Below are 144,179 nucleotides of genomic sequence, written 5' to 3'. Positions count from 1 at the left end.
CGGCTGAAAAGCCCATGAGAGTATTTCAGGCATGGAAAACCAAGACACTCTGGGGAAAAAAAAACCTAAATGAAAGATCTCTGTGAGTGAGATCCCAGTGAAAAGAACAGGTCATCAAAGAAGGAGGTACCTTTCTCTGAAGGGAAGAGAGAACTTCCACTTTGACCATGGCCTTGTCTAAATATGATCAGAGTTGGCGAACTCAGGGGGCTTCCATAGCCTTGGCAGCTCATGACAAGAGTCTAGGTTGATTACTGATGCCATAAACAAGAGTGTCAATTTGCTAAGTCAACAACAGGAGTCACTGTGCACTTACTCCTCATGTAGGATCTTTGTCCTTAGTGTGCTGTACATTGAGATTTAATGCTATAACTAGTACTAAAACAGTATTTTTCACTTTATGTTTCTGTGTGGGTACAAGCAGTTGAAATCTTTACTTAATATATGCTAAACTGATCTTCTGTATATAAAGAGAAATGAAAATGAATCTTGATGTGTATGGAAGGGGAGAGGGAGTGGGAAAGGGGAGGGTTGCAGGTGGGAGGGACATTATGGGGGGGAAGCCATTGTAATCCATAAACTGTACTTTGGAAATTTATATTCATTAAATAAAAGTTTAAAAAAATAAAAATATACTCATGGACAGCCAAATATATATACATATATATATATATGTATATATATTTAATGATATATCCAAAGACATGGTCTCTCTGGCCTCATAGAATTCTTAGCAATTGTGGGAACTCTGATATTCTAAAAACTTCTTTAATCTGCAATCCTGGTAAGTAGACCTTTGCTTCAGTCTCCTAATCAGTAAACCAACGAGATCCATAGTTCCTACAGTAATGGAGTTTCCCTGGCTTCTGTTGTCAATGACCTAGAAACAAGACTCGATGCTTGGCCCTGTCAGATATTCCTTAAACATTTCCTTGAAACCAACTCCTTGTCCATGAAACTGCCTATTTTTCTGGCCACCTGGTACTCCAAATTAATTATTTCCCCCACTATTATATTTCATCTATCAGGAGTTGCTTATCATCTTTGGTTGGGCTCCTATTCATACCTTTACACCAAATGCCTCCTAACACAGAGCCTGTGTTCTCAAAGAGAGGGTTTCTCCCAAGCTCCACCAATTATGCCTAATGTTTCCTCAATGGATGCTACTAAAATTGACACAAATTATCTCCATCTCCTGATATTCACATCTTGCAAGTAGACTCTTTATGAACTCTGTCTTTCTTGCTAGCTTTAATGAACGGAGCTTCAAAATGGCAAGACCCATGTGGCAAGAAATTAAGGGTGGCCTCTGACAAACAGCCATACACAGGAATTCTCAGTCCAGCAGCCCACAAAGAATTGAATCCTGCCATCCATCATGTTAACCTGGAAGAGCCCAACTCTGACTGACACTTGGTTGCAATCTTGCAAGAGACCTTGAAATAGAAGACCCATCAAAACTACACCTAGACTCATGAGTCACAGAAGCTGTAATATAATAAATATGTGCAACTTAGTTACTTTTAATATGTTTCATAGCAGTGGATCATTAGTAGAGTTTCCAATATCTGCCCTACCACCAAAAGGTCAATGCAGTTAAGTGGGTTAGTCCCAGATCAACCCTAAATTATCACATTATGATATTCAAAATAACTAAGATATGGAATCAACTCAGATGTCCATCAATCAATGACTGGATAAAGAAAATGTGGTACATATGCACTATGGAATATTACTCAGCCATAAAAAAAGAATAAAATCCTGTCTTTTGCCAAAAAATGATACAACTAGAAACCATTATACTTACTGAAATAATCCAATCTCAAAAAGACAAATACCATATGTATTCCCTAAACTGTGGTAACCAATATAGTAAAAAAATGCAGTGTATAATTATCTGCATTGCAATCTGTATAAAATTATTACTGTATATAAACTGTTGAGAGGAAACAGCTTAAAGTCTCAATGAACTTAATTATTATATTTTAACCACATTGGAGATATTTAGATGTTGCATAATCCTTGGTTCTATTTAACTGAAAGAAATTATCAATGTCTAATTGACAAACAAAATCTTTACATGGGTGAAATGGTCATTTATACATTCAATTATTGTTTATAGCCATTGTTTACATTCACTCTTAACTAGGATCTTTTGCTTTTTACTTGTTAAACTTCTTATTAGGTGAAACATTAAGCCTTTTTACTGTGATGTAAATTTAAAATGTTTTCTCTCAAAAAACTAAAAAACAAAAACAAAAAAGAAAGAAGGAAGGCACATGGGTAGGAGGAAGGGATATAGGAAGGGAGAGAGGAAAGGAATATCATTATGTTCTTAGATTTCTATCTACAAATCATATTGAATCTGTTAAAAATTAATTAAAAGTAGGGGCTGGCACCGTGGCTTACTTGGTTAATCCTCCACCTGTGGCTCTGGCATCCCATATGGGCGCCAGTTCTAGTCCAGGTTGCTCCTCTTCCAGCTCTCTGCTGTGGCCCAGGAGGGCAGTGGAAGATGGCCCAAATGCTTGGGCCTCTGCACCCACATGGGAGAACAGGAAGAAGCACCTGAATCCTGGCTTCGGATCGGCACAGCGCCGGCTGTAGAGGCCATTTGGCGAGTGAACCAACGGAAGGAAGACCTTTCTCTCTGTCTCTGTCTCTGTCTCTGTCTCTCTCTCTCTCTCTCTCTGTCTACAACTCTAGCTGTCAAATAAAAAAATTAATTAAAAATAAACAAAATAAAAATGAAAAAATAAGTCTCTAACTTGATTGGTCCTTAAATAAAAATAAAGAACATTATATTTAGGAAGATCAATTTATTGAGCTATTTAATTCTGCCATTTTAATGTCTTTATGCTAATTTCTAGTGTCTGGAGAGAGCTGGTGGATAGTTAGTGAATTTGATAATAATTCTTTTATTCTAATTGGCAAAAGACACTGTTCATTTTCACTTCCTCTAGCAGATTGTTTTATCCACAGATGGACACAACAATACCTTCCATCCTACATACTTCCATGCAGTGTGACCCTGACACTCTTTCACTAAAGGCAGAGTCTAAATCGCCTCCTCTTGGATATGGGCCAGGCTTGGTCACAAACTCATAATGAAAATATGTGAAGTTATGCTCATGGTTTTGAGGCTGTTCAGAGGAAGTCACACAGCTCTTCCCAGCTCTCTTAGCCCTCTTCTCCTCAGCTTGCTCCCTGTCAGAATCCAGCAGTCACACTGCAAGAAGGTGATGTTGCATGGAGAAGCACTAAAGCAGCTCCAGACAGCAGCTGGAGATGACTCTGGTCCTTAAGCCAGAGACCCCTGAGGGGATGTTTCCCAGCAGTTCAGTCACTCCAACAATTTCAGTTTTCCCCAGGTGAACCTCTAAACATAGTGGGTCAGAGACAGGCTGTAACAGTCAGTTTTGTGTGTGAAATTTGACTAAGCTCTAATACACAGTTATTAAATCAAACACTGATCTAGATGTTGCTATCAAGGCAATTTTGTACCTAGTATAAACATCTACAACCAGTTTACTTTACATAAAGATTATCCTGGATAAACTGAGTTAGCCTGATCCAATCAGTGGAAAGGCTTTAAAGACAGAGCTGAGATTTCGCAGAGGAAGCAGAAATTCCATCTGTGGACTGTTATGGTCTCCTGACCAAAAGCCTCTACCTTGCCATCCCTGATGCCCTGCCACACAGATCTCAGACTGGCCTACCCAGCTTCTACTATCATGGAAGTCAATTTATTGCGTATACATCTATACATACATACACACACATACATATATACATATATATACATACATATATAAGTACATATTTCCTACTGGTCTTATCACTCTGGTGAAATCCTAACCGATACACAAACCACCCTGCCTATGCCCTGTATGAATTCCTGACCCACAGAATCCTTAATATGGTAAAAGGTTATTGCTTTATACCACTAAAATTTAATTATTTGTTATGTAGCAATCAATAACCAGAATATTTCCATTATTTAACCATCTTCTAAAGAATTCTCTAAATTACTAGTAAATGCTGATTCCATGAACTCTTCACCCTTCTCATATGTTAGATAAAATAAGAGAAATACAGTGCTCTTCCTGAATCCAAACAAATTTGCATTTATTATATCATTGAGCTCTAAATCTTTCTTTCAGCTTTTAGTTAAGACTAAATTAAACATACAAGACAAAATCTCTTAACATATTCTCTGGCAAGGGTACCTTACTTGTAACCTAAATATTCTCTCGCTACTGTTAATATGCCAGAGCCACATAAATAATAACAATGATGTCACATTAGCAATAACAAACAGTATCTCCCTTCCTGTAGCCCTAACTCTCTTTTATGGGACCTCTATTCTCTAAAAGCTTCCCTCTTCTACACTCAGAATGTTTTCTGTTTCCACGCCATACTCCCCATTTGCCCTCCCACTTCACACACTCTGGGTGTCTGTTGTTGAAGCTGCCACTCATTGTGAAGGCGCATAAAGGTGGTGCCTCAGTCCAGAGTCTGCTGTCCATGGTTCTGATTTCTAATCCAAGACCACTGTAACCTAAGGATGCAAAGCACTCTCATTACATTGTTGAAACCATTAGTCCTAGAAGAGTCAGACTCAGATGTTGAATTTTTCCAGATGCTACCATGAGAAGTATTAAGGATTCTCATGGTGCTGGGGCACAGTTTGACTGAATCTAAGTGTTACTAACATGACACTGCCTCAAATGTTTCTAAGTTCCTTATTTTCTGTACCCAACTTATGTACCCATTCATTTTTTATTCCATGCTTTTGAACTTATCAACAATGCAATGCTACACACTGCTCTTGATGTATTAGTTTTCAGCAAAAATGTTTCTCCCATTTTTACTTTTAGCCTTCAATCTCCTAGAAATGAATTCATGAGCATCAAGCTGGAAAGCAAATCTCAATAGCAGGCAGCATGTTGCATTCAAAATTAGTCCTAGCTTCTAAATCCAAGCTTGGCTATTAGTTTTCTCTTCCCTTGGAATAAGCTCATTCTTGATAGTTTCTCAAACCCAATGTGTCCAATTCTAAGATGAACAAGACTCAAGCTTTGGCTGGGAAACTCTACTACACACCATTTGTCTCACAAGCTAATTTATTTTAGGGAAAGTTATGAGTTTTCTTTTATTCTGACAAGTGAGGGATCAAGAAAAATAATTTAGTTAAAGTATTTTATTTTGGTGTGTTGGCTTATTTGGATTTACTGATCTTAATCTTCCAAAGAGTATAGTAGTTAAGTAATGAGGCTTGGAACTGAGTTCCACCAATTACTAGCTGTGAGGCCTTGGAAAAACTACTTAATCACTCTAACTGTGTTTCAATGTTCCCAGGATATGATGAGTATATTGATAGTACATATACCCTAGGGCTTTTAGTGGAGATTAATTAACATGAGTAAGTAGAATAGGCATATGTGAAAATTAGGACAGTGATTGGTATATCCTCAGCATTGCAAATGGATTTGTTAATATTATTAAACAATTGTTTAGTTGCTATAAATTTACCAAGTATCATCTATGCAAAGAATTTCTCATTTGTGATTCTATCTAAGAATTGATATGGTCTGGGCACATTCCTGGGATTCTATTCATTTTACATTCCTTTGCATTCTAAAATGAGGAAGGAGGATACATGAAGGAAATTTTGAAAATAATTGTGCATTTGTAATAAGACATTTAATTCTAGAATATGTCACAATAGGAAGAGTATTTTGCTTGGGAAATGGTTTAAAAGCAAATGTGTTTTATTTGTATATAGGCATCTTTTCTGTTAAAAGGCAGCTGACATAAATATATATGTGTATCTATACATATATATATATACACAATATACAAGCTCCTATGTATCAAGCTGTATGACTTACATTCTATTAATATAAATGTCAAAATTATTCCAAGTCCCATTTTGACCAAGAGCAACACCACCAAAAAAGATAGAATACTTGCTGTTCTTTTCTATATTTTCCTTATTCATTTATTAAAATTCCTGAATAACTCAAGCTAATAGATTAGCAAAATAAAATATAGGGGGCAAATAAAATCTAAGACTCAGGGCCAGTTTGGTGGCACAGTAGGATAAGCTGCCTCTTGCAATGTCAGCATCCCATATAAGAACACAGGTCTGAGACCCAGTTGCTCTGCTTCTGATCCAGCTTCCTGCTAATGTACCTGAGAAGGCAGCAGAAGATGGCCCACTGTAAGACCAGGATGGAGTTCCTAGTTCCTGGATTCAGCCTGACCCAGATTTGGTTGTTGCAGGCATTTGGGGAGTGAATCACTGGATAGAAGAATCTCTCTCTCTCTCTCACTCTCATTCTAATTCTTGCTCTTCTCTCTTCCTTTCAAATAAATAAGTTTTTTAAAAGAAAATTATATTCATACCCACAAAAAAATCAACACATGGATACTCATGGCAGCTTCATTCCTATAATAGTCAAAAAATGTAAACAACCCAAATGTCCTTCAGAAGCTAGTAAGTACAACAAACTATGCTACTTAGTACCCTATTTGGCCCTTCCCAAATCACAAAATAATACTTCTCAATGAAAAGAAGTAAACTATTGATCAACACAACTACTTAAATGAATATCAAGGGAACTGTGCTGAACAAAATGTCAATATCAAATTGCAAACTATTTGGCTTCATTTATATGATATTCTTGAATTGAAAATTTACAGAGATAGGGAACTGATCAGTAGAAGTTGAGGGAAGGAATGAAGTAGATTTGGCTATAAAAGAGTAACAAAGGAACCATTGGGTTAAAGCAGCTTTCTGGGGCCAGAGCTGTGAGACAGCGGGTAAAGTTGCTGTCTGCAGTACCAGCATCCCGCATGGGTGCTGGTTTGAGTCCCAGCTGCTCCATTTCCAATCTAGCTCTGATATGGCCTGGGAAAGCAGTAGAAGATGGCTCAAGTCCTTGGACCCCTGCACCCACTTGGGAGATCTGGAAGAAGCTCCAGGCTCCTGGCTTCAGATTGGCACAGCTCTGGCCATTGCAGCCACTTGGGGAGTGAATCAGCAGATGGAAGACCTCTCTCTCTCTCTGCCTCTCATTCTCTCTGTGTGTAACTCTAACTTTCAAATAAATAGATTAATTTTAAAAAACTGCTTTCTATTTTGGCCTGGTAGTGTCACCTAAATCTATACACAAGGTAATAATGAACAGAACTAGATAGTGCGTGAGTACACATAAATCTAGTGAAATCTGAATAAGACTGATAGATTTTTATCAATGGCAAGTTCCAGGTTGTGATACTGCACTATGATTATATAAGATGTTGTCTTTAAGAGAACTGGGTGAAAGGTATACAGGGTCTCTCTGTATTTTTTCTTAAAATTGTATTATACATAAAAAAAGAATAAAAACCTAAGCACTTTTATAAGATACTACGTAAATACCAGTTTTAATCTGAGAAATCACAAAGTGCTATGATTTAATTACCTTCAGTATCTGTGATTTTTAATGAAGCTATTCTCTCATTCTGAATCAATACATATTCACCCACAGCCAACTGAGCTTCAGGCACAATGGCAGACATTTCAGCAAAGAAAATACTATATGACCTTTAAGAAGACTCTTATAGCAGGTACCGCAGTCCCTATTCTACAAATGAAGAAAATAGATTCAGTGACATTAAGAAGCTTGCCCAAAGCCCCACGTGCAGTATATTGCAGATCTGGCATTTTCTTCAGCCCAGAACTTTTTCCAGTACTCTACCAGAGCAGACTCTGTCATACAGAAATTCCCTTCACAGAACAAAATAACAGCTGTTTAGAAGAATGTAGGAACTTAATGATGGATTTGTGCTTACTTCCCCATCATAAGAGGGAAAACTAATCTCTTGTTGCTAAGATCGCTGAATATTCTTTAGCCCCTGGCCACAAGAAAAACCTGACCAGTTTCTCACCAACATTCCCAAAAAGCATCCCAGTTATTTCGTTACAACCATCCCACAAAACTATCAAACCATACTCAATCACTAAATCTTTGTCCACCTCAACCACTGAGCTCCCAGGCTACTGCAAGCAGGAAAATTGTGGAGAGTGGTACCAGAGCTAAGGCCTCCCATCATAACCTGGACTCCTTGGAAGCCAAGTCTACTTCCCTGTAATATGCATCAGTTGGTCCCAGCCTTACACCTTGATCTCTAAAGAAAACATCTTTTCTACACATCACTCAATATTTGTAGTTGTAATGTTGTCAAAGTCATATTTTATCTGAGTTTCTAAACACACTGAAAATAACCCATAAAACATTTAAAGCATAGTGATCAGAGATTACTTAACCCCACTGTATGTGAGTTTCACCAATCAACAGCAAACTCATTCCCCTCATGATTCTAAGACACACAAGTCTAGTTTTCTTGACACCCAGTCATTACTTATGAAATGAAATTTCATATGAAACTTCTAAGTAATATGAGGGTACTTCCAAATTTCATAAAAATTGAGTTAAAAAATAAGTTTGGTGCAAAATTTTTGAAGTTCATGCACATCACACCATATTCATAATATGAATGGTCAATGAATTTTTGAGAGGACACTCACAAGACCCTGTTTTTTAAGAGATTTATTTATTTGAAAGGCAGAGTTACAGAGAGAAAGAGGAGACAAAAATCATCCATCAACTGATTCACTCCCCAAATGGCTGCAAAAGCCAGGACTCACCCAGGCCGAAGCCAGGACTCACGCAGGCCAAAGCCAGGAACCTGGAGCTTCTTTTGAGACTCCCATGGTGAGTGCAGGGGCCCAAGGACTTGGGCCATCCTCCACTGCTTTCCCAAGCACATTAGCAGGGAGCTGGATTGGAAGTGGAGCAGCTAGATATCCAACCTGTGCCCATATGAAGACAGAAAAATCTCCCAGTAAAAATACAAAGGAAATCCAAAGTAAAAAATATGAATATTTATGGAAAAATGGCAAAATCAAGTCATTACATATTAATAGTCACCTTCAATGTAAATGACCTTATGTCTCGAGTTAAAAGATACAGACTGGCCAAATGGATTAAAAAACATGACCCATCTATTTACTGCCTAAAAGAAACACATCTCACTAACAAAGGTACACACAGATTGAAAGTGAAAAGACAGAAAAAGATATTCCATGCTAACAGAAACCAAAAAAGAGTTGGAATAGCCATAATATCAGACAAAATAGACTTTAACACAAAACCTGTTAAAAGAGACAAGAAAAGGCACCGTGTAATGATTAAAGGATCAATTCAACAGGAAGATGTGACTATAATAATAGTATATGCACCAAATTACAGGGCACCTGGCTATCTAAAAGAAATGGTAATGGACCTAAAGGGAGATACAGACTCCAATACAATAATAATGGGGGACATCAATACCCCACTTTGAGCAATGGACAGATCAACCAGACAGAAAATTAGCAAAGAAATAGCAGAGTTAATCAACACAATAGACCAAATGGACCTAATGATTATCTAGAGAACTTTTCATCCTACAGTTGCAGAATACACTTTCTTCTTACCAGTGCATAGAACTAACTTTATGATAGACCACAGGCTAGGCCATAAAGCAAGTCTCATAAATTAAAAAAAGATTGATATCATACCATGCATCTTCTCTGACCACAATGTAAAATCAAAAAATTTCTAGAAACAAATGAAGACAACAATACAACATAGCAAAACTAATGAGATACAGCAAAAGCAGTATTAAAAGGAAAGTTTTAGGCCGGCGCCGTGGCTCAATAGGCTAATCCTCCACCTTGCGGCGCCGGCACACCGGGTTCTAGTCCCGGTCGGGGCGCCGGATTCTGTCCCGGTTGCCCCTCTTCCAGGCCAGCTCTCTGCTATGGCCAGGGAGTGCAGTGGAGGATGGCCCAGGTGCTTGGGCCCTGCACCCCATGGGAGACCAGGAAAAGCACCTGGATCCTGGCTCCTGCCATCGGATCAGCACGGTGCGCCGGCTGCAGCGGCGGCCATTGGAGGGTGAACCAACGGCAAAGGAAGACCTTTCTCTCTCTGTCTCTCTCTCTCACTGTCCACTCTGCCTATCAAAAAAAAAAAGAAAAAAAAAAAAAAGAAGAAAGTTTTGGGCTGGCACTGTGACTCACTTGGCTAATCCTCTGCTTGCGGTGCTGGCACACCGGGTTTTAGTCCCAGTTGGGGCACCGGGTACCAGTCCTGGTTGCTTCTCTTCCAGTCCAGCTCTCTGCTGTGGCCCGAGAGGGCAAAGGAGGATGGCCCAAGTGCTTGGGCCCCTGCACCCGCATGGGAGAATGGGAGGAACTACCCGGATCCTGGCTTCAGATAAGTGCAGCGCCAGATGTAGTGGCCATTAGGGGAGTGAACCAACGGAAGGAAGACCTGTCTCTCTGTCTCTCTCTCTCACTGTCTATAACTCTCTCTCTGTCTCTCTCTCTCGCTAACTCTGCCTGGCAAAAAAAAAGAGGAAAGTTTTTAGCAATTGGTCCTTACATCAAGAAATTGATAAGGCACCAAATAAATGAGCTATCAATACATCTCAGGACCTATAAACATAGCAACAAACCAAACCCCAAATTAGTAGAGGAAAAGAAATAATTAAAACTGAGAAAGAAATTTAAAAGCTGAAACAAAAAGAAACCAATACAAAAGATCACTGAAATGGAAAGCTGGTTTTGAAAAAAATAGACAAAATTGATACATCACTCACCCAACTAACCAAAAAAAGAAGACCCAAATCAATAAAATTAGAGATAAAAAAATGAAATGTACAAAAGATACCACAGAAATAAAAAGAATCATCAGGAATTACTACAAAGAGCTATAGGCCAACAAATTGGGAAACCCAGAAGAAATATATAGATTCTTGGACACAAACAACCTATCAAAATTGAACCATGAAGACATGGAAACCTAAACAGACCAATAACCAAGATGGAAATTGAATCAGTAATAAAGACCCTCACGACAAAGGAAATCCAAGGACTAGATGGCTTCACTGATGAATTCTACCACACATTTAAAGACAAACAAACTCCAATTCTTCTCAAGCTATTCAAAACAATTGAAACAGGGGGAATCCTCCCAACTCCTTCTATGAATCCAGCATCACCTTAATCCTCAAACTTGCAACAGACAACAGAGAAAGAGAACTATAGACCAATATCTCTGATGAACATAGATGCAAAAATCCTCAACAAAATACTAACCAATCAAATCCAACAACACATCAGAAAGATCATTCACTAGGACCAAGTGGGATTTCTCCCTGGTATGCAGGGATGGTTCGACATTTGCAAATCAATCAATGTGCTTCATTGCATTAACAAACTGAAGAACAAAAGCGAACATCTGATTATCTCAATAGATGAAGACAAAGCTCTTGATCAAATATAACATGCTTTCATGATAAAAAACTTAAGCAAACTGGGTATAAAAGGAACATTCCTCAACCCAATCAAGGCAATTTATGACAAACTCATGTAGAGCATCCTATAGAATGGGGAAAAGTTGGAAGCATCATTACATGTAGGCACCAATTACTATAGAATGGGGAAAAGTTGGAAGCATTCTAAGATCTCAAACCAGACAAGGATGCTCACTCTCACCACTGCTACTCAGATAGTCCTAGAAGTTTTAACCAGAGCTATTTGGCAAGAAAAAGAAATCAAAGGAATACAAATTGCAAAGCAGGAAGTCAAATTTTCCTTATTTGCCAATGACATGATTCTATACATAAGGGATCCTAAACACTCCACTACAAGACTACTGGAACTCATAAAAGAGTTTGGTCAAGTGTCAGGACAGAAATTTAACACACTTAAATTAATAGTCCTTGTATACACAGACAATGCCGTGGCTGAGAAATAACTTCTAAGATCAATTCCATTCACAATAGCTTTAAAAAAATCAAATACCTTGGAATAAATTTAACCAAGGATATAAAAGGTTTCTATGATGAAAATGAGAAAACATAAAAGAAAGAAATAGAAGACACAAGAAATGCAAAAATCTTCCATGTTCATGGGTTAGAAGAACGAATACTATCAAAATGTCCACACTACTGAAAGCAATTTACAGATTCAATGTGATACCAATAAAAATATCAGACATTCTTCTCAGATATAGAAAAAAAGATGCTGAGATTCATATGAAACACAAGAGACCCTGAATAGCTAAAGAAATCTTATACAATAAAACAAAGTTGGAGGCATCACAATACCATATTTCAAGACATTCTACAAGGCAATTATAATCAAAACAATCTGGTACTGGCACAAAAACAGATAGATAGGCCAATGGAACAAATTAGAAATGCCAAAAAACAATCCAAGCATCTACAACCAACTTATACTTGACAAAGGAGTTAAAATCAATTCTGTGAGCAAGGACAGTCTCTTCAATAAATGGTACTGGAAAACTGGATCTCCACATGTAGAAGTATGAAACAAGACCCCTACCTTACACCTTACACAAAAATCCACTCTAAATGGAGCAAAGATCTAAATCTAGAACCCAATACCATCAAATTATTAGAGACCAATGAGGAAACACTGCAAGACATTGGCATAGCCAAAGTGTTCTTGAAAAAGTCCCCAGAGGCCTAGGCAATCAAAGCCAAAATTAACAAATAGTATTATGGTAAATTGAGAAGCTTCTGCACTGCAAATAATATACTCAGCAAAGTTAAGCAGCAACTGAAAATATGGGAGATATTATTTGAAAACTATGCAACTAATAAAGGATTAATATCCAGAATATATAAAGAGCTAAAGAAATTCAACAACAACAAAACAAACAACCCAGTTAAGAAATGGGTAAAAGAGTTGCAAAAACATTTTTCAAAATAGGTAATCCAAATGACCAACAGACACACAAAAACATGCTCAAGATCACTAGCAATCAGGGAAAGGCAAATCAAAACCACAATGAGATTTCACTTCATCCTTGTTAGAATGGTTTTCATACAGAAATCAACAAACAAAAAATGCTGGCAAAGATGTGGGGATAAAGATACCCTAGTTCCCTGTTGGAAATGTAAACTGGTACAGACACTGTGGAAGACAGTATGGAGATACTTCAGACCTACCATATAACCCAGCCATCCTACTTCTGGGAATTTACCCAAAGAAAATGAAATCAGCATATGAAAGAGTTACCTGTATCCCCATGTTTATTGCAGCTCAATTCACAATAGCTAAGATATAGAATCAACCCAAATGCCCATGAACTGAAGACTGCACAAAGACATTATGGGATACTATACAGTGGGGGAAAAAATCCTGTCATTTGCAGCAAAATGGATGCAACTGGAAATATTATACTTAGTGAAATAAACCAGTCCCAAAAAGACAAATACCGTATGTTCTCCCTGATCTATTTTAACTAATAGAGTACCTAAATGGTAATCTACTGAAGTGAAACTAACACTTTGAGATATAACTTTGAACAGCCCCTGTCTCAAGGGTTGAGGAACAGTTTTTTTCCCCACACTATTTGTTTAACTCTGTACTTACAGTAGGGTTAATCTAAATTGTAAAAAATTAATTGAAAATAGATCTTAGTAAAAAATAAGAATGGCAATAGGAGAGGGAGCAGGAAGAATGATGGGAGAGAAGGTAAGATGGGAAGAATCATTATGTTCCTAAATTTGTAATTATGAAATGCATGAAGTTTGTATGCCTTCAATAAAAGGTATTCATGAAAAAAAATAAACATAATACAATGTTTAAAAAAAAAAGAATCCTTCCTAATCTACCTAGGTGGGGAAAAGTTAAGAAGTGGGTTACAAGTGACAGCAACTCTCAAGCTGGATCTCAGAGTAGGAAAAAAATGCCCATGGTAATTGCAGTGAGAAAGTTATCAAGATGGCATTCTAAGTTGTACAACCAATATGGGCCATGTGTGAAGCTGCAAGTTACTCAGTATGATTGGAGTGGTCTCCAATAAACTCTGATAAACTGTGTCCTGTTAGACACAAGGCTCATCCTGTAGAAATCTTGGACCTCAGTCACATTGCCTAATACTCTTGCTACTTTGCCAAGCTTTATGGACAGACTTGTCAATAATTTCTTTTTTTCCACCCAATAATCTGATTAAAATGCAGCATGTCCTATTATACAACTCATATTCCCACCTTTCTCCAAAAGGCTATTTTGAAGGATTGTGTCAAATGTATGCTGGAAATTTAGACATGCTGAAAATGTTGAGTTAATATTGAACAGCCAGACCAATAACTAACCAAAAAGGAAAACAAGTTTATCTATATTAATTGATTTGGTGAAATGTACAGACTTCTAGTAATTGCAAAATTACTTCTTAATTCGCTGGTAGAATTAAATACAGACTATTTACAGTTCTTTAATTCAGCTACAAATGTGGATGAATTGACCACTCAATAATGGGAGCAAAAGATACTTAGAAGCCCAACTATTTTAGTAGTGAACAATGAACGAAGCTATATTAATAATCCTCCTTCCCACTGCAGACCCCTAATTTCAGGGTTTTCCCTGGGTGTCTTCACAGTTGAAGTATTTCTCCCAAAGGCTGAGATGTTAATATTCCTCCAAAGCAAGATATGCATACATCGGATTCCCTGCTAAGGGCCCTGTCCGGATAAAGCAGATGGGTCTGGATTAGGTATTAGGGAATATGTCAGCTTATAAGATTTGCTGAACAGAGCCAGCTTGCCTTCTGACTGAGGCTCAGTCTTTCTACAGTGTGACTACTCTACCCACCTTTCACCATAACCACCCCAGATCAACTTCCGGTCCAGCACAGTTTGGCCTGATCTATACATGTCCCTCACTCAATGCAATCCTGCAGAAATAAGAACTTCTCTTTCACTGATCATTTACTCCTAAGATTTTGCCAGAAAAATAGGAGTTTAGCCATTTGCATTAGTCAGGATATAGAGAGAGATGAGAGGGAACTTCTTATGGAAATTTTCTCATGCAATTATGGAAGCTAGGAAGTCTCACGGCCAGCAATCTCTAAGCTAGAGACAAGAATGCCAGTTGCAAGGCTCAGTCCAAATTTGAAGACCTCAGGGCCGAGGAAGCCAATGGTATAACCCTCAGTCTGAAGTTGAAAGCCTGAAAACCCAGGGAGCTATGAAAATCCTAAGGCTGGAGAGCCTGGTTTTGATATCTTAAGAGTAGGAGAAGAGTGTTCCAGGGGAGAGAGGAAATCTTTGCCTTTTGTTATTGCTGTTCTATTGGATGATGCCCATCCCCACTGAGGATGAACCTTTCCCATGCAGTCCACTGACTCAAACATCAGTCTCTTCCAGAACACCCTCACAAATGCATCCAGAAATAATGCTTTGCCAGTATTCTTGGTATTCCTTACTCCAGACAAGCTGGCACCGAAAGTTAACATCACATCATCACTGAACGAATTGGCTCAAGAGGGGAATCTGGAAGCCAATAAGTGAAGGAAAAAAATCAAAACTCATTGACAAGGGCCTGGTATTTTGCACAGTGGCCCCACAATTGTGATGTCAGCATCCCATGTCAGTGTAAGTTTGAAGCCCAGCTGCTCCATTTCCAACCCAGTTTGCTACTACTAGTGCGCCTGGGAGATCAGCAGATGGTAGCCAACATGCTTGGTCCCCTGCCACCCATGTGGAAGACTAGGTTGGAATTTCTAGTTCCTGGCTTCAACCTGGCCTAGATCTGACTTTTGTGGCCATTTGGGGAATGAATCATCAGATGGAAGACTCACTCTCTCTGTCTCCATCCCTATCTCTTTGCTCTACCTTTAAAGTAAAATAAATCAGAAAAAAGTTCACTGAGAATATTTAAAAGTTCAGAGGTTTGTCTTCTTTTGAAAATCTGAATACAGCAAGAAAGGGCTGGGGCTGAGTAATCACTTCCCCTTCCCCAAAAGCCAGGTCCTATTTGGTCCTAACAGGCCAGCTTGACCCACACAAGTCACTGCCTGGTCAGTGGGCATTTCAGGGAGGCAAGTCTTCTCATTTTTTATAAACACCACCTGCAATAATAATCTGTGTCTCACACAATCTTTCCTGGGCATCAGTCTCACTGTCCAACAGTTTACACAATGCGTCTCCTTATTCTTCATGAAAATTCAAAGTATACCATAGATTAAGGAAGACTCAAAAATGAAATATAGCATAGTAAAAACTATCTAATATGGTAATTATGTCAAAGCAGTTAGGAAACTGAGCTATGTAAAACAAGCTACGTATACTGACAATTGTAATAGTGGTCATAGTAAAAAACAAAAAGCAAAACATGAGCAGCTGCTAAGTGCTTTATATACATTTGTTTTCAGTACTTCTCAAACTTCTCTGGTGGCTTTTAGCTTCTGAGATATCTCTCTCTGAAGATTCTGATTCACTGAGTTGTGCTGGGGCTGTAAACATTGTAAGAGTATTTTAACAAGCACTCTGGGAGATACTTATCCTCAGGGAGTTCAATAAATACTGCATTATCTCATTTAATCTTATAACTCTGCAAGGCAGATGCTATTTCTAAATGGCAACCACAATTTAGATAAGTCACTCAGCACAAGGGCTTTGTCTTATTCTGTTTGTGCAGCTAAAACAGCATATTTGAGACTGAGTAGTTCAAAAAGGTTGGAAATTTACTTCTTACAGTTCTGAATGCTGCAAGTGCAAGATCAAGGCACTAGCATTTGATTTGTTGAGCAGCTTCTTACTGCAACTTCATGTGCCAGAAAGCCCATAGCCAAATGTGGCTTGAAGCCTGTTTTATGATGGCCTTAATTTTATTCATGAGGGAGGAGCCCTCAAGGTCTAATCACCACTTAACGGCCCCACCTCTTAATACCATGAACTTAGTCATACCTACATTTTAGAGGGTGTATATTCCAATCACCACAGGCGTACGGCTAGTGAATTGTTTAGAGTCAAATGCACTCATAGATCATGAATTCACAAATTATTAATTTAACTCACTGCATGCTTTTTATTTTGCCTTTTTTTACTGTGGTAAAATACACATAACATAAAATTTACTACTCTCACCACTCTAAGAATATAGTTCAGTGGCATTAAAAACATTCACACTGTCGTGCCACCATCATTACCATTCACGTTCACAATTTTTGCATCATTTTTGCAGTGGTTTGAATATACCCCCTTGCCAAAAGCAGGTGTTGGATGCTTAATCCTCAATGGTGGTGGGAGAGGGTAGCTAATGGTGGGTTTTTAGGGCTCAAGAGTTCCACTTCCAGGAATGGATTAATGCTGATTATAACAGAGCTTGAGGCTGCAAGATTGATCTCTTGTTTTCTGTGTCACCATATGATGCTTTCTCCTTTGAGATGACACACAGAGAGCATACCCCAAATGTGATGCCCTCAGCCTTGGATTTCCCAGCCTCCAGAACTGTCAGAAATTAACTGTTTCTTGTAAATTTCCCATTCTCAGATATTATGTTGTAGCAGCACAAAAGTGACTAAGACAATCCCAAACTGAAATTTTACACCTATTAAATAACTTTTTCTCCCCTCCCACCCAAGTGCCTGAAAAACATAACTCTTTGCTGTCTTTATGATTTTAACTGTTCTAGTTACCTCAGTGGTACTTGAGTAGAATAATACCGTATTTGTCCTCTTTAATTGTTTTGTTTCACTTAGTATAATGTCTCCAAGGTTCCTCCACATTTTAGGATGCATCAGAATTTGCTTCCCATTTAAGATTAAATAATACTCAATTGTAAGTGATTGCCAAGTTTCTTTTTTTATTTAGCAATTCATCCTTTGATAGGCATTTGGGTTGCTTTATTTTTTTGGCTGTTGTAAATAACACAGCTGTAAACACAGGTGTACAAAAACGTGTTTGAGCTCTGCTTCCAATTCTTTGGGGTATGTACACAAAAGTAACATAGCCAAATCATGCGGTAATTTCACCTTTAATTTGGAACTTCCATGTTGTTTTGAGAAGAATGCTATTGGTATTTTCATTGGGATTGCATTGAATCTGTAAATCTCTCTGGTAGTATGAGCATTTTAGCATTTTTACATTTTTTATATCTTCTATTTGTTCCTTAATGTTTTATAATTTTCATTGTAGAGATCCTTCACATTCTTGCTCAAATTTATACCAAGGTACTTAAATATTTTGTTGCTATTGTTAATATTACTGAATGTACAAGTTCTTTCTCAGCCATGGCATTGTTTGTGTATACAAATGCTATTGATTTTTGTGTCTAGATTTTATATCCTGCTCCTTTGAAAATGTTTTTATGGGTTGTAATAATCTCTTTTTGCTTCAGTTTTTCTAATTTTTTCCTCTTTTTTGAGATTTTTCTAAAGATTTATCTTCTAGGTCAAATATTCTTTCTTCTGCCCACTGCTTCCTGCCAAGTCTCCAGGTCAGACTCAAAGACAGTGAAGATCATGGATATATACTTCCAACAAAATCCAGCAATGGTATATAGGCAACAAAAGCCTCCACTAACCTTAGGATGGTGCCTCTTCCCTGCTGGTTGCTGGGCTTCTTAGCGGGCACAGGGGAGGAAAGCAATGTGCTCTCCCCTCAAGGAATTAGATTGGCACCCTGTCCCCTGCCAGCCCTTCAGGCTAGACTCAAAGTCAGCAGGGATCACGAGGCTCTGGTTCAGACAATATTACTAGTGGATGATGGTTACCACATGTTCCTCTTACCTTGCTCCAGGAAGATGGTGTCCCCACTAGCCACTGGCTGCACCGTCGCTAATGCTCCACAAAGTTTCTCTTCTTCCCGTATACTCTCCACTGAAAACTTCCTTCCAACTGTCCCCTGGTAATGTGGTCCCTCCCCTGTTCTTTCGGTATCGTCCCAAGGTCAAAATCAGCACATTTTTACCTTATTCAGCTATATTGGATCTCTGCACTTATTTCATTCTAATTGAGAAGACTTTTTTCCTGATTATTCGGGCTGGGACTTTCAATACAACTTGATAAAGTGAGAATCCTTGTATTATTCCTGATTTTAGATGAGCTTTCTGTGACTATGATGTCAGCCTTAGGTTTTTGATATATGGCCATTAATAGTTGAGGTAATGTCTTTTTATTGTTTTGTTGAATGTTTTAATCATGAAAAGTATTGAAATTTGTTTTGTTTTTTTTCTGCACTGATTGAGATGATTATATGGGTTTTTTCCCCTTATTCTGACAATGTGGTATATTATATTGATTGATTTTCACATTGAACCATCTTTGCATTCCAGGAATAAATCCCACTTTGTCATGGCATATAATACTTTTTAAATTTTTATTTATTTATTTGAAAGGCAGAGTTACAAAGAAGGAGAGGGACAGAGAGAGAAGACAGAGAAGTCTTCCATGCACTAGTTCACTCAATAATTGGCAGCAATAGTCGGAACTGTGCTGATCCGAAGCCAGGAGCCAGGAGCTTCTTCCAGGTCTCCCACATGGGTTTAGGGGCCCAAGCATCTGGGCCATCTTAAACTGCTTTCCCAGGCCATAGCAGAGAGCTGGATCAGAAATAGAGCAGCCAGGACTCGAATTGGCCCCTATATGGGATGCCAGCACTGCAGGCAGCTGCCTTACCCACTACATCACAGTGCCGGCCCCATGTAATACTGCTATTGAATACTATGCTTATCAGTATTCTCTTCAAGATTTTTCTATTAGTATTCATGATGGGCATTTGTCTACAGCTTTTTTTTCTTGTGGTATCTTTTAGTTTTTCCACTGCCATTTTTTGTAAATAAATTTTTGTTGGAACACAGCCATACTCATTCATTTATGTATTGTCTATACCTGCCTTTGTGTTACAACAGCAACTTGTATTGTCCATATCTGCATTTGTTAAGTAATTGCAACAGAGACAGTATAGCCTACAAAGCCTAAAATGTTTACCATCTGGCCCTTGACAGAGAAAATTTAGCAATTTCTCATCTAGGTACCTGACTCCAGACTTGAAGGTCTTAACCACTACAGCTAATTTCATTCAGAGTCATAAATAAACTGGGTGACAAGGCAAAGAAGAGAAATTGATGTTATACAAAGATAGCTAGATATCCAGAAAACATTGAGATTTAAATTAAAAATTAGAAATTGTTTCTTCTTGTCCCTCTTTCAGCTGGCACGATCTGCTCTTCTGTCTGAGCACTCTTCTCCTTCAAAGTGCTGATGTTCCTCAAACTACCATCGGGGTTACATCCTGAAAAACCCATTTATAAGCTGAAAATATTGTTAAGTCAAAAAACACATTTAATACACCTAACCTACCAAACATCACAGTTTAACTTAGCCTTAAAGTACATATTAGCAAATAGATGGGCAAAATCATCCAACCCAAGGCCTATTTTTTATAATCAAGTGCTAAATATCTCATATACTTTATTAAATACTGTATTAAAGTGAAAAGCAGAATGATTACATGAGTAGAGGAGACACAGATGGGCATTTTGTAGAAACGATGGGATATGAAATCACAAAACACAGAAAACAGGCTGGCAACACAGTACTGTGGAGTTATCAGTTGTTTACCCTCATGATCACACGGCTGACTGGGAACTACAGCTTGCTACTATTGCTCACGACCAACACAGAGTATTGAACCATATTTTGGTAACCTGGAAAAAAATTAAAATTCACAATCTGGAGTATGAGTTCTACTGAACACTTATTGCCTTTTCTATATCATAAAGTAAAAAAAAAAAAATATAACCATTTTAAGTTGGGGACCATCTGTATGCTGTTTTATAAAACCTACATTTTCAATTTTTTCCCTAATGTGTTTTCTCTGAAACATCTGGCATTATTTCAGTTTTGGATTTAGTTTTCATGGTTTTCTATACTTTTTTATTTGAAAGGCAGAAAGACAAAGAGAGACAGGCAGACAGAGAGAAATTTCCCATCTGCTGGTTCACTTCCCAGCTGCCTGCAACAGGCAAGACCTGCGCCAGACTAAAGCTGGGAGCCTGGAACTCAAGCTGAGTTTCCCAAATGGATAGTAGAAAGGCAACTACTTGAGCTGCCTCCCAGGCTCTGCCCTGGTAAGAAGCTGAAGTCAGGAGCAGGGCCAAGCCTTGAACTCAGGTAATCCAGTATGGGACACAGGTATCCCAAGCAGCATCTTAACCACTCTACCAAACACTCATTCTCCCTCCCTCTCTGTCTGTCTGTCTGTCTCTCTCTCTCTGTGTGTGTCTCTCTCTCTTTTTAAAGAGAATTTTTGCTGCTAGCAGTCTCAGAGGCAGAGGTTACACCAAATAACTGAATTCATTAAAATTACACAGAACTCTCACCTAAAATTCTATTGACTTCATTGAAACAAAAATGGGGCCAGTTCTGTCCTCTGTCTTCAATCCCTTCTTGGGGAATCTGCCCTGCTCACTCTTGTCAGATTAAGATACTAAACCATGATACAATGTTAGCTGAGACACATTTGTTTGGGAGGAAATACAGGAATTATAAATCACATACCACACAATTCATCAGCCCAAAGTCTATAATTCAATAGCTTTTAGTATATTCAGAATTATACAACCTAACCACAATTAATTTTAGGATAATTCTTGATGTCAAAATGAGCCCCACACCACTTAGTTACCACCTCTAACATTTCCATAACCCTAAGCCATATCACACATGCTCCTTTGTGACTAGCTTCATTCACAGTGCATAATGTTTTCATATTTCATCCATGTTACAGCATGTATCAGTACTGAATTTCCTTTGATTGACACATAATGTTTCATTATGTGGTTATATCACATTTTATGTCATCATTCATCAATTGATGTACTTTTTGGCAACTAGGAAAAATGCTGCTATGAACATTTTCGTATGAGTTTTTGTGTGGACATATATTTTCTTCTGTCTTGTGTAAATACCTAAGAGTTGAAATGCTGGGTTACATGATAACTCTACATTTAAACACTTGAGGAGGAGCTGACATTGCAGCATAGTGGGTAAAACCACTGTCTGTGATGCTGGCATCCCATATGGGTGCCAGTTTGAGGCCTGGCTGCTCCACTTCCGATCCAGCTCCCTGTTAATGCACCTGGGAACTGAAGGATGGCTGAAGTCCTTGATCCCTGCACCCATGTGGAAGATCTGGAAGATGTTCCTGGCTCCTGGCTTTGGTCTGGCGCAGCCCTGATCATTGCGGCCATTTGTGGAGTGAACCAGCGGATAGAAGATTTTTCTCTGTCCCTCCCTACCTCTCTCCATAACTCTGCCTTTTAAATAAATAAAATAGTTTAAAAAACATTTGAGAAGCTTCCAGACTGTTTTCCAATGTGACTTTACCATTTTCCATTATCCCAAGCAATATAAAAGGGTTCCAGTTCACATCCTTGAAAATACTAGTTGTTATCTGTATTTTTTATTCTGCACATCCTAGTGGATGTGAAGTGGTAAGTCGTGAGCTGAGACACATTCTGGATGGCACCAGCTCTCCTGTGAGATGCTCAAGCCCTCTCCATGCCTGATTCCCTCAGAATTCAAACCTGGGCCCCAGTTTCCCTTCTGCTCCCCAAACCTCCTTCTAGCTCCTGTCCTTCTTGAAGAAGGCAATTCTCTATGTGACTCCAAGGGTCTGCTCTTGAGTTTTAGAGCCCCCTACAATAAGACTACAGGATTTCCTTTACCTTCTGGGTGTTTACACTGACCTCAGAAGTTCAATACTGTCCCTGGAGCATTTGTGGATGCTTATTCCATTTACTTGATTTCTATTTGTCATATAACAGTTAAAATTAAGCCAACCTGAGTTTTCTGACTTGCCAGTTTAGGTTTCACTCTGGGTCTTCACTGACCAATGGCCACAGGACATCAAAGAAAATTGCCATACACTCATGAATCTGATTGCTTTAAAAGCCATTAGAATTCCCACTCATCCTATAATAAAAGTAATGCCCATACTTGCGATAACTAAAATCCTTTCTCTAACGTAAGACATGAACACTTCTAGTTTGCCCTGACCTGGGAGCAAAGACAGCTGATGTTCCCAGGAGTGAATACATGACCAGGGCTTTTCTGACTAGAATTTATCAGTTCTTTATTTTCCAATTTTATTCTTTATTCCCCCAATTTTTCTAATAATCCATATTCCCTCCATCCTCTACAAAGGAACTTGTTTGTGGGAGCATAATTAACGTCAAATATTGCAGCACTTCTGAACCCTATTACTTTCAATAGTAGCAATTTTCTTCAAGGACAGAGGAGGGCTTCTTAGGGCCTTAGAGCCCTTAAAGGGCTTCTTAGGCCAATTTATTTATATGTTAAGTCCCGTTAGCTGGTTGCAACCTCTGATTGGTGGGTTATCTCTAAATGCACTATTTCCTTTACAATTCAGTGGTGTGTACTGTTTGATATTCAATTTTTTTCCAAGACATTTCTTCCCAATGGGAAAAAATGAATCACTTATCTGAGTTTTTTTAAAAGTGTTGGGAAATGCAGATTAAGAAAAATAAGATACAACTACATACCCATTACAGTGGCAAAAACCTTCCCATCACCAAATGATGGCAAAGACACAGAGGAATGGGAACATTTCACTGGCTTTTGCTGGGAATGCAAAATGGTACAGCCATATTTGAAGATATTTTAGAGGCCTCTTACAAAAGTAAATATACTCTTACCATATGATTCAATGATTGTATTTCTTGATATTTACCCAAATAAGCTTAAAATATATGACTACACAAAAACCTGAAAATGGATGTTTATAGTGGCTTTATTCATAACTGTTAAAACTTGGAAGAACCCAAGATGTCCCTCAGTGTGTAATCTGGTTAATGAATAATGGAAATGTTCAACCAGAAAATGGAATATTATTCATCAGAAAAAGGAATGAGCTATCAAGCCATGAAAAAAAAACATATGGGATACTTAAATGTATATTACTAAGTCAAAGAAGCAATTCTGAAAAGGCTATATGCTATAGGGTTCCAACTATATGACATCCTGGAAAAGGTAAAACTGTGGAGACAATGAAAAGACAAGGAGTTTCCAGGAGTTAAAGAGGAGAGGGAGATAATTTGGCAGAGGACAGAGGATTTTCAAGACACTGAAAATACTCTGCATTATACTAGAATGGTAGAAACATATTTGTCTACTCCCATAGAATGTACAACATCAAGAATGAACCTTTATATTAACTAAGAGCACTGGAAGAAATGAGAGGTTCATTAATTACAAAATATGTACCTCTCTTGTGGGGAATATTGATATGGGAGAGGCTATATGCATGTGGGAGTGGGAGATAAAGGGGAAATCTTTCCCCCTCCAATAAATTTTGCTTATGAAACTAATAATGTTTCAAAAATGTCTAATTTAAAAATTGTTAGTACTTTTATAAATACTATAGCAGTGTCCATGACATATTAATAGAGAATATAGTTTTTATAAATAGCTCCTATTTATGTGCCAATCAGCCCCAGAAAATGTGAAGACCTTTCCAGATTACATCAAGGCTGCCTAGTGGAGTAGGTATTATCATTACTCCCAGCCCCGCCCATCTAAATAATGGCATCTCAGGCTACCAGTTTCTCAAATCAAAAAGCTGGGTATTTTCAAAATCTCTTTCTCCTTCATCCCAGCACTTGATTCATGACTTTCATCCACTTTGCTTCCTGGGTGTGGCCCCTCCTGTCCAAATACACCATCAGCCCTCTAGGAAACTCCCATCAGCATCTGCCAGCTGGGAAATTCATTAAGTTTCTTTCCTTTATTTGTTCTCTCTGCTTCCTTTTGGATCCCTTCAATCCTTTTTCTGCACAACTCTTGGGTTCCCGGAAGTACTCAGATAAAACTCAATGGCTCCCCATGTCCTTCTAACACAAATCCAATCCCCTGATCCCAACTAAGGTTTGAGAAGCCCTGCACTGATCTAGGTTCTTGAACCCCATTTCAACCCATGACCACTCTTTTTATTTCTTAAGCTCCAACCACATGAGTCTCCTCTCTTTCATACGTGCCACATGCTTTCTCACTAAGATCTCTTGTATGTGTTGTTTCCTGGGCCTGGCATAGCCCTACCCTTTGCTGCTCTTGAATTTTTCCAGCTCTTGGAACTGACCAATTCATGTCTACTCAAATGCACTTCCTCAGAGAGACCTTATTAACCACCTGACCCCAAACTGGTTCACCATCAGCCTCTGGCTTTCCATTACAGCATCCTATATTTTCCTTCAAAAACCTTGCACATTACAAAATTTCATTTTCATTTATTTTCAATTATTTTACCACCATTATATAAGTTCTAATAAGGCAAAGATGATTTTCTTACTTTATCACTTTTTAGCAGTATCTAACATACCCTAGGCCCTCTTAAAAAGCTAATTGAAGAGAAGATAAGTAAAAAGATCAATAAACATAGAGATACAATATTTGTTTGAGGTGAATCATTTTCTAAAACCTTTATTTATTTACATGTATTTATCTGAATTTCAGAGAGAGACAGAGAGATCTCCCACTCACTGGTTAGCTGCTCAAATGCCCACAACAGCCAGGATTGCATCAGGCTGAAACCAGGAGCTTAGAATTCAATCCACATCTCCCACATGAGTGACAGAGACTCAAGGACTTGAGCCATTATTTGTTGCCCCACAGAATGCACATTAGCAGGAACATGAAATTGAAAGCAAAGCTAGGATTTGAACCCAGGTACTCTAATAAGGGATGCAGGTGTCCCAAGAAGCCACCTCATCACTGTGCCAAATGCCCACCCCAAGAGCTAATCATTTTCTTCTAAGTCAGAAATGGAACCGTAATTCCTTGTTTTCATCTAGCTTGAGCTATTACATCATTTTCTTTCAAGTATTACTTTTCTGGTACTACATGGAGTGGAACTGTGAAAACCAAGAATTTTCATAATTCAAAACCCTAATTCCAAAGCTGCTTCATTCCATGACTGATGCGAGTCATGCACCATCACTACTGTAGCTTCAACTATTTTGAATGACTATTAATTTTTAATCAGCAATTATTCACAGCTATATTCAACTCTGAAAAAGGCCCAGAGAATAGTTGCTGCTTCAATATATTTTTCACTGAACCATGCCATCAATATGATGCCTCATTTTACTGTTAAATTCAAAATAATAAATGTTCTAATGAGGAGTTAATCTGAGCACCATTTATTATGATATCATAAATATTTGTTCTGATAATTCTATGTACCACTTCATTTAGCCCTAGTAGCCTTCAAGTATTTCTGTTTAAATTTGCAACTCTGAAAAATAATGGAGTTTATAAGCTCTATGAAAAATGTCAAAGATTGCATACTAAATTGGTTTGAATTGAAATTTTCCTATTTTATATCACTTATTCATCACAGGCTGTATAACTTGGGAAAAAACTAAAAAGTCATAATGCTTGCAAGAAGTCATAAAAACGTCTCAGCATTTGAGTTCTACAGACTTCTCTGATTTCCAATTTTATAAAGACTTGAGCATTTTTTCAGAATTTATTACCATATTCAATGACTATGAAGAACACACCCACTTAATTCTGAGCATTCTTATAGTCTCTGATCATTGTTTTGGAGGGAGCCATGCATGATCTCATGTTATAGAGTTTACAGCTATGCATGTTCTCATCTCCTCCACTGTTATACATTTTGTCAATCTTCATTAGATTATAACTTTTGTGATGGAAGTCATGTCTACAGATATTTCTTTTGAAAATTTCCACAAGGCTTGCAAAGCATTCTGCCCATTATAGCTACTTAATAAACATTGGCTTACTGCCTGAAGGAAGCAATTGACAACTCAATCATAAAGAATTCACAGTGGTGCATAAATTTATCAATTTAAATTTTATGTTCCTCTGAGAGGTGCTATACCAAACTATTTTCTAATCTTTTCTAATCTTAGCAGAGACTGACTCTTATAATCAGATAAGGCAACGAACTAACGGATGGAAGACCTTTCTCATTGTCTCTTCCTCTGTCTGTAATTCTACCTCTCAAATAAACAAATAAAATCTTAAAAAAAAAAAAAACACTAAAGCTGCCTAGTTTAGTGATAGCAGGTCTTTTAGTAAGTGAAAGTCAAGCTAGACCAAAATCAAAAAAGGTTGTGCTCTAATGATCTGCTCCTTTCCTTACCACCCAGATTTGGGCTATGCTATGTCAGTTTGGGAAATACAGATTAGCAATTACTTTTCCTAAGATTATTTTCTGAGTTATTATAAGGATGCAAAACAATATGATACTTTTTTTTGGAGGGAGAATGGCCTTTGACTCTGAATATTCCTGGATTTAGATCTTTGTTCTACCACCGATTCATTACTTGACCTTGCAAGAGTGACTTGCCTTCTCAGAGTCTTGGTTATTGCAAACCTAAAGTGAGATGTTAAATTCTACCACTTAATGTGGTTATGAAAATTAAGTAATTTAGTATCTGTAAAATGTTGAGTACAGCTGATGGGAATAAATATCTAGCTAATGCTTTCATTACATTTTCTTCTATATTTGCTTCCCTTTTGTTAAAGACACTGGTGGCTAGAATGGGAGACAATGAAGGGAAAACATTATGCAAATCTTAACAGATAATCAGGTAGCTGCTGCAACTGGTAACAATATTTTCCACCCCTATTTCTTTCTTCTTCCTACTCCATGTCCTCATGACAAATAAGGTTCATCAATAACACCAGTCTCCTAGAAAATTCAAACTGCAGAGTATCATGCACAACATTTATTTGTGAGTTTTTCTTTCTTTTCACATAATACTTTCATCCTAAAACAAAAGATAAGGTGTGGCAATATCTGGGCATCACTCACCAAAATATTCAATAATCATTAAGAGACTCATCAGTCTCAGTCTAGCTAACACCCTCTACATACACAAATACAAATACATACACACACACACACACACACACACACAATCATTACAGTCCAGCCCTCAAACTTATCATCAGAATTCTTACTAAATTTAGCTTTTGCCTGTCTTCCCAAGCTTGAGAATATTCTGGAATTTCCAATTTCCTGAAGTTAAACTCCTTACCACAGCTCTCATGGCCTTACTTAACTTGAAGCCATGTTCCTCTGTTTCTACTCTCTCACTCCATCCTATCAAGAGATTAAGTAGAGTTATTGATCAGGCCCGAACTTGCATTATATCCCATGCCTTAATTATTGCTGTTTCCCTATTACACCAAATTTCCATTTATAACTATTAAAAATCCTTTCCTTTCTTTGAAATCCAAATAACATATCTTACTTTCCTTGACTTAATCTACCTGAATCTCACTGCTACCTATTCTTATCACCTGAGCACTCATTTGTCACTCAAACTCCAAATGTGGGAGTTATTTCAAAATCCTCCACATCCCTAGCCTCAGACAAAAATCAGCGCTGTACTTAATTACCTGGCAAATTTCCCCTTGTAATCTTTGCTCTTCATCCTTTACTGGTCTCAATTTGTTCTGATCTCTCCCATTAGACTCCGTGTCCTTTAAGGGCAGTTTCTGTTTGCCTGACACATACCACCCATTCCTCTTCATAGTGTCCATAAATGTATTTGCAGATGAGTAAACCTCTTCATGAAGAATTCACAGATTCCATCCCAACGAATCTCTTATCTCAGTGGTACCTCAACTCTCTGTAGCTCTATGACTGGACTAACTAACCACATTATTCTTTGATGTGTGGTTGTGTATTTGTCTTTTCTTCTAACTAGACACCCAATTCCATGAGAGCAGGAATGGGGTCTTTCCCAAGAAAGAGGTTGCACCTACCATAGTGTCTCAGTCACTGCTTAGTATTAGTAGCTTTACAACTCTTTAAACCATATCAGAAAGGCCATCAGAAAAGTGCAGTTCAGTCACTCTTTTATTTTTTTTAAAGATTTATTTATTTTTATTTGAAAGAATTACACAGAGAGAGGAGAGACAGAGAAAAAGAGCGAGGACTTCCATCCAATGGTTCACTCCCCAATTTGGCCGCAATGGCCAGAGCTGCACCAATCCAAAGCCTGGAGCCAGGAGATTCCTCCCAGTCTCTCATGCATGCGCAGGGCCTCAGGGACTTGGGCCATCCTCTATTGCTTTCCCAGGCCACAGCAGAGAGTTGGATTGGAAGTGGAGCATCCAGGTCTCGAACTGGCGCCCATATGGGATACCTGCGCTTAAGGCCAGGGTGTCAACCTGCTGCACCACAGCGCCAGCCCCTCAGTCATTCTTTTAAGAGATACTACTATTATTCACAGAAGTTAGCACAGTATCTATCTAATATTTAAATTGCTACAATAATAAGACAGGTCTACCAAAACTCCCCAGACCAGGAGTTGGAAACCAGCTGGTAATCAAAGACTAGACACAGTTGCTGTGGTCTGTGGGGTTTTCCTCCCATCAAAACTCACAGTCAAATATAATTACCACTGTGGCAGTAGAGGGAGGAAGAGTCTTTTAAGAGGCAACTGGATCACTAAATTGTTGAGAGAAATTATTGTCCTTTTTTGCAGCAGCTGGATACCAAGAGAGTAGATGTTTATCAAGTGAAACAGCACCTCTGTTTTGTCTCTTTGCCAAGTGTTGCTTCCTCTTTTGTTTTTCCACCATGAGTTGAAGTAGCACATGGCCCTGAGCAGATACAGCCATTCAATCTTGGGCTTTCCAGTCTCCATAAATTATGAGCCAAAATAAAGTCTCTTTTCTTATAAAACCTAGTCTCGGATGTTTTGTTGTGACAACGAAAAACAGACTAAGGCAATATCCTTAGTGTAAAACAATAGATTGTTGTGGCAACTAGGGTAAACTTGATAGAATTTTTGACCATGGTCAAATGTTATAATCAAATCTTCAAATTTTTCAAAAGAAGCCCAAAACATATTTCATGTAATACTGCTCAAATGTTTTTAATATTGGGAAACAACCAAAACACCATGCAAGCCAATACATCTATGGGTCAGGTGAAGCCTGACATTTAAAAAAAAAAAAAGTATTATCTCTGGATTGATTATAATATTTGCTAGTTATGGAGGGATATTTTGAGCATAGCCCTATGCTAAAAAGTTTGCATTAATTACACAATTAAATTTGCATTCCTAGGATCTAGATATCAGTGACCTGGGTAAAATTAAGATATTGTTTATAGCCCTCATTTTTACAGCTTGGAACAGTGTTTTTGGCTTTTTTTCCTTACTTTTTGTTGAATTATTTATTTAGTGGAAGGTTAATCTTATGACTATAGAATAAACTGAAAGTATGTCATTGTAAAAATTAAAAGAATAAGAAAGAAAGGAAGAGGGAAGTGGGTGTGTAGGTAGGAGGGAGGTAGGGAGGGAAGTATAACTATGCTCCTAAATTTATATATATGAAATACATGAAATTTGTTCAGCTTATATAAATAAAATAAAAAGATTTTAAAAAGATTAGATAATCTGGCCATGAGCTGAAAACTATAAAAATTTGCTGGCAAATTTGAAAAAAAAGTATTAATAGAAATTGTAAAAGTAAAATCATGCAAATCGCAAGCTAAATGGATGAATATAAGATCAGATTAGACACAGATAAACAGAGGATTAGAAACCCAACAGCTAGTTATAAGAAAATATCCAGAACATAGCCCAGAGAGGGAAAAAAATGATAAAACACACAGAAAAGGCACTGAAGAAATAGTGTAAAAACAAAAAGCTAGAATGTAGTTAACTGGTGTCCTGATGGGGAAGGAGAGAGAAAAGAAAAACGATACTTGAAAAGATACTAGATGGAAATTTTATCTTGGGGTAGGCATTCGATATAGTGGTCAAGATAGCACTTAAAGGCCGGTGCCGTGGCTGACTAGGCTAATCCTCCGCCTTGCGGCGCCGGCACACCAGGTTCTAGTCCCGGTCGGGGCGCCGGATTCTGTCCCGGTTGCCCCTCTTCCAGGTCAGCTCTCTGCTGTGCCAGGGAGTGCAGTGGAGGATGGCCCAAGTCCTTGGGCCCTGCACCCCATGGGAGACCAGGAGAAGCATCTGGCTCCTGCCATCGGATCAGCGTGGTGCGCTGGCCGCAGCACGCTGGCCGCAGCACGCCGCCTGCAGCAGCCATTGGAGGGTGAACCAACGGCAAAGAAAGACCTTTCTCTCTGTCTTTCTCTCACTGTCCACTCTGCCTGTCAAAAAAAAAAGATAGCACTTAAGGGGCCAGCACTGTGGTGTAGTGGATAAAGCCGCCCCCCTGTAGCACCGGCATTCTATATTGGCTTTGGTTCAAGTCCTGGCTGCCCCTCTTCCCACCCAGCTCTCTGCTGTGGCTTAGGGAAGCAGTAGAAGATGGCCCAAGTATTTGGGCCCCTGCACCCACATGGGAGACCCAGAAGAAGCTCCTGGCTTCTGCCTTTGGATCAGTTCAACTCCGGCCATTGCAGCCATTGGGGGAGTGAATCAGCAGGTGGAAGACTTTTCTCTCTCTGTCTCTCTCTGCCTCTGCCTCTCTGTAACTCTGCCTTTCAAATAAATAAATAAATCTTTAAAAAAAAATGTCACTTGAGATGTCAGCATTCCATATGGGAGTGCCTGGTTTGAGTCATAATTCTGCTCCCAATTCCAGCTTACTGCTAAAGTGCATCCTATGAGGCAGTGGGTGACGGCTCAGTATTTGAATCTCCGCCATTTGTGTGAAAGACTCCAACAGAGTTCTGGGCTCCCAGCTTTGGCCTTTTGCCAGCCTGGAAGTTGCAGACATTTGGGAAGTGAACCAGCAGATTGAAAAATCTCTCTCCCTGCCTCTGTCTCTCTTATCTACCTATTTACCTTTCCATCTATTGATCCAACTATACATCCATTTATCTCTTTTTGTGTTTCAAATAAAATGAAAACAAAATTTTTAAGAAAGAAAAACAAAACTAATACGTCTACTTTATAGAAAAGAAAATTGAGAGACTAGAAAGTTAAATTATGAGTACACATCAGTTGACATTATGAAACATGACACATTCCCATATGTAAACTCAGATTTTTGACTGGCTGCAATGTAAAAATGGCTTTGAGTCATACACAATGCCATACACACTGTCATATACAATACAAACATGCTTCAACTCCTTTTCTCTCTCAGTAATCCCTGAATACTTGGTCAAAACAAAACCACAGTTTAAAACTGAATCTTTGTAACATAAAATTAAGAAAAATTACTAAACTTGGCTGTCTACCAGATGGAAATCCTACCTGAAGATTGAAACCACTGGAGCTGGCACTGTGGCACAGCAGGTTAGGCTACCATCTACAGTGCCAGCACCCTATGTGGCCACTGGTTTGTATCCTGGCTGCTCCAGTTCCAATCCTGCTACCTGCAAATGAACCTGGGAAAGCAGCAGAGAAGGACCCAAGTTCTTGGGACCCTGTACACATATGTGAAAACCAGATGAAGCGCCTGGCTCTTGGCTTCAGCCTGGCCCAGCCCTGGCTCGCAGCCATTTGGAGAGTGAACCAGAGGATGCAATCTTTCTGTCTCTGTCTGTCTGTCTGTCTGTCTCTCTAACTCTACTTTTCAAATAAATAAATCAATCTTTTTTTAAAAAAAATATTAAAACTATTGGGGCCAGCATTGCAGTGTAGCCAGTTAAGTTGTTGCCTACAATGCTGGCATCCATATGGGTACCAGTTGGAGACCTAGTTGCTGCACTTCCAATCCAGCGATCTACTAATGCATCTGGGAATAAAGCAGAAGATAGCCCAAGCACTTGGGCCCCTCCCACTCATGTGGGAGACCCAGATGAAGCTCCTGGCTCCTGGCCTCCCAGCCCTGGCTATTGCAGTGATTTGGGAAGTGAACCAGGGGATAAAAGATCTCTCTGTCTCTCTCTCTCTCTCTAACTCTGCTTCTCAAATCAATCAATCAATGTTTTTAAGAAAAAGATTAAAACTAATAGTATTTCAAAAGGCCATCATAAATATTGCATAGGAAATAAGTTTTAATATCTTTATCCAAATATTAATGTCAGGATGAGTACAAATGAGCAAGGAGGAAGCCAGAAAGATGACACAGACATTTGGAAAAGAAGACAATTAATATGTATTGTGTTCAGCAAATTTTTTACTATGAACTATACTCAAAGCTATGTCCAAAAAGGAAAGATAATGATAAAAAGACATTTTAGACCTAGAAATTCTAAGAATCGGTGATTAATTTGAAGTAAAGAGTACGTGACTGGAAGTAATCAGAGATGATGACTCAGAGCAAGGGTGGGATGGTGGTGTTGCTCACAAGGTAACAGAACACATAAGTGCAAACTTGGTGGATATTATATAATAGAGGACACTGATAAACAAGAGAGATTTCGAAGGCACAGAGAAGTGGAGAGTTGGGCAACACGTAAGACCAGAACCAGGCAGGTGAGGCCAAGTTGGATAAAGATGAGAGAGCAGAGAGTTTGGGAGAGGGCAGAAGATCAGGCATCCTTGCCTCCTGAGTCATCATCATGAATCACAAGAAAAAGAGCCAAAAAATTACCAAATTGCCTACAGGGACATAGTAATGATGAAGAAGGGCAGTGCATAAAAGTCCAGTTCCAACATTCCAAATGGCATTATTCTGTTATTGGTCAATGGTTTCGACTTCACAGAATTGTTGTTTGTAGTTTAAGATATGAGCAAGACTACCAGGTTTTCTAGTTGTGCTGTGCAAAGCTCCAAGAAGGGCGTTGGGTCCAAAAACACTCAAAGAAATGAGTTCTGTGGCTGATCCTAATCCAATTAATAAAATTTGCTTCATTTTCTCCCCAATGTGGGCTTCTCAGACACAAGCTCATAATAAAAATTCCATTGCTTCCATTGATAAGACTCCCTTCCCCCCCAAAAAAAAGCTTTAAAAATTCATTGAGGTGTCTTGGTCAAGTATCATGAAGTTCAAATCAAAAAACTTATTATGATTCACAAAGAAAAGATTTAAAGACACTCCATTAACATCCCTGTTGCTAACATTTCTGGTTGGATTCTTGAGTGGAAAAGAAAGAAGTAAAGATATTTCTAATATAGAAATTTCATAAAATCCAACTACACTCTGGAGACTGTTGATTGTGTGAAAGTTATCATTCTATAAATTACCTTCTAGGTGCTCTATTAGCTACCACAGATCAGAGAGAACATATGGTATTTGTCCTTTTGGGACTGGCTTATTTCACTAAGTATAATGTTTTGCAGTTGCATCCATTTTGTTGCAAACACCAAGAGGAAAGTTAGTAATCCTAGTAATAGGCAGATTCCTTAAACTTTGGAGAATGTCTGGCTCTCCCACTTCCAACGCAGGAAAAGGGAAGAACATGTTGCTCAACGGAGGGTCAACGACAGGGGTCTCTTCTTTTTTATTTTTATTTATTTATTTATTGAAATGCAGAGTTACAGAGAGGAAGAGGCACAGAAAGAGAGAAGTCTGTCACCCACTGGTTCACTCCCCAAATGGGCACAATGGCTGAAACTGAGCCAATCCAAAGCCAGTGGCCTAGAGCTTCTTCCAAGTCTCCCACATGGGTGCAGGGGCGCCATCTTCTGCTGCTTTCCCAGGCACATTAGCAGGTAGCTGGATCAGAAGTGAGCAGCCAGGACTCAAACCAACACCCATACAGGATGCTGGCACTGTAGGAGGCTTGACCCACTATGCCACAACACCGGCCCCAACAGGGGCCTCTTCTAAGGAGCACAAGTCAAAGTTGTGTGTACTCTTGCACAAAGGAGTTCTATTTAAGGACTTCATGAAACCAAAAGGGCGAAACAAACTGAAACCTAATCAGTAAAGCCAAATCAAAACACCACCAAATCCAGGCAAGGAAAAGCAGGAAGTAAAGTGAGTTGGCGAGAGTGAAGAGGAAGGAGATTTCACTCAAAGGTCTGTGAGTATGTGTTCCCATAAATGTTAATTAGCTGGATCAGGCAAAATAGATGCTGTAATTCTGACTCAAGGACCACTCATTCATTTAGCCTTAGCAACAACAGCTTTTAAAAACTACATTTCAACTTATATGATTGTTCATGATTGGACAAGAATAAGAGAAATCCATTCTATAAGATTTGATTAATGGCATGATTTTAGTCATAGATGTCTATGAAGACCACAAAATGCTTATTTATACCCAGGGATGTGTTTCCATGTGTCCTGTCTCATCACACAGTCTGCCATAAACTAGAACTGGCTCCCATATAGGATGCCAGTGCTTCAGGCCAGGGCGTTAACCCGCTTAGCCACAGCACCAGCCCCAAATGTTATATATTTATACAATTTTATTTTTCCAATACCATATTTTTAATATTTATTTATTTGAAAGGCAGAGCAAGAAAGAGAGATGCAGAGATTTTCCAGCTACTATTTCAGTACCCAAAATGGCTGCAACAGCCAGGCTGGGCCAGGCCAAAGCCAGGAACCAGGTACTCCATCCTGGTCTTCCACATGAGTGGCAGAGCTCCAAGTATTTGAACCATTTCCCATTGCCTTCCCAGGTGTATTAGTAGGAAGCTAGTTCAGAAGCAAAACAGGTGGGACTCGAACTGGCACTCTGAAATAAGATTCTGATGTTGCAAGCAGCACCTTAACCTGTTGCGCCAGAATGCTGACCCTTTAAAAGAAAGACAAAACAGACAGTAAAGCAAATTGGAGAGACAGTGCAGAGGAAGAAATCTCAAAAACCGATTGATGTGTTTACAGAGATGAAAAGAAAAAAACACATCCATGAAATAAAAACAGAATATATAAAAAGATTATCTCAACATTTTAAAGAGCAGCTGAAAAGATAGTAAATTTAAGGATGAATAAGCCAAGAGGGATGATAATGTGAAATCCCAGAGAAGAATTCAGTTAATTCAAAATTGGTATAAAAACAGGGAAAATGAACGAGGATTACACATGACATAATGGAAAAGAGCAAAATTGACATTTTGAGATGACTGTTTGTAGTTCTTGTCTATACTCCTGAGGAACAGTGGTTTTTCTGCTTACTACTTGTTGAATTCTCTATTTAGTTAGACAGTCAAGTTTGTAATTATAAAGAAAATTTTAAGTATGCCATTGTAAAAATTAAAAGAAAAAGAGGGAGGAAAGGTAGGATGGAAAGTATAATTATGCTATTAAAACTGTATGTGTGAAATTTGTTCCCTATGAAATGTTTTATTTAATTAAATAAATCTATTAAATAAATTATAAATATTGATTTAATTAAATAATTTTAAGAGGTTATATGAGACAAACAAGGGAAAATCAACAGCACAAGGGTAAATTTAAATTCAACCACATATGTATTGATATTAAATGAAATCAAGCACTCTGATTAAAAAGCAGAGATTGTCTACATGAAGAGGAAAGAGAGATATAACCATGTGCTATGAATAAGAAACTACTTTAAATTTAAAAACTGACAGGTTAAAAGTAAAATAATGAAAAATATATACAATAAAACTAAGAGAGCACAAGGAAAATTTCTGCTTTTGTCTGAAACAGTCCATGTATTGACTGAATATATATTGTGAAAACTTACCAAACTATACCCTAAAATGAGTGTAATTTTAAGTCTGTGTATGTAAATTATACCTCCATAAAGCTGATGTATGAAAAGTTAACAAAGATGATTGTAGAAAATAAAAGCAACAAAGACTGAAAGAAATATTATAGAAATTTTTCAGAAAAAAAAGTAACAAAAGTAGTAAACAGTAGAACAAAAATAGAAAAATCAGAGGATTAATTCAGGAGATCTCATTGTAATGTAATAAGTAGATTCCCAAAAAGCCATGAGAGGGAGGAAATTAAAATTTAAAAAAAATGGAAGGAGCCAGGACTCCAGACTGAATGCCCAGCACAATGGACAAAAATACACCCACATTATCACAAATGATTGTCAAATTTAAAGACAGGAGGAGAAAGAGCAGATATTATTTAAGAAAATATTCCAGAGAGAACAAACACACAAAATGATGGCATTTTGTCCTCTCATTAACAATGGTAGAAGCTATGAAACAACCCAAGAAATAAAGAATTGAGGGAAGACGGCTGTGAGGCAGGTCTTCAAATCAACCACCTGAGCACATTAGAAGGTCCTGAGATGTCCAGATACACAACAATGACAAAGTTATCTTTAAAAATAGACAAAAGCATTAGCTGTGGGTAATGATGGAGAACATGCGGGCGAAGGAGTATCACTGGTCAGGCATGGGGATTTCATAATGAGCCTTACTGAACTTTTAGACTCTCTAAGCAATTGCATTGTGAAGCACTGATATAAAGAAAATTCTCTAGAATTTAGAAACTATGACGAAGACCTAAAAGGTATCTACGAATGTATGAATGAGAGAAGAGAGACAGACAGGTAGTGAGGGACAGAGAGAAGCAGAAAGAGAAAGAGAGCTCCCAACTGCTGCTTCACTCACCAAATGTCCAGAATGGCTCCCTGCTAGGGCCAAATCCACAACCCGGGGATTCAATACAGATCTCCCACGTGAGTGGCAGGACTCCAATTACTTAACCAGGGGTAAGGGACATCCAGCCCACAGGGCCGCATAAGGCCCACAGAATCACTGGTCTAGCCCTGCCAAGGCTAAAATTTAAGCAGGTAATGTTGTATGCCCACGAATGATGCTATAAAGATGAATATGGCCCTTGGCAGAAGAAAGGTTCCCCACCCCTGAAAGCCATTAGCACCTCCTCCCAAGGGGTTGTATTAGCAGGAAGCTGAAGCCAGAAGCCAGGACTCCAACTCAGGTACTGATGTGGAACAAGGGTGACGTAACTGGCCCCTTAACCACTAGGCTAAATGCTGTCCCCTGAAAGATATGTTTTGACAAAGTTTAAACAACTTCAGAGATCAATAGTGGGACAGGTTTATAGAAATGGGTACCACACTGGGGGAGGAGCTTGGCAGAGTGGTTAAGTCGCTACCCAGCATGCCTGCATCCCCTGTCAGAGTGCCTGGGTTCCAGTCCCAGCTCCTTTGCTTCCGCTTGCAGCTTCCTGCTCAGGTGCAGTCTAAGACGTAGCAGAAGATCTCTCAAGTACTAGGTTCCTTGCCGCTCCCTAACCCTAACCCTAACCCTAACCCTAACCCTAACCCTAACCCTAACCCTAACCCTAACCAGGCTCCTGGTTTGACCTGGCCCAGCCTTGGCTAGCGTAGGCATTTAGGGGAGTAACCAGCAGATGGAAGATTCTCTTTCTCTCTCTCTCTCAAATGAAAACAAATTAATAAAAATGTATTAAAAAGATGTGGATATACATTGCTTTCTCTGAACCCCTCCCTCATTCCTTTCATTGAGATGTAAAACCAAAAAAGAAAAAAAAAAAAAAAGGCTAGCTGCAGTAATTCCAGGCCCTCTTATTACCTTATTACTTGCTATGTTACTTATAATATTGGCAAAGTACTTCCTCTGAAAAGGGCAACTGCTGAACTGAGAATATTAACTACACGACATTTTAATATATGAAATTTAAAACAAGGAAAACATATGGAAAGAAAAATAAGAGTGAAAAATGATAAAGAGAAACTAAAAACAAATCTTCACGAGAAAATAATTAAGATCAACCTCCAGAACAATTTTGTAGCTTGCCCAGGATTCTAATGACATAAACTGGTAGTATTATTAGTTTGTTTATGAACCATTCGCACCATGTCACTGTTCATCACTTTTACCTTTTATTTTCCTGAAAGCACTCAAACAGCCTTTGACATCTGAAGTTAACAAAAACCAACCTAAAACAACCCATTCTCCTAATATCACCTGAATCCTGTTAGGGAGGTTCGTTCGTAACCAGGACGGCCTGTGGCTTGATGTCTCTTATCTGAGCTTTGCCCTGCTCTTTGGAAATTCAAATATTAATTGAAAATAATCTGGCCTGTTTCGCTTCTAGACTCCAGGAACTTTTTCTTTCTGATTCAGTCTCTGCTGGATATTCAGGCATGAACTTGTGGGAAACTAGGATCTTATTTCTAATACTAACTCTTGGGGCTCAAAATCTGCTATTATTTAACAGAGTGGCAAAAAATCATTAGCCAGAACAAAGCGCATTTTCCATTTCATCCTGAGTTGGTCTGTTGACCTGCTCCAGCACTCTCTTTTCTGTGGACTTAAATTAAAAAGGCAGTGTGGGGAGGAAGATGCTGACAGTAATAATTTTATTTAACTTTAAAATATGAGAACAGAGTTTAATCATATAGGGCCTGACATTAGTCCCCTTTGCTGGTATATTTTCTCTGTGTTAGCCACTGTGTCAGACCCAGCATAAAATATATCACTAACTTTCAAGGCAACTCTTCAAGATAGTTATTATAACTACGAATTGCAGGTGGGCACACCAAGCTTACCCAGGTCACCTGATGAGCCCCAGAAACAGTCTGACCCACTCGAATTGCCAACTCCCCTGCACCAGTGTGGATGATCTTCTACTGCCAGAGAAGATGTGTTCAGAAACAGCAAGTTATACCTACTTCATAGGGTTGTTGCGAGGATTGAATAAGATAATGCAACTAAAGCGCTGAGTCCAGTGCCCTAAATATACAGAGGGTTTCACACATGCTAGCTCTCAATGCGATTATTACTGTCAATAAGCCAGTATCATTCCTTCCCTCCTTTTAGTTTTCCTTCTTCCCTGGATGAAAGGAAGAGAGATTTTCAATGGGCCTTTTAAGTCAAAAGGGGTGGCTCCATGACTTAAGAGATTTAAGCAAATACTCTTGCTCCAGGACATCTCTGCTAATCGGTGAACAGTTCCATTGGCCAAAGCCTGTTTTAAAGTCAGAACCTGTGTATTTCACAAGAGTTGTGAAATCTATTTTCCAGACTGGCTTAGTCCTTTGGCAAGACAGAATGGAAAGTCGTGCACTGCCACACTGCCTCCTAGGAGTTTCCTAGGAGTTACTGAAGCATTGCATTCTCACTCATTTCCTTCTTCCATGCTCGAACTGAGAAGAGGTGATCCCTCATTGTGTTTGGCATGGATTTCTGGCCCTTTTCGAATAGCCTATTCACAGTACTGTTCTGATTGGATGTAAACAAAATGGTGATCCTACTTCTAGACAATGATGAATCATAGTTATCAATTACTTTAACACAATCATTCTCATCCAGAGTCTCCCATAATGTTACTTTATACCCCGAACTAATTAATGTTTCATGCTCTTAGCTTACAACTTTCCTTATGGCCTACTTCATGCATTCCTATAGGATATTCTTAAGATTTGTAAAAATTCTTTACCTTCATCATGTCCCAACAAATACCATCCAGTTAGAGACACATTGTCTTCTCTTTCCCTGCTCATTTGAGCATACCCATGCCTGGGATGCCACTTAACTCCTGACTGCTTTTCGGAGGCCCTTCCTCATCATCCCACCCCAGGAGTTACTGGTTGCCGCACAGCTGCAGTAAGATTTCTTGATCTCCCTTCCGGGCCTTTGTGTTTCTTCTATCAATAATGGGGGAAAGGAGGTCTTTGATCTCCGTTTCATTTGTTGGTCTACATGAAAGTTAAAAAGAAGCTCTGAATCTGTGAAACAACAGTTTCTTACCACTCCACACAACTATTTGCCATAATCCTGTGAGTACATGAATGAGGTGAGGTGGAATTCTGATAACGCAAAGCAGCACTACGATAGTGTGCCTCACAAGACCCACATACGTGTGCATCCATTCATCCATATTTGCACCCATCCAATGAAAAGACCTCACCTGCCTACTATGCTTTAATCACTGCAGTCAATACCAGATACACAAAAGTAAACCAGATAAAACTGGATGAGCAACTAATGTTATGGTACAGCCTGTTAAAGCTGCCGCCTGAGATGCCAGCACCCCATAACAGAGAGCCAGTTCCCTATTAATGCTCTTGGGAAAGCAGCACAAGGACCAAGTGCTTGGGGCCCTGCCACCCCCATGGAGGACCCAGATGCAGTTTCCTACTTCAGCCCGGCCCAGCATCATGGCTACTTGGGGAGTGAACCAGCCAGTGGGAAATAGCTCTGCTCTCCTTCTCTCTTTGTCACTCTTCTTCTCAAATTAAATAAATAAATCCTTAAAAGAAAACTGAATTGGAGGAGGAATGACAAGATTACAGCAAAGGAAGCCAGGTATGACAACAAGGCAGTAGTTCAGGCCAGAAATGGCAAAGTCCTGGGACCAGTGTTGTGGCTGGCATATTGGGAAAAGTCACCACCTACAACACTAACATCCCATATGGGCACTGGTTCAAGACCTGGCTGCTCCACTTCTGATCCAGCTTCTTGATAATGTGCCATGGAAAGCAGCAGAAGATGGCTCAAGTACTTGGGCCCCTGCACCCATGTGGGAGATCCAGAAGAAACTCCTGACTCCTGGCTTCAGCCTGGCCCACCGCCAGCTGTTGTGGCTACCAGGGAAGTGAACCAGTAGATGAAGATCTCTCTCTTTCTCTCTCCCATCTATCTCCCCCTCTCTAACTCTGCCTTTCAAATAAATAAGTTAATAAATCTTAAAAAAAAAAAAAAAGAATGTTAATGCCCTAAATGAACTCAAACAGTGTCCACAGAGCTAGGAAGCAGAAACAGAGACTCAAGATATTAAGGAAGCTGTACTGGAATGATTTGATTATATACCGTGAAAAACAAAAGGAACAGGCTAGTAAAGTCTCAGATGACTGCAAGATTTCTTTTTTTCTTTATTTTTCATTAATAATTATACAGAAGTATGGGTCACATTGTGACATTTCAATACATATATACAATATGTCCTCATCAAATCAGAGTAATAAGTATTTCCTTTCTTTGACATTACTTTCAATTTAAAAAAAATTTTTTAATCTATTTTAGTTTACTTGAAAGGCAGTATGACAGGGAGAGAAAGAGAAAGATCTTCTCTCCACTGGTTCATTCCCCCAGATGCTTACCAACAGCCAGGGCCGAGCCAGATCAAAGCCAGGATCCTAGAACTCCATCTGTGTCTTCTGTGTGGGTGGCAAGGACCCAAGCACTTGAGCCATCATCTGTTGCGTCCAAGGATGCATTAGCAGGAAGCTGGATCAGAAATGGAAGAGCTGGGACTTGTACCAACATTCCCATGTGGGATGTGGGAGCCTCATGTGGCAGTTTAAGCCTCTGCACCACAATGCCCACCCCTGCAACATTATGATTGGAGGCTTGGAGCATCTTTCTTCTATTTGTTCATAAAATATATACTAGGTTATTGTAAACTGTGATCTCCCTACTTGGCTGTGTAAAACTGGAAATGTATTCCTTCGGTCAAACTCTGATTTGGTATCTATTATCCAAACTCTCTCTAATCCCCCTACTTCTCCCAGCATTTAGTAATCACCGTTCTGTGTTCAGATTCAGGTTGGTTTTAGTTTCCACATTTGAGAGACAACATGCAGTGTTGCCTTTCTTCATTTAACAAGATTTCTTGATGAGACTGAACATATGATATCATTCCCTTTCAAAGGACAAAAACAAATAGGTTCAGAGCGAAATAATAGATACAGTTGAGTAACTCAGACAACTGTGAGATATCAGCTAAATTCTTAGAATAAAACTGGACATATAAGTGTATGAGATTAGATACTGTCACAGAGTAGAATTTCATGCTCAATGTCATCAGTTGGTATCCAAAGCTATTTGAAGATAACATTTGAGGAGAATTTCTGGCAAGACCATAAATGACTCACTTCAAAATGTTCTAAAACATTTCCCTAGGAATATAGAGCATGTTGTGTTGGTCCATCACAGAAACGCTTTAACTAAATTGAGTCCTTATTCTTACCCATTACCTAAATGGAAGATTTTTTATAAAATTCAGGCCCTGGGAACTAATGAGTGCATCTTCTGGAAAGATGGCATTGACGATTCATTCACATTGTTTGATGACCTCATCACCCCATCAAGACAGAACTTGTTGTTCATTTCAGTGGCAGGAATGGTTGTACATCTAAACTATTTGACTATGAAATTTACAGACATTTTAGATTTCGTAACCATGAGATGTCACCCTCTTCTCACAAGTTTAGAACCAAATTGGTAGTGACGGTGTCATGGCATAGCAGGCATTCCATATAGGTGCTGGTTCAGATCCCAGCTGCTCCACTTCTGGTCCAGCTCCCTGCTAATGGCCTGGGAAAGCAACCGAAGATGGCCCAAGTGCTTGGGCCTCTGCCATCCACATGTTAGACCTGGAAAAAGCTCCTGGCTTCATCCTGGCCCAATCTGGCCATTGAGGTCACCTATGAAGTGAAGCAGCAGATGGAGGATCTCTCTCTCTCTCTCTCTTTTTCTCTCTCTTTCTCTCTCTCTCTCTCCCTCCCTACCTCCCTCCTTCCCTCCCTCTCTCTAACTCTGACTTTCAAGTAAAAAAAAAAATCTTTAAAAAAGAGGAACCAAGTTTGAGCTGATAGCATATTTAGCCTCACTCCTCTTGGTTTATATTTTGTCTTCATGCTTATTTGTCTTAGTTCTTTTACTTCATACTTATTTTATGCTCAGAATTCCTTACCAGCAGGATATTTATACCTCTATTAGAAGTTCAAAATTATCTCTTAGACAAAATGTATTATTTAAAAGTAATGATTCAACCACTGCTGTTTAGAGTTCAGGAATTCTCAGCCCATGGATGAAAGTCACAGAAGAGGACAAGGTGTCCAGTATGAGCACATAGAAGTGAAGGAAGAACAGACCATCTACAATTTAGGGTTTAACTAACAAAGGAGACTGGAAAAAAATCATGAGACAACCCAGAAAACTGTGCCACAGAAGCCACAGAAGGAAACACTGGCTGTGGGTCAAATTCTGCAGACAGATGAACAATGACAAAGTCTGGCAGCAGTCCACTGGATTGAGTGATTCGGAGTTAAAGGCCTGAGTCACTCCATTGACTTGGTGGAAACAGTTCTGACTCCTGAATAATGACCCAAAGCAGGAAAAAAAATAATTTTTGTAAGGCATTTTAACTGAAAATGAATAGAATATATAAGGAGTCTGCTATAAGTTGTGATCAAGCATGACGTCTTTTATATAGAAGAGATTTAGGTTTGTTAAGAAGAGACAGGTATTTGGCACAGCTGTTAAGACAGTCCATAGGATGAACACATCCCATATTGGGGTGTCTGGTTTGAGTCCTGGCTCTACTTCCCATCCAACTTCCTGCTAATTCACCTGGGGACAGCACTGACAGATCGGTAGTTGGGTCCTTCCATCTATATGTGATTCCCAGATTGAGTTCCTGGCTCATGGCTTATGCCTAGTCCAGCATTGGAGGTTGCAGATATTTGGGGAGTGAAATATCAGATGGAAGATCTCTTTCTATGTATCTCTCTCCATTTCAAATGAAATAGAAACAAATAAAACGATTTTAATGGGGAAGAATTAAATTTAGAATAGGATGAAAAACAGGTAAGAAGCATCAGGTTTGAGTGATTGAAGGAGCTGGGGTTTCAATGTGTCCCCCAGAATTCACGTGTTGGAAACATAATCCCCAAACTGATGTTAATGCTATGTTGAGGCAAGCCCTTTCAGAGGTAATTAGAATTAAATGAGGTCATCAGGGTGGGGTCCCCATCACGGCATCAGTGAGCCCACTAGAAGAGGAACAAAGACCCACGCTAGCAGTGTGCTCTTTCTCACCATGGAACGCCCTCCTCCTTGTTACCCTACAGCAGAAGGCCCTCTTCAGGAGCCTGCTCTTGGTGCCTCCAAAACTATGAGCCAAATAAACTTCTTTTCTTTATATGTTACCCAGTCTCTGATATTTTGTTATAACAACAGAGCACAGACTAAGACAGAAGGTTAGAGGCAAAACTAAATTGCAGTTTTCAGATGTCACGCTAATTAGATCCAGCACATTGTTGTAATGGTAGCGGGATTACAGGGAAATCATGATCATTCGAATGCCCACATGTTGAACTGATCATTCCCATAGGTAGTAAAGTCACTCAGAATCATGACTTGGAAGACTGTCATCCAATTGGCAATATCTCAACAAACGAGGAGTGACTAGAATGCAGGACAGCCTGAACGTGGTTGGTTAGTGGTATGGACAGAGACAGAGTCTGAAACAGAAAGGGGCCTTGCCAAAAATGGGAGACAATTTACCAGGGTCAATGGTAACACTGAGGAGTCCTGTGCTGCCCCAGACTCCATGGTCTCTGCAAGAGGAGAGAGAACACTTTAACAAGTTTCCATGCAAAACGTCTGCAGGAGAGGCACAGAGAATGTCCCACACTGAGGAAACAACTTCAGTTAGGACAAGAAGAGGGGAGGTTAATGGCCTATTTTGATGTTTGTTATTTGGATAAAGGTTACAGATGTGGGCTTGGAGAAAAGTTTTTATCCATCCATCATTCATGTCCATGAAAAAGTGGAGATGACCACAATGCACACAAGCCTGAGGGGCTGGGCCTAGGAAATAAATTAGAAAGGTTGAAGAAATGAAATCTCCAATGTGAAAATAGTAACAGTGCCACAGTGAGTACCATGATGTGACTTATGCTGTGAAGCTTCTCTAATTCTAAAGAAGAAGGAGACAGATCAGTGGGTGCGATGACCCCATCACAAGTGATCGTCTAAGTTGTGTGTGTGGCGGGGGGAATCAATGCTTCTCAGAAGGGCATTAATAAATTAGCAGCTCTACTTGGCAACAAAGGGCACCTGATTCTTTACCCATGGAACTTACAGGGAATGAATTGTGCAAAGAGCTCATCCTGGGGTAGGTAGAGACACTGAGGATGTCAATTATACAAAACTGTCTTGCTTGTAATATTTTTTTAAAAAATTATTTTGTGTTGTTTATCTTTTTATTAACTTTTATTTAATAAATATAAATTTCCAAAGTACAGTTTATAGATTACAATGGCTTTTTCTCCCCCATAACTTCCCTCCCACCCGCAACCCTCCCCTCTCCCTCTCCCTCTCCCATTCCATTCACATCAAGATTCATTTTCATTATCTTTATATACAGAAGATCAGTTTAGCATATATTAAGTAAAGATATCAACTGTTTGCACCCGCATAGAAACACAAAGTGAAAAATACTGTTTGAGTACTAGTTATAGCATTAATTCACACTGAACAACACATTAAGGACAGAGATCCTATATGAGGACTAAGTGCACAGTGACGCCTGTTGTTGCCTTAACAAATTGACACTCTTGTTTATGGCAACAGTAATCTCCCTAGGCTCTTGCAAAAGCTATGGAAGCCTTTTGAGTTTGCCAACTCTGATCTTATTTAGACAAGGTCATAGTCAAAGTGGAAGTTCTCTCCTCCCTTCAGAGAAAGGTACCTACTTCTTTGAAGACCTGTTCTTTCCACTGGGATCTCACTCACAGAGATCTTTCATTTAGGTCACTTTTTTCTTTTTGACAGAGTGTCTTGGCTTTCTATGCCTGAAATACTCTCATGGGCTCTTGAGCTAGATCCAAATGCCTTAAGGGCTAATTCTGAGGCCAGAGTGCTGTTTAGGACATCTGCCATTCTATGAGTATGCTGTGTATCCCACTTCCTGTGTTGGATCATTCTCTCCTTTTTAATTCTATCAGTAATTATTGGCAGACACTAGTCTTGTTCATGTGATCCCTTTGACTCTTAGTCCTATCATTATGATCAATTGTGAACTGAAATTGATCACTTTGACTAGTGAGATGGCATTAATACATGCCACCTTGACGGGATTAAATTGGAATCCCCTGGCACATTTCTAACTCTATCATTTGGAGCAAGTCAGACTGAGCATGTCCCAAATTGAACATCTCCTCCCCTTCTTATTCCCACTCTTATATTTAACAAGGATCACTTTTCAGTTAATTTTAAACACCTAATAATTGTATGTTAATTACAGAGTTCAACCAATAGTATTAAGTAGAACAAAAAAATACTAAAAGGGATAAAGTATTAAGTTGTACATCAACAGTCAGGACAAGGTCTGATCAAGTCACTGTCTCTCATAGTGTCCATTTCACTTTCACAGGTTTCCTTTTTGGTGCTCGGTTAGTTGTCACCGATCAGGGAGAACAAATGATATTTGTCCCTTTGGGACTGGCTTATTTCACTCAGCATAATGTTTTCCAGATTCCTCCATTTTGTTGCAAATGACTGGGTTTCATTGTTTTTTACTGCTGTATAGTATTCTATAGAGTACATGTCTCATAATTTCTTTTTTTTTTGGTATCTTGTAAGATATTTTTATATTTTTTTAACTTTTATTTAATGAATATAAATTTCCAAAGTACAGCTTATGAATTACAATGGCTTCCCCCCCTACAACTTCCCTCCCACCTGCAACCCTCCCCTTTCCTGCTCCCTCTTCCCTTCCATTAACATCAAGATTCATTTTCAATTCTATTTATATACAGAAGATCAGTTTAGCATATATTAAGTAAAGCTTTCAACTGTTTGCACCCACATAGAAACACAAATACTGTTTGAGTACTAGTTATAGCATTAAATCACAATGTACAGCACATTAAGGACAGAGATCCTACATGAGGAGTAAGTGCACAGTGACTCCTGTTGTTGACTTAACAAATTGACACTCTTGTTTATGGCATCAGCAATCACCCTAGGCTCTTGTCATGAGTTGCCAAGGCTATGGAAGCCTTTTGAGTTCACTGACTCTGATCATATTTAGACAAGGTCATAGTCAAAGTGGAAGTTCTCTCCTCCCTCCAGAGAAAGGTACCTCCTTCTTTGAGGACCCGTTCTTTCCACTGGGATCTCACTCACAGAGATCTTTCATTTAGGTCACTTTTTTTTGCCAGAGTGTCTTGGCTTTCCATGCCTGAAATACTCTCATGGGCTTTTCAGCCAGATCCACACGCCTTAAGGGCTGATTCTGAGGCCAGAGTGCTGTTTAGGACATCTGCCATTCTATAAGTATGCTGTGTATCTCGCTTCCCATGTTGGATCGTTCTCTCCCTTTTTTATTCTATTGGTTAGTATTTGCAGACACTAGTCTTGTTCATGTGATCCCTTTGACTCTTAGTCCTATCATTATGATCAATTGTGAACTGAAATTGATCAATTGGACTAGTGAGATGGCATTGGTACATGCCACCTTGATGGGATTGAATTGGAATCCCCTGGTATGTTTCTAACTCTACCATTTGGGGCAAGTCAGCTTGAGCATGTCCCAAATTGTACATCTTTTCCCTCTCTTATTCCCACTCTTATATTTAACAGCGATCACTTTTCAGTTAAGTTTCAACACTTAAGAATAACTGTGTATTAATTACAGAATTCAACCAATAGTATTAAGTAGAACAAACAAAAAAATACTAAGCGGGATAACGTATTAAGTTGTTCATCAACATTCAGGGCAAGGCTGATCAAGTCACTGTTTCTCATAGTGTTCATTTCACTTTAACAGGTTTCCTTTTTGGTGCTCAGTTAGTTGCCACCAATCAGGGAGAACATATGATATTTGTCCCTTTGGGACTGGCTTATTTCACTCAGCATAATGTTTTCCAGATTCCTCCATTTTGTTGCAAATGACCAGATTTCATTGTTTTTTACTGCTGTATAGTATTCTATAGAGTACATATCCCATAATTTCTTTATCAGTGTTATGTTGATGGGCATTTAGGTTGATTCCAGGTCTTAGCTATTGTGAATTGAGCTGCAATAAACATTAAGGTGCAGACAGCTTTTTTGTTTGCCAATTTAATTTCCTTTGGTAAATTCCAAGGAGTGGGACGGCTGGGTTGTGTGGTAGGGTTATATTCAGGTTTCTGAGGAATCTCCAGACCGACTTCCATAGTGGCTTTACCAGTTTGCATTCCCACAAATAGTGGGTTAGTGTCCCTTTTTCCCCCAAATCCTCTCCAGCATCTGTTGTTGGTAGATTTCTGTATGTGAGCCATTCTAACTGGGGTGAGGTGAAACATCATTGTGGTTTTGATTTGCATTTCCCTGATGGCTAGTGATCTTGAACATTTTTTCATGTATCCATTGGCCATTTGGATTTCCTCTTTTGAAAAATGTCTATTGAGGTCCTTGGCCCATCTCTTAAGTGGGTTGTTTGTTTTGTTGTTGTGGAGTTTCTGGGTCTCTTTGTAGATTCTGGTTATCAACCCTTTATCTGTTGCATAGTTTGCAAATATTTTTTCCCATTCTGTCGGTTGCCTCTTCACTTTCCTGCTTCTTTTGAAGTACAGAAACTTCTCAATTTGATGCAATCCCAATGGTTAATTTTGGCTTTGACTGCCTGTGCTTCCAGGGTCTTTTCCAAGAAGTCTTGGCTGGTACCTGTATCTTGCAGGGTTTCTCCAATGTTCTCTAATAATTTGATGGTGTCAGGTCATAGATGTAGGTCTTTAATCCATGTTGAGTGGATTTTTGTGTGAGGTAAAAGGTAGGGGTCTTGGCTCATGCTTCTGCATATGGAAATCCAGTTTTCTCAGCACCATTTATTGAATAGACTGACCTAACTCCACGAATTGGTTTATCAAAATATCCATTCTCCCAAAAGCAATTTATAGATTCATTGCGATACTAATCAAAATACCAAAGACATTCTTCTCAGATCTGGAAAAAAATGATGCTGCAATTCATATGAAGACACAGGAGACCTTGAATAGCTAAAGCAATCTTGTACAACAAAAACAAAGCTGGAGGCATCACAATACCAGATTTCAGGACATACTACAGGCAGTTGTAATCAAAACAGCATGGTACTGGTACAGAAACACATGGATAGACCATTGGAACAGAATAGAAACACTAGAAATCAATCCAAACATCTACAGACAACTTATATTTATCTAAAGATAATACTTATTAGTAGCTATCATCACTTTGATGTCCTGATGAGAAATTTTTAAGTTAAATGTCCAAGTCCATTAATGTTACACATGAGATTCAAACTCTTGGACATTTGGAAGGAAAAAAGAAAACAACCTAAGTTATTTGATTTTTCTGTAAAGATCATTTTGTGCTATATGACATCGCACTCAAGTCTTACAGAAGTTTAGCTCAGACTTTTGCATATTACACAATGTAATACAGAGGCCTATGATCCCTTGTGGTCTGTCCAAGTTTGGAAGATGGTGATAAACACAGCCCACTAGCCACCCAGACTGATACTAGGTTTAGTCACACCTGGTCTCAGTCACTGCACCCTACAAAGTCTCAGAGAAGCAAGCCAGGCTGACTTGAAGTTGGCAGCGACAAACATAAGAAGCCACCGGAACACAGGTCTCAGTCTGATGCCTGGCAAATCTAGAGGCTCCATCTTGGAACACGGGCCTGGGAGCAGAGGTCTTTGGGCTTAATCAAGTGTTGAGTCTCACTGTGGAAGGCTGCATTCTGAGTAACAAGACAGGGTCCTAAGCTCCCTCCACTGCCCTGCTCCACACAGCCTGTATTTTATATTTGAGTACCTATGTTCCATTTCAGGTCCTGGCTCCTGATTCCAGCTTCCTGATAAAGCAGACCCTGGGAAGCATCTGATGATGTCTCATGAAACTGAGTTCTTGCCTCCCATTAGGAGACCTGGATTGCATCCCTAGCTTCCAGTTTTGGTTCAACCCAGCCCAGGCCATTGCAGGCATTTCAGAAATGAACCAGCAAATGGGAGTGCTGCTTTCTCTCTCTGTCTCTGTCTCTGTCTCTGTCTCTGTCTCTCTCTCTCTCTCTCTCTCTCTCTATATATATATATATATATATAATGGATAAGACTTGTTTTTAAGATGTAGTAAGCAGAAACTATTAGTTGTCCCTTAATATACATTCTCTTCTTTACTCATTGAAAATCCTACTGTTTAGATAAGCACATGGCTACCCAAGAATAAAGGCATCAGTTTCCAGCATTCCTTGCAACAAAGTGTGGCCATATAACCAATCACAGGCCAATGTCAGCAGAAGTATTTTGTGGCAATCGCCATAAGCATTCTCTAAAAACAACAGATACCACATAGGCTTCCTTTCTTCTTTGTCCTTTTATTTTTCTCCATTCTTCTTCCTTAACTATATATGTGATGTCTAAAACTTGAATTGTCAAATACAAGAATGAAGATCAAATACCAGGACTCATAGACTGAATCTGGATCCCTAAACCGGCCATGGATTAGATCTACTCTATAATTGTAGAACTGCTTTTCTCCAGTTCTCTTGAAAAGAGCAAAATAATTGTTTTTTTTAAATCAAAATCAAACTTAATCCTAATGGACCCAGTTGTGATAGTAATGATCAACCTTTTCCCTGAATATAATGAAAATTCCACTTTGTTTTCTTTACTTACTAGGTTTATAATTTGTTTCTAATATATACTGCTTCTCAACTTAATGAAGTTTCCTATTAAGTGTAATTTACAAAAAGTTTTTCATCAGAAATGATTATGGCTTTCATCAATTGGCTCTCTAGCATTTACTTGTATTATATTAAGGCCGTCCAATAGAATTTTTCTCAGTGAGGGAAATGTTCATTTTCTGTATTAATATCATAAGCACTATCAAAATGTGGCCATTTAATACTTGAACTGTGACTAATAAGAATGAGAAAGAAACTTTTTAAAAATAATTCAGCTATTTAGATTCCAGCTGAAGTAGCTACATGAGGCTAGTGTATATCACTGGTGGACAGATAAAACCCAGATATCATATAAGCATTTCTTTCTAATCTGTTCATACAAGATACTGAAATACTTAACTTTGCTTACCCATCTTTCATTTATAGAAAAAAAAACCTACTTGGTAATGTTATATTTGACTTGCTAATATATTATTAATGTAGTAAGATGGGGAAAACTGCATTCACTAGAATTCTTATTAGAGAAAGCACTGTATTTATTCAGAAGAAATGCTTTGTAAGTCTCTTGGGGTGGTAAACAAGACCTTGAGGGAATGTGCAAATAACAAAGATAATGGAATTTGCTTCCCATCATGAAGGAGTATGGAATTTTAAGTCCCAAAAAGAAAAAACTGAGAGGAATGGAGTGGTGCCAGTGAGACTGCATACTGCATGAGGAAAGAAGAGAAAAACAAAACATCCACAACACCATAGAAAAAGAATTATGGAGAAGAGGAATCTCAGATGAAGATTTCTCTAGCAAAATTCTGCATACCATGTGATATAATTCCCTGTTTGAAATCTACAAATTTTCATTGAAAGCCACCAAAATCATTAATGTTTGGGGGGGAGGGGGTTTTTGTGTCTGTGTTTTATTGCATGTGTTCATAGATATTTTATTTTTCTGCTCTTCCAGGTATATATTAAGACATACTTTTCTTCAACTCTTAAAATTTAGAGACTTGCATTGACCAGTAAATGTGAGTGGAGGCCATGCGGGCTATTGGTAGACCAAAGCTTTAAGCACCTGTGCATGGTTACCCACATCCCCTTTCCCCTGTTACAGTTATTGGCCATGTTCAGATAGTAAACTCTCTGGTAGGCTATGTCCTTGAATGAGGAAAATACCGAACAGAACGGTAGTTAACCACTGATGGATGTGATGTGAATGAGAAATTAATCTTTGCTGTGTCAGGCTACCAAAATTCACAGACTGTTTCTTAACATAGCATAATCAAGTATACCCTAACCTTTATGGGAATGGATATATTGTAGTAAAGTGTTATTGCATTAAAAATATATTTGGCATTGAACTAAGAATGGAAGGTAGATGGTGAAGAAAGTATTGCTTAGTCATGAAAAGATGAAAATCCCTGTCTTAATCCATTCTGTGGGGCTATAAAAGAATGCCACAATTCGGTTAACTGTAAACAATAGAAAGCTTATAAACAATAGAAAGCTATTTGACTCACAGTTTTTGAAGATTGAGAAGTCTAAGAAACATGGCACAAGCATCTAGTGCAGGCCTTCTTGCACACCATCCTATGAAAGAAGTTGGAAGGGCAAGAGAACATGGGAAACCAAACAAGCGGGGACCAAACTTGCATTGGACTGACTGAAATCTAATAGGAAATAAGCCACCAATGTTTTTGACAGATTTGTACTCCCAAAGTACCACCAGCATAAACTAAAAGTGATTATGACTGTTCTATATTTAAGACAACCATGAACCTCAATCATCAATTAATAGGAAATAAGCTGTTAAAGCCATTTGTTTCTGATGCCCATTTCTGAAGCCAGCAAAGACAATAATGGGAAAGGAAGAAGTTCTTAGACATAGAAGTAAGGAACCATGAAGAACAGCAACAGTCAAGAGAGCCAAATCAGAATCTGATCAAGAAATATCTCAACACCCAGAAGAAAAGGGGCTCTTTTCCCATTCATCTGAAAGTGTTTATTAACTTGCTGGGTCTCTGAGTTTATTTGGGGCAAATTTTATTTTAATTCATGAGTCTCCAGATCAAAAAGATCCATATCCAGGCATCACAAAGACTATTAGGCATCATCTCCCCGATGAAGAAGAGCTCATCACATACCGCCCAGCGACCCTGGACGTTGAGTCTGATCTTGTTACACCAATGAAATTTTGAGTACTCCCTCTTGAAAGAAACCAGTAGTCTTTTAAAAGCAGAAAAGAGAATGAACCAGATAATTGGTGAACAGAAAAAAATTATCTTGTAGTCATTAGGGCTGTCTGCAAACAGACAGGGTAAATGTAGAATTGTTCTTAATCAATGTTAGGTGCACCATTTGACTTGTCTTGGCCAAGGGATATGTAAAAGGAAATTATTTATATCATCCATGCGACACTGCTTTCCAGTTAAAATATACCCCCAACACAAACACACACACAAACATACACACACACACACACACACACACTCCCTGCCTTTTGTAGCAGTTGCCAGGTTATGTTCCAAATGTTTGGCACTCTGAAATCCTATATCACTAGTAGAGGAAATACACAAATCCCACTTGAAATGTATGCAAGAAATATTCTCAATCAATTAGAATTCGGGCTTATTTGTCACCACAGCAAAACCTTGTCTAATCTGACAAATATAATGCGACTGGGTTTTCTGTATTAACCAGAGAAGGAAGCAAATTCTGCACCAGTAGTGCAGGGCCAAATAGAGTCAGCCTGTTGATGACAAGGAGACAGATGTCTTCTGAGTTACATTTACAATATATACATTCACATTCATTGTTTTATTTTTTTGAAAAATTTATTTATTTGAGAAGTAGAGTTATAGACAGAGAGAGGGAAAGACAGGGAGAAAAGTCTTCCATCTGCAAGTTCACTCTCCAAATGGCTGCATCAGCCAGAACTAGGCTGATCTGAAGCCAGGGGCCAGGAGCTTCTTTCAAGTCTCCCACGAAGGTGCAAGGCCATCTTCCACTGCTTTTCCAGGCCATAAGCAGAGAGCTGGATTGAAAGCAGAGCAACTGGGACATGAACCGGCACCCATAAGTGATGCCAGCACCACAGGAGGAGCCTTAACCTACTATACCACAGCACTGGCTCCTAATTGTTTCTTTTTCCTATGATTTTTAAGTATTTATATAATAATAACATTATACTTATAAAATGTACACAAAGATTTTGTAGGAGGTTTTTTTTCCCGCTAAGATTTGGAATACTAAAAGGAAGAAAGGATTTCTCTGTCCTTAATTTTTCATGGAAAGCCAAAACACTCTGGCAAAAAAAAAAAAAATAAAATAAATAAATAAATAAAAAAGAATGAAAGATCTCCGCGAGTGAGATCCCAGTGAAAAGAACAGGTCATCAAAGAAGGAGGTACCTTTCTCTGAAGGGAGGAGAGAACTTCCACTTTGACTATGACCTTGTCTAAATATGATCAGAGTAGGTGAACTCAAAAGGCTTCCATAGCCTTGGCAACTCATGACAAGAGCCTAGGGTGATTGCTGATGCCATAAACAAGAGTGTCAATTTGTTAAGTCAACAACAGGAGTCACTGTGCACTTACTCCTCATGTAGGATCTCTGTCCTTAATGTGCTGTACATTGTGATTTAATGCTATAACTAGTACTCAAACAGTATTTGTGTTTCTATGTGGGTGCAAACAGTTGAAAGCTTTACTTAATATATGCTAAACTGATCTTCTGTATATAAAGAGAATTGAAAATGAATCTTGATGTGAATGGAAGGGGGGAGGGAGAGGGAAAGGGGAGGGGTTGCGGGTGGGAGGGAAGTTATGGTGGGGGGAAGCCATTGTAATCCATAAGCTGTACTTTGGAAATTTATATTCATTAAATAAAAGTTAAAAAAATTTTTTAAACTTTATGTAAAGGCAACTTTTAAATATTTTATTTATTTGAGAGGTAGTGTTACAGAGAGAGAGAGAGAGAGAGGTCTTCCATCCACTGGTTCACTCCCCAGATGGCTGCAACAGCTGGAGCTGGACCGAACTGAAGCCAGGATCTTTTCCTCTTTATTTTTGTTCCTGTGTCTGAGTTCTATTAATGTGTGTTTCTCTGCCTGTCTCAGTCTCCACCTCTTGGTCAGTCAATAGTGTTTCTGACTTTGTCTGTGTGTCTCTGTGACTGCACACTCCCAACCTGCCCCTCCTCTCTCTCTCTCTCTCTCTCTCACACACACACACACACACACACACACACACACACACATCCCTACCTCTCATGGCAGAAGGGCTTAACTTATGAGGGAGGGAATAGTTGTGACTATGTTAAACTCTAGGCTTATACCATACCCATTCAGCAACCCAAAAGGAAAGACACTTTTGCACAAATATGAGTAAGTCACATGCCCTACTTTGGATCAATATATACAAAGATAGATAATAATATGGCCAAACATTGGTTTAATTCCTATGACCAAGAGTCAGTGTGCTATGATTTTCTGCTATCATAGTAGTCACTTAATTATAGTGGGGAAGAATTCATCCCCAAAGGGAAGTGTGATTCTGACACAGGAAAAAGAGACAGAGAGAGAAAGCTATCAGGAGAGACAGGCAATCGCTAGGCAAATAAACATGGTAGATAACCACTCCAAAGGGGGGGGGGCATTATCTCTGTAAGGGAATAAATCTCTGATGACTTTTATAATTCTCTCCATTATTATTATCCTAGTCAGATTTTTCTACCTCCACTTGAGTCAATTTTGTTTAAATTGTCTATTTCATCTCACTTTTTAAATTTATTGGCAAAAACTGAACAGGATTTTTCTCATAACGTCCATCAAAATGTAAGCCAATAGCATAATTCTAAAGGCAATTCCATTCAAACAATTTCCAGGGGAACTGAAACAGAGTATTTCAGGCTGCAACTCTCTCAAGATTTGGCTTAATCCAAGAATAAAATTGAGTGCATATAGGGAAAGGACGGACTGAATATCCTGCAGGCAATTCTCCATACATGTTAGTTTCTACAATTGAGTTTTTGATAGCTTCTGGATAGCAGATATTTTGAAGTTATAACCTCTGACAAGAAGTTGAAGCATAAATTATTTTATAATGCTCAATTTTATGTTTCATTGGTTAGTCTAAATGGAGAGAGTTGATGCTGTCTTATAAAAGTTGAAACACCTAAATAGGACTTGAGTCTGAAGACAAAGTCTCAAGACCACACAAAGGTAATTCCTGAAATAAGTGCTAGTGGATAACACCAAGCTTTTCTCAGAACAGCAAAACAGCTGAACACAATATATGACATAGGACAGAGTGACAAATAGCACACACATGCAACAACACAGGATGGAATGACAAACAGCATTCTGCAAGAACTAAGAAGAAACTAAGGTGCTGCTAGCAAGGTGTGTGGATACAGCAAGTGGAAAATGGCATGCAGGTTTCCTTGGGAGGGTGGTTGTGAGATGGACATTGCTAACAGGAGAAGGACTTTGGTGAACAGAAGGCAAGCAGAGGGGTAAGAGAGAACTTCATGAGCAGGTCTCAGGAAAAATTATGTTTCTTTAGGGTTTAGGGAATGTACTGGGGGATAAAGCAAAGGTTGGATGAAAAGATGAAACTGTTGTCTAGCCACCACCATGAAAGGAAGTCCAGGCTAAACACCGAATGAAGTGGGAAAGTGGTCCTAAGAGACAAAGGCTTTGCATGTCCCAATGCAGCTGAACTCCTAGGTGAATTTAGCAACTTGAATGACCCAGAGAGATACCCATGAAACACAGGAAAAAGTGCAGCTTCACCCTGCCTGAATTCAAACCGACACTGAAAAAGAATAGCCTACTATCACTTAAAGACACTAAGTTTTGGATGTGACTTGCTCTCTTAAGTGTATGCTCAGGTCTGGAACCGCTTCCCTAATCTTGTGCTGATAACTAAGGTGAGTATTGTAGTGATTGGTATTCTGAATCTAAAACATAAAGGATTACACGATTTTTTCTCTTTGGGAAAGATGAGCATAGAAGTGTGGGCATTGAAGAAAAAAAGCATAAATTCAGCGTGAAGTGTTGGTAATCATAGTATGCCTATTAACATAAACCTTGTGTGTGCTTTTATTTTCTCCAAATGATAAAATGGTTCTCAGTGTTGTGATTTCAGCAATGCTTTGAATGACTGTCTGGAAAATCTTTTCTAAACCCAAGATTCTACATTTTTCCCATTGAAAGGCGCATGATGACATTTTCATGACTGCCATTTACGTGAGTGATGCCCTCACACAGGCTTCTCTCTGGGGCTCTGAAGTCCAGTGCACTGGCTATAAAATCCTTTTGCCACCATTGTCTAGTGCTGTAAGTTAGAAGTGTTGATTTTGCAAATCTTTGTGAAAATCTAAAAGGTAATTTGAGAATAGCACACATAGTTTGTTGAAATAGCTTGTCCCTTGATTCAACTTTCCCAGACGATGTGAACAAAGATACCCTGATTCTCTGCCTGTGCAGACAATTTCCCACTATATAAGTTGTCCTTTAGATAATTCAAATTTTGTAGTCACTTGCTCCCTCCAGGTCTCTCTCAAGAAGCAGGATCAACTGCTGTTTCACCTGGCCCTCACAGCCTCTTGTGTTATTTCTCGGGTAGAGATTGCATTTCATTAAATTACTTCAGTAACTATCTCTCTCCCTGTGAAGAACATGAGCTCAGATAGGACAGGTCCAGTAATTCATCTTTATAGTCTTCCAGTTCCAGTATCAGTACACAGAAAAGAGCAAGTACTAGGTAACTCTTGGCAGAATTAAAATTAATGTGAAAATTAAATACTTTACTGTTTAATAAAATGCAAACAAACTTAAATGGAACAAAATATCTCATCATTAGTTTTTGACAAGGCCCTTTTAGGAAGAAATGAATTGTGAACCTTATAATGAAGTGGAGAATCAAAATAAACATCAGAATCAAGACAGGGGCCAGCGCCGCGGCTCAATAGGCTAATCTTCCACCTAGCGGTGCCGGCACACTGGGTTCTAGTCCCGGTTGCCCCTCTTTCAGGCCAGCTCTCTGCTATGGCCCAGGAGTGCAGTGGAGGATGGCCCAAGTCCTTGGGCCCTGCACCTGCATGGGAGACCAGGAGAAGCACCTGGCTCCTGGCTTCGGATCAGCGCGGTGCACTAGCCACAGCGCATGGGCCGCGGCAGCCATTGGAGGGTGAACCAACGGCAAAAGGAAGATCTTTCTGTCTCTCTCTCTCTCTCACTGTCCACTCTGGCTGTCAAAAAAAAAAAAAAAAGGGCAAGACAGGTTACATTTTAAAATGTAAAAATAATGATTAATTCTGTAAACTAATTGATAATGCAGTGATAAGTTGATAGTAGCTTTTTTTCCTACTCTTTTTAAAAATTTTTATTTATTTATTTATTTGACAGGCAGAGTTAGAGTGAGAGAGACAGAGAGAAAGGTCTTCCTTCCATTGGTTCACTCTCCAAATGGCAGCCATGGCTGGTGCGCTGCGCCGATCCGAAGCCAGGAGCCAGGTGCTTCCTCCTGGTCTCCCACGCGGGTGCAGGTGCCCAAGCACTTGGGCCATCCTCCACTGCCTTCCCAGGCCACAGCAGAGAGCTGGACTGGAAGAGGAGCAGCCGGGACTAGAACTCGGCGCCCATAAGGGATGCAGTTGCCGCAGGCAGACGATTAACCAAGTGAGCCACAGCGCCGACCCCATGTAGCTTTTTAATATACTCTATTATTTCCAGAACCTGAAATCTGGCTTATAATTTGACCCAAAAAACAATGACCTATATTCCAAGTTAATGTATAATGTAAGAAAATCTAAGACAATTCCTCTTCATCATTGGTATCAAGGCAATGATTTAAAAAGCAGGACAATCAGAGTAGATTTAGCATAGTGGCTGAGATGTCTGCATTCCAAGGAGCACCTGGCTTTGATTTCCAGCTCTGGCTTCTGAAGCCAGCTTCCTGCTAATGCAGACCCTGGGAGCAGCAGTCACGGCACACGTAATTGGGTTCATGCAACTCATATGGGAGATTTACACTGTGTTCCAGCTCCTGGCTCTTGCTCAGGCCCTAGCTACATCTTGGCCATTGCAGACATTTGGAAGTAAACCAGCAGATGGGAGTGCTCTCTCTCTTTCTCTCCCTCTCTCCCTTTCTCCCCACATCCCAATAAAATTTAAAAAAAAATTTTCAAAAAAATTTTAACAAGCAGGAAAATGGAGGGGAAAAAACTGATAATTTCAGACTTTACTCCATTTATTTATCCTTAAGGCCCCAAAAGAAAGAGAGATAAACCAGAGAATGGAAGAGAACTTTTATAAAATTCTAATTAGTAACTTTAGATAATTTAGACTCTATCATATCCAGTGAAATAAAATCAGACAATGAAAAGAGCAATCAGAGAAATATCTGAAAGGGAATTTCAGTAATTTCGAAGTTCTCTGTTTAGAGCCAAATTTAGTGAAGGACATCAGGGTAAGTGAAGTAAGCGAGCTAAAGGAAGACAATTACACATGTCCTCCACCATATATGGAAGCTAGAGAACAGCATGTGAACACAAAATAGTGGCTACTAAAGGTGGGGAAGGGGTCATGAGGGACAGAACAAGTTTGGATGTTGGATACCAGAACATGAGTCTTAAGTGAAACCGATGACATCTGATATTACTGGCCTTTGATCACCCATCCTCTTTTATCAACTTCACTTCACTTTTTTAAAGATTTATTTATTTATTTATTTATTTGAAAACCAGAGTTACACAGAGAGAGGAGAGGCAGAGAGAGAGAGAGAGAGAGAGAGAGGTCTTCCATCCAACGGTTCACTCCCCGATTGGCCGCAATAGCCATAGCTGAGCAGGTCCCAAGCCAGGAGCCAGGAGCTTCTTCCGAGTCTCTCATGCGGTGCAGGAGCCCAAGGACTTGGGCCATCTTCTACTGCTTTCCCAGGCCACAGCAGAGAGCTGGATTGGATGTGGAGCAGCCGGGCCTTGAACCAGTGCCCATACAGGATGCCAGCGCTTCAGGCCAGGGCTTTTAACCCACTGTGCCACAGCGCAGGCCCCTCAACTTCACTTCAATGCGTATATGATAAACTGTTCTTCAAGTACACGTTTAACACTGTGGGTTGCTTCTTGAGCCTGGTTATTCAAGTACCCAAAACAGTACCCAATGACTTCGAGAGCATGCTCAACAGCAGCTTCAGTGTCCTGTTGGTCACCTACCTGGCCAACCTCACAGTCACAGACTGTCCTCAATGAGAAACTTGCACCTGTGAATGGGCCGCAAGCTGCACTCCTTCCAGTCTGGTGTCAGCCACAGGACTCGGAATGAAGAAATGGTTTCTTTGTGATCTTGAGTCACCTGAGTCAGCCACTGCTTGTGACTAAACAAGGACTACCTTTTGTAAGGTAAAAAGAAGGAAATATCCTGTTAGAACAGTTTTAACAATTTATTTTAACAATTTATTTTAACAATTTAATTTGTAATAACTTCCCAAATCAAGACAGACATCATTTCTTTACCTTAAATGTTCACGATTTTGTGACTATTTTAAAATTTACTTTATATGAGTGAAGTTGAACACTGTTTTGATTATTGTTTATAGCTGAACTATGGTCTTCTTTTTATTTGTTAAACTCTTTATTTGTTAAACTCTTTGGTAGAATGTTAAGCCTTTGAGTATAATGCAAATCAAAAATATGCTATCGCAAAACTAATAAGTAAATAAATACCAAGTTAAAAATGTTCATTGTAACTCTCTGTAATCAACCCTACCACACTTCTGGCACTAGGAAACTACTTACCTCCTTTCTCTCCTTGTAAGTTAGTCATGCATTTTCTGGAATTTCAAATAGATGGTATCACATTATTTTTACCAGCTTCTTTGCTGCACAAAACATTTTTTCATATTGTTGTACATTCCTTTAACTTTATTGTTGAATAATAGTTCATTATATTGCTATCAAAACTAGGTTCTTTGGTTCACCTACAAATAGAAATAGACAAGAGACCGATGTGCAACCCAGGCAAGAGTAACTGGAGGCCTACGCTTGAGCACAAGGGAGATAGCACAGTGGGAAGATGAACAAGTGCTTTCATCATCTTGGGAAGGCATGGTAGGTCCCTGGGTACAGACAAAATGTCAAATTTGCACATGGCTGGGTATCCAAATGCTATTGTACTTTTTGCACACAACAAATCCACATTGCTCGGCTGGCGCTGCGGCTCAATAGGCTAATCCTCCGCCTGCGGCGCTGGCACCCTGGGTTCTAGTCCTGGTCGGGGCACTGGATTCTGTCCCAGTTGCTCCTCTTCCAGTCCAGCTCTCTGCTGTGGCCTGGGAAGGCAGTGGAGGGTGGCCCAGGTCCTTGGGCCCTGCACCCGCATGGGAGGCCAAGAGAAGCATCTGGCTCCTGGCTTCAGATCAGCATGGTGCGCCGGCCACAGTGGCCATTTGAGGGTGAACCAACGGAAAAGGAAGACCTTTCTCTCTGTCTCTCTCTCTCACTGTCCACTCTGCCTGTCAAAAAAAAAAAAAAAAAATCCACATTGCTCACTACCACCACCACAGGAAAGTAACATATTAGTTGTACCTTGCTATTCTGGGCATGAACTCAGAGTAAAAAGGTCCTAACCTGGCAGGTAGGATCTGGAGGAAACTATCAGCTTGGTTTGGAGCTGGAGATGAATACATCAGTCAGGAGACAGACACATGTCACATTGGGAGGGGCTTCCTTAAATGTTTCTATCCTGTCTCAGTATGGCCATACCATAAACAGTTTGTTCGCTCAATCACTTATTAATTGACATTTGGGTTTCTTCCAGTTGGGTGAATAGAATTGCTATGAATTTTATTAAAAAAAAGTTTTGCATGGACATATATGTTCATTTACCTGGGTAAATATCTATGTGTGGAATTGCTAAATAATATCTTTTTTTTTTTTTTTTTTGACAGGCAGAGTGGACAGTGAGAGAGAGAGAGAGAGAGAGAGAGAAAGGTCTTCCTTTTGCCGTTGGTTCACCCTCCAATGGCCGCCGCGGCCGGCGCACCGCGCTGATCCGATGGCAGGAGCCAGGAGCCAGGTGCTTTTCCTGGTCTCCCATGGGGTGCAGGGCCCAAGCACCTGGGCCATCCTCCACTGCACTCCCGGGCCACAGCAGAGGGCTGGCCTGGAAGAGGGGCAACCGGAACAGAATCCGGCGCCCCAACCGGGACTAGAACCTGGTGTGCCGGCGCCGCTAGGCGGAGGATTAGCCTAGTGAGCCGCGGCGCCGGCCTTAAATAATATCTTAATTACATGCTTAACTTTATAAGAAACTGAAAATCTGTTTTCTCAAAGTAGACATAACATTTCACTTCCTGTCTAGCAATTTAGGAGAACTACAAAAAGCTCCACATCTTTGCCAACATTTTTTAAAACTTTACTATCAATTCCAATATCATTTTTTCATTTTTCAGGGCATTCTCGTGGATCAATAGTGGTTTATGGCTGTAGTTTTAGTTTGCATGCTCCTGATGACTAATAATGCTGATATCTTTTCATGGACTATATGTGTGTGTGTGTGTGTGTGTGTGTGTGTGTGTGTATTTCGCTTCTATCAAGTATCTGTTCAAATATTTTACTTGTTTATTATTGTTTGTCTTCGTAGTTTCGAGTTGTGAGAGTTCTTTGTATATTCTGGACGCAAGTACAGTTTTATACATGCGTACTAAAAAAAGTTCTCCCAGTCTGCAGCATGCCTTTCATTTCCTTAGTGGTTCTTTAACAGAACAAACACTGTTAGTTTTAATAAATTCTATCATTTTGTTTGCTTGGCTTGTGTCCTAAACTATTTTCCTATACCACATTCACAAAGACTATCTCTTGTATTTTCTTCTAGAACTTTTATTGTTTTGTCTTTCATATTTGATTTTTTTACACATTTCAAGATACATTTTACATTTCAGAGTTAGAGAGAGTGAGAGAGATATCTTCCATCAGCTAGCTCATTCCCAACACGGTGGTAATGGTCAGGGCTAGGTCAGACCTAAGTCAGGAGCCAGGAACTTCTTATAGGTCTCTCACACAAGTGGTAGGGACCCAAGTACTAGGGCCATCTTCCTCTGCTTTCCCAGGCACATTAGCAGGGAACTGTATCAGAAGTGAAGCAGCAGGAACATGAACTGGCACCCATAGGAGATGATGGGATGTGAGTGTCACATGAGACAGCTTTACCTGCTAACTACAACACTGGCCCCAGAGACTTTTAATTGTAAACTATTTAAACTATATTCTTTTAAAAGGATATTGAAAGCCATTCCAATTTTCTATTTCTTTTTGAGCCAATTTTGATTATTTGTGAATTTCACTTATGTTTATCTTTGTTTATCACAAATTTGGTAATGTAGTCCTGCCAGTTACGTATTTTGTCTGATATGCATTGCAAAAATCTCTCTAGGATATATACTTAGGTGTGAAACTTAAGGATTTTGTCTTTTCTATTATACCTTTGTTTTCTTTTACAATAATTTTACAATAATTGTTTTCTTTTACAAATTTAATTATTTGAAACACAGAGGAGACAGAGATCTCTCATCTGCAGTTTCACTCCCCAAGTGCCCACAACAGCTATGTCGAAACCAGGAACAGATCTCCCATATAGGTTGCAGAGACCCAATCCAGGCCTCCCACATGGGTTGCAGGGACCTAAGTTCTTGAGCCATCACTGCTGCTTGCTAGGGTGTGCGTTAGCAGGAAGCTAGAATTGGGGGCGGAGCCAGGACTTGAACCCAGCCACTCTAAAATGGGATATGGGTGTCTCAGGCAGTGTCCTAACAGCTACACCAAATGCCTGCCATTGATTTTTAGCTTGCTTCGTTTTCTTTTTTTTTAATTTTTATTATTTTTTTTTTGCTTCTTCCATCATTTTCTATCTATTCCTGGTTCTTGAATTCAGTCTGCCTTCTGCCTTCTTCTTCTTAAAAATAATATTCCCTCTTAGTACTTTTTTTTTTGCAAATCCCTCAAATTTTGATCTTTATTGTTTTCATCATCCTTGAATTCTAAACACATTTTATTCTTCGGAAATATTCCTTTTTGGACTTAGAGCTCCTTGAAAATATATTTTTTTAGAATTTTCAAATGTATGGGATTTTACATTTTTAAATATTGTTTGTTATATGGTTATACTAGACTGCATTGTTGACAGAAATTATGAACTATATGACACCTGCTCTTTGAAGTTTGTTAAGGCTTGCTTTATGATCTAGTACATAACCAGATTTGTTTTGACACTCCTCATGTTGTTGAGAAGAATATTGTTTCTTTCATCATTGAGTACGTGATTATAATTTTTTTTTTGACAGGCAGAGTGGACAGTAAGAGAGAGAGACAGAGAGAAAGGTCTTCCTTTACCATTGGTTCACCCTCCAATGGCCGCTGTGGCCGGCACACTGTGCTGATCCGAAGCCGGGAGCCAGGTGCTTCTCCTGGTCTCCCATGGGGTGCAGGGCCCAAGCACTTGGGCCATCCTCCACTGCACTCCCGGGCCACAGCAGAGAGCTGGCCTGGAAGAGGGGCAACCGGGACAGAATCTGGTGCCCCGACTGGGACTTGCCAGCGCCGCTAGGTGGAGGATTAGCCTAGTGAGCTGTGGCGCTGGCCATGATTCTATATATATCCATTAACTCAAGGTTTCTAAATATATGACTCAGTCTCCCATACATTCATTAAAATTTTAATTTACACAACTATCAGTAATTGAGAGATGTGTTGAAATCTCCCTTTTGAATACTGATATATCCATTTGTCCTACAGTTAAATTTTGCCCTCTATGTTTTGAAGCTTTATAAATTTTACATTGCGTCATATATTTTATTGAATTATGCAAATTCAGAGTTTTAGAACTTTCTGTTGAAACAAATGGCTTATCTGTGTCTTGTGATCCTCTCTGAGTTCTTCTGGTCTCAGTCTGTGTTAATAATGGCAGATACTGTGGTTCAGGGAGTTAAGCCACATCCTGATATGTCCACATCCCATGTCACGGTGCCTGAATTCAAGTCCCACTTCTGTTTACAGTTTAGCTTACTGCTAACGCATGCTGGGAGGCAGCAGATAATGGCTCAAGTACCTGCCACACATGTAGGAGACTAGCAGTTGCAGGCTCCAGGCCCAGCCCTGGCTATTCAAGTCATTTGGGGAATTAAGCAGAAGATTGAAGATTTCTGTCTCTGAATTTCTCTCTCTCTGCTTTTTGAAACAGTATATATTTTAAGGAAGTGGCAAAGCAGAGACACAAACCAGCTCTCACATGGGACGCCAGGTTTACCTACCATGCCTCAATGCTGAGTCTACTCTTTTTCTCTGGTAGATCTTTTTTATTTTAACTTTTATTTAATTTTTTAAATTTTTAGTTAATTTTACTTTTATTGTCCTTGATCCTCATGTTTTGGTGTTTTTGTTAAAAACATACAAAGGGTTTTGTATGTATCTATCTTTTAGCTAATAAAATAGTTAGCTAGACTTATTTCTATCATCTTGTGCTTTCTATTTTCCTTTTTTGTATTTTTTTTGCTTTCTTCTGGTAAATTGTTAGTTTGCTTTTTTATTTTTAATTGTATGGTAAATTTTAAGTACAATTCTGCTATTTTAATCATTTTAAATGCACAACCCAGTGTCATTTCTTGCATTCACAATGTGGTGCCATCACCACCACCATCTGTTTCCAAAACCTTTTAATCAGTCCAAACAGAAATTTTCTAACAATTGAGAAACAACTCCTTTCAATCTTCCTTTCCCTTAGGCCCTGCTAATCTACTTTATAAATTGATCAATTTGCCTCTTCTAGATATTTCATATAACTGAAATCATAGGGTCTTTGTCCTTTTCTGTATGGCTTATTTCACTTAACAAAGTCTTCAAGGTTCACTGATGCTGTAGCACATATCTGAACTCCATTCCTTTTTATGACTCAGTAATGTGTGTCCCTACTATATTTCATTTGGCCATTCATCTGCTGATGGATACCTGGGTAGTTTCACCTCTGCCTAGTCTAAGTAATGCTGCAACAAACATGGGGGCACATAAATTTGAGTTCCTGTTTCCAGTTCCTTTGGGTATATACCTAAGAGTGGATTTGTGATTTACTTTACTTATTTGATATTTTTCCTTCTATTGGTTGAAGATTGCAGACTCCATGTCTACTCTTATTTGGTTATTGTTTAAATTTTATCTTGCTTCAATGAAAACAAAGCCTAAAGTTGATATTTTTACTCTCTCCAAACGCTACCAAGAGTTTAGAAGTGTTACTCAGGTCTTCTCCATCCCAGCTAACAAGGATTTGCTGTGCAGAGTTAGGTTCTGTATTCTTTTAAATCCCACAAGGTATTTATTACCATTATTATTATTACTGGTGTTTTTATATGATATAATTTAGATAATAACAATTACAGAGTATAGCGTGTAACATAAAACAGAAGAAGAAATGAGTTTTGATTTTTTTAAGGTTTATTTATTTATTTGAAAGTCAGAGTTACACAGAGGGAGAAGGAGAGGCAGAGAGAGAGACAGCGAGAGGTCTTCCATCCGCTGCTTTACTCCTTGATTGGCCACGATGGCTGGAGCTGCGCTGATCCGAAGCCAGGAGCCAGGAGCTTCTTCCAGTTCTTCCACACAGGTAAAGAGGCCCAAGAACTTGGGCCATCTTGTACTGCTTTCCCAGGCCACAGCAGAGAGCTGGATCAGAAATGGAGCAGCCGGAACTCGAACAGGCGCCCATATGGGATGCCAGCACTGCAGGCAGTGGCTCTATCCACTACATCACACTGCTGGCCCCAAGTTTTGATTTTTTTATTAAGATTTATTTATCTATTTGAAAGTCAGAGTTATATAGAGTGAGACACAGAGAAAGATCTTCTATCCACTGGTTCACTCCCCAGATGATCCCAATGGCCAGGTCTGAGCCAAGCCGAAGCCAGGAGCCAGGAGCTTCATTCAGATCTCCCACATGGGTGGCAGGGCCCAAACATCTGGGATATCTTCCGCTGCTTTCCCAGGCCATGAGCAAGGAGTTGGATTGGAAGTGGAGCAGCTAGGACATGAACTAGCACCCATATGGGATGCAGGCATCACAGGTGGCAACTTTACCTGCTACACCACAATGCCAGTCCAAGCTTTCGATTTTTTTAACATAACACTATTCGTACTTTTAAGGTAAATAGTAGTAAAAGTAGGTAAATAAAAAATTAAAATTCTCAAAATAATCTCTTAATATTTTGTACAACAATAAAAGACCAGCATGACAGATTCCAGCTCAAAGATCTCTAGCTTATAATCTATGATGTAAACTGACATTGCCGTTGTATTCAATTCATTCTGGTTTGTTTTTCCTGTGTACAGACAGACCAAGATACATAATCTACCTTAATTATACTAATGCATTTTTGAGCCATATCAACTCAAGCACAGAACCCTACATTCCTTCCTCAATGCTTCATTTGTGACACAGCAGGCCAGTAAGATTCCACCGTTGGTTTGCACAGCACACAAAAGTTGAGTGTCTAATACACAGCAGCATGGTTCTACACACTGGGGACAAAGCACTGAATATACAAACAAGAAAGAGTGCCTTCTGGGGGTTATGTGTGGAGATAAAGACAGAAAACAAAAGGATAAACAATGTATATGATATGCCAAGTGGTGGAAGCATTCTAGAGAAAGAAACCAGAGAAGGTTGATAGTCCTGCGGGTGGCGGGCTGGAAGGTGTTTGCAAGAACTGGCAAGATCTAATTGAGGAGGTGATACTTCAGCAAGGCATCATGGGAGAGAAGATAATAGGCTGTGAGAATTTATACTCCTCTTCTTAGTGTAGACTTGATGCTAGGGGCTGGACTCAGAGCCTGGACTATGTATCACAGCCCCTTTTGCATCTAGACAAAGCTACATAACTAATCCTCATTAATGGGATTTGAGTAAAATGCTTTGTCTCACCTCAAAGCTGGCATTTTAATGAATCTAGAATGCCTTCTCCACTGTCTGTTTGCCTCCTTCCAGTCCAAGCAGAGGCTCTGAGAATTTAGAAGAGTGCTGTCCATTAGAAATATAATGTGAGCCATAAATGTCATTTTAAATGTTCTAGGGGTCATGTAAATAGAAGGAAGGAAGGAAGGAAGGAAGGAAGGAAGGAAGGAAGGAAGGAAGGAGGGAGGGAGGGAGGGAGGGAGGGAGGGAGGGAGGGAAAGAAAGAAAGAAAGAAAGAAAGAAAGAAAGAAAGAAAGAAAGAAAGAAAGAAAGAAAGAAACGAAACAGGTGGAATTCATTTTAATAATGCATGTTTGAACCTGTATTTCCAAATAGTATTTCCATATGGATTCAAAGTAAAAAATATTACTGAGATACTTCCCACTCTTTTTTTCAAGAATCATAATGTACTTTAGACTTGTAGCACATTTCAAGTGTTACAAACCACATCCAAGGTAATCATTTCCATCCATGTCACCATCAAGGACACACAGGACACTGCAACTCTAGCATGCGATGGAGCAGTAAGATAACGAAGACAGATTGCTGAGGCCATTTGTCAATTATGAACACCTGCACTGTGTTATTACATGACAGAGAAATAAGCTTCTTTTGTGTTCATCTTCTGGAATTCTGAAGTCTGTTTGTTCCTGGAACTGATTTCCTTGACGTGATGTATTGAAAACAATAACAACAATAAAAAAAAAATGTTTGGAATTAACTTGGCAATTAGGCAGCAACACATTGCACAAAATAGATATTAGAATCTAGAAAGCAGAGTCTCATGTTATGCATGTTATTATCTGTGGATACTTAGACGGGACAAGTCTAAGAAGCCTGCAGGATGAGAGCAAGTTTGAAGATCCAGAATGCAATGGATGCTATGTTGGCCTGTTTCAGCTGCCATAACCAAATACCATAGTCTGAGTGATTTAAACAACAGAAACTCTTGTCTCACGGGTGTGGAGGCAACAAGTCCAAGATCAGGCTGCCTACAGGGCTGGTTCTGATGAGGCCACTTTCTCACTGTGATCCCACAGGGGCTTTTTTCTGTGTTCCTGGTCTCTTGCTCTTAAGAACAGGAATCCTAGTGGAGTCCTGCACCCTTGTGACTTCATTTTACCTTAATTACTTCCTTAAAGGCCCTATCTCCAAATATAGTTACACTGGGGATTAGGGCTTCAGTGTGTATGAATTTGGGGGACAGATTCAAGCCATAAAGGATATTTAATGTTCTCGTCTGCATTTAAGAGAATTACAAGAAAGGTGTTTAGGAAAGAACTGGCTGGTTTACAACAAAAATGAAAGGCAATATTCAGAACTTAGAAATCTGGGTGGGTTTGGGGACTTGCGGACTTGAAAAAGTGACTGCTTCTATACACCAACATTAGAAGATAAGACCCAAGATGTTCTGAGTAAAATACTCATTAAGTTGCATGTGTTAAGCAGAAGTTTGCAAGGCTGAAGCAGCGGTCATGGTAACTATTCTCTTTCTACCAACCGTATTGCTTCAAGAGGCCTGAAGTTACTCACATTAAATTAAGAGAGAAAAGGACAGAGGCAAGCAAGTTTAAGGAAAGAAATAGAGCAGACTTAAGAATCATTTGTAGCACAGAATTATGGATATGACTAGAAGCTAAGGGAACAATGTTTCTTAAGGAATCATGCCAGCAATGAGCTGGGCCTTAAAAAGCCTGAGCCTGTGAAATATCCCCATGAGAGCAAATGTATAGCAGGAAGAAGCTATAAAAGCTGTGTAAATGGATGGGATTTTGGCAGGAGTTAAGATACCTCTTGGAATGCCCTCATCCTATATCAGAGTACATGTTTCAAGTCCCGGCTACTCTGCTTCTGAACCAGCTTCCTGCTAACGTTCACCCCAGGGGGAAGCATGTGATGGCTCAAGCACTTGAGTACCTGTCACCTGTGTGAGAGACCTAAATTAAGTTCCAGACTCCTGGCTTCCAGCTGGCCCAGCCCTGTCTGTTACAGGCATCAGGGGAGTGAACCAGGGGATGGATATGATATCTCTTTCTCTTTTTTTCTCTGCCCACCTCCCCATCTTTCAAATCAAATAAATAAATAAATATGAAGCCGTGAAAGCTTCAAGGAGGTCATGTTCCATAATGGCAGTTGCAAATATTGCCGAAAGGATAATGGACAAAGCAGAACATTCCAGAGGGCAGAGCCAATAACCACAGAGAAGGAACAAGGAACTCCCTCCTACGGAGCAAGGCCACAGTCTAATGAAGAGATCTTCACCACTTCAAGTGCCTACTCGGTCAGATTCTCACTGCCGTGGATCAGCCTTCCCCTTCCCAAATGAAATTTTTACTGTGGTTATCTTGTTCGTAGTTGATATTTGTTATATGAGGTTGGTAAGGGGTAAGGAGGTTGGCAGACCCTTTGTCTTTTACTTTAGAGGTCTCTGCACTGAAGAAGCCACATTAGCCAGATTTCCTGTGCTTTGTCCTGGATATGGTGCCTAGGTGAAACTTTGGGTTGTATCCTTTGGGATAAAAGGGTCACAGAGACATTTGGTGGACAGAGGCAGAAACAGCCAGCTACCCGCGAGTTCTTGCTCCCATCCACAGTGTTAGTTTCTTACTGGGCTGTGCTGCAAAGCCAGTGACTATAATCACAGCTCCCCTGGAATCCAAGCTGATCATGTGACGCTGCATTCTTTCTCCACTGTCGTTTTCCCCTTCTGCAAGCTGGCAACAGAGGACTTGGGACTTGTCTAAGGATACTGCACTGCACCAAAGCAGAAGTGCCTAGTCCCTCAGTTACCACACCCAGGAAAGCCACCCACTCAGGCACACTGTTATCAGACTATCAGGTGAGTAAGAAATAAACTGCTGTTTCGTAGTTTTCTTTGGTCTAGAAATCAATCTGCTCCAGAGAAGCAAGGCAGGGAGCTGTGTAGCTCTCTGGATAAAGGTAGTCCAGCAGAGGAACAGTAAGTGCACGCTCCTTAGGCAGAAAAGTAACAAGTGTGTCCAAGGATTAGCAAGGAGCTGAGTGTGCCTGATGCAAAGCAAACAAGGAGAAGAATTGAAAGCGATAACATCAGAGACACTAAAAGCTATTGGAAGGACTTTGGCTTTTACTTTGAGCTGGAAAGCTACCGCAAAGAAGCCACCGGAGTGTCTGCAGCAGAAGGGGCCAGGATCTGACATGTCATTGGATCACTATAGCTGCTGCTTAGGGACAAGTCAGAGCAACAAGCAGGAAGTGCAGTTCTGAAACTAGGAAAGCAATCCAGGGGAGAGGTGGAATGAGGTGGTTGTGATGGAGGTGGTAAGCAGTGTTTGGATTCTGAACCTATTTTTGAGGTAGTGCCAAAGGCTCCTTGTCAGAAATTCAGGCATAAATAATAGTTATGCTTCTGACTGGCTAAAGTCAGAGAACTATATACATACTGCAAGTTAAAACTGACTCCCAGAAGCACATAAACTCTTTGGTATTCTCTGTAGTGAAAAGCGCTCTACCAAAGCATAATAGTACTACTGCTTCATTATAAGTATTACTAATTAATGTGCAAAAAGTAAGCAAAACTACCCCAAGGTTTACAAATTCTCAGCTACTTAGCCCATAAATACTTTTCATTGAGCTCTAACACTATTAATATATTTTCATCTTCCTTGTCACCCTTAATATTAACCATGAGGGACAAGATTGTTTTGGATTCTTTCCAACAGTCCACTGTGATTGTTCTAGAACAAATCAACAAGAACACTAGGCTATCTGCTCCGTCAGGGTTCTCTGGAGAAACAGAAACAACAGGGCTATGCATACAGGAGAGTCACTTCAAGGAGTGGGCTTATATGACTGAGGAGGCTCAGCAAGTCCAAAATCTGAAGGCAACACCTGGCAGGCTGAAAACTCAAACACAAGAACTCAATTTGCAGTTCAAGTCCAAAGTCAGCCTGCTATGAACCAGGAAGACCTGATGTCGTAGATGGAGTCTGAATGCTGAAGGCTGGCAGAATCCCCTCTCGCTGGGGGAGGTCCTCCTTTCAATTTACACCTTCAACTGGGGGATGAGGATGCCCCCCTCACACCCCACACGGTACAAAGGGCAACCTGCTTCAGTTAAAGTCTTCCAACTTGAACATCAATTTCATCCAATCATCTACACTGAATGTTGGACCAACTGTCTGGGCACCATGGCACAATGTGACACGTAAAATTAACTTCAGCCTTTAAATAAGAAAACTCCAAGATGCCCTTTCTTGGGCCACAAAACTCAGTAAAGCTTGCCTCTCACCAACTTCACAGTTCTTTCCCTTGTTGGCTAATTGCATTTAATAAGAGAATCATCAGCCAATGGCAAGAACTGAGTAAGTTTCTTAATAGTGAGCAAGTTTTAATTAATCTATTTCTTTGTTTTAAAATTTTACCACACAGGTAGATCATGTGGTAGTCCACACTGGCAAAACTGTCTGGTTTCCTCTATTTATAATTTGTTTTCAGGGCCAGTGTTGTGGTATAGTGGGTAATCTTGCTGCCTGCGATGCTGACATCCCATGTGGGTGCCAGTTCCAGTCCCAGCTGCTCCACTTCCAATCCAGCTCCCTGATAAATTCCCTGGGAAAACAATGGACGATGGCCCAAGTGACTGGGTCCCTGACACCCACATGGAAGATCCAGAGTAAGCACCTGGCTCCCTGCTTCAGCCTGGCCCAGTCCCAGCCATTGCTGCCACCTGGGGAGTGATCCCATGGATAGAAGATCTCCCTCCGTATCTCCCTCTCTCTGTATAACTCTAAATTTCAAATAAATAAACCAATCTTTTAAAAATATGTCCTCAGTTATGCTTCAAATGACTTTGTAATTTTTTTAACGTAAGAGTCACTGAGGAAAGCACAAATAACTGTATTGTACTTTAATGAGCCATTTTGCTTAGTTTGTATTGATACTAAGGGAGAATCTTTCCAACATTTTTAATTATTCACACACACACACACACACACACACACACATATACACACACACACAATGGAGTGGAGAGAGTGGGCTAAGCCACCACTTAAGATGCCCACATTCCATACTGGAGTGCCTGGGAGCAAGTCCCACCTTCACTTCTGATCCAGCTTCCTGCTAACGCACACCACGGGAGGCAGCAGGTAATGACTCAAGTGCGTATGCCTGGCTTCCTGTCACCCACATGGGAGACCAGGGCTTCCGGCTTTGACCTGGCCCAGGTCTAACTGTTGTGGGCATTTGGGGAATGAACCAATAAATGGAAAAGATATCTATCTATTTATCTATCTTGCATTTCCTTTCAAATAAAAATAATCTTTGAAAAACAAAAATGTAAAAATATAAGATTTCAGAAAGTTGGGGAAAAGATAAAAACTAAATTACCCTAAAAGGATATTCTATTATTTTGACATTTTAATTTCAAGTACCAATAAAATATTTAATAACTCCAGAAAGTAAAGAAACAAGTAAGATAGCAAAATAAATTCCTACAGCAAATTTCAGCAATATTAGGAAAACAGTAGTAGACTCATGGGAACATTACTAAACAATAAGAAATTCAGTAAAACTGGATGTTGAGAACAGGAAGAAATCCTCCTTGAAGCAAAAGGATAGGCAAAATTTAACTTCATCAGACAAAAAAAAAATGGAATAACAAAAATGAAGAGGAAATGCATAGATACAAATGAAAGATATTCTACTGGTTTACTAAATAGATTATAGACATAAGAGGGGAAGAACAAATGCAATAAAACATTAGGGACTACAGAGGCATTGGTCAATATGAATTAGCTAGGTGGCAGAGGCTGGTGAGACAGGAGGGCCAATGCATCTTCCATGCTCTGTGGCAGCAATGGCCAGGAGCAGCAGCAACACCAGTCCTAGAAGCAGCAAACATCCAAGTAGGACAAGCATCTGGCACCCATCATGGAGGGCACGGTAGTATCACAGAGCATACTTGAATAAAGACACTGTTTGCAGGATGGAGTCATACTACCTGGGGAGATGCATCATGGGAGGGGAGGCACAGACAGAAACCAGCACTGGGCAGTACAGGCTGCAGGTGTTAGGGAAGGTGAGAGGACTTTTTAAGAGCCTTTGTGACTGAGACTCCCAGAATTCACTGTGACAGCAGGAGTCTTTGGATAAGGCTAGAATTCCCCATCGCCTCTCCCTCCACACTCTGCTACACAATGTAAACATTTTCATTTGGTCCTGCAAAGTCTTATAATAAATAAGTGCCGTTAAAATAATGCTATTTGGCAGAGATAATCTGTTACATTCAGCTATTTAATTCTAAGCTGAGAAAAATAAAGATCACAAAGGTGGGTTTTGACCTGATTTTTTTTAACATTCTCATTATTAATGTATGGAAGTACATACATGGATGTACATCATGTAATTTACTGAGTAAAGAAGTGTTCTGTTTCACCAAGTAGGGAAATAAATAAGGTGGTTTTAGCCATGTTCTTAAGTATCTACCCGAAGTGACTAGGAGTCAGTGGCAAATAATGTTAAGAGAATACACTAGAAGTCCAGAGAGCATACAGAAATTCAGAATTAGCATATCTTCAGAGGTTTTCTAAACCAATCCCACTTAGATCTGTTCCAGATCTATTCCAGGTCACCCAGCAAGTTAATGATCACGTTTAATCTAGACTCAATGTCCCTCTACTCCTCAAAGCAAAATCTTTCTGGATAAGTCCTTGGAAATTAAAGGGAAAGTTGGGTTTCCTACTTTCTCCGAAATCTCAGTTCCAAGGAAGTGGTCATTCATGATTTATCACTGTAGCCACTGTGGTATGCCCAAAACCTGCAGTATCCATGTGGCCTCATGTACATGAGAATCCCATCACATACTGTCCATTCTCACAGTATTCCCAGGAACAGCCAAATGTCATCCTGTCTATGCTCTGGAATGTTTGCTTCAAGACACACCCCTTCCCATCCCTGCCCACGTAAATACATGCATGTGCATCAAATACACTCTATTTCCATTGATGACGATGCAAATCACATGACCTTGCTCTATAGTAGTACAGAGCGAACTACCTTTGTACTACAGTACAAAGTGAACTACCTCTGTACTACAGTAGTACAGAGTGAACTACCTTTGTTCCCTGTGGGACACATACTCACAGCTGAGGCACCTCCCTCTGAACAGCTAGACATGTGGACGTCATCTGAGGTGGGAGCTATAACCTGCCCTTTGGTATTATCTTCTTTACATTGTTGCTGAAGTTTTAAGTAGGAACCGGTCATGAACTCATCCTCCCGACATTGCTTTTGTTCAGACAAACACAAATTTCTATCTTATTTGAACCCTCTAACAGCTAGAGAGGTAAATATGTCACACTCAGATCCATAAATGGCTGAAGACAAAGGCCTTTTTAAATTTAAAACAATTCACTAACATGTCATAACTGAACATTTTTATGGGGCACAAAGTAATAGGTTAACCCATGTTGTATTTTGATACTACAGCTAAATACCTAAGACAAGCTGCTTATGAAAGATGGAGGTTTGTTTGGGTTCATGGTTTTTGGCAGCTCATAATCCGAGATAGGGTTGCCCCATCATTTAGGCCGTCTAAATGATCACATGGTGAGCCAGGAAGCAGAGAGAGGAGCCAGGCCCAATTCAGGCTCTATAACTGATTGTCTACAACAAGCTACCTTCCATGGGCATGTTCCTAGTGACCGAAGGGCCTCCCATGAGGCCCACCTTCTATACACCATAATTAGATGAAGCCTCCACCCTCTTTAGTATAATTGACTTATGGCTTTGGAGTTTAAACATCTGTATGTACTGGGGAGGCAAATCGTGTTCAAACTATAGTACATGGATACAGCCTACACTGACCAAATCAGACTGGTTAGTATTTCCATTTCCTTATCTTTTTTTCATATCTGCACCCACCAGCTCCTCTCTTCACAAGGCCATTGGGAGCAGTAGCCCTCGGTTTAGGAAGTGCTGTGAAATCAAGGCACTCGGGGGCAGGTGTTTCAGTGCAGCAGGTCAGGCTGCCACTGGGGACATTCACATCCCAAACCAGAGTGCAGGCTGGAGTCCCAGCTCCTCTCTTTCTGATCCAGTTTTGCTAATTCTCTGAGAATGCAGCAGATGATGACCCAGGTATTTAGGCTTCTGACGCCCAAGTGGGAGGTCTGTATGGCAGGCACCTGGGTTTAAATATCTGTATTCCCAACTGTTGTAGACATGTGGGGTGCGAAACAGCAGGTGGAAGAAATCTCTCTCTCCCTCTCTCTCTCTCCCTCCGTCCCTCTCTCCCTGTCACTCTGCCTTCCAAATTAATAAACAAATCTTAAATTTAAAAAACTAGTGACTCATTCAAAGAGGCCTGAGAATTCCCAGATGTGAAGCTATGATCCCTTTGTTACAAATATGATGAAAAAATCAGGCCAGCGCCGCGGCTCACTAGGCTAATCCTCCACCTAGCAGCGCTGGCACACCGGGTTCTAGTTCCGGTTGCCCCTCTTCCAGGCCAGCTCTCTGCTGTGGCCCGGGAGTGCAGTGGAGGATGGCCCAAGTGCTTGGGCCCTGCACCCCATGGGAGACCAGGATAAGCACCTGGCTCCCGGCTCCTGCCTTCGGATAGGTGCAGTGCACTGGCTGCAGCGCACCGGCCGTGGCAGCCATTGGAGGGTGAACCAACGGCAAAAGGAAGACCTTTCTCTCTGTCTCTCTCTCTCACTGTCCACTCTGCCCGTCCAAAAAAAAAAAAAAAGAAGAAGAAGAAGAAGAAGAAGAAGAAGAAAAAATCAGCTTCCAATTCCCTCTGTGACCACGCTTTAGAATACAGATGCCACAGTAAGATGACTTCACATCCTTTGTGTCAAGTGCTGAAAGAAAAGGAAAATATTTGAAGAAGCTGATACATTAACTGGGTAACCCAGAAGGCCCTGCCCTAGGGCCAACTGACATGGGTTATACTTCACTGCAGTATATTCTTTCTGTTAGGAGTGATCAACCTCTTGTTTCTGCAAACTATGATAAATCTTGGGATTTGGACCCGTGAAGGGTGAAATACTATTCACAGGTTTGAGAGGCGGTGGAGTAAGTCTTCTGCACAGAAAAATGTCAGATATCATCTTGGTTTTCCTCTGACCAGAGCCCTGGTTACTCATTTTTTTTGTGCTATCACCCTCCTGCCCACCAGATTCCTCTACTTCTTCCAAAAACCAGTGACATAGCTATGAGCCAGTGAGACCTGGCCTCATAAAACCACTACCCCCACTCCACAGGGTGGCATATGTGCGCAGCACCTCTCTGATGGCTGCTCAGGATCCATTCCTGAAACCACTAAGTCAGAAGTTTCCAAAGGCTTCGATGAAGAAGCACATGCTAAGATGATGCTAAAAAATAAGATGCAAAGTATTTAAAAAAATACATAATGCCCATGGCCAATTTAGATCAATAAATCAGAAATTTCTGGGTATAGAGTTCAGATATTGGTATTTAAAAAACTATACCCAGGTGACTCTAAAAGAGAAACCAGGTTGAGAGTCACAGGCTGAGGCTATTACAGAACACAGGATTATCGCCATGTAAGTAACACTACACTGCTCCAAAATCAATCATGTTTCAGGCAGAACTGTACATTTTTATTGTTTTTATTTACTTTATTTTGAGAAGGAGCGAGAGGGAGGGAAACTCCTATCTGCTGGTTCAGACATCCACAACAACCAAGACAGGGCCAGGTTGAAACTAGGAGGCCAGAACTCAATCTAGGTTTCCCACATGGATGGCAGGGACTCAAGTACTTGATGTGATGACTGCCAGGGAGCACATTACTAAGACGCTAGATTTGGGAATGGAAACGGAACTCAAACCCAGGCACTCTGAGATGCAACAGGTGTCCTAGGTAGCATCTTAACTGCTAGGTCAGACACTGGCTCCAGAATCTTAAATTACTGAGTTAGAATTGTATCTTAATTGGCATGACACCTGGTGTGGCAGTTCTCAAAAATGGCCCCAAATCCTTTGGCTCTTCCTTCACTGACAGGTGTGACACATACCTGTCCCCTTATGTGAACTCTTGATTACTTCATCCCAAAGAGTACTGAAGAACTAATGCTACTTTTGATCTTAGCCTTTGTTACAAAAGGTGATGGAATTTCCATCTGCCTGTTGGGATGCACATTCTGAATCTGTGAAGACACTGTGAAAGATACAGTTACCTTTGCTACCATGTCCAGGCAAAGATCAAGCCACAGGTAGGGACTATTCTTGATGTCCTAGCCCACCTCACAGCTGACACTGGACATCAACTCAGTAACTCAGAGAATGACAGTATTTACACATTCTGGGACCTAAAACAATCAATATAAACAAATGAGTTAGAATAATATCTCTGACTTTGTCAAGCAACATTCACTTTCCAGTTTACTTCCAAATCTAAGGTCACTCTAGCTTTAAAAGATAAATGAAATCAAAAGTGTCTGAAGCTACAGATTAGCAGAATTTTCTTGATTTGAAGAGAGGCCATGTTTGAATTAAAATAGAAAAAGTACTTTGACTGAAAATGTTAGGAAAAAGTCTATAAAACTGCCTAACCCCAAAGAAATGATGACTAATATTTTGAAATATTGAAGAAATGAATGGACTTCGATCATTTGAAAGTTGTTCTACATGGCTGAGTAGTGGTCCAGAAATAGTCTAGCCATGTCTTAATCTCTTTATTTAGAAAAAGGGTCCTTCAAATCAAATTAAATTGATGATCTTGGAAGGAGACCATCCTGGATAATCCAGGCAGGACCTAAATTCAGGAGCGGTTGTCCTTATAAGAGACACACAGATGAGATTTAACAGACAGAAGAGGAGGCAGTGTAACTACTGGGTGGGGTCAGACAATGGAGTGAGGCAGCCATATGTCAACCCTCCCGAAAGCCACAAGGTTGAAGAGGCAAAGGACAGGCTCTGCTTTAGAGCCCTCCTGGAAGCAGGGCCTTGTCAACATCTTGATTTCAGACTTCTGGCTTCCAGAACTTTGAGAGATTAAATTTGTTCTCTCAGGCCAGCCAGTCTGTGATCATTTGTTACAGCAGCTACAGGAAACTAATACAATTGGGAAAAAATTTTCCTTATTTAAATTTTCTGCTTCCACATAAGGGAAAAAACTAATAAACTGCTGTTTTTATATTTCTCTCTGTAATGCTTCTACCTACAAGGTAGGCTTCAGTTCAACGTGTTAATTTTTTAAAAAAATTTATTTATTCATTTTGAAAGTCAATTATAGAGAAAAAGAGAAAGACAGAGAGAGATCAAGAAATCTTCCCATCTACTGGGTCATTTTCCAGATGACCGCAATGACCAGCACTAGGCCAGGCTGAGGCCAGGATCTCCCATACGGGTGGTAAGGGCCCAGGCATCTTCCACTGCTTCTCCCAGGCATTGGCAGGGAGCTGGATCTGAACTGGAGCAGCCAGGACACAAACCAGAGCCCATACAGGATGCTGGCATCTCTGGCAGCGGCTTTACCCACTATACCACACCACCCGCCCCTCAAACCATTATTTCTACTCCAAAAGCTGTCAAATTTTATTATTATTGCTATATTTCTTTATGTTCAATGTGCTGCATGCTTGTTTGGTCTTTTTAACATATGACTTTGTGGTGGTTTTCAAGTTGTACTTACTAGCAATCTAGAGTACAAAGTGAGGACCGGCATTTGGCCTAGTGTTTGATTCCTGGGTCCCATATCAGTGTACTTGAGTTTGAGTCCTGGCTCTAGCACCTCTCCCCAGCTTCCTGTTAATGCAGAGCACGGGAAACAGTGGTGATGGCTCAAGTAACTGGGTTCTTGTCACCCACTTAGACTGTGTCCCAGCTCCGGGTTGCAGCCTGGCCTACTCCTGGCTGCTGTGGGCATGTGGAGAGTGAGCCAGCAGACAGGAGCTCTTGCTGTGTCTCTCTGCCTCCTAAAATACATACAAACTAAAAAATTCGGAAAGTAAAAAATAGAGTACAAAGTGAAGGACTTGATTGAACAATGAGTTGTGCTCACAGTTTATTAAAAAAAAAAAAAGCAAAAACACGTTTTTAGGGGTGAGCAGTGAAGGTGGCGCCTTGGGACAGACAGGAGCACGAGAAAGTTACCTGTGCTGAAAAGCATAGGGTTTCTGGGAAATGTTGAGCAGACAGCTTTAAAGAAGGCTGTTGCAGTATCCAACAGAGCAGTACTCCTTAGAACTGCTGAGGTCATCAAAATCCAGGAAAGTGGGGGAAACTGTCAGAGGCAGGAGCCCACGGAGACGCAAAGACGGAATGGACTGTGGTGTTCTGGAACAGAAAAAAAGCCATTAGGTAAAAAGAGGTAATGACTTCAGGTAAGAATAACATACCCACATCGGTTCACTAATTATAACAACTATAGATAGAAGATGTTAATAGTTGCTGAAACTATTAACATACGGAAACTCTTTGTAGTACCTTTTCCATTTCTCTGAAACTATTCTTGTCTATACAAAACGCAGGTGTCTCCACCAACATTCACAGCTTCAACAAGAAACGCAAAGTGAAGGAAGTGAAACATTTAATACAAGTCAGCGATGCTGAGGAAATTTTCATGACTGTTTCCCAGAATAGGAGTCCATACCGTAAAGAATTATTTAATAGAGACTTTTCTCTCCCTATTTGTCATGTTCTGAAAAGGGAACACCAAGAAACATTTCCGGATTAAAAAAAAAAAAAAATTGGCCGGGGCTCGCAGTCCAGCGTCCAGGGCTAACTGGCGTGCCATCTGCTCGCGGCTTGAGGTGGTAACCAGGGCTCGCGGGGCCCACCGGCGTCCCGGGCACAGGAGCCCGCCCGGCAAGTCTGGGCAGCTCCGCTCCCGCGCAGGTCGCCGGGGAGGGCGGGGGCGTGCATCCAGGGTGTGTGTATCGTTTTTCCAAACCCCATCTGCTTTCCCCTCCCCTGCCTGTGCCCGCGGTCTCGGGGCGCGGCAAAGCGCGGGGACCGAGCGGGTTTTTTACGCATAACAAAAGAGCCCCGGCGCCACCGCCTCCGCCTCCTCCCGCCGTCCCGCGCCGCCCCCACCTTGGCTTCCCGCGGCCGCCCGGGCCCGCGTCCCCGGCAGGAATTGGCTCCCAGGCCCGAGGTTTCCAGGTACCCGGAAGGAGGAGGGGGCTGCGGCGGCAACAATTGGGCGGGTGTGGGCGAAACGCGCGACCCGGAGCGCCAAGACTCTGAGGGGCGGCGAGCCCGGGCCAAGCCGACGCGCGATTGGTCGGGGCCACCCCGCCAGCCGCCGCTGATTGGTGGATTCTCAAATTCGGTCTCAAGGCGCCAGAGGAGGTGTTTTAGCGGGGACTGGGATCCAGGGCTGGAGTCGTGCTCGGCGGGTCGGAGCGCTGGCGCTGCCCGTACGCCGCGGGGTTCTCGCTGGCGCATGCATTCGGAGCGGGTGTCTGCGCCCCTCGCTCTCCCCTTCCGATGCCGCCGTCCGGCTGCTGATTGCTGCACCCGCGTCCTGCATCCCGGTGGGGCCGTGGAGGTCCCTGTAGAGGTAGAAAGCCTCCTTCGCAAAGCGGGAGTAAGTACGCGTGCGGCCCCTGACTGGTGGGGAGGCGGGAACTGGGGGCAGAGGGAACCCCTCTTGCCTGGGTGCCAGGCTGCCAGCCCAGCACTTCCCCGAGTGCCGGGCAGCGAGGTGTTCTGACGCGGGACTGCGCCTGCAGGGGCTGCGCAGTGTCCAGCCCTCTCTGCGGCCAGGCTCTAGAGGGGACTGGCCCTTACCCACAACTTGGTTGTTTCGATGGAAAGGTTTATATCTGGGGTCTGTCTGGAGGCCTGGAAGCGGGCCACGCCAAGCTCTGAGTGGGTTTGATCAAGCGATCAGGTTTCCTTCTCCCTCCCCACCCCCCATTCAAACCCCCTCTTAGCAGAATTCCTCCCAGTTCTTTGCGCCAAAATTAACTGACCCGGGAGACCCTGTACTTTATGACAGAGTTGCCCAACAGTCGCCCTGCTTGGTAACTTTATTTTGCCCTGTTGGTTTTGCATAGAGAATTACTATTTTTGTCGATTTTTTGTTCTTTCCAGGTTTTCAGTAATTACTAAGCACACTTTTTTAAATGTTGTTGTTTGTTCGTGTGAATTTAAGAGAGGACTGGAGGGTAGTTTTAGAGAGAAATGGGAATTCCCAGGATGCATTTGGGGAAAGGGAAGTTCATGTCCACGAAGGAGTACCAAATAGATGATTTTGCTAGGAGAGAAGATGACATATCTAATGTCATTGTGCATTCCAGATGGAGATAAATTGTTTAACACTAAAAGACTTGATCAACCCCAGGCAGCCCAGACTGGATTTTACAATTGAAGATGGGGAAAATGCACATAAGGTAAGCACACACAACCCCCTTAATTAATTTTTAAGCTATTAAGGAGACTCATGTCTAGCCCAGTGAACTATTTCAACATGCCGCTTGTATTTGTCCTGCAAGCATCATGATTAATTTTGATGAACATTTTAAAACATTTTTAAAAATGGTACCAAGCAAGCCATTCTTGCTTCCATTCTAGTCTCAGTCATTGTGCACTTGAAAGACAAGGTAGGTTAACCAACTTAAATCAGAGAGATGCTGAACACAGTGATCAAAATTTGTAGTACAGTTGTTAAGGATGGTAAGGATGGTTTGACTAATGCTTGGCAGGATTGTTCAGATCCAGGAAGATAGACTTTTTTTTTTTTTTTGACAGACAGAGTTAAGACAGTGAGAGAGAGAGACAGAGAGAAAGGTCTTCCTTCCATTGGTTCACCCCCCAAATGGCTGCTGATCTGAAGCCAGGAGCCAGGTGCTCCCTCCTGGTCTCCCATGTGGGTGCAGGGCCCAAGGACTTGGGCCATCCTCCACTGCACTCCCGGGCCACGGCAGAGAGCTGAATTGGAAGTGGAGCAACCGGGAGCGTCCCGACCGGGACTAGGAAAATAGACTTTTGTAACTACTGTAGTGTTGGATTATCAAAGTGCTATGAAATGTGTCTTCATACCAGTGAGCCAGCTCCTAGAGACTGGTCCCTTACCCTGAGAGTATGACTTGTGTGTCCCATTTAGGGAGGTAAAGTGACAAAGCTCACTAACATGAATATTTTACAGTGCTCTCACTAGTTTTGCACTGAGCCATTTCCTCCTTCTGGGTACCTTTTCTGATTTGTGTAGTAGACCATGGTGGTATCCAAGGGACATTATGAGAAAAAATTGGCCATCACAGCATCTGAACCATCGCCTTACTCACAGCAGCACAGTTAATACTAACCAGCCCATGCTCCACTAAAAAAGTTGGATAGCTTGTTAGTAGTGAATGTCTGAGCATTTGTAAATAGAGACAAATAGGTATAACAAACCTTGTTTTATGACTATAAAACTGAGAGTAGCACCTCCTTGGCCATTGGACTTCACTGGGTCTTGATTCTGCTCTGGTATCTACAGTGAAACTGCCAAGTTGCAAAGCACCTGTTATAGTGATCTTCAAAGAGTACTTAACAGTCATTAATGTTGGATAGATGTGAAATTGCATACTTCTCCAGCATTTGTTTTATTTTTATTTTTTGTTAGGATAAGAGATATACCAAAGCTTTATTGTTTTAAATAGGGCTTTATTTTTTTTATTACCTAAGTGACATGAGGGTGGAATTGTCCAGATTTTAAGTGTATAGCCAGGCAAAATGTCTTGTTTTCCTTTACGATTTGAGTTGTGGAACCTTGAAAGAATCAATTTATCTTTATATAGAATTTGAGTCTGTATGCTACTCCCTAGACTTGTGCTCAACCACGTAGCAAGTACCTCACAGAAAGACCCTTCTACTCTATTTAGCATCAGTAAGTCCTGGGTCAGTTCACCTTTCACAGTGTAACAGCTGCGGAGAAAAACAAATAACTCAAAAGAAATTGGAAAAGTGGTTAAAATGTTGGAAATAGAATGCGTGACCAGGGATGTTTTCACCTCAAGGAGAAGGCAAGCATTGAGAACAGGTGCAAGGAAGGCTTTTGTCTCCTTTTCACATTGCTGTGAGGTTACGGAAGGAGGTTTTCTAGAGACAGTGAGAATGTGGAGTTTGAAGTCCTGGGTTTGATTTCCTGCTCTACTGTTTTAGCTACATGACCTTAAACAAATATATTTGTAAGGTCTTTCCTCAAATACTTAATGTTCCAGATGTTGGGAACATGGTGGTTTAACAAATCTCCTAACCTGTCGTAAGTCTCATTTTTTTCCTTCCATAAATTGGAGCTGATACACCAGTACAGCACCTCCCTCACCTAGGTTTTATAAAACACCAGCAGCACAAACTCTGCACACTGTCCTGAATTAAACTGACAGCCCAAAGATGAATATGATGGCAGGCCTTGCCCTTGGCTATCTGTAAGACTGTCAGGGACCCAGGTGTAGAACTAACCGACTGTACTGTGATTTGGTAAGTGTTGTAATAGTGCTTTGGCAGGACTGAAGAGGAAGAAACACATTTATGGGGAGGTCAGAAAGAGTTGGAAAGCTTCGCAGAGGATGAAACATTTGGGTTAAGCCTTCATGGAGAAGGAAGTTCAACTTAGAAGAAGAGTATGTGAGATGGAAATTTTAGGCAAAGAAAACCACAGGGGGCGTAGGCATTCAGGTAATGTTCAGGATTCTAGAATGACCAGAAGCTCTTGTGCTGAGTTGATCTTTCTGGGATCCCTTTGGAGGATATGATTCCTGGAGTGGGGTCCTGCTGGATTCCTTTCTTGAGCCTCTACACATTGATTACGATCTATAAGTTCTGTATTAGACCTGCATCTTCTTAACAATTTATGGAGACACTTTCTTTAAAATATAAAGGACTTCTCACTTTTAATACTCAGATATACTGTGGCCAATTGTGGGGTTATAAACAAGACTCTCCTATTGTTTACAGTACATATGGGAATGACAAAAGTAGAAGATGGATTGTTGGGGGCAATAAAGTGAATGCTAAGGATGGAGCTATGGAACTATCACTTGAGCTAGGGCTGGAATGGGTGAATGGTATGGATTAGGCAAGTAGAGAAGAAGGGAACTAGTAGAGAAGTAGAAAAGAGCACGGCGTATTTGGGAATAGTGCGCAGACTTAGTAGGCATGGATATTCTTTGACTGTTACTCATCTCCTTAAGAATGGTTGAGAAAAAAAGAGTTCTCCTTGGGATATGTTTATACCTGAATGATGTATTGGTAAATAAATACATATAGGAGCCAGCTGGTTGCCTGATCTCAGAATTCATGAAAGGTCTTAACCAGTTACAAACCTGAGTATTGTCAGTGTCCAGGCTGATTTTAAAGCTGGATTTGAGGATACTTCAAAAAACTCATGGAAAAAAAATGGAATTAAAAGGTAAGTATTTTGGTGCAATATATTTTGAAATTCAAGCATAGTTTTTTTAATAGTATGCGTTTTCTGCCAACTTCTTGAAGATCCCTCATATGCGTGGATTTCAAAATATTTTGCCCCAAAATCAACTTAATTTTTGACTCTTTTTTTTTCACAAGTTTTTCCAAATGCCCTCATTCTTGAGAGTAGGTTGACTATCCTAGAGAAAGTGAATAGTGAGAGAGAGGTATATGGCCAAGTATAGACTCCTGCAGTTTGTAAGAGTCGGCAAAGAGGATCCAGTGAAGGAGGCTGCAAAGGCACAGTCAGAAGTATGAAGAGAGCCAGGAGAGAGGAAAAGTATCTCAGAAGCCAAGGACAGAGAGTTTGCTAATGAAACTAAGAAGTCATCAGTCTTAAGAGCGGCAGCACCGTCAGTAAGATTCTGCCTCTGATTTGATTTGGTGTCTCAAGGTGAGCTCGGTGAGAGCTGTGGATCAGAACTGACCATGGTGGGTTGAGGAACCCCAGTGGGTATTATTCCTTCTGGAAAGTGTGCTCTAGAAGGAAGGAGGGTTGTTGGACTATAGCTAGGAGACACTTGTTAACACATGGTCTTTGTGATGAGCCTAGATCAGTAGACAGGATTTCAGTAGGCAAAGCACAGCCAGTGGCATTAAAGAGAAAGAGATGGTATGAACAACAGCTCAAATGCAATGCAGTGCAGGGCAGGTTTGAAGAAAAGTGAGTAAACTGGGAATGACGTGAAATGGTATGAGAGGGAACTGGAAAAGAGTTTGGTGAAATACTATCAAGGGTCTTAACAAGGCTGATGACTTACATATTTTATTGAATTTTTACTTATTGTTTGTTTGTGAGGCAGAGAGAGAGAGAGAGCCTCCCATCAATAGGTTCACTCCCTAAAGGCCTGTAATGGCTGAGCCAGGCCAAAGCCGAGAACCAGACACTCAATCCAGGTCTCCCTCAGGTGGCAAGGACCAACCACTTGAGTCATCTGCTGCTTCCCAGAGTGTGCACTTGGAGCCAGGACTCAAACCCAGAATGGAATGCAGCTGTCTTAATTGGCATCTTAACCACCAGGCCAGACACCTACCACTGGATATATAATTTGAGATACCATCATCCAAGTCACACCTGGGACAAGAAGTGGAACAAGAACCAACGTCTTTTAGCTATCAAGCCCTTTCTGCGGCAGCAACCTGCCTGTTTATCTGTAGTCATAGAGCTGGTCCTGTATTATGAATAATAATGAACGTCTGTGAAGCGCTTCACAGATGACAGTGCTTTCCCCTTCCCTGTCTCAGCTGATCCTCCCAGGAACCCTGTGGCAGCTGAGCCAAGATACCTCATCTCCATTTGTGCATGAGAACTGGCAGACTGATGGGTTACATTTCACCTAGCCCTCTAGTCAAGGAAGTGACCTCCAAGGCAGTGCAGGCTAGATTTCCTGGCAAACACCTGTCACTCGGAGTTTTATGTGCAGGGACATTGTTAGGGAGTGCTCTTGGAATCAACACCTAAGAGAAAAGCAAGAAAGGCAGCAGAACTGGACAGAAAGGAAAGCAGAGCTGTGATGCAATAGCAGTGGAAATCTGGGCTTACCGTGAGAAACTCCAGAATGACCCTTCAGAGTAGTCCTGAGTTGCAGCAAAGAGGCCAGGCTTTTACTTACTAGAGCAGCTTCTACCAGCCATTGAGTACAGAACAGACCTACCAAGAAGAGGTAACCTGCACTTGTCAGCCCTCTGTAGCCAAGACAGTCTGATGAAGGGCTTGCCATTAGCATTGCTTTCAGCAGTTAGGGAATGAGTAAGTGACTGGTGAAGAGATCTGGGTGTAGTCCAGTGTCCAGTACCTAGCTGAGTAGCCTTGTAAGAGAATCTTAGAGATAAATACATCAATCTCAACCCCTTGTTTTATACATACAGAAATTTGCACCCAGACAGAATGAGTAATATGTCTAGGATCAAGAAGATACAAATGAGTGGGTGTTGGTCCTAGTAATTAAGACACTGATTAGAATGCCCGCATCCCACATCAGACTTCCTGGGCTTGACTCCTAGTTCCAGTGCCCAATTCCAGCTTCCTGCTAATGGGAACTCTGGGGGACTCTAATGATCACTTAAGTTGTTGGGTTCTTGCCACCCACCAGAGAGACCTGGATTGAGTTCCTGACTCCTGGCTTCCACCAAGCCCAGTCCTGGCCACTGCAGGCATTTGGGGAGTGGAACAGCTAATGGGAATACTCATTCTCTTTGTGTCTCTCTGTCTCTCTCTGTTTCTCTGCCTCTCAAGTAAAAAAAAAAAATTTAAAGATGGAAACAGAGCAGTCACAAATCAGGTTTGCAAATTCCCATTGCAGTCCCTTTCCCACTACCACCTTCAGTGTCAGGAGAGCAAGATAGAATGGAGCAGGGCAGTACTAGACCGCAGTTGACATTCTGCCCACCCCAGACCTCGGAGCACAGCTCGCTTGTTCTTGCTTTTTCCGTTTGATGTAGACGTAAGTACAATCATGACCTAACACCCCTCTTGCTTTAAGTATTAAACTGTGGTGAAAATACATCGAAGTGTGTGGATCCATTCTGAATCACTCCCTCACCAGGAAGAAAGTAGGAACTCATTGTTCCTGTGAGGACAGGTACCAGGGAGCAGCAGAGGAGGTCTACCCAGCAAGCCTGAGCCACCCCCCTCCTCTGCCTTTTGGAATAGCTAGATAACCAAGGCATGGTGTTCTGTGAGCGCCTGTAATGGGAAGGCATTGGGCCCCAAATTGTGAGAAATAAGACATACGGAACGTGCTCCCTGACCTCCACAAGTGTAGTCTCATTATTGAGACATGACACATACCCAGGAAGTTAAATACCAATATGCTGCGCTCTCTTATATTAACTCCAAGAGCCAGAGGGATGATAACACAAATGGGAAAGAGGGGGAAAGCTAAGGTTTATTGAGTGCTCACTATATGCCAGAGACTTAGAACTCTCGAGGTTGGTATTTTTATGAATTTCATTTTCAGTTGAAAGAATTAAAGTACAGTGAGATGAAGGAACTTGCCCACGTTCACACGGTTGATAAGTAGCAGAGGCGAGTACGCTGGCCCTAATTCTGCAAACATTAACTGTTTCCCGTATTGCTTTCCCCTAGACACTACTGGGTATCAATAACCTGCAGGATACCTTTTCTTGGAGCTCTAGAAAAGACAATTTCCAGTTTACACCCACAAAAAGCTCATGTTTAGATGCAGAATTTCCAGAATGTCTGCTTTTAGCTGCTTCTTGATTTACCAATGATTTGTACACTAAAGAGAGTTTATGAGGGCACTTCAAAAAGTTCATGGAAGAGTAGCACTGAAAGATAAGTTAATTTTTCTATTAAAGAACGTTTGAAATCCTTGCATAATTTCTCCATAATATGCATTGTCCAAAAACTTTTTGAAGACCTTTCATATGTGACCTCACGCAATTGTTTAACCTCTTTGTGTCTCAGTTTCTTCATCAGTAGACTGGAAAAATACTAATACATATGCCAAGGATCAGATGAGATGCATACATGTAAAGCATGTGAAAGCCAGGCACCATAGGAACACTGAATCATTTCCCTGAGAGTTCTTTTGTAGAAGCCGGCATCCGGTTGGCGCACTGGCAGGCACTTTGTGAAATCTGGTGTCTAGATGCAGCGCTGTCAGCTGGGATCACACTGCTGCTGTGTTGGGAGATATTGTCACCCTCCTCTGCTGCCTGCCTTTATGCTGGGCAGAATGTCACCGTGGCTGAAGCTTCTGCCAATCTGAGGAGCAAGAGAGCCTGTGAATGCAAACTCCATTTTCTTCCAATCATCTTTTACCTATTGCTTATTTAAAGGAAAACACTTTTCAGTTAAACCACTGCTCCATTAAAATCTGAGCATGAAGTGGCTATAGAGTGAGATGTGCACTGATAATTGTCTACCTTCATAATTATTTAAGATACTGTTGACTGGAAGTGAATCCTATACCACAGGAAGAGCAGAATCTTTCTGTTTTAGAATTAAAAAAATTTATTTTAGGGGCTAGGACTGTGGTTTAGCGGGTAAAAGCACTGCCTACAGTGCCAGCATTCCATATGGGCTCCAGTTTGAGTCCCAGCTGCCCCTCTTCCGATCCAGCTCTCTGCTATGGCCTGGGATAGCAGTAGAAGATGGCCCAAGTCCTTGAACCCCTGCACCCACGTGGGAGACCTGGAAGAAGCTCCTGGTTCCTGGCTTCAGATCGGCCCAGCTCCAGCCATTGTGGCCATTTGGGGAGTGAACCAGCAGATGGAAGACCTCTCTCTGCCTCTGCCTCTCTGTAACTGTGCCTTTCAAAAAAATAAATAAATCTTTTAAAAAAAGTTTATTTTGGAGAAAAGAAATTTCTATGAATTACTTGGTTGTTCCAAATGCAGATTCTGTATACTTAGTCCTCTTTCTTAATGGGCCCATCATTAATCTTCCTGGATAAGTTTATTCCATGTGTGGTTTGGAGGCAGGTGCTTGTCCACAAACTATTAGTGGGCTGCAAAAAATTCAGAACAAAATTTAGGAATTAAGAATTTAGAAAAGTCCAGTAGCAATCTGATGTTGCCACTGGACCATCTAAGTCTCTGACCAGAAGGAGGTCTTCGCATGTAGGTCAGTTTGAGAAACTCAAATGGCAGGTCAACTTGGGAGGGACATACATAATTAATCCAATGAAGTAGGCTCACATATCAGTACACAGAGTTCGGAAAGGAAACACTGGTCCTTTGCTATGGATAGTTTGGGAGAAAAACATTAGATCATTCTCTATATTTGCTTAAAATATATTTTCTTAGCTGTTTTCCAATTAACTGATCCTACTGACTGCTCTCTCAGCACTGGTGAACATCGAATTACAAAGATATAATTGTTCTTCACTTGGAAAGAATATAGACTCCACCCACATTATTTCCCTTCATCTCCAAATATTATAAGCATCCACCAATGACAGATAAATTTATGACATTCACAGAGATGCCATGCAAAATGTGTAAAAGGAGGGGCAGATTGTAACCCATTTCTCGTTGGAGCCACTTCATTCCCCATGAACCTTCTGTCTGGTACTCATTAGGCCTGTACTGATACTTTTCAGCCATGAACATATGGCCTTGTTTGTATTTTCCAGTGTTAGTATGGTGGGAACAAATTGTACTTTTAGCTGATTCCTGCCTTTTTTCATCCTTGCTAAAAAGTCTCTTTTTTTAATAGGAAAATATATTTGTTGATCGATCAAGGATGGTCCCGAAGACTCCGATAAAAAATGAACCAATTGATTTATCGAAGCAAAAAATCTTCACTCCAGAAAGAAATCCTATTACTCCGGTTAAGCTTGTGGAGAGGCAGCAGGCAGAACCATGGACACCCACAGCTAACCTGAAGATGCTCATTAGTGCTGCCAGCCCGGACATAAGGGACCGGGAGAAGAAAAAGGAGCTGTTCAGACCTATTGAAAATAAGGATGATGCATTTACAGACTCTCTACAGGTAAACAGACTGCACCCTGAGGGCTGGTACAGAACTGAAAAATTGTACTTGGATATTAAAGTCATGGACTTCACAATGTTTTAGTTCCTGTTGAGCCAAAAGTACTGTTAAACTTAATATCTTTTTATTTAAGCTGAATTCTTGCTCTATACCTTATTTTTAATTATAAATTCTTCATTTCTGTATGGTACTCCTGTGACATAACACGTTTTAAAATATTTTTTTGAGTATGATTTTGAAACTTTTTAATGGAATCTAGGATTTTGGATTTTGTTTTTTAAATACTACCATGAATTTTGATTTTCTTTCGATTTTAAGGATAATATTAATCTAAATATTTTTGGCTTAGGAAATTCCATTATTGTCATATATGTTCAGTTCAGTGGTTTGGAGCTTTAGTAAAGTTAAACCATCTTTAAATTATCTGTCCTGTGGGAACCAGAACTGTGCACTAAGCACCAGGTCTGTATACTAGACAGTCATCAGCAATGTTCACTAGTACTTGGAAATGAATGCCTCAAATGTGAGTGGCCATAAAATAGACTTTTAATCTTTTTATAACTGGCTCGTTACCCTTTGATAGACTATTTGAAATGATATTATAAAATATACTTATCATGCATGCAATACCTTTAACACACATAAATCTACCTCTTAGCCAAAAAACCAGAAGAGAACTATTAATTTACATCAGAATAGCCACTGTCTTGAATTTATGTTTATCATTTCCATGCCATTTTTAATTCACTCTATCATTTGTCTGTAGTTTTTGTGGGTTTTTTTTTTTTGGGGGGGGGGTGAGGTAGGCTTTCTAAAATTGAAACTATATGTAGTATGCAGTTTTCAGGGACTTTTTTTCAGTCAGCATACACCCATTTGTGTTTTTACGTGTAGCTGTAATTCTCTCATTTTTTTGCTGTGTGGTATTCCATTGCATGTATACAACACTTCTATCCATTCTCCTGTTTATATTCTCTTTAGTTGCTTGCAATTTAGGATAATACAAACTGTGAAGATATGATATGCTTGTTCATCATTCCTGGTGTATATAGACAAGAATTTGCCTAGGCCAGTGGTTTGCAAAGTGTGATCTGGGGATTTCAGTGTTCCAAGGAATATTTCTGGGGATCAAGAGTTGAAAACTATTTTCATAATAATAGACATTTGCTGTTTGAACTCTCATTTTCTTCTGAGCACACAGTGGAGTCTGTTACTACATGATGTTGATATTGCAACAGATTGAATACAAAAGCGAACATGAGAATACAGCTCTCTTATGAAGCCAGACACTAAAGAAATTTGAAAAAATTTTACATAAACACTTAGCCTTTTCTCACTAAATGGTTTAACTGTTTCTGTTTAAATTTCTATTATAGTGAATATCAGTACATAAAACCCATAAACATGAAAATCTCTCTGGGTTCCTAAGTAAATTTTTAAGAAATAAGGGGATCCCGTGGACAAAATTTGAGAACTGTTTTGAGGTATACACTTAGTAGTGAAATCACTAAGTCATTGGTTAGACATATGTTCACAGGATAATTCCAAATGGCTTTTCAAAGTACTGTTTGCTTCTACCAGCAAAGTGTAAATGTTGTTGATCCCAGTGTTTGATAGTGTTAACATCACTAATTTCTGCCAATCTAGTGGGTGTGCAGTTTATCTCTTATTGTGATACATTCATTTTCTTTTCCTTGATTACTCATGAGTTAAGCTGTTTTCCATATGATTACTGGCCACCAGATTTTTTTCCTCTCCTGTGCAGTGCCTGTTGTTTGAAAAGCAGAGATATAGAGAGAGAAGGAGAGAGAGGGATCTTCCATCTGCAGATTCACTCCCCAAATGGCTGCAATGACTGGGGCGAGGCCAGGCCAGGAGCTTCTTCTGGGTTTCCCACATGGGTGCAGTAGGTGTAGGGCTCAAGTACTTGAGCTGTCTTCTACTGTTTTCCCAGATGCATTAGTGGGGAGCTAGGTCAGAAGTAAAGCAGCTGGGACTCAAACTGGTGCTAAATACAAATATTCTTAAGTTTAGCATAGTTCCATGTATAAATGCTATACCATAAGAGTATTTCCATGTATAAAGAAATCCTTTGAGGTGGGTATTGTGATGTAGCAGGTTAAGCACCACTTGGAATGCTCACATCCCATATTGGAGTGCTAAAGGATCCTGGCTGCTCCACTTTCCATCACACTTCCTGCTAATGCATCGTGTGAGGTGGCAGATGATTGCTCAAGTGCTTGGGCCCTTTCCTCCCATATTAGAGACCTGGTTGGAATTCTGGGCTCCTGGCTTCAGTCTGACCCATCCCTGCTCATTCCAGGCATTTGAGGTGTGAACATGTGGATGAAAGATTGATCTCCCTCCCTCTCTCCTTCCCCCTCTCCTCTGCCTTTGAAATAGATGAAAAACAAATAAACATTAAAAGAAGAAATCTCTCCTTCTCCCAAGGTTAAGAAATAATCTCTTGTATTTTCCTCATTGAAAATTTATATGTTTGAATCCTTGATTTCTTCAGAATTGCTTTTTTGTGTATGATGTGTGTCTGAAAGACAGCTTTGATTTTCTCTGTGTAAGCAGTTGTCATCTTCCCCTTCTGTGGCACTGCTACCTCTGTCATATGTCTAAGTTCCATTTATGTGCATGTCTGTTTCTGGACTTTTTTGTTCCATTGACCAATGTGTCCATCCCTGCACCAGTATCAACCTTGATAATGAAGTAAAGCAGGACCCTCGACTTAGTTTCTTTAACACATATGGGCTGCTTTTAGTTCTTTGCTCTTCCATATATACTTTAGATTGAATTTTAGTTGGAATTACATTGAATCTGTGCATTAATATGAGAATCTCTTTGTGGTGCTTTGTGTTCCTATCCATGAAGATAGAATATTTCCTAAAAACCCTGTCATTTTTGTTGCTTTTATTAATGCCTTTTGAATTCATTTTCTATTACTTTTATATATGAATGCAGCTGATTTTTACCCATTTTGTGTTAAACTTTACTAAATACTCTTATTGTTTTTAATAATTTGATTGAGGTTCTTAAGTGTTTTTTATGTGAACAGTCTCATCTTACTCAGAATGAAAGTTTTGCTTATTCTTCTCAGTCCCTGGGCCTCCATTTTTTTTTTTTTTTTTTCTTGTCCTCGGGCTCTTACCAGATTCTCCAGTGGAAGAGAGGTAGTCAGAGTAGATGTCCTTACATTTTCCTGATTTCAGGGAAATGCTTCAAAGGTTTTCCTGTTAGATGTTTGCTGTTGGGTTTTCATGAATATGCTCCAGTGAAGGAATTCTGTTCTATTCCTGGTTTTCTAATGACATTTTTTAAAATCATACAATGAGTATTAAATTTATCAAATGTTCTTTTTGGGTCTTTTGAGATAATCATATCACTTTTCTCCTTGAATATGTTCATTGAAAAGTCTTACTTTCTTGGGGTTGATTGGAGCACCTTTTTCACACAGGTCAGTTTTTGAGGCAAGAATGCTAGTTTCATCTACTTAACAATAACAAATAATAAAGAAGAATATGATTTAACTACCCTTGTTCAGTTTCATCAACCTTAAATTAATTGTAAAATAGAAAGCAGGTTGTTGATACAGAGTAGGCCAGTGCTTCTCAAACTTTGAAGATTCCATTGCAGCTGGTCTGGGATGAGGCCTGAGAGTCTGCTTCCCTAGCAAGCTCCTTGTAAACTTATTCCACAAGTCCAAAGAGCACACTAGTAGTTAGGGTGTAGGAACCCAAAAATAACTGCATTTTACATTTTTCTATAACTTTTAGCCGGCCTTAAATTGCAAAGGAGAAAAAAAATCCAGTCCAGAGAAGGTGACAGGTTAAACATGAAGCAAATAGATTAGGAAATGTGTCCCAACCAGAATCTCAGATGGTATGCATTGTAATGTCCCCCAGCTTGCCAGTACCGACCGTTGCAATCTCTCCGTTAGGATGTTAACTGTGATATCTCCTCCCTCCCTTCTGTCTGCCCTTTGTAGCTTGATGTTGTTGGGGGCAGTGCTGTGGACGAATTTGAAAAGCAAAGGCCAAGCAGAAAACAGAAAAGCTTAGGACTCCTGTGCCAGAAGTTTCTAGCTCGCTATCCAAGTTATCCCTTGTCAACCGAGAAAACCACCATCTCCCTAGATGAAGTTGCTGTCAGTCTTGGTATGTATCACCAGATTAAGACCTCCATGGGAAACTGGTTTCCGTGGGCAGGTGGAAGTCTTCAGGTGGTCTCTTGTTAATTAAGAATGGCTCTTCATAAGGACAAAGACGGGGGAGCAGGCAGAGCCTCCTTCATCATTATAAAATTTCTCTTCATTATGTGTAGGATTCTAGGGAGCCTGCTAGACCTGAGGACCGGACAAAAATTCAGGTTTTTTAGCCTTAATAATTTTTGAAGAGGCAATAGTTTTTAATGTGGCATATGTCATAAAAATTAACATCACATTTTAAATTCATCTTTAGATTCGAGCAATATTTAGAAATACCCTGATTTTTGTTTCTCATAATGCTTTTAAGAGTTCAGAATTGAAATTATTTCTTGTGTAACACAAAATTTGAGAGCCAGGCCATTATAATTGAAGCCCATAGCATGATGGTCTCAGCAAAGCTGTCAAACTTAAAAAAGCATGTCTGGACATAGATAGCTAAGCCTTATAACAAAGACAAGTACATGCACATGGCATGATTATATGTATGCATGATGCAGCTGCTTCAAAATAGAGACCCCTAGTGGACATGGACTACAGCTTAAGGATGAATTTATATTGGAAATCATCAAAAAAGCAGAAATCACAATGATTTTAAAGTGTCAGGTATTCTCTTTTAAAATAAGAAGGTTTTATATACAGGAAATAAAAAAAATTCTGAAGAAATCAGCAAGATAAGTAAATGGTGGATTATATTTTTATTTTCTTAGTTCTAGTCTTAAGAGAATTGTGCTGCAGTAGATCATTATTAATCTGAGTAATTCAACCTGACAGCAAAGATTTTGGTTGTTGGAAACTGAGATGATGGGGAGACAGTGGGTTGTGGGAAGATCACGGACTGGGCTTTGGGTCAGGTCAGGCCAGGTTTGAAGCCCAGCTCTCTAGCTTATAGGCGGTAAGAACTTTAAAAAGCTAATTGACTTTTTTTTTTTTTGTCTGTAACAGAGGGACTATATAACATCTACATTGCAAAGACACAGCAGAGTTGGGGATAATGCCAGCAACACACCTTGTTCAATGCCTGGCATGGGTAGCTCTTCCACCTATTATTATGTGAAACAATTTCTGCTGAACTCGTACTGGAGTTCATCTCTGTAGCTTTCCAGTCAGACTCTAGAGCTCAGAAGAGGAACGGAGTGCAGGGGTTGGAGAGTCATTCTGGGACCCTGAAGTATAATACCATGTCCTAGGTTTGGTAGCGTTCAGAAAGACACAGAAGTGAGCCTCTGGACAGAGGCAAGGTGAAGGGCTAGTTGAGGCACAGGATCCTGGAAACTAGTCTCACAGAAGAAGATGAGGGTAAACCAACGTATCCTCAATCCTTTGTCCTTTCCATTGGGGTTCCTGAAGCCCATGTTTTCCATAGGCCCGACTTCTATCAAGGGGTCTTCCACTGATGTTATTGAAGAAGACAGATTAGATGTTGGAGGGCTATGTTACAGGTCCCACAAAGGGAAAAAATATGGGGGAACATCAACCTTCATGGGGGCTGCATATTATCTTTTAGATTCCTATGTAATGGCTGCCTGTTGCAGAACTCCAGAGATTTTTAAACACCTGCTTCCTAATGCCTTATGATCACCTGCCAAATGTTTATGAAAATGGGGTCCATTGCTGGAAGCTGTTTCTCTTGGAGTTGAGTCCAAACTCCCTACTACATCCCAGAGTACAAGCCCCAGGACCAGGATTTAATCAGGTATATGCAGAGCATGTTGCACTGTTTCCCAGATTCTGGTGCCATGTAGATTTGGCATTGGTATTATGGGTAAGAATTTAAAGTACTGGAAAATAGCACAGCCTAGGAAGCTATTTTAGTGAGTGGAAAATAGCACAACTTCGGCAGCTATTTTAATGGACTGAGGGTTGCTTTTGATAAGGTCCGTTGGGAACCAAGGAAAGCACAACAGTTGGTAATAGGATGACCTCAATACAAAAAGATAAGGAGTCTGAATGCCAGGGAAAACCTGACAGCAAGCCCCCAGAGTATCCTGTGGGTCTGGAGACTTGTGAAATAGAACTTTTAATGCACCTGCCAGTGGTGTACATGGACTTAGTCCAAGCTGTGTAGTTGAATAATTAAGCAAGCAAGCCATTGCCGCGTTAGTTTTCACCAAAAGCACCTACTAAGCATACAGTGGGCATATTAAGCATCATCTTACTCTCCCACTGTTCAGAAACTTCTATGTTCCCTTCTTGGGCTGTCTGGCCACTAGATGGAGACTTAACAGCTTGTTATCAAATATAAAATAACAAAACAGCCTGGCATATGACTGGCTTTGGGGTGTCTTGGTTGCATTCACATGACATTCCTAATGGGAAAGTGTATAGATGTTGCATTGCAAACAAGATGTGAGAAGATAGGAAAACAAACTGGAATAAAGAACCAGGAGTTCTGGACAAGGGACTGCTGGCTGCTTCTGCCAGCACCTTCCAGCAGGCATCTGGCACCAAAGCCTGAGCTTCTAAGGGTGACTGAGCCTCCCAGAGTCAGGAGCGGAAACGTCCTGATGGACTGTGAAATGCTGCTTCATGCATGTGATAGAACTTCCTCTCAGCTCCACAGTTTTCGTTGTGATTCGGTGCATTTCTCATTTTCAATCATTGAAGGACCAAAAGCTACAGTCACTGAGTATTTCCTGATTTTACAACAACTCCTGTCAAGTGAAAAGAAACAGGGCATCTTTTTACCTGGGCTGGCTTTCTTTCTGCAGGATGCCTGAGGCTTTTGTTAGGATCCTTAGCTGCGAGCAAAGGGGCCTGTGGCACATCAGAATGAGTCACAGACGTGCGATTTTGAAAGTCTGTTTCTACTGTGACCTCTTATGCTAACTGGGATTTTAGGTGTCTCCAACGCTATGCAAAAGTATTTAGCTACAATTAACATCTAGGGGGAACCCTTTACATTTATGGTCATGTTTTTTGTTTGTTTTTGTTTGTGGGTTTTGTTTGTTTGTTTGTTTTTTGTTTTTTTTTTTTTTTTGACAGGCAGAGTAGACAGTGAGAGACAGAGACAGAGAGAAAGGTCTTCCTTTGCCGCTGGTTCACCCTCCAGTGGCCGCCACGGCTGGCGCACTGCGGCTGGTGCACCACGCTGATCCAATGGCAGGAGCCAGGTACTTATCCTGGTCTCCCATGGGGTGCAGGGCCCAAGGACTTGGGCCATCCTCCACTGCCTTCCCGAGCCACAGCAGAGAGCTGGCCTGGAAGAGGGGCAACTGGGACAGAATCCGGCACCCCGACCGGGACTAGAACCCGGTGTGCCGGTGCCACAAGGCGGAGGATTAGCCTAGTGAGCCGCGGCGCCGGCCTATGGTCATGTTTAATTCTGATCATTGTGTAAGATAAATACTAAGACATGGAAGGTTAAGTAACTTCCTGGGATCACCCAACTAATAAGGAATAAACCAGGGATTCGTATCCAGGCAATTTAACCCAGAACCCTCTCCTATACTTAATTACCTTAAATATTCCTGGTAAATTTGATGAAAATCTCATAATCATAGCAGTTTTGGAAGTGTTGAGAGAGCAGGTAGGAAGCTGATGAACATGGACAGCCTGTACTGGAATCTCTGTGCTTCACTTCTGGCCTCGTTGGCAGTTGTTGATAGCCACAGTGAACAGAAGGAGGCTGGTAGATAGCTCCAGCCCTGGCTATTGATTGCTCCAACAATTTGAGAAGGGTACCCTGGGTTTCCAGTTCTCCTCAAATTGGATTCCTGAGTTTCCGGTTCAAAATAGGAAATAATAATACTTAGCATCCACCATCATTACTCAGCCATTAAGAGTTATCAAGGTAACTTTTACATTGTTCAAACTCCAGGAAAGAACAGTATTATCCAATAATGAAATGCCAGTTATTGGGTATAGTTTGTTCTATAGTATGTATAATTAGAAATACAAGTCAAAATCAACAATCATTCATCAAGTGTTTATTAGACTATCAGTGTTAACAAGCTGAAATGTTTGTATGGTTTGCCAAATAAGCTAAAATATAGTGCTATACTCTATATGTCATATAGACAGACCTATCACCATCTCTAGATAGATGTTTTATCCTTGATCTGTTTTGAGGGTTGGGTCTCAAGAAGAAAAAAGAAAAATCTCCATTGCTTCTGTTCCTACAATTTGAATGTATTGATCCAGTATGCTTGCTGGGTATGACATTGGGCATCATGCAAAGTAGTTCACAGACATGACCCTGGCCCTCAGAGAATTTATCTTCAGAAACGTTTGTATGATGTCTGTTGACTTCTGTTTGTCCTAACAGGTGTTGAAAGGAGACGCATCTATGACATTGTAAATGTGCTAGAGTCACTGCATCTGGTCAGCAGAGTGGCCAAGAATCAGTATGGCTGGCATGGACGGCACAGCCTGTCCAAAACTCTGAGGAACCTCCAGAGACTAGGAGAGGAGCAGAAATACGAAGAGCAGATGGCATTCCTCCAACAGAAGGAGCTGGCCCTGATGGAGTATAAATTTGGAGAACGTAAAAAAGATGGCTATCCGGACTCCCAAGATCAGCAGTTGTTGGATTTCTCTGAACCCGACTATCCCTCTTGTGAGTCTGTGGGAGTGTTGCGAGCAATGGCAGAGAGTGATGGTCTCTTCTGAAGAGATTGCCTGCTGAATTGGGAAGTGGCAGATTGACAGCCCTAGAGGAAGATGTCCTCTTATGCTCTCTGCTCAAGAAAGGGAGACAGATGGCCCCCCAACTGGGCTGCCCACTCGACCTCGCTTAAAACCTGTCTGGTGGCAGCTCACTTGGTGTTTGGCAGATTTGGGCTGTTCATCGCCAACAGTGCTCCCATTTTAGATTTGACGGCCCTGTGCTATTTTCTTTTTATGAGACTTTAAGTAAAATTTACCTTGAAGGAATTATCTTTTCAAATAATTGTATTTAATTATATATTGGAGGTTAGTTAGGAAGGCACCCCCTACCAGAAAATGTTAATGAGAAAGACAGATAACCCCAGCTTTCATTTGGTGCAGAAATTTGTATTATTCTCACCAACCCAGCTCACATTTCTCCTCTTTTGTAGCCATTGATCATCATTCTTACTTCCCTACCCATTGCTAATGTGACACAGTACAAGCATCAGTCACATTTCACTTAAAAATATTAGAAATGGAAAGAGATGGGCCTGATTTTTATTTGATTCGAGCCCTCATGGCTTTTCATTCCACCCCATGAGCTAGTCCTTCTCCTAATAACCAGGAAACACAGCCTTCTGTTAGGGAGGGTTTGTCTGCCATCCACAGGAACACACATCCATTCAGTCTCTTACTTAGATATAGTTTATTTATTCACCTATTTCTGAAAAGAAATGGGATATTATGGGCACAGAGAAATAAAATGTCCTTGCCTTTGAGAAGAGAGTTGGTCCTGGAAATAGTTGCTGATCCCACCCTGTCCTTGCTCCATTAATCCATTCAAAATGTTGTTTTAGGAGAACTGCATGGGTTCTAGCAAAATAAAGTTTAAGTAGAAAGCATCACAAGAAGTATACAATGTATATGTTCAGAGTTCAGGCCAACTGTGGAATAGTTTTATGAGTTGTAAGAAAATCTGTCATTTCCTTAAGAGCTGACTTCTGTGATGTGGGTCCAGTAGGCTGCTGACTATATCTCAAAGTTCATCTTTCCATGTGTTGGTAGATGTAAGTGTTCTGGCCAACTGTAAGGACAAGTTCTTATGGTAAACCTACTTTTTGATGCTTTTGTTTCATTCCCTTTGTAGCATCTGCACACAGTAGGAAAGACAAGTCTCTGAGGATCATGAGCCAGAAGTTTGTCATGCTGTTCCTTGTCTCCAAAACCAAGGTTGTTACCCTGGATGTGGCTGCCAAAATACTGATAGAAGAAAGCCAGGATACCCCAGACCACAGTAAATTTAAAAGTAAGACTTTTCACCTAAATCATCCACTTACCATCCTAGAAGGGGTGAGATTTCAAGATTTTCAAAGCTTTTTCCTGTCTCCTGCCTCTGAGATAATATATGTGTGTGTTTATACGTATAAACCACACACATATATAAGGCCTTTAATAAATGCGCTCATTTTCGTGCTATGAGAGATGTTAGAATTCCCCTTGAGGTCCTGTTAGATGCCTTCCTCCACAGTTCTGGTGAACAGTGAGCAGCAGAATGCCCTCCTGAACAACAGTCAGGGAGCATGTGAATTGGTTTACATTTCTCTTTAGTTTTGCTTGCATCTAAGGCGGAATGTCTGAGTTTTCTTTCCCCTTTTTTCCCCACCCCCTGCATACTCCTCTGAAGGGTGGAGATGAGAGTTGTCTACAGGTAAGAACCGGAGGAATGACCAGGGTACGGGTGGTGGGACGTGGCTGCTGGACAGGGAGTGAGTTCCCGAGTTTTATACCCACTGCAGTGTCTTTTTCTGCTAGAGTTTGGATCCTGAGCCATTGTCCTAAGAAGCCAGGAGCTCAGCATTCTCTGACTTTGTTCACAGCTGAAATGACATTCACCTGTGGGTGGAATGCTACATAAAACCTAGCCCAGTCTGGACTGGAAAGAAAGCTGCATTGGGGGTGAATGCTTGATGATTCTGGACAATAATTCAACTCCTTTGCTATATCTGATCCCTGATGTGCAGTGGGCTTCCTCCCTGGAAATGGACTTGTTGAGTCAAAAATACTTTGAGATCATTGTCCTTCCTATTTAACACATCTGTGCCTTCTGGGGTTTTCCTCTAGTTGTGAATTTAAGTCTCTCCCTTAAACCTCCTAATATTCAGGGAATGCACACCCCAGTCCTTCCCACTGGTGGCAGGAACTCTAGGTCTTTAGGTGAGGAGCTGCCTGTCTTTATTTAATACCATTCCACCTCCTGACCTTGAATCCTGGGCATCCTATGTGCTAGGAGTACAGCCTCAAGGGAAGCTCTGGGAAATCCCTGGCTGTCACAGGCTGGTGGAGCTAGTACCACAACCTCCTGCTGGGAGATACCTTTTGAAATGCCACCTATCAGAATTACACTTCCTCAGCTTTTAATGAAGCCCATTTCTCCCCTGTTGTTTTTGTAGCCATGGTGGTCCCTGCTTGCCACCTGGTGCTTCTTGTCAGAGGTGTGAAGTTTTAGAAAGGGAAGGACACACTGACTTTCGCTTATTGTAAGCCTTCAGATACATCAGATGTGTAAATCCTGGGTGATTTCAGGACAGAGCCATTGGTCTCCCATCCCACCCCACTGCTTTCCACTTGAGGTTTATGTGGTGGCCAAGAAACCTTACCTGTCCTGTAAGTTGAACTGTCATTGTGTTTTATATCTTCAAGCTAAGGTACGGCGCCTCTATGACATAGCCAATGTTTTGACCAGCCTGGCTCTGATAAAGAAAGTGCATGTAACAGAAGAACGAGGCCGTAAACCTGCCTTCAAATGGATTGGGCCAGTGGACTTCAGCTCCAATGGTAAGGAAGCATGGCTGGGCCAGGGACCTATTTGATTTTTAATCCCCAATTCCTTTTCCAACTCCTGTAGCTTACCCTACAGTGAGATTGATCTTCTTTTTCCATAGTCTACACCACATACAAAATTAGACTGGTGATTTCACTCAGAACAGTGACCATTTGCCCACAGATTATCTCACACGGTAGGAAAGGAAATGCTGATGGCTTATAATGTGGGAGTTCCTCTAGCGTTAAGAATATTTTGTCCCAAAGCTTTTTCCTAGAAGTTTGGAACTGAGAATTTTTTAAAACTCTGGTTGTTTCTGTATTAGCAGAAGAAAACCTTGTTTTTCTCAAAAATGTAAAATGATAACATAAAAATTACATCAATTACTATACCAAAACTAATATGTGGTACAACTACTTTTTTTTTTTTTTTTTTTTTTTTTTTTTTTTTTTTGACAGGCAGAGTGGATAGTGAGAGAGAGAGACAGAGAGAAAGGTCTTCCTTTTGCCGTTGGTTCACCCTCCAATGGCCGCCACAGCTGGTGCGCTGCGGCCGGCACACCGCGCTGATCCGAAGGCAGGAGCCAGGTACTTCTCCTGGTCTCCATGGGGTGCAGGGCCCAAGCACTTGGGCCATCCTCCACTGCACTCCTGGGCCACAGCAGAGAGCTGGCCTGGAAGAGGGACAACCAGGACAGAATCCGGTGCCCCGACCGGGACTAGAACCCGGTGTGCCAGTGCCACTAGGTGGAGGATTAGCCTATTGAGCCGCGGCGCCGGCCACAACTACTTCTAAATATAGATTGGGTGCAATGAGCACTTTTATAATTTATTTAAAAGGTTGAAGATAATCATTTTGCTAAACTAGAGTAAAAGAGGGTATTATCTTCTGCCACAGGTAATATCTGAGCAATCCTGTCCTAGATCCGACTGTACCAGCTACTTTACATATAGTTGTGCTGCCTAGGAAAAAGCCATTAATGTTATTGTAAATTACCCTACTAATTTTATTGTTAGTGATTTAAATTCCTGTGCCTAAGCCATGTTTATAAAGGATGTGGCTCTGTACCTCACTTGTAATACTCTCACTTTGTATCTAGATGAAACACTTGAGATCAGCTATAACTAATTCAGCCCAGTAAGCGTTTACAGACTGTATGCCATGCATAATGCTGCATGTCACAAGAGATTGAGATGTGTGTGATATGGCCCCTGCCTGACTGAATTATACAATTTTGCCATTTCGGCTTCTCTGCCTTTGACTTCTCGTATACTTTTTTTTTTAAGATTTATTTATTTATTTATTTGAAAGTTGGGGTTAGAGAGAGAGAGGGAGAGACAGAGAGAGAAAGATGTTCCATCTGTTGATTCACTCCCCAGATGACTGTAACAGCCAGGGCTGGACCAGGCCAAAGCCAGGAGCTTCTTCTAGGTCTCCCATGTGGACAGCAAGGGCCCAGACACCTGGGCCATCCTCTGCTGGTTTCCCAGGTGTATTAGCAGGGAGCTGGATCAGAAATGGAGCAGCCAGGACACAAACCAGCACCCATATGGGATGCCTTGTTGTAGGCAGCAGTGTCACCCACTGTGCCACAATGCTGGCCCCTCTCTTATTCTTTTAACCTGTGAAGTCTGCTTCTCCTTATCAACATAGAAATATTCTCAACCTTCAGGATCTGGCTCAGTTATCAATGGCTCCATAAAATTTTCCCTGATCACTCAGCAGAGTGTCTAATCTGAATGATGACAGTTTAGTGTTGTGCTGTTGTCCCTGGTGAAGTTGATAGTGTGGTATTTCCATCTATCCTATTTGGAGGCAGACATCATCTTTATTCATCTGTGACCACCTCATAGTTCCCAGAACAGTGTTTTTATTCACTTTAGTCTAAATGATCAGTGAAGCCATCTCATTACATGAAAAGGTTAACTACAGATTATAATCTCCTTAATAGCTATAAGTCTATATTCAGGGTTTCTGTTTAGAAGCTCCTTTTACTTTGAGTTCAATTTCCTCAGATTCTATTTGCTGAAGGTGGAAACTGAAGTCACTAAGTCAAGACCTTTTTTCTTTTCTATTAATCTCTTACTACTATAAATATCCCTGTCAGTGCTGCTTTACCTGTGTCCCACAAATTTTGATGTGTGTGTTATTGATTTTCAATTCCAGATACCTTTTATTTTCTGTTTTGGCTTCTTTGACCCACAACTTAGATGTTTGTTATATAGTTTCCAGATACTCTGTAATTTGCCAGATATCTTTCTATTAATGACTTCTAATTTCATTCCATATGGTCAGGGAACACACTTGGTATAAACTGAATCCTTTTAAAAAACTTATTGAGATTTGTTTTATGGCACAGAGGTGATCCAACCTGGTAAATCATCTGTATACACTTAAAAGTGTTTGTATTCCTATGTGTTGGGTGGCATGACTTGGTTACTGTAGTTAACAGTGTTATCCAATTTTTTTGTATCCTTACTGATTTCATGTTTCCTTATTCCTTGTTCAAGTTCCTTGTGTGTGTTTTTTTTAATTAGTTAGCATAGGTTATATTGTTCATGCTTTTAAACAATTTATACCTAGAGTTAAGGTGAGTTTCTGGTGGGCAGAATATAGTTGAGGTTGTTATATTTTTGCCCTATAATCTGATATTTTCTTCTTTTGAATTGAGTTGAAGCCATTTATATTTCACGTGGTTCATTTTTTTTTTTTTTTAAGATCTATTTATTTGTTTGAAAGGCAGAGCTACAGAGAGGCAGAGGCAGAGAGAGAGAAAGGTCTTATATTTGCTGGTTCCCTCCCCAGATGGCCGCAATAGCTGGAGCTGCACCGATCTGGAGCCAGGAGCTTCTTTTAGGTCTCCCACATGGGTGCAGGGACTCAAGGACTTGGGCTATTTCTACTGCTTTCCCAGGCCATAGCAGAGAGCTGCATAGGAAGTGGAGCAGCTGGGACTTCAACCGGTGCCCATATGGGATGCCAGCACTGCAGGTGGTGGCTTTACTGGCTATGTTACAGCTCCTGCCCCTTCATGTGGTTCTTAATCCATTAGGATTTTAGCTTACCATCTTGTTATTTGTATTCTGCTTGTCCCATCTGCTCATTGTTTCTTTTTTCTCTTTCTCTTTATTTTCCGTTTAATTAGTATTTTTTATGCTTCCAGTTTAACTCCTTTGTTGATTTATTAGCTACGTCTGTTGTATTGTTGACTTACTAGCTATATCTGTTTTATTATTTTAAGAGTTGCTTTAATTTATCACAGTCTACAAGTGATATAATATGTATATTATATAGAAACCTTAAAGTAACCTCCTTTCATTTCTCCTTGCTTGGCTTTCTACTATTACTGTTAAATATTTACTGCTATATATGTTATTAACCCCACAATGCATTATCATTTTTTCTTGGTTAATTATCCTGTAAATATATTTTAATAAGGAAAAAAGGTTTTATTTATCCATGTAGTTACCACTTCCAGTGAATAGCATTACTTTGTGGTATATAGGTTTATGCCTAGTATCATTTTTCTTTAGTGTGATGGACTTTCTTTAACGTCTGTTATACTACAGGTCTGCTGATGATAAATTCTTTGAACTGTTGCATATCTGAAAACATCATTCTTTCACTTTTTTCTGTTGAATTCTTGGTTGAAGGTTTTGGTTTCTTTTTTTTTTTTCCCCCTTTCCAGTGCTTTAAAGAAGTTGCTGCACTGTGTTCTAACTTGCACTATTTTTGACAAGGAATCTACAGTTATTCTGTTCTTCTGTATATAAATTATTGTTCTTCCTTGGTTGCTTTTATGTTTCTCTCTTGACTGGTTGATGGCAGTTTGCTAAAGTGTGATGTGATAGACTTTTCTTTAGGTTTCTTATACTTGAGCTGGTTGAGCTTCTTGCATCTTTATCAGATTTGACAAATTTTCAGCCATTATTTATTTTCCTCAAATACATTTTCTGTCCTCTCATTTCCTGTCCTTTGGAGACTCCATTTATAGTTGACTGTTTGAGGTGGTCCCACAGTTCATGAATGCTTTGCTTGTTTCATTCATTTTTCTCCTTTTCATTCAATCTGGATAATTTCTATTCCTGTGTTTTCAAGTGTACTCTTCTTTGTTCTTCAGTGTTTTATTTGCAAAAGAAAAAAAAGTTTAATCTATCATTAATTCCATGCACTGTGTTTTTCATATCAAATATTGTAGTTTTATCTCTAGAAGTTTGGTTTTGGCCTTTGTTTTTTCCATAGCTGTACTTAAAATATTCAGTCTTTCCTCTGGTCTCTTGAATTATTGGGAAGTAATTCAATACTTGTTTTAATGTGCTGGGCTACTCATCTATCATTGGTGTCACTTCTTTCATTAATTTCAACTGGCTTTTCTCCTCACTGCGGTTTATGTTTTCCTTCTTTTTGTTCCTAATAATTTTTAATTGTATGCTAAACACTGTGAATTAATTATACATTGCTAGGTGCCAAGCATTGCTGTATTCCTAAAAATATTCTTGAGCTTTGCTCTGGGAAGCAGAAAAATTCCTGAAAACAGTGTTCTTTGGGGGTCTTGCTTTTAAGTTTTAGTGGAGAAGACCCCATCTGTAGTAAGTACATTTTCTACACTACTGAAGTAATACCCTTTTTAGTATTTTAATGAGAGCCCCTGATGTGTGAGGACTTTCTGTTGTAGCTATTGGCAGCAGGCACAATCTCCACCTTTGTATGTGCTGCAGAGACTGTTTCTTCAGCTCCTCTTTAGTGGTCCCTCCCTGGCCTCAGCTATCTCAGATGCATCAGTACTCCACTGAATACTCAAGGGGTACCCCCTTGGCAGATCCCCACAATGATCTTTCTCTCCTCTCAAGTATTCTGCTCTGCCAAGTCTAGTTATTTTGGCTTACCCCAACTTACAGCTCCCTACTTAGCTAACAGAGACTTCCGGGCTCTATCTAGGTTCGCCCTCTCTGTCCCAAACTAGAAACATCTCCAGGCAGTAAGCTAGGACATTAATAGAACTCACCTAATTTGATTCTTATTCCTAAGGGATCATTGTCATTCATGTCCTTATGTTTACTTTCTTGAGAGTCATTGTTTTATAAATTTTGTCCAGTATTTTATTGGTTTCAGGAAAGGGAACAAATATAGTCTGTGTTACTACTGACTTGATGGCTTGACTGTCTTTTTGATTTTGTAATTTCTGGTTTTCGAAGAAGAACATTTATTGGACTTTTGTTATTTTTTTTTTCAAAAAGGAAACCATATGGATTTTTTGGTTTATTTCAATTTTAAGGTTGCATTGATGTGAAAATGTGTCTTAGAAAATATAAGTCTAACTGGGCCCTTGAATGTATTAAGTCAGTCTTATAAATAAAATGTGCCTACAATGTGCTTAGGAGAAATAGTGCAATTGAACAAGGTAGAAATAACTGTCAGGACGACAGGGATGACTGCCTGAGTCTATAGAAAGTCCCATCTTGACTTCATACAGGCTGCTTTAAGCACAAAATTAGCTCCAAGGTCCAGCCTTCTACTTGGGTTAGCCTCACTCTTCTTCTGCCACATTTCAACCATAATGTTTCTGCTGACCTTATTTCTTTGGTCACTTAATAACTGATTCTTATACTGCATATAAAAAATAATAAAGCAGGATTCTTATATTCATTGCCCCAGAGCTGTGTCATAGAGGTTGATCTCCATTAATCTTGAAAGTGAATTTCAAAATAAGCATGGTGTGCTGAGAGCATGGTTGGGTTTTACTTTGATGCTCTCTGCCCCAACAGAGTATCTGAAATATCAGACCTATTCTAATTTGGGTTAAAGAACATCTTGCTCTACTTTCTTTGCCATTCAGATAATTTTAGAATATATATGGATTCAATCTCACTTTATAGTCTTCCACTAACTTTACAAAAAAAAAAAAAGAGTACATTGAAAAAAATTGGGGTTTGAGACAAGGTTCATAAAATTCCTTTGATGGTCTTTGTTTTTGATTTATTGTATAGCTCTATTCCAATTAGAGGTTCAAAGCCATCTCTTAAAAAGACTAAAATTATCCTGAAGTACAATTATATAACACTATAATTGTACCAATTCTCTACCAATTCTCTCATTTATGTAGATGAAGACCTGGTGGATGTTTCTGCAGCTGTCTTACCAGAATTGGCAAGAGAAACATATGACCAGATTCCAGTTGCTACAAAACAGAGGCTGGCTCGTTATGGTTCTTTTAACACAGCTCAGGCTTCTGAGAGGATCCAGAGGAAAATAAACTCAGAACCCAGCAGCCCCTGCAGAGAAGAACCAGGTATCTGCTGCCCAAGCTCAACCCATGGAATCGTCAGTTGCTGTATAATCAGGGCCCCACTGAATGCTGGGATTTTAACACGAGCCGACGCTAGTTCTTGCCGATTTTAGCCAGTGGTCTACATTCCCCTTTCCTGAAGTAAAACAGTGATTGAATGGCGGCAAAGAAGACAGATACCAACCTCACAATGTGTGAACAGGATCCCAAGTCTACAATTGATCCTGAATTACCTTGACCAATTGATTTGCCACGGTTGGCCTCTTTGGTCTTAGAAGTCATCAGACTTAACATCGCAATGCTTGTTTTGTTGTATTTTCTCACTAATTCTCGAGGAAACCTGAATTTACCATTTTCAGCTAGGTTCTAGAAATTTCTCTAGTTGAATCAAAACTAAAACAGATTGGAGATTATCTTGGGATCCCTGAGCTATAAATAATGAATTCTGCTGTCTGTCCTCTTTTAACTGGTATGTTTTCAGTCTCTTGTGATATTTGTTAAGCTTTCTTTTTCCTTTTCAGGGTCAGCTGGCTATACCTTAGAAATTGGAAGTCTGGCAGCTGTCTATAGACAGAAAATAGAGGACAGTTCACAGTAAGTATTCTTTAAAGTATTCTTAAAGAAAAAATTCTTTCCTATTTCCTTGTGTTAACTTTGACTTAATTGAAATATCCCCTAACAAAAGATAAAAAATTATTTATTTATTTGTGTATTAATTATTTGTGTTACTGATTTGTGCCCAATAATGTGCACAGGGACACAAAAGTGTGAAAAATTTTCCGTAAGCTACAATGGCTTACGGGTAACAAAGTAATTTAAAAAAACACAAACACTGGAAGAAGACCATTTACTGCCAACATGAAACTGAGGAATGAATCGTAGGTTCAGGGCTCACGTGTCGTCATCATAGCTAACTTTATTTACTAACTGCCGGGTACTGTTCCAAGAGCCTTACCGTCAATATGATCACAACAGTAGTCTTGAGATTTGTGTTTTTATACTCACTTTACACAGAGCAGCTGAAACCCCAGGAGGTTAAGTGATTTGCCCAAGGTCCCATTGCTAATACATGGTAGACCTAGGATTCTAACCTAGGCCATCTGATTTAACATTTGCGGTCTGTTGGGGCCAGCATTGTGGCATAGCAGGTAGAGCTGCTGCCTGCTTTACCAGCATCTCATATGATGTTGGCTTGTGTCCTGGCTGCTCCACTTCGGATCCAGCTTCCTGCTAATGGCCTGGGAAAAACAGCAAATGTTGGCCCAAGTGTTTGGGCTGTTGCCACCTACATGGGAGACCCAGATGAAGCTCCTGGTTCCTGGCTTTGGCCTGGCCCAGCCCTGGCCATTGTGGTCATTTAGGGAGTGAACCAACATTCAACATTCTCTCCCTTGCTGTTTGTAACTCTCACTTTCAAATGAATAAATAAGTCTTAAAAAAAAATTGAGGTCTGATTTTTGAAGGATTCATGTCCTTAGAGAAGGCAGAAGAAACACTGAAGAGGGAATGAGAGAATATCTTAATGACAGATGTAGGAAATAACTGATTGTGAAGCAGAGTCAGGGAGTAGAGAGAAATGCTAGACCATAGTTTAGCTGAAGTAATTTGTCCAATAGGATAGTGAAAGGAAATATTACCCAGAACAACTTGGATGTTGGAAGTAGCCATGACAGCCAAAAGGTTTGATAGGCAGAAAAGTTTGGATTCTTCAGAAAGAACTATTTTAGATTCTCTGAAGATCATTCTGGCTATGATGAGCAGTGGGGGGATTAGACATAGAGCTGGGTCATCTGAAACCTCAGGTTTACAAATCTCTGAGATCCACTTTCCTTACTAGTACAGGTTGGGGAAGGGGCAGTAGCTCTTACAGTAAGTGAATAAAACTGTTACATTGGTTCATCATGATAGCATCTGCAGGCCCAGTAAGAGATTAAGTGCCGGGGCCGGTGCTGTGGTACAGTGGGTTAAAGCCCTGGCCTGAAGCCCTGGCGTCCCATATGGGCACCGGTTCTAGTCTTGGCTGCTTCTCTTCCAATCCAGCTCTCTGCTGTGGCCTGGGAAGGCAATAGAAGATGGCCCAAATACTCGGGCCCCTGCGCCCACGTGGGAGACCTGGAAGAGGCTCCTGGCTTCTGGGTTTGAATCAGCTCAGCTCTGGCAGTTGTGGCCATCTGGGGAGTGAACCAGTGGATGGAAGACCTCTCTCTTTGTCTCTGCCTCTCTCTGTAACTCTAACTCTTTCAAATAAAATAAAATAAATCTTTTAAAGAGAGAGAGAATAAGTGCCGAGGAATTGATAGCTAGTAAATGTGGGAGACAGGGAGGAGGAGCCAATATGAGCATTTACCTAAGATCCCACATGGGCTCCTCCACCCCATCCTTAACCTTCTGTCCAGATTATACCTTGTTATCTGCCTCTGGGCTTAGCAGGTAGGTGCTCAAGAAGTGCATTTGAATGTCACCCTGAGCCATTCCCACACTCCTGATTTGATGTGACTCTTTAGGAAAGCAAAAAATCAGACTGGTAGAATGGGTTAACGTGCCTGGACTCTTTATGTTTCTTTCCATTCCAGGGGAAAAGTCTTTGCCAGTAAGAGAGTGGTGCCTCCATCCAGCAGTTTGAATGCCGTTGCTCCTTCGCCTTCTCTCTCTGTTGACTCGGAGTACTGTGCCAGTCCTTTAGCCCACCAGGTGTTTTCTGTGGCTCAGACGGACGTGCAGGCTTTCTCCATACAGAAAGGTCTGAATGGACAAGTAGGTGTCTCCCTCACTCCTGCAGCCTGTGACGCAGAGAGCCTGAAGCCAGCTGTGCTTGCCAGCCAGCCCCTAGTATACATGCCCTCCTCTTCGCTGTTCATGCTGTATGGGAGCCTGCAAGAAGGACCAGCTCCAGGGCTGAGTTCAGAGAGGGACAGCGGAAGCACACAAGTCCCAGCTGCAAAAGAGCTGCCATCTGCACTCTCAGCTCAGAAACGTCTCTATGAAGAGAGGAAGCTTCAGGAAAAAGATGAGCCAGCAGCTAAAAGACAAAATAGGGATTGTGAAGACAGCCCTCTTTCCCTTGTCGTGCCTAAGGTAAAGAGAATGGGTGGGTATGTCTCATGACATCTTGTTAACCTTGCACTTCTTCTAGGGACACATATCAAGAGCGTGATATTTCACATGTCATTTGCATAATGAAACACTGGACTGGGTTTCCCAAACATTTACCATAACATAGTACTGTAAGAAAAGTGATTTTAGTAAATTAAACTACGAAGTTGAAAAAGGGCTGGTGCCGCAGCTCAATAGGGTAATCCTCCGCCTGCGTCGCCGGCACCCCAGGTTCTAGTCCTGTTCGGGGCACTGGATTCTGTCCCGGTTGCTCCTCTTCCAGGCCAGCTCTCTGCTGTGGCCCGGGAAAGCAGTGGAGGATGGCCCAAGTGCTTGGGCCCTGCACCCGCATGGGAGACCAGGAGAAGCACCTGACTCCTGGCTTCAGATCAGCACAGTGCGCCGGCTGCAGCGGCCATTGAGGGGTGAACCAATGGAAAAGGAAGACTTTTCTTTTTCTCTCTCTCACTGTCCACTCTGCCTGTCAAAAAAAAAAAAAAAAAAAAAAAAAAAAGTGAAAGAGGTAAGTGAGAAAAGCTAAGAAGTATCCCACAACATACAGGTAATCACTGTGAACATGACTGTATTTCCTTCCAGTCTTGTACATTTTTTTTTTTTTTAAACAAATTGGAACCCCTGAAAACAATCATCTTCGTCCAGGATGCAGCTGAGTTCCAGAGTCAGGAATGTGGCTGGTGTCTGGCTATCAGGGACCAAGCTTGGTCAGTTCTCTGCACCATCTGTGATCCCATTTTCCTAGCAACAAAAGAAAAGGCCCAAAAATCTGAGTTGGATACATCTTAGTGGCCATTCAGAGGCTGATGAGATGTGACCAGTAAGTCTCAGGAGGTTGAAGCACAGTGGGTCAGCCAGGCATTGTGTGGAAATCATTCCATGAATTACACACCTTTCTCCACTCTTTCTGTGTTCCTGTGTCTTACCAGAATGAATTGTGGTTCAGAAGTGGAAGCCTGACTGACTGATCTGTGTCTTAGATGACCAAGAAGGCTTGAGGCCAGCCCACAGTTCTTGGGTTCTGGATGACTGCAGCTTTGTAAACTTTTTGAAACCAGCTCAGAAATTTATTATAATATAAACAACATGGCCAGTTTTTCATAACTGAAGTCTCTTTCATTTCTATACTTAGGAATCATAAACCTACAGATCCCCAGTATGTGATGTCCATTTCAGACATTTCAGATCATTCTTTTTTTTTTTTTTACAGGCAGAGTGGACAGTGAGAGAGAGAGACAGAAAGGTTTTCCTTTGCCGTTGGTTCACCCTCCAATGGGCGCCGCGGCCGGCGCGCTGCGGCTGGCATACCGCGCTGATCCAATGGCAGGAGCCAGGTACTTCTCCTGGTCTCCCATGGGGTGCAGGGCCCAAGCACTTGGGCCATCCTCCACTGCACTCCCTGGCCACAGCAGAGAGCTGGTCTGGAAGAGGGGCAACCGGGACAGAATCCGGCGCCCCGACCGGGACTAGAACCCGGTGTGCCGGCGCCACAAGGCAGAGGATTAGCCTAGTGAGCTGCGACGCCAGCCAGATCGTTCTTATAATTAAGACTAAAACAACTGGCAGACACAAATCAGTGTGGCATATAGTTGTGTGTGTTTGTTTGTTGTTTACAAAGCAGTCTTCAGAAATTTCGAGAAAAGTTGATACAATGCACGGTGCCATGGTTTGGATATTAGTTTGGGTGTCTCCCGAAGGCCCACGTTTGAAGGCTTGCTCCCCAATGTCTCAGGTTAATGAGATCAAGAGGGTGTAAACTTAATGTAATTATTGTTTTTAGAGGTAAGCCTCTGGAATGTGGGTAGATTGAAATCGGTTATTTAGGTAGAGCCCCCATGATCAAATCATGGTGGCTTTATTAGGAGAGGCATAGACTCACATGCTCCTCTTGCCGTGTGATGCTTTGTGCCACCTGGGGACTGCCTTCAGGAGAACCATCACCAGTTCCGAGATCATTGGAACCTGGGACTCGTCTGGGACTCAAAAACCATAAAGACCACAGTCTTTCCTAAGTAACTTGTCTTAGATGTCTTGATATACTCGTGATAATAATTGTTTACACCAAAATAAACTTATCTTAATTCCATTTTTCATGAACTTCTTGAAGTACCCTCATATAAGCTGATTTGCAAAGTCTGTTAAAATTTATCATTAGAGTTTTGACTTGCTTTTCTGTTTTCTTGTTTGCTTGTGCTTAGAAACAGTCAGAATCCACAGACCCCGTCTCTCCCAAAACTATGGGTCATAGTGAATCTACACCTCTCGAAGAGCTTCATGTGAAGAATCACACCCCTGCTGAAAGGGAGGTTTCGGGAAAGGCTACAGCTAATGGCTTTGTGTCTTCTGAGTGGGGAAATTCATCAAGAAATACAGATACTGAAAAGCCTGCGGAAGAAAACGAAAGCCCCCAAGAGCCTTCTTTGCTGCAGTGCCTTTATGTGCAGTCTCCAGCTGGTAAGGCATGGCTTCATGTCCTAGAAGTCCTGTGGGAGCCACATCAGCAGGTGGATTGTTAGTTACCTGTGTCACCTGGCCAGACAGGTTCTGTGATGTGCTGTTGTCTTGCTCTGTGCCATGCTCTGCCCCTTGTTTCCTCCATTTATAAAATGAAAAGAGAAGCTACGTCTACTTTCACCAACTTCAGGTGTAACAGGAAAATAATTAGGGCAGGTGGTTTTTAAAATACATTAAACTTTCCCAGTTGCCCCCTTTCCAGGCCAGCTCTCTGCTGTGGCCCGGGAGTTCAGTGGAGGATGGCCCAAGTGCTTGGGCCCTGCACCTGCATGGGAGACCAGGAGAAGCACCTGGCTCCTGGCTTTGGATCAGCGCGGTGCGCCAGCCACAGCGCACTGGCCGCAGCAGCCATTGGGGGGTGAACCAACGGCAAAGGAAGACCTTTCTCTCTGTCTCTCTCTCTCACTGTCTACTCTGCCTGTCAAAAAATAAAAATAAAATATTTAAAAAATACATTAAACTTTGTTGCTCAAAAAGCATAACTTGCAAAAGATAATTCTATAATTCAGCTAAGCCTGCCACTGGTACAGCATAATCGTGTACACCTGCTGGCCATGATATGCAGCTAACAATCTGATCTCTTGAGGATGTAGAGGTACTGAGTATATCATTGTTGTCCAGCATCAAATCCAGAGTAAAAGTGCTTGACATTCAAAACCACTCATCTGCAGGAACCTAAGACAGGTGTTCAACCATCCTCATGGACAAAACGGCAGTAATAGCACCTGCTTCCTAGCAGTGCTGTGAAAACTGAATTAAATTTAATAAGGTAATATCCCTACAGCACTTGTAATAGTAGTGCCTGGTAATTAGTAAGAATCAATAAACGCTAACTTAGTATTTTGAATTAAAGTTGATATGCAATGGATACCTAATTTTTAACCTAGGCACTTTTTACATAAAGCACCACTTGATGCAGTGGTGCTCAAGTTGATTTGCTTCAGTTCCTTGTTGGCTTGAACCTAACCCGCCAGAACAGATTGGATAGGTATTTATTATTACTCACTTATCTAGAACAGATTGGGTGGGTACTTATTATGATTCACTTACCCAGAAAGCATTCTTTATCCCTTTAGCATTCAGTGCTTACTTTAGCATGATAATCAGTGCTGACTTTGATGAACAAAAACACAGTCAGCCCTGGCTGAATGAAAATTATACATCAGCACAGGGATTTTTTACTTTTTCTGTGCAATAGACCATTTGACGTTTTGGTGAAGCCATGGATTCCCCAGCACGGTGTTTATAAATGCAGAGGATTAAGTTATAAAGAAAACTTTAATGTGATTTGAACATAACTGTACTTTTTACTGGTAGAAAAGTCAGGGAACCATTAATATTGTGATTTGCTGCCTGTGATCAACATTGAGGGATATACAAGTTTTCAGTTAGAAGTTTATAAAAAATAAAGGTAGACTTTTTCCCATCCAGGTTTTACTTTCCTCTTCCATTTGTGTTCAGTAGAACTCACATGAAGAACCCATCCGTCACAGGGGGCAGTAGTCACAACACCACTTGAGACTACAGCATCTTCTATCAGAGTGCCTGGGTTTTTTGAGTCCCAGCTTTGCTTCTGATCTTATTAATGCACACCCTGGGAGGCAGCAGGTGATGGCTCAGATACTTGGTCTTTGCCAACCACTTGGGAGTGCTGGATTGAGCTTCCAGCTCCTGTCTTCAGCCTGGCCCAGTCATAGCTTTTGCAGACATTTGGGGAATATAGGGAGTAAACCAGCAGATGGAGGATCTGCCTCTCTGCCTGTCTCTATCTCTGTCTCTCTTTAAAAATATATATATATATATCCTTTCACAGGCATCCACCAAATGATCATAAAAGTTGAAGTGAATTACAGTGTCGCTCTCTGCTGTCAAATGGAGGTGTAAGAGCTGGCAGAGCACAGAAAGGGGGTTGGCCTGGTCAAATAGGGAAAGGTTTTGTCATTCATTGAATTGCCATGCACTCGCATTTGAAAAGGCCAAGGAGGGACTTTAGCATGAATAGCCTCTTAACTTTGTGTCGACACTCACCTGTTCTGCTTCAGTTTCAGGATTAAATGGCTTCAATGTGCTCTTACCTGGCAGTCAGCCCTCACCTAGTGTGGGACCGTCGTCGAGTCAGCTGCCCTCCTTCAGCGTTCCATGCATGGTCTTACCATCTCCAACTCTGGGCCCTTTTCCTGTCCTGTATTCTCCCTCAATGCCCAGTCCAGTGTCTTCTGCTCCTGGCACCCTCCCAAACACAGGACCTGTGAATTTTGGCTTACCTGGCCTTGGTTCAGCAGCACACCTTCTCATTGGCCCTGCAGCCCTGGTTAATTCGAAGACCTCTACACTCCCTTCTGCAGACCCTCAGCTTCAGGCTCAGCCCTCACTGGACCTAAGTCCAGTGATGTCAAGATCATACAACATCCAACCTGAGTCTCCTGTTTACATGGGACATCCAGTTTCTGTAGTTAAATTGCAACAGGTGAGTTTCCCAGAGAGGTTGTCGCTCTGCGATGGGGCGATACCTTTGATTAGTTAGCTTTTGTTTCAGTCATGTGACAGAGGACAGGCCAGAGGAGGCAGTTGGTCAGGTCTGCCTGGCTTCCATTGTAGATGCAGTGTTACGTGCTTATTTACGCACAGGGAAGGTGATCCTATACTTTAAAGAGAAAAAAAAAAAACACATTTTTAGTTGCCACTCTGATAGAATTAGGAGACCTATTTTAGGTATAATTAAGGAGGAATATTGAATATTTAGATGATTTGATGATCTCCAAACTTGGATTTGTAAAGATCACCTGCTATTTTAATAGTGCAGCTAAAGAAAAAATCAGGAGGAACAAAAGTCTTAATACTGACTCAGGGATTATTGGCATTAATCATTTCTTCAAATGTGATATATAAGAGGCAATGGAGATAAATAGATATATACTCACAAAAATATTTATAGTGGGATGGACACTGTGGGGCAGTGTGATAAGCTGCCACGTGGGACACATTCTATATCCAGGTACCTGGATCAAGTCTTGGCTACTCTACACTTGGCAATCTAGCTTCCTCCTAATGTGTCTGATGGACAGCAAGTGATAGCCCAAGTAATTGTGTTCCTACTACCCACATAGGAGAACCAGATTTCCTAGCTCAGCCCCAGCTGTTGTGGTCATTAGGGGAGTATATTCCAGTAGGTAGAAGATCGATCTCTCTGTGTGTCTCTCTCTCTCTGCCTTTTCAAATAAATAAATAAATAAATATTGGTAAAAGTATATACTTAATGGATATAATCAATATAAATTAATCATCACTATAATTGTCACATACTCCATTTGTCATTCAGTAAGTAAGTTATTGTTGAATTCCTCATATATATTGAGACATTGTTTAGACAATTTTCCAGAGCAAGGAATATTTTAGACAGGTTATTCAGAGGCTCAGAGGTTTGCTAGACAGTGAAATAAATATGTTAGTTTTTCACAAGATGATTACAGCATAACTTGTGTTTTGCTTACTTAGTTACATGCCAGAAAGTGAAGACAGAACGGGATAATGGTCCCTGCCATTTTAGGGCATAAACAGATAAGAGGTTAATATTTAACATGAGAGTAAGCATTAGAAAGTAAACAAGAGCCAACACACAACCGCTTGTTTTTTGTTTCATATGCTCTATGGTGCTTTATGGATATTATGTCATTTAATTTTTGCTGCCCTTTGAAGTTGGTACTTTTGTCACCTTCATTGTGTAGATGAAGAAACTGAGAGAGAGAGATGGGCTAAGTAACTTGCCCAAAGTCACACAGCTTGTTACAGCAGAGCCCAGACCCCCGTTCCAGGTGTCACAATTGTAACCTCTATGATCAACTGCCTTTCTGTACCCAAACAAATAAGCATGTGATGTCCAGCTGTGAATGTTCAGTGGGATAGGTGTGATAGAAAAGCAAAGAGAAGGGACACTGCCTGGGGGTCATAATGATAAGGTTATTAGAATGACAAGGTCCAGAAAGGGCTCCCAGGTCACAGGGTAAAACAGTTGGACTTGACTTCTGCTTTTGTTGTTCAGTCACCAGCTCCATTGACCCCCAAGAGCATCCGGCGCACACACCGTGAGACATTTTTCAAGACCCCCGGCAGCCTCAGAGACCCTGTCTTTAAGAGAAGAGAAAGGAATCAGTCACGAAACACCAGCTCTGCCCAGAGGAGACTAGAAATCCCCAGCGCCGGGACTGACTAGCCTGACACCTTGGCAGGCGAGGGTGGCATCAGCCCATCTGCTGGTCCCTGTTCCAGACTGTGGTGTCCTAGGTAGAATGCAAACCATGTGCTCCTCAGCGCAGTCCTTCACGTCTCTTTGATCCGCTGGTACTTTTAACTTCCCACCATCATGAATCATCTGTTTTCCTGAAAGTCATTGTTATTAATTGTGCATGTAATACGAGTTGGAGTTCAGACTCTCTGCTTGGTGTCACAGTGAAAGCACCTACTGACTTGTGTGGTTGGAATCAAGATCATTTTCTTGCTGGAAGTATATCTGAACAGACTCCTGGAGCCGTGTGGTTATTCTGAAGGGGGGTTGTCCAGCACTTAACTCGGGGAAGCATTCTCAACATGTGTTTCCACTTGCCCTGAGCAACCCTGTGGTGAGGGAAACTTTCTGCCGTTTACAAAGCTACTGCTTCCTTAGGCTTCACCAGGAAGCTACCTTCAGTTGTGAATCTTTTGGTGTTATTTATTTTGTTCCTGAAATGGGATTTAGTGCAAAAAGTTTACAACTACAGCCTAACACATTTTTTTCAGGGTATGACGACTTGAATGTTTGTATTTTTTCCCTATAATTTGCCCTGCACTTATTCTACAACCTAGTAACAGTGTGGATAATCGTGCATATGTGACCAATGTCAAGACCAAAATAACTGTGAATGACACACCATGCTGTAGAGGAACTGTGCAAACCCCACCTTTGGGCATGAGACCCAAGATGAATGCTAGCAGCCTGATCACTGCTTTGCAAATAAATGTGTGAACCATGAGATTTGACTGTTCAAAAAAGCCCACCATGTCAGGTTTCATTCACTACGTGCCCTATGTTGTTTATTTAAATGTTAACTGTAGAGTATCAGGTACAGAAGCCTTCTAACAATTGTTCTTTATAAAATAAATCAAGATGATAGAAAGGACTTCTGTGGAACATTGGAAACCAAATGAGACCTTTCAGTTGAATTCTGAAGAGTCACGATGTAGAAATTGATACAGGGCAATAGGTGGTTATTTTATTCTTTACTTTTCTCCATGTTTGGAATGATAAGAGGAAAATTGGATACATTTTGTTCCATTTCCAAGAGGATTCAAACCGTGATTATATGGTACTTCTGATAAATAAGAATGATGAGTGCAGGGGTTCACTGTTCTAGCACGAATCCAGTTCTGGGAACTCTTATGCAATTTCCCTTTGCTAAACCACATTACTTTTAGGGGATCATTAAGTAGCCAAACTAGTTCTTTGTATTCCTAGATTTATTGATATTTACCTCACTCTTGGCTCTTCAGAGTAAATGGGCTTTCTCCCTTCCTTCCTCCCTCCCTTCATTCCTTCTGTTCTTTCTGCTTTTTAAAACTTCTTAGATTTTAAATCTTGGTATATGGTGTTATTTTATTTTTAATTTTGGACCCAATAAAATGTTATATGAAAGAATAAAAATATTAATTTAAGAGACTCTGGGAGTCTGAGTAAAGTAGCTTTATGTTAACTACAGGATAATATTAACCTTATTATCCCCACAAGCTATTTGAAAACTTGAGGTAGGTAGCCAGACTAAATAAATTTGCTACTTATACAAACTTTTTTTTTTATCAACACTAAACTTTTGAAGTTTACAGATGATTTTTTTCCTTTTTTTTTTTTTTCCAGTATGTTCTAGAATTAGATGGAAAATATGATTCTAACTGTCAACAACTGCATGGTAATGATTATCCTGAATTAGTAGTGATGGGTTGGTTCTCTACTGAATCAAACAAACAAACAAAAATACCTTTTCAGGCAGATTACAGGATGTGCAACATAGAAGTCTGTATTTGCATCTTGAATCTCCCTTCCCCCATCCCCCCATGCCTAAGAACTTCCACAAAATATTCTGGCTGAGAGGTCTGCATTTAGATGGAAACACAAAACTCATTTTCCCTTCACTATTCCTGGATGGCCTCCATTCGTTTTAACTTTTTTGCTATCCCTTTTCTTATTCTTCTGTCCATTCCTATGACTTCATTAACCTCAGAGAATTTGTGGTTCTTGAGAAGTGTTAAGAAGCAATCCCATAAATAAGAATATTATGACATTGTGACAACACTTAGCAATAGAAACTAAGAACAAATTACTTTGCATTCAGTATTCACTTCTTAATATGACTTGATATGTAAAAACAAATTAATAAATTAATAATGCAGTGGTTGTTTCTGCCAGGAAAATGAATCTTTCTTAAAGAACAGCTGACAGCAGTGATGATGCCAAGCTAGACTTGGATATTTTGCATAGTAAAGAAGCAATGGCAATCTTGAGTCTGTTATTGTATAATTTAATGAAAGAAACAAAAAATCACTGTTGGTGATCCTGCTAAGGACATGCAGCTTTGAGTTGGCACTGGGGTCGTATGTGCCCTACACTGTCCAGGGTTTGTGAAACCCTTTCATTCTGGTACAAGAGTTGGGGGTATAACTTTTATACTTGAATCTACCTACCAAGTTTACATTTCTCAATTCCTTTTTGTAAGGTGCTATTTCTGTATTTAAATTAACTTTTTAAATTGTAAAGCTGCTTCCTGCTTATCTTATTGCACTGCTAGTTTTATGTAGGTATTAATTTTATTGCTGCTTACTGCTTTTGTTATATTATTTAGCTCTGCTTTTTCTCCTAATGGCTATATTATCTATAGCTATCTACTTATAACTTTACTACATGTAAACTGATTTTTTCATATTAAGCTTTATAAAACAATAAAAATTAGTTCATTTAATAAGAAATGTTGGTTGTATTTCTTGGTGAGTGTTCTTTACATATCGTTTTTAGTAAAAGGAATAACAGTCACATAGCCAACCGGGCCCTCATAAACCTTCACATCCTTTTGCTGAGGTCTTCCCGTGGTTCCCAAAGGCCAGAACTGCCTGCATCAGAATTACATGGCAACTTAGGAGGGTTGAAGGGACGTGCTGTTGATTTCTGCTGAGTTCAAATCACTGTATGATTCTGACACTTATCTACTGGAAACGTCAACTGAATGCAGACCACCTCCCAGACTTACAGTATCTGTAAAGTTAAATGCTTCAGCCTAGCAAATGCCACCTTTAGTTCAAAGCCACATCCCATCATTAACTCTCACCTTTGAGTTAGCATCAAGTAGCAGACAATCGGCTTATCAGTAAAGCCACTTGTTGGGACACCCGTATGTATCCCTTATCAGTTTCTGGGTTTGAATCCTGCTCCCGATTCCAGCTTCCTACTGATGCACACCTTGGGAAGCAGCAGATGATGACGTCAGTATTTGGCATTTCATGCCTGATACCCATGGGAGACCTGGATTGAATTTCTGCCTCATCTCTAGTGGGAATTTGGGGAGTGAACCTGTTAGATGGGATCTCTCTCTCTCTGCTTGTCGAATTAATATTGTCAGGTCAAATCAATAAAGTAACCCCTGGCTCTTTGTATCTCTAGAAATATCCATGTCACATTATTAATCTACCCTGCAAAATTGTGAGGTGAGATGGGCACATGTTGGAGCTGGTTCACATGGATGCTTCTTCAGATTCATCTTGGAGACATGTGCCTAGCCTTTCTGTGATGCAGACAGCACCTTTCCTACTATTAACCATTCTCTCAGCCTCTGCTTTTCCTGCAGTATTTTCCATGCAGACTTTGTGCAGGATTTGAAATGGTCCCAGATTAATTCCATCTCCCATTAGCCCACACCCAGTGCTCTTTGTCCTGATTGTAGGAGACAGGGCCCAGCCTAGCACAGCGGCTGTGCCCTGCCTTCACTGCCAAAGCTATTGGCCCAGCCAGCTCTCCTAAATCCCCAGGCCAGTCAGATGTCAGAACACTGCAGGGAAGTGGTGACAAGTAAACAACACCTAAATACCCCCTTACTGTCCCTGGATAGCAGAGGTGACGATTCACAGCTGAACTCCAAAGAAATCCTCACTAATTCCATTTCTATTTCCATCCTGTCACCCTTTCATGACCTGGTTGTGGGTGGGGAGATTCAATAGTTGTGTAAATGATATTGCAAAACCTCCTCTATCAATACTGCAGAGTCCAATAGCTTTGAAATGCAGCATTTAGAGCTGCAGCCAAGCTCACCATTGCATATCCTGTTAAGCCAGTTAGTAACTTCCACTGGCCAGGAATGTCAGGTTTCCAGGTGACGGTTATGGCACTTAATATTCCATATTTACCAAAGTCCTTTTTGATGGCTATTCATTTGTTTTTAAGTGTTAAGATCAGTTGGGTGCTGTTTTGCCCTGAAAATGCATCTGAAGTTAAGAAATCATGCCTAAAGCCAAGTCACTTTCTTCTATTGATGCTCTCACACCCAAATCCATTTTGTGTTGGTACTCTACCAGTCACTCTCAGTTGGACATGCTGTTCTCTACAAGCTTCCAGTCTTTCCCAACCTGTGTCCTGGAAACTCAGCTGTCAATGGTATTGAAAATCAAATTAAGTTACACTAGTTTAAAAAAAAAAAAAAACTTAAATAGTTATTTTTTAACTATGAAATTTATTATACACTTAAATTCAAGAGGAAATATATATGAGCACACATTTTAAAAAATGCTCTCATTATTAGACTTTTTTTTTCCTTACAGCTTCTTATAAGATTAAGGTTAAGCAGAAGTTATTTATTTATTTATTTATTTATTTATTTATTTATTTTGACAGGCAGAGTGGACAGTGAGAGAGACAGAGAGAAAGGTCTTCCTTTGCCGTTGGTTCACCCTCCAAGGCTGCCGCAGCCGGCACGCTGCAGCCGGCATACCACACTGATCCGATGGCAGGAGCCAGGTACTTATCCTGGTCTCCCATGGGGTGCAGGGCCCAAGTACTTGGGCCATCCTCCACTGCACTCCCTGGCCACAGCAGAGAGTTGGCCTGGAAGAGGGGCAACCAGGACAGAATCCGGTGCCCCGACCGGGACTAGAACCCGGTGTGCCGGCGCCACAAGGCGGAGGATTAGCCTAGTGAGCCGTGGCGTCGGCCCCAGCAGAAGTTATTTTGAGAACCAATGGATCAATCCTCCAAACAGCACTCTAAAACTTTCTTACTTTCACTGAAAAGAAAAAAAGATCAATATTAGCTTCTTGAGGGCAGAGACCATAGATGATTTATATCTGTATTTACTGCATCTACCATAAAATGTGCACCCAATAAAAAATTGTGGGAAAGAATATTGGATGGATGAGTTGTCACAAATTTCTTTTTATTTTAGAGGGCTCAAGATTCCAGTTATATAATAATTACTTAATAAATAAATCGCATATATCTTGTTTTATTACATGTTTTTAGTTTTGAAAATTATCTTGGTATCACCAACATTTATAAAATAGATTTTTTTGACCATTCTGCTATCAAACATTCAAAGGTCTCCCATGCAATGTGTCCCTGACTTTTTGGCTGTCGTTTCCAGTCCCTTCCCAGTTTGGTTCTTGCCAGCTATGTGCAGGATACTGTCTGTTGACCATCAGCATTCATTTCCACTCCTCACCTAAGTTCTCATCACAGGAATTGGAAGCCTGGCAAGTGTGTTTCCCAGATTTCCTTGCTACCATGTTCTACATGTGAATTTGTCAGTAAGATACACTCGTGTAAGATTGGTAGACAGAAAGGAAGCTGAGGCTGTTCTTCCTGCAGCACTTCATGTACAGATTTACAGCAGCCACACTTTGTTCTGCCTAGTCCAGAGCCATGCACCAGTAGTATGATGTTGGAAGTAGTTTTGTAATGTTTCCAACCATCAGGAGAAAAAGATATCCCCCAACACTCGGCCTCTAGGTAATAGCAGCAGTAACATCACCTAAACATTTGACAATAGGCCTTTGGCTTCCATTTTGCCTCCTTTCCAACAGATGTTGAAGCACCTAATTTCCTGTCTTACAACATTTCTCATAGAAAAATCTAGAATGTTTCTAATCTCTACATAGAACCCAACAGTCCTATCTGTTACCACTCCTTCCTTTAACTTTCTTCTTTATTAAAAGTTGTTATTTATTTATTTGAAAGGCAGAGTGAGAGAGAGAGACAAAGACATTCAGTGATCAAAAGAGCTTTGAAAATGATCATATTCCCATACCCACTTTACAGAGAATGAAACACAAACAAGGAGGTTATATGACTTGACACACTGATTTAACCATATAGCCAAAACCAAAGCACAACACTCCCACTATCCCAGGCCAGGGCACTTGCCCCTAGGCCCTATCACTTCAATCAAAGGCAAATCCTTACAAGATGTTGAAGTTGACCATACAACCTATACAGTAGGTTATTCATATGATGCTCAAATTGTATGAATATTATAGACCACATACTTGGGAGTGTACAACGTTGAAACTTTATTATGTAGTAAGACTTCTCTGTGCACAGTATGAATTGTGTGCAAAACAGCATTAATGTTTAAACTGGGTTTTTGGAAGGTGCCTATGGGATTTCCAGGTGGAGAAGAAATAGAAGTGAGAGAAAGGCATTTTAGGACAAAGGAGTGATTGTTACAAGGCACTCAGGCATAATTGCAATTGTTCTGTGACCTCTAAAATTTTTTTACCAAATTATTAAAAACCAGCTACAAATATTTTGGGAAAAGAAAAAGATAGTAAAAACTGATATTTATTTAGCATGTAATATAAAATGTCAGAAATATGGAGAATCAAAGTTTTAGTTCTTTCGTCTACCAACAACAACATTTTCTACCATACAAGAAAAGTACTGAGCATCTTTTCCATGTCTTAGTGAATTGTCATATTCCTTTCTAAGTTTGGCTCAGCTGCCAACATTTTATGCTTTGTACATTTGATTCGATAAAATAGCTCCAAGGGTTCATTGAATGGGGTGTTCCCACAGGTATCACTTTCTCTGTGGTATCTTTGTCCTTTTTATCACAACCCGGTGATTTGATGAGGTGACCTTCGTTATATTTCTCTAAATATATTTCCAGAGTTCTCAGGTGGTGGCAGTATCAACATCACCACTACCAGCTCTTTCTTCTCTAGGAAGTACGTTGATGCTGGATTCTATTTCACTTCTAGATTGATCACTTTGGTTACTTTGCTTCCTTCTTTGTTGGCCAGTGTTCTCTTTTCATTATTCATTTTATTAAAATATCATGTCTTCATGATTGGGAAACTCCACTCTTGTATCTACCCAAATAGACTTTGTACATGAACAGCAAACTGAACAACTGATAAGACTGGTCACTGGTCATGATGGGTGTTTGTTATTTATAAAGCGGTTTGTGAACTGAAGCAGCGAAGTTTACACTTCATGCAATTGCAGGTTGAACACCCCTGCTCTGAAAATCTGGAATCCAAAAGGCTCCGAAACACAAAACTTTTGAGCTCTAACATGATGCCACAGTGTAAACATTCCATGCCAGACCTCATGCATCGAGTCCAAGTCAGAACACGGACACACTGAAAATATTGTATAATTATAAGTGTATGAATAAACTAATTAATCACATTATGTTCTATGGAATAGCTTAAATGCAGTAACTATATCCATACACAACATGGATGCATGCACTTCTAAAGTTAATAAGTAAAAAGAACAGACACGAAGAATACATACTAGCATCAACAAACAGTTCCTGCAGAAATTTTAAAGGAAAATAGAACAGGTTTCGTGGGAGTACCGCAACTGCACCTACAAAATTTGGTTTATCAGCAAAGGGTTCTGAATTCACTGTGGCAAATACTAACAGTTGGTAATTCTGGGATATAAAGATTCATGTCTTTGATGTGTTAAACTCCACTTTTGTATATGCTGGAAATATGTCATAAAATTAAAATACATATTTTAATATAAAAATTTTGGAAATGTTAGACATGTGCTTACTATTAAAAATGAGTGGTTACTAGAGTTGGGGTTTTCATTGGTGTGGTAGGTTACTCAGAAATCTGAGTAACTGCTGTCTCTTCCTGGAGGTAGCCTGTTCCTCCTCGCTGTTGGGAACTCACAAGGACAACTAACTTGCTTTTCCTAAAGAAACAGTCAGGGGTCCAGTGTTGTGGTGCAGCAAGTTAGGCCTCTGCTAACCAGTATCTGTATGAGCACAGATTTGAGTCCCAGGTGCTCTACTTCTGATCCAGCTCCCATCTCATGCTCCCGGGAAGGCAGCAGGAGATGGCTATAGTGCTTGGGCCCCTGCCACCCACATAGGAGACTGGGATGGAGTTCCAGGCTCCTGGCTTCAGCCTATTCCAGCCTCAGGGCCCTTGCAGTCATTTCGGGATGTGAACCAATGAATGGAAGATCTTTTTCTGTCTTTTTTCCTTCTCTCACTCCCTCTCTCTCTAACTCCATATTTCAAATAAATAAATAAGGAAATTAAAAAAAGAAAGAAACAGTCAGGAGTGATGTCTGCCATTTGTCAGGGCAGAAGTTGAGAGACAGTGCTCTTGGTTTTCTCTGTCTGTTATCTCTACTGCCAAGAAATCACATCTTAGGGGCTGCATTCTCATCGTCTTGGGCAGGAAGCAGAGCCACAGCCAACCTGCGATGAGCAGGGCAGTGTGAGCAGAAATGAAATTTGTTTTCCTGTTGCTGAGATTGGGCTTGTTTGCTACCTCAGCCTAATTTAGACTACCCTGGCAGACATAATTTTAAAAGCAGGTAAATGGTAGGGACCAATATAGCATGGCTGACATGCGACTTTAAAAATGGGGCATTCAGAATCATTATTAACATCTTCTAACATCACTTTTTTTTTTAATGCAGAAGACATTATGGGAAAATAGAGTTATTTAAACTCAGAAAATCCCACATGAAACACGTAATATTGCTTTTCTTGGCCCCTCCTGCCAAAGCCCAATTTGACATCAAACTTGTGGAAAGTTGCATTGTAGACTGGCTTTTGGAATAGAACAGTGACCAACTTGAGGTCTGGTAACACTTTTCAAAGGAAAGACACATTTAAATGATGTAAGAAAATATTCTTCATATCTTCAAATCTCATTTATTTTTGTTATTAACATTTATTTGCTTAGGTAATCTCTGGCCAGCTGTTTGGTTAGGTCTCTGTCCCCACCTCCATTTTCTCCCATTAAAAAAGAAGACCTTGCCTCCTGCACAGTCGATAGCTATGAAGGTTCACTGTCTAGAGTGTAGAAAAATCTGGAACGGGCCGACACCGTGGCTCAGTAGGCTAATCCTCCACCTGCGGCGCCAGCACACCGGTTCTAGTCCCGGTCAGGGCGCCGGATTCTGTCCCGGTTGTCTTTCTTCCATTCCAGCTCTCTGCTGTGGCCTGGGAGTGCAGTGGAGGATGGCCCAAGTGCTTGGGCCCTGCACCCACATGGGAGACCAGGAGAAGCACCTGGCTCCTGGCTGTGGGGAGCAACTCGGACTAGACTGTTACTGGAATTAAGACTTATTCTATGCATCTGCTCTCCCACAATATGGCGCTGAGAAGGGAGAAACAGCTTCTACACAGCTGCCTCCAGTTCAACCAATAAACTGTAGGACCTGCTCCTGATTGGAGGAGAGCAGCGTACTCGGCGTGTGGGTAGCAGAGTTGGGATTGGTGGAAGAGGACTATAAAGGAGGAGAGAGACAACATGCACCAGGAACATCTAAGGGGAACATCTATCTGAAGGAACACCTGTGCAGCCCCCGAGAGAGCCGGCCGGCGGTGTGCCGCTCCCCTGCGGAAGTGGGGAAAGTGGCTAGGAGGAACCGCCCTTCCACGGAGGTGGAAGGGTCGGTAGCCAACCCGGGAAGAACCAGCAGCAAACCCGGGGAGGGCCGAGCAGACAAAAGAACAGCGCAGGGTCCTGTGTCGTTCCTCCACGAAGAGGGGGAGCGACACCTGGCTTCAGATCAGCGTGGTGCGTCGGCCACAGCGCGCCAGCCACAGCAGCCATTGGAGGGTGAACCAATGGAAAAAGGAAGACCTTTCTCTCTGTCTTTCTCTCTCACTGTCCACTCTGCCTGTCAAAAAATAAAAAAAAAATAAAGAAAAATAAATAAAAGAAAAATCTGGAACATTCATCACAAGGATGATTTGAAATACTGTGTCTGTGCTGAGAGAGTAATGATTCTAATGACAGGATACAAATACTTTTAAAGCTCCCATGGTTTCTAATTCTTCTACTTTTAACAACCTTGAATCAAAATCGAACCTAGTTTTCCACTGATCATTAAAAGAAGAAAATTATTAAAAATATACTAAGCCATTTTAAAAAAGTAACTTAGAAATAATTCATAATATTGAATTAACACTGCCTAATAAAATGTCTTCCATTTTCATTACTTATTTCTGTGAATGAAGATAAACTTATATAGTATTGATAATCACATTTGTCTCATTCTAGAAATAATGACTTTTCATGTGTAAACTAATTTTTAAAAGACTCATCTAACCCAAGGGTTGATTTTAAACAGTTTTCTTCACATATTTATGTTTTTAATCAATTGCATAGTAAAAAGTACAGATAACTGAATCCTTAGTCATGAATTTTTAAATCAAAATTTATATACTTAGTGTTGTTACAGAGAAATATATATTAATGTCTTATACAGGCATTATATATATGTAAAACATTACAAATGAAATATATATGTGTGTCTAAAACATAAAGATATAAGTTTTTGGGTGAAGTGGAATTTAAATATAAGTTCAAGAAGGGAAATGAATTATGTGAATATTATTCATATAAAAGAGCTTACTCGTGTAATTTAAAAATAACTGATGGTCCATGTCAAGTCCCTATAATATTTAGTTTCCATTGTATACATCTAAAGGAGTGATACAAGAGTTTTAGTTTTAAATGTCAATATTTATAAACCCACAAGGAAATTATATTCCTTACAGACATTTAAATTTAGAATCCTTACATATCGACTTTAAAAATGTGCCAGAGTTTTTCATAACTATTCTCAAGGACACATGAAGGAAAGCATCTGAAGCCCATCACCACATTCCTTAAGGAAGTAACCTCTCACAGCACCCCGCATGCTTCAGTTCCCTGAAGGCTCCCACTGTAGTCCACATGGTGGCAGTAGTGTCTGTGTAATATGACCGATTTCCAATGACTTTTAAACCATTCCCATATTTCATTTGTAATCAACATGTTAAACAGTTTATATTTCCCTTGCATTAGAACAATAAATGTCCATTGTAATCTACCACTGCTGAATTTCAAAACTTTTCTTTAATTTTTCCAGGAAATTAACTACAACTATAAATACCAGAGCCATATAAATCTTTTCATCCACCTGGGAATGACCTTGACATTAGATCCATTTTTTCTTTTTAACATTCCTCTCTGGTTTTGTATTCCCCACTGCTTACACAGTCTCTTCCCATCCCCCACTATTCAGTTGCTAAGCAACAGAAGGAGCTTTGTTGTTCTTGAACACTAACCATTAATGCCCTCATTTTCTCTAATGAGAACATGGCTGCAGCCCAAATTACCTTCTTTTCCTGAAAAACAGACCAGGATGCTTATGACATATGTTAATAGGAAGACAAATCATATCCCAATAGAGAAATGAAAGAAAAGGAAATCTAGAATGCTGAGCAGCTCTGAAGCTGGTACCCAAACACTGTCCCACTTAGAGCCATTTTGCTTCATTAAAAAAATCAGGATTTTCTTGAATACCTTTTATTTGATAGGCACTGCACTAGTCCCTTCACATTTATTATTTCTTTTAATATTTATGGCATCTTTTTATTTTGTTATTATAATTTTTTATATTATTCAACCCTACTCCCTGAAGCTTTTGACACCCAAAACAGGACAACTTGATAAGATCCAGTTGCCTAAAAGGTACAATGTTGTTTGGAAAAGAGAGACACCATTCACCAGGTATTCCTAAGGCAAATGTGGTTTTGTATTTGTTTGTTGGAAAATAAGAGGATATAATGTTTAAACATGAGGATATAATGTTCTTGTTGTAACTTTTAATTTTCCAGATTGGAAAGCTGATGGCCACAGAAGTTAAATGATTTACCTAGTCACAGACCAGTAAGTGGCAGAATTTAGAACACCATTGCAACACACTGCTTCTCACCATAGTGTGTTCAGAATATGCTAGGAATTACTGCTTCCTATAATTATGTCGAAAATATAAAAGTTTGACGGGCATGTCTACACTAAAACTCTGGTAAGCAGGGCAGGTGTTTAGCCTAGTGCTTAAAATATCCATGTCCCACACCAGAGAACCTGGATTTGAATCATGGTTTCTAGTCTTCTACTAATGCAGACCCTAGGAGTCCGTTGTGATGTCTCAAGTAATTGGAGCTCTGCCACCCATGTGAGAGACTTAGAGTGAGTTCCCTGCTCTGACTTTTGTCTGGCCCAGCCCTGGCTTTTGCAGGTGTTTGGGGGGAATGAACAGCATCTCAGATAGGTGCTTTCCCTGTCTTGCTCTATCTTTTGCTCTGCTTCTCAAATAAGCAAATCTTTAGTAAGTTCTTCTCGATGTACGCAGGGTCCCCACCAACCACCAGCTAACAGAAAACATGTGGATTGTCCTTATTGCCTTAGCAATAAATACCGAAAATACGTGACAAGAGAGGTACTTTTCTAGAACAGATATACAAAAGTTGTTAAGACTTTAAGAGATAAGATTGGGTCAAAATTGATGCCTGAAAAAGATGTTTTATTCCTCCTAATCTATAAGTCTGCCTTCCTTCCTGAACATCTCCTCCTATGTAACAGGCTGACCTTTAGGATATCAGTCCCAGACACCAACTCATCTTCATGCATTACTGAGCTTAGTGTTTGGAGGTCAAGTTTCAAGAAAACCAGGCAAAGTCAGTTATGAGCTCTGTGAATAAAGTCTATGTGGTTGGGGCTAGTGTTGTGGTGCAGCAGGTTAAGCTGCCACCTCTGATGCTGGCATCTGATAATAGAATGCCTGTTAGAGTTATGGCTTTTATTTGTTTCTGTTTTCTTTTTTTTCTTTCTTTTTTTTTTTTTTTTTTTGAGTTATGACTTCTGATCAAGCTCCCTCCTAATGTACTTGGGAAGCATTTCATGAAGGCCCAAGTACTTGGGTCCCTGCTACCAATGTGAGAGGCCGCAATGGAGTTCCTGGCCCTCAGCTTCAACCTGGATCAGTCTTGGTCATTGCAGCCATTTAGGGGGTTCTCTTTCTCTTTCTCTCTTTCTGCATTCTGCCTTAAAAGTCAGAGTTATAGAAAAAGAGGGAGAGATAGAGAAAGAGAAATCTTCCACCTACTGGTTCACTCCCTAGATGGCCAAATGGTCAGGGCTGGGCCAGGCTGGGCCAGGCTGAAGCCAGAAGCCAGGAGCTACCTCCAGGTCTCTCACATGGGTAGCAGGGATTCAAGCACTTTGGCCATCTTCCACTGCTTTTCCCAGGCCATTAGCAGGGAGCTGGATAGGAAGTGGAATAACTGAGATGACAACCAGTGTCCATATGGGATGCTGGCATTGCAGCCGGTAGCTTTACCCACTATGCCAGCCCCTAAATAAATCTTTTAAAAAAGAGAAATTCCATATGGCTTCTGACTTATAAAAAGGAAAAATAATATTTTTAAATACCTACTTAAGCTTGTTTACTTAAGGGTTATTCTCTAAAGGGAAGTATTTTAAAAAGGTCTCCTTTGAAAATAGAATAGTTATTAAGGTTCAAACTTTTGTCAAACAATTCTGATAAAATAATTCCCTGTTCTGCTTCTGATGGAGTATTTTTAAAACATAAATTCCTCAAAATGAGTTTTTTTTTTTTTTACTTAGAGGAATCTAAAATTTTGTTTGCTTATTTACTTAGGCCTTCTCTAAAGCCAAAAAGGAGGTAAGTTTCAGAAACAAGTTATAATAAAAAGAAACTGGTAAAAATGAAGATTATACATTTATCAGCAATTACAAGATCCCAAAATTTCAAACATTCAAATTTTAAAATCATTTTGTCAGTGGCAAAATTTGGTCTGAATTTATATGAGGTTATTTATAATATACCACTTGTGAATATCCATGTTTCACTTCATCAATACCAATATGTTTGATTTTAGGGTACTAGAGAGATCATGCAAGTTATATGCAGATATATTCATTTTATTTCTATTTTAAAATCCAACAAATTCTGAAATTCAGCATTCATCTGATTCCAAGGGTTTCAGACAAGGAATTGAGGACCTATGATATAACTAGTAATTATTGAGAACTTACAATATTTCAGGGGGTATTCTAAGCACTTTATTTGTTCAATCATTTTATATAATTAGCATAATTGTCATGCTTCCAAGACTGGGGCATCTCCAAATGGATAGCATTCAAAGAGTGCTTGATGAAATACATATGGAAGCAAATATATAGTACACTACATGTTGGCTACTGGAGGACTTTGATTTTTCCTTCAAATTCCCTGGCAAACTAAGGTCTCAGGCATGCACCTTCAGAAAAGATGTGTTATGGGTAGGACTGTCACATGTGAGGACAAGTTTAAAGAGCTTTAATCTTCCTTGTGAGGAGAGTTACACATCACAACGTTAAGGAAAAACAATTCTCTTATACTTGTTCTTATTTTTTTCTCTTTTTAAAAAGATATATTTATTTATTTGAAAGGCAGAGTAACAGAGAGAGAGAGAGAGAGAAATCAATCTTCCATCCACTGAGTAACTCTCCAAATGGTTGCACAAAAGGGACAGGAACAGGCCAAAGCCTGGAGCCAGGAATTCCATCTGAGTCTATCACAAGGGTGGCAGGGGCCCAAGGTTTGAACCACCTTCCATTGCTTTCTCAAACACATTAGCAGGGAGCCGGATAGGAAGCAGAGGAGCCAGGACAAAACCAGAGCTCTGACATGGAACATTGGTGTCGCAGGCTGCAGTTTAACCCACTATACCACAACACTGGTCCCTTGAGCCCTATTTTTCCTGAAACAAAGTTGTAAAAAATAATTGTGAAAGGGGAAAAAATAGAGGTGAAAGAGAATGAAAAGCCCACACTTCATTTACAGTGAAGTCGTTAGACAAATCTTGTTCTATATTTCTGACAAGGTACTTCCTGTAAAGCAAACATCTACTGGGGTTACGAAAAGCACGATGGAGGGGCCGGCACTGTGGCATAGCGGGTAAAGCCTCCGCCTGCAGAGCCGGCATCCCATATGGGTGCCAGTTGGAGTCCCAGCTGCTCCACTTCCTATACAGCTCTCAGCTGTGGCCTGGGAAAGCAGTGGAAGATGGACCAAGTGCTCGGGCCCCTGTACCAGTGTGGGAGACTTGGAGGAAGCTCCAGGCTCCTGGCTTCAGATCGGCGCAGCTCCAGGTGTTGTGGCCAACTGGGGAGTGAACCAGTTGGATGGAAGACTTTCTCTCTGTGTGTGTGTGTGTGTGTGTGTGTGAGTAACTCTGACTTTCAAGGAAATAAATAAATCTTTTTTTTTTTTTTGACAGGCAGAGTGGACAGTGAGAGAGAGAGAGACAGAGAGAAAGGTCTTCCTTTTGCCATTGGTTCACCCCCCAATGGCCGCTGTAGCCAGCACGCTGCGGCTGGCGCAACACGCTGATCCGAAGCCAAGAGCCAGGTGCTTCTTCTGGTCTCCCATGGGGTGCAGGGCCCAAGCACTTGGGCCATCCTCCACTGTACTCCCAGGCCACAGCTGAGAGCTGGACTGGAAGAAGAGCAATCGGGACTGGATCCGGGGCCCCAACCGGGACTAGAACCGGGGCGCCGCAGGCAGAGGATTAGCCTATTGAGCCGTGGCACCGGCCAATAAATCTTCTTTTTTTTTTTTTTTAAAGCACTGTGGAAAATGAAAATTTTGATGAGAGGAGTGCATTTTTTCACTCTGTGCTAAATAAATGTTTATTGGCTTCTAAGGATGAATGACTAAAGCAAGAAACTATATTTAACTAATACATTAACTGCTTTCTTAGTTATCTATTTCCTTACACTCAGAACTAAAGCAAATCAGTGGAAAATTGATTTTCATGCTAAGCATGAATAATAAAATATCACCAGTTAACCTAATATACCATATTACTTAACTGTGTTCCCATTATGTAGAAAAGGAGGCTGAACATGCCTCAATCAGATGACGTATCATCCAATTACATTGATTACAAGCTTACAACTTGACATCTACAAACCACATCTGCCCTTTAATTTCAAGAGCTATGTAAGTAAAGATAAATTAAAATGTAACAAAAATAATAGCCCCTCCCCTTGTTCTTTAATATAATAGATAAGATAGGGCAATTTATCATTGTCGAGGGAAGAGGTGGTACTATCCTTATTCATCTAATGCTTTAGAACTAAATAAGTTAAAGGTAGAATGTGTCTCTGTCATCCAATACTTGACAGTTGTTTATGGAAATGAAGCCTGTTTTGTCTGGGAACATAACACTAATTTATCCACAAGAATTATGAGAGACAAATTTCTCATTTAATATAAATCCAGATCCAATCCCAAATAAAACTGATTACTGACTCTATGACACCAAAATTATTCACTAGTTTAACTTAGTATAAATTATTTCCAACTTTAACAGTAAATAAGAAAAAGTGTCAGAATCAACTATGACTCCTGCCTTACCTCAAAAAGCAGATGTTTAGTCTAATATGGAAGATGCAGATACTATGTTACTGAATTCTGTTCTGGCGAAGCAGAGGGACTCTTTGGAAAGCAGTGACTGACCGGAAGCAGACCCTGGGATGAGGATCTGTGTGCAAGGAAATGCTCCTGTAGAAAGGGCTGAGGAAGCGGGGCAGCACAACAGAGAAGAGAAGGAAAGCATGAGGACACTCTCATGCTTCAGCCAGTTCCTTGGAGTACATTTGCCGTGTGATTCCACAGGACGTCTCTGGAATACATTTTACAGCCTCAAAGTTGTTACCTAAGGCAAGGGAGCCTTTCTTTCATCTCCCAGAGTGCTCATTCATTAGCTAAGCCTCACCCTTGGAGATCAGAAACCTCCAAGCTCTTCTACTTCTCTGTGTCTGTGGATAAAACTTTGCCAATAGCCTGAGGATTGTCCTTTGAAGAAGAATGATGGGTCAAGGGTTGTTTGAAGCAAAAATACATTAAAATTGTGGGAGGGTGTGCAAAGTAAAAGTGGTCTGAGGGACTCCAAAGGAGCAAAGGCCATGTCCGCTAGCCAGAAATATGGGGGTAGGGGAGGTTACCTAAGCAAACTGTCAAAATATGACTTTCTAGTAGTTGTCCCTACAAAGAAACACTAATATGAACAATTATCCACCTACAAAAATACCTTAAGAGACCTAAAGGATACAGATGAATGTGTACAGCACCTTGGTATAGCACAGAAATTTTTACTCTCATATTCATTATTTACAAACATCAAGATGTAGAAACAGGAGTTGCCGTTGTGGTATAGCAGGATAAGCCACAGCCTGTGATGTCAACATCCCATATGGTACCATTCATGTCCCAGCTGCTCCGCATCAGATCCAGATCCCCGCAAAGTGACCAAGACAGCCACAAAGGATGACCCAAGTGCTTGGGCACCTGTAACCCACAAGGGAGATCCAGATGAAGTTCCTGCTTTGGCCTGGCTGAGCCCTGGCCATTGCAGCCATTTGAGGAATGAACCAACAGAAGGAAGATTTATCTGTCTTCCCTCTCTCTCTGTAACCCTGCCTTTCAAATTAAATAAATAAGTATTTTACAAAAAAAGATGTAGAAACCACCCAGATGTCCATTGAGGCTATCATAAAAAAGTCAAAAGATAAGAAATGACGGTGAGGGTGTGGAGAAAAAAGAATCCTTGTGCAGCGTTGCTGGGACTGTATATTGGAACAGCTATTATGGAAAATAGTGTGGAACTTTCTCAAAAAAATTAAAAGTACAACTACTACATGATCTAGAAATCCCACTTCTGGTTGTACATCCAAGGGAAATAAATTCACTACTCTGAATAGATACCTGTACTCCCATGATCATTGCAGTATTATTCACAGTATCCAAGATATGGAAATTCAATGTTCATTGACAGAAGAATGAATGGTTATAGAGAAAAATGTAATAGAATGTTATTCAGCCTTAAAAAAGAAGGAAATATTGTCATTTGAGACAACATATCAGGATAAACCTAGAGGCCAGTATGCTCAGTGAAATAAACTAGACACAGAAACGCAAATCCACATGATCTCATTTGTGTGTGGAACCTAGAAAAAAGGAGTTTATCTCATAAAAAAAGGAGATGGTAGTTACCAGAAAATCAAAGGTGATTAGAAAAGAGAGATGTTGGTGAAAATGTACAAACTCCCACTTATATGCTAAGTAATTCTGGAGTTCTAATGTGTAGCAGAGTGATTATAGTCAACAATAATGCATTGTATACTCCAAATTTGCTATAAGTATAGATGTCAAGTGTTCTCCCTACACACATATAAAAGGCAGCTGAGGAAATATATATGTTAGTTAGCTTGATTGTGCTTAATATCTCAGAGTGTACACATACATCAAAATATCATGCAAATCTAAAATATAAACCAATTTTGTCAATTTTACCTCAATAAACCTGGAAAAATATTTTATGTGATACTTTTTGTAGTATCTCTTAAATTTTCAAAAATTTTTATTTTTCATGATATTCTTACTATATTACTACCAATTTTTTTCTTGTATTAAGCAAACTTATCTTAACTTGATTAGTTTGCTGTTATAAACAGGTCTAGGTAGTATGAGTATGTTTTCAATTAAATTTGACTTCATTGTAAGAAATTTGCCTATAAATTGACAGTCTTAATTAAAATTATACATATATGTAAAAGAAGTGTAAAAAAACAAACTATTTAAGAAAAAATTCCTTTCTTCATAGTCAGTGAATCTCTTTCTAAAGGGAAGGATACAATGGAATAGTAATTTGGCATTTTTCACTCAATAGTATTTTTTGACTCAATAGTATTCTTATATATCTTCCTACAGATTCTGATATCTCATATGTCTGGGGATGTGAATGTGTGCTCTAGTGACTGACTATATGAATTCATAGCAAGATGGGTTGATGTACATCAAGCTTAATGACTTGAGAATTTTATTGTTTGTATGTGCAATAACTCATGTAATTGATGGCTGTTTGGGATTTTCCCATTATTTTCTATTAAAAATAGATTTATAAGAATATTCATGTGCTTATGTCTTTTGATTCTCATATGAATTTCTCCATGGGAGAAAATGTCTAGAAGTGGGAATATTGGGTCAAAGTTTCTGATATTTTACAAGTTACTAAACTGTATTTCATGTAGAACATAGATTTACAGCATCCTCTGCCCTGTGGCCACCCCCAATTACATGCATACCCCTAAATGTGACCTAAAAATGTTCATTACTTTTGTAATCTAATGATTTTTTAATTTTCTCTGATACATTTATTATTAAAATGTAAGAGTTTCTGAGAGCTGAAATAAAATAAATATAAGATGATGTATTCAAATTTGAAGGAATAAAAATTTATAGTTTTCTCTACTAACATTTGAACCTTTTATTACTGTGAAAGACTTACAATGTATTCATGTGACAATGTCCATTTTCCTATTAGTAATGCAAACTGAAAAATGGATTTCAAATATACTATACTTGGGGAAAATATACAAATCATTAATTATTATTCAGGACAAAAACCTTTCATTAAGGAAGAAAGAAAGATGGCTACTTTGGGAGGATTACTTTGAAAACAAGCATCAAGGCCGGTGCCGCGGCTCACTAGGCTAATCCTCCACCTTGCGGTGCCGGCACACCAGGTTCTAGTCCCGGTCGGGGCACCGGATTCTGTCCTGGTTGCCCCTCTTCCAGGCCAGCTCTCTGCTGTGGCCAGGGAGTGCAGTGGAGGATGGCCCAAGTTCTTGGGCCCTGCACCTGCATGGGAGACCAGGAGAAGCACCTGGCTCCTGCCATTGGATCAGCGCGGTGCGCCGGCCACAGCGCGCCGGCCGCGGCGGCCATTGGAGGGTGAACCAACAGCAAAGGAAGACCTTTCTCTCTGTCTCTCTCTCTCACTGTCCACTCTGCCTGTCAAAAAAAAGAAAAAAAAAAAAAAAGAAAACAAGCATCAAGCCCTTAATTTATTTTCTTTTATTTGCAAAATTTATAAGCACCATCCCTCTTCTTTTGACCTGTGTATACATCACTTAAGCTACAATATTACTCCTTATTTTCCTGTTTAAATGAAATATCTATTATTATTCATTTATATTATTTCAATATACAATTCTTGACTTTCTATTATGAACCAGAAGTTTTTTTTAAAGATTTTTATTTATTTATTTATTTGAGAGGTAGTTATAGACAGAGAGAGGGAGAGATGGCTAAAGCTGGGCCAATCCAAAGCCAGAAGCAAGGAGTTTCTTCCAGGTCTCCCAAATGGGTGCAGGGGCCCAAGCACTTGGGCCATATTCCACTGCTTTCCCAGGCCATTAGCAGAGAGCTGGATTGGAAGAGGAGCAGCCAGGACATGAAATGGCACCGATATAGGATGCTGGCACCACAGGCGGAGGCTCAGCCTACTACGCCACAGCGCTGGCCCCAGGAGTTTGCTCTTTGCACAAGTATACATTAATGAATATAACAAATTTTCTTTCCCAAAGAAAATTTCTAGTTGGAGACACAGATAACAATATATTAAAATCTCATGTCAATCTACTGTGAAAAAATAAAATAGGTAGGGGAGGGACAGATTAACAAGGAGGAGTAACAAGAATGCCATACTCCTGAAGAGCAACTCTGAAGAGGTTATATTTGAGAACAGACCAAGGAAATGAGGTATTAGCCATGCAAATATATGAAGAAAACGAGTAAAGTGTCAGGCAAAATGAACAGGCAATAATACGAGAAGCTATCAACTTTTAGATACTTATTTATTCACACAGAGATAGAGAGACAAAGATCTCCCCCAAATACCACAACAGCTGGGGCTGGGTAAGACAAAGCTGGGAGCCTGAAACTCAATCCAAGTTTCCCACATGGGTGACAGAATCCCAGCTACTTGAGCCATCATGTACTGCTTCCCAGACTGTGCATTAGCAGGAAGCTGCAACTGGGAGCAGAGCCGGCTGGAACTTGAATCCAGGTGCTCCTGTATGGGATGTGGATACCCCAACTGGCGTCATAACTGATGTGGGGTTTTAAAGGATTATTTGAACTGCTGTGTAGAAGACTGTGATTATTGGATGAGCAGGATGAGAAGGAGGAATCAGGAATTCAACAGTTTGGTGTTAGATATGTTTGAAATGACATTTAGACATTCATGGAGATGTCAAGCAAGCAGTTTTATATACACAAATGAAGCCCAGAAGAGAAATATAACAAAGTACATCAAAAAATGAATCAGAATACTTTAGGGTGGTATGAGTCCTTTAAATATTATCCGTCTCAAAAACTGTTCAGATGCTTGGATCTTTTCTGACCATTGATTATTATTCAACCTAATTTGGTTTTTCCAGTCATCGGTAATTCATTACCACCACCACACTGAAGGATTCCATTCATTCCAAGGCAATTTTGGACAATAGAATATTCTTCTTGGAAATAATAAACCATACTCCTGAAGAGCAACTCTGAAGAGGTTGTATTTGAGAACAGACCAAGGAAATGAGGTATTAGCCATGCAAATAAATGAGGGAAAAGAGTAAAGTGTCAGGCAAAATGAACAAGAAATAATATGAGAAGCTATCAACTTTTAGATACTTATTTATTTACACAGAGATGTAAATTTAATACACAAGTCCTGGTTCTATTCCTTGGATCCCTGCAAAAGTTACCTATGCAGGCCCGTATCTATCCAAAGATACAGAAGGGAAATTTCAACAGCTTGTGAGAAAGAATTATTCAGCTACTGAAGATACCCTAAGTTAGACTGGGCATGTCATGGGGAAGTAAAACAATAGAGTATAGTAACTCACGGGGAAGTTGGTTATAAATTTTAAGGATTCATGAGTCAACTGGATTTCTAGGGTTCCCTCTGAGGCAATTGAAGTAATGAAGTAACACTAATGAAGTAAAAGATCTGTCTACAACATGTTAAGCAAATAAAATATAGCCTATATTTAATATTGGTTTGAGGGGATGCATCATTCCACATGAAACTGTTATGTGCTTGCATATCATAATTTGAATATGACAAGGGTCCAGAAATTACACAAGACTTTAAATCCCAAGGACATAAGTAACTGGCATTATCATCTATTATGGTGTTTCAGAGCTGGACCTAGTGAGAGATCCTTATGTCCTGGAGTATATTCTTGGAAGGTAGTTCTTGTGAAAAGGTTCATAAGCTTCAGTTTGAAACCAGACACTCTGTTTCCTGGATTGCCCTGTGATGCTGCATATGCATGTGTTCTGCCATTACCATACACCACCCTCTTCAGAGGCCAGGACAATGGAACAGCCTGATCTTGGACTTGACCTTGTGAGCTAATAAACCTTTTCTCTATACAAAGTTAGTTGTCTCAAGTACTTTGTTGTGGTAAGGAAAAGCTGAACAATACACTGCTCCGCAAACCTCAATTCTACTTTAAGCCCTATTTTATTATTGACATATTTTGAAGTCAGATACAATGCCAGCACCAGGATCCCCTCCAGAGAAATAGTATCTCCAAGTGCTGTATTCCAACAATAGACATTCAGAAAGAGGATAGATTCTCTAGGTTGCCTTCTATTTCAAAATAGTCATTTCTTCAGAAAGTAGGAGTAATGATTCTTCTTCCTAGTGGCCCAAAAATGTCTCTAAAGGGTTAACCTGAATGAAAAGGAAATGCTACAACACTTCAAAATGGACAGGTGTGAACATGTATAGTAAGTCAGATACTGCCCATTTCAGCTTTATCTCCAAGTCTGAATTTCATGAGGTTCATATCAAAATGATCTATTGATTGGTTATTCCATAAATATAACAGAGTCAATGTGTATAAAGTGTGAGAACTTCAATGTTTGCCCAGAATTTTTAAAGGTTTCCAAATTCAAAAAACAGAATTCTATTGCAGAAGTACTGAACTAAGGGACTTCAGTTTTGGTGGGCTGTGAAATACCTACCTTCACTTGCATATTCAGAAAACAGTTCTGAAGTTTGCTACACATTTTTGCAGGGTCAAGCATTAAGAAATTCATTTTCCACCTCTCTGAAGGAAAACAGACTCACAGTGCAAAAAAAAATTAAAAAAAAAGAAACTGTTGGACCAATAATTTCTAGTATATCAGTGTAGAATCATAAAATTATCATTTTAGTAATTACATCCTATGAAAGACAAACTAGAATGGGAATAGAAAATACTTTCACAAGATTATTTTTCTGCTACTACTTCCATAGATGAACTGTGGGGAAAATTTTTTCTTCAGTGTTTTATGCAGTGAAATGTGTTGAGATTTCTTTCTTCATAATTAATGTTACATTATTTCACATTCACAAAGCACCTGTTGAACAGTTATTTTTTAAAAAAGATTTATTAATTTATTTGAAAGGCAGACTTCCAGGGAAGAGGGAGAGAGAGAATGAATCTTCCATCCACTGGTTCACTCCCCAAATGGTCACAACAGCTGGAACTGCACCAATCTGAAGCCAGGAGCCAGGAGCTTCTTCCAGGTCTCCCATGGATGCAGGGGCCCAAGGACTTGGATAATCTTCTACTGCTTTCCCAAGCCACAGAGAGAGCTGGACTGGAATCGGAGCAGCTGGGACTCAAACTGGCACCCATATGGGATTCAGGCACTGCAGGCAGCAGCTTTACCCACTACACCACAGCACTGCCCCCCCCCACCCCTTTTAACAGTTATTTTTAAAAGGAGACAGGTATTTATCTACTTGTAGCACTACATTTTATTTTGGATTCATAAAATACTCAATTTGAAAAGCAGCTAATCAGGCCGGTGCCGTGGCTCATTAGGCTAATCCTCTGCCAGCGGCGCTGGCACCCTGGGTTCTAGTCCTGGTCGGGGCACCGGGTACTAGTCCTGGTTGCTCCTTTTCCAGTCCAGCTCTCTTCTGTGGCCCGGGAGTGCAGTGGAGGATGGCCCAAGTGCTTGGGCCCTGCACCCCATGGGAGACCAGGAGGAAGTGTACCCGGCTCCTGGCTTCGGATCAGCACAGCCCTGACTGTAGTGGCCATTAGGGGAGTGAACCAACAGAAGGAAGAACTTTCTCTCTGTCTCTCTCTCACTGTCTATAACTCTCTCTCTGTCTCTCTCTCTCACTGTCTTAACTCTGCCTGGCAAAAAAACAAAACAAAACAAAACAAAAAAACCAGCTAATCAAGTGATAAAATAATTTCAATTTAATATCTGCATATAATTTTTCTTCTTTAAATATCATTTCTACAGTTAAGATGGGAATATAAGAAAAGATTTTTGGGAATCGTAAGGTGATGTCGCTCTCAGTTTTGAAAGCACAGCAGGGCCAGCGGCACGGCTCACTAGTCTAATCCTCCGCCTGCGGCACCAGCACTCCAGGTTCTAGTCCCAATTGGGGTGCTAGTTCTGTCCTGGTTGCTCCTCTTCCAGTCCAGCTCTCTGCTGTGGCCCGGGAAGGCAGTGGAGGATGGCCCAAGTCCTTGGGCCCTGCACCCACATGGGAGACCAGGAGGAAGCACCTGGCTTCTGGCTTCAGATCAGTGCAGCACACCGGCCTTAGCGGCCATTTGGGGGATGAACCAATGGAAGGAAGACCTTTCTTTCTCTCTCACTGTCTAACTCTGCCTGTCAAAAAAAAAAAAAAATAGCAGCTACGTAGCAGAATTCCTCACCTCTCTACAAACCAAAATGTATAAATTCTGGCAAGACTTCAGACTAGGCAAAATCTCTGGCATATCAGAATTTCTCATGACCCCAATAACCACAGAATTGTTATTTTTGAAAGAACTCAATTTTTTCAGCTACTAAGATCAGAAATAGCTGGAATTTTTTTAAAAAATTATTTTTATCCACGGAGAAAAGAGAAAAAATCGAAGACAAGACAATAGACTTAAAGGAAGGCTTTGTTTATCCTATGCTTCAAAAGAGAAACCTGAATAAAACATTTCAAAGGTATCTTTGCCAGGAAATAAACCTCTATCCACAAGGCTGGGGCAACAGGGTCTCTGTGTGGATCCTTGTCCAAACATACGAACCCTGTTGACAAAATCCTCATGAGGTCACAGTCTAGATTATACTCCCTACCAGACTCCAATCAAAAAGGGGAAGAGGAAGGAAGCTCAACAGTAACTCTCTTGATTTGGGATTTTTATCTTTTTTAAGTACCAGAATCCTTTATACTAAATAAATTTCATCAGAAAATCTAATATGTTTAAAAAAAGGTAGAAGTACTTTGGAACTCAAATTGGGGTGGTGAGCAGAAGAGCTTGGGTTGCCAATTTTGTGCTTTTTTTTCCATTCTAATCCTGAGGCAACTCTTAAAAATAATCATCATCCTCATCATTGTTTGAATTTAGATCCTGCAGATGAACGTTCCCACATTCTGCTAAATGTAGGGGTGATGTCACATGCAGTTATAATGTCCGGTTTATATCAGTTCTGATTCTGATTTTAGTACAGAACATGATTC

The 144,179-nt window shown here is 40.4% G+C and overlaps 1 protein-coding gene and 1 long non-coding RNA gene across 2 annotated transcripts; one reads left to right on the top strand and one right to left on the bottom strand.

Annotated features, from left to right (window-relative positions):
* Positions 1-80,068: 80,068 nt before the first annotated feature.
* LOC138844401 (uncharacterized) lies at positions 80,069-81,286 on the bottom strand. Its single transcript, XR_011380181.1, has 2 exons — positions 81,129-81,286; positions 80,069-80,369 (listed from the first exon to the last, which is right to left on the bottom strand). It is a non-coding gene; the product is annotated as an uncharacterized lncRNA (long non-coding RNA).
* E2F7 (E2F transcription factor 7) lies at positions 81,277-121,464 on the top strand. The gene is made up of 13 exons (XM_008256836.4): positions 81,277-81,624; positions 82,340-82,432; positions 90,676-90,951; positions 94,946-95,114; positions 99,429-99,719; positions 100,899-101,057; positions 102,452-102,586; positions 108,676-108,861; positions 109,380-109,452; positions 111,432-111,933; positions 114,165-114,420; positions 116,523-116,947; positions 118,520-121,464. The coding sequence occupies exons 1-13, from the start codon at positions 81,481-81,483 to the stop codon at positions 118,688-118,690; spliced, it is 2,880 nt and encodes a 959-aa protein (XP_008255058.2). The 5' UTR covers positions 81,277-81,480; the 3' UTR covers positions 118,691-121,464.
* Positions 121,465-144,179: the final 22,715 nt, after the last annotated feature.

The sequence above is a fragment of the Oryctolagus cuniculus genome, chromosome 11 (assembly GCF_964237555.1).
Source record: "Oryctolagus cuniculus chromosome 11, mOryCun1.1, whole genome shotgun sequence".
NCBI classification, from domain to species: Eukaryota; Metazoa; Chordata; class Mammalia; order Lagomorpha; family Leporidae; genus Oryctolagus; species Oryctolagus cuniculus.
This window is presented reverse-complemented; position numbering and strand designations above follow the sequence as displayed.

What these genes read in the sequence shown, in the direction of transcription:
- E2F7 (XM_008256836.4), top strand. Translation starts at nt 81,481, where the DNA reads ATGCATTCGGAGCGGGTGTCTGCGCCCCTCGCTCTCCCCTTCCGATGC. An exon ending in CATTTACAGACTCTCTACAG is followed by an intron (nt 90,952 to 94,945) that starts GTAAACAGACTG and finishes TGCCCTTTGTAG; the next exon opens with CTTGATGTTGTTGGGGGCAG. An exon ending in CCCCTGCAGAGAAGAACCAG is followed by an intron (nt 108,862 to 109,379) that starts GTATCTGCTGCC and finishes TTTCCTTTTCAG; the next exon opens with GGTCAGCTGGCTATACCTTA.